The sequence below is a fragment of the Mytilus trossulus genome, chromosome 1 (assembly GCF_036588685.1).
Source record: "Mytilus trossulus isolate FHL-02 chromosome 1, PNRI_Mtr1.1.1.hap1, whole genome shotgun sequence".
Classification (NCBI taxonomy): Eukaryota; Metazoa; Mollusca; class Bivalvia; order Mytilida; family Mytilidae; genus Mytilus; species Mytilus trossulus.
In genome coordinates this window covers 46,705,161-46,849,339 of record NC_086373.1, presented here as the reverse complement: position 1 = coordinate 46,849,339, position 144,179 = coordinate 46,705,161, and the positions used below count along the sequence as shown (strand labels likewise).

The 144,179-nt window shown below is 32.5% G+C and overlaps 1 protein-coding gene across 1 annotated transcript; it reads left to right on the top strand.

The window, feature by feature from the left end:
- The first annotated feature begins 47,794 nt into the window (after nucleotides 1–47,794).
- LOC134725741 (leucine-rich repeat serine/threonine-protein kinase 2-like) lies at nucleotides 47,795–143,703 on the top strand. The gene is made up of 68 exons (XM_063589796.1): nucleotides 47,795–47,821; nucleotides 50,506–50,753; nucleotides 50,998–51,089; nucleotides 55,352–55,431; nucleotides 56,903–56,991; nucleotides 58,059–58,202; nucleotides 66,150–66,305; nucleotides 67,671–67,796; nucleotides 68,382–68,504; nucleotides 69,101–69,207; nucleotides 71,888–71,979; nucleotides 72,388–72,494; nucleotides 72,703–72,832; nucleotides 73,142–73,275; nucleotides 75,155–75,283; nucleotides 76,386–76,466; nucleotides 79,249–79,391; nucleotides 80,339–80,453; nucleotides 80,979–81,076; nucleotides 81,696–81,815; nucleotides 82,992–83,103; nucleotides 85,239–85,331; nucleotides 85,949–86,137; nucleotides 86,805–86,984; nucleotides 88,839–88,985; nucleotides 89,564–89,664; nucleotides 91,031–91,145; nucleotides 91,640–91,836; nucleotides 94,159–94,269; nucleotides 94,986–95,125; nucleotides 96,774–96,925; nucleotides 97,382–97,505; nucleotides 97,834–97,945; nucleotides 98,823–98,894; nucleotides 99,101–99,211; nucleotides 99,896–99,991; nucleotides 101,905–102,047; nucleotides 102,532–102,658; nucleotides 102,872–103,064; nucleotides 103,930–104,032; nucleotides 104,397–104,451; nucleotides 104,986–105,117; nucleotides 106,515–106,670; nucleotides 111,235–111,347; nucleotides 112,857–112,957; nucleotides 113,316–113,416; nucleotides 113,998–114,018; nucleotides 116,746–116,817; nucleotides 118,391–118,473; nucleotides 119,296–119,423; nucleotides 119,640–119,749; nucleotides 120,539–120,612; nucleotides 121,040–121,103; nucleotides 124,009–124,074; nucleotides 124,289–124,456; nucleotides 125,693–125,791; nucleotides 126,262–126,387; nucleotides 126,983–127,090; nucleotides 127,488–127,592; nucleotides 128,417–128,518; nucleotides 129,103–129,207; nucleotides 130,812–130,984; nucleotides 133,637–133,712; nucleotides 134,309–134,484; nucleotides 134,756–134,893; nucleotides 136,590–136,768; nucleotides 137,006–137,071; nucleotides 141,785–143,703. Exons 2-68 carry the CDS (start codon nucleotides 50,531–50,533, stop codon nucleotides 141,898–141,900), a joined length of 7,920 nt encoding a protein of 2,639 aa, XP_063445866.1. The 5' UTR covers nucleotides 47,795–47,821; nucleotides 50,506–50,530; the 3' UTR covers nucleotides 141,901–143,703.
- Nucleotides 143,704–144,179: the final 476 nt, after the last annotated feature.

The window sequence follows — 144,179 nt, the reverse complement described above, 5'->3', positions numbered from 1 at the left end:
TAATGGGCGTCTACATTGACATATTAAACGATACTTACATGTACTCGTATTCTATTGTAAATCAGGGGCGGATCCAGTCATTCTAAAAAAAGGGGGGTCCAACTATATTTTCATCCAAATGCATTGATGGTTCCAACCCCTGGGTCCGCCAATGCCAATGATGATGAAGTGTTGTATATATTAATAATTATTAAAATGGGCCTGTCATTTTTTCCTTCCACAATTGCATTTGCGGATCCAGAAATTGGCATAAGGAGACGCCAGAGACAGATTTAGGGGGGCAGGCCCCTTTTTGGCGAAAAATGTGGTTGCTTATATAGGGAATCACTGAAGCGTGATTAAAGCGGGCCCCTTCTCAGGCTGTCAGTGGGCCCCAACTTATGAAAATTTCTGGATCCGCCACTGGACGCCCACTGACATAAGAGGGGACATCGCTCCATTCCTGTTTCATCGATTCACTAATTACTTAACCATTTTTTCCTACAAAATGTGAGGCGGGGTTCCCTGCATAGAACCTTCCTTAATCTGCCTCTGAAATGAATAGTAAGGATACATATGGCATGTATATATATATGTGTCACTGGCATGATAGACAAATGTAAAATTATTCTGAATATTGGTAAGTAAAACAAAAACATCAGTTATTCGACTTTTACAGATCCACGTTGATGTAATTACGAATTCTTAATACAGAATTTTGTGTTGTTTGAAAGTCAGACGGTTCGCCAATATTTTTTCAATAATTCAAAACGAATTATATAAAACAAAATGAAAAAGTAATTATGGATACAAGCGACCGACAAAAAAGAGGTTGGATATGTAGCTAAGGCTTTAAAAATCTCATTGACTTGAAATAATTGGAACTAGAGGTTTTTCTTATCGATTTCTTTCATATACTTTATCCCATTGTTTTAGGGGACTCCTATTCCTATTCTTTTTTCATAATGTCTATTGTTAACCTTATTTGTAAAATATAGGTAATTAATGCATTTGTATTTAGATTTTGATGTTACTTATTTGTATTCTAAATTCTTCTGTCTATATTAAATGTTTTCCTAAAGCACAAGATGCGTAAATTATGAGGTGCATATTACCCAGCTTTACCAGATTGTTCATACTAGTATGACTTTTAAAAGTCCGGATTAAGTCAGTCCATGAATTTAACGTGCTCTTTTCGACTGCTAATTATTTACATATATTGCTTATCAAATCTCACCCGTTATTTAAAGAAGTTAATGATGATGAGAAATCTTTCATAACTGATAGTGTATTCCAAACTTTAATTGATGATGTACATGTACATTCAAGTCATTCAAAATATATACTAGTATGGGAGGGGGTGAACAGACGTCTCCTTTATTTTTCTTTCTATTGTTTGACAAACGTCCACTAGAAAGTCGGAAAGACTTTGTGATGATGTCACCATTGTTTTTTTATATGTATTTTGTTTGCTGTCTCATTAACATCATTCCAACAGGTACGAATATTCTCTAGGAACTCTTAAAAACTTTTTTATATTTTATTAAAAAAAATCTCTATATATAACAACGAGAAATAAAACGACAAATACAAATGACCTCGGGTATAAAAAGTCTATTAAACAGGCAAATATTACATCCATAACCAAACACCCAAGGCCAACACTCACACAATCATACCATATTACGCGTGAAATAAAAATGCTCAAGCAGTTATTGCATCCACCATCTATGGTATATAAATGCTAATACAGTACAAGAATATAATCTACATCCAGCACGCCATATCTCTGGTATTTAAAGACTCGTACACGTTCAGACTCTACTTTCACCACCATAACCGTATTATAAAAAGCCTTGTACAGTTCTAAAATCAACATCACCACCATACCGGTGCAATACAAAGACTAATACACATTGTTATTTTCTGTGCCGTTTTATTCTCTTGTAGAGAGTTGTCCCATTGACAATCATACCAAATCCTCGTTTTTATATCTCTAATTTACATCAACCACCATACCCGTAAAATAAAAAGGCAAATACAGATTTATAATGTATATTCTCACATATCCGTGGAGTCTAAAGCCTGATACATATCTATAATCTACATACACCTCCATACTCGTGGTATATAATGACTACTATCGGCCTATAATCTACATCCACCACCATACCCGTGGTATATAAAGACTAATACAAGTCTATAATCTACATCCATCACTATACTCGTGGTATATAATGACTAATACAAGTCTATAATCTACATCCACCACCATACCCGTGGTATATACTGACTACTATCGGCCTATAATCTACATCCATCACAATGACCGTGGTCTAATATAAAGACTAATTCACTAATAAAATCTACATCCATCACCATACATGTGGTATGAAAAGGCTAATGCACTACTTAAATCTATATCGATCACCATACACGTGGTATAAAAAGACTAATGCACTACTAAAATCTACATCCATCACCATACCCGTGGTATATAAAGACTAATACAAGTCTATAATCTACATCCACAACCATGCCCGTGGTATATAAAGACTAATACAAGTCTATAATCTACATCCATCACCATACCCGTGGTATATAAATAACCATAATCAACATCAATCACCATACCCGTGGTATATAAAGACTAATACAAGTCTATAATCTACATCCATCATCATACCCGTGTTATATAAAGACTAATACTGGTCTATTATCTACATCCACCACCATACCTGTGGAATATAAAGACAAGTATACGACTATAATATACATCCATCACCATACCCGTGGTAAATAAAGACTAATACTGGTCTATAATCTACATCCATCATCATACCCGCGGTATATAAAGACTAATACTGGTCTATTATCTACATCCACCACCATACCTGTGGAATATAAAGACTAGTATACGACTTTGATATACATCCATCACCATACCCGTGGTATATAAAGACTAATACAAGTCTATAATCTACATCCACCACCATACCCGTGGTAAATAAAGACTAATACAAGTCTATAATCTACATCCACAACCATGCCCGTGGTATATAAAGACTAATACCAGTCTATAATCTACATCCATCACCATACCCGTGGAATATAATGACTAATACAAGTCTATAATCTACATCCATCACCATACCCGTGGAATATAAAGACTAATACAAGTCTATAATGTACATCCATCACTATACCCGTGGTATATAATGACTAATACAAGTCTATAATCTACATCCACCACCATACCCGTGGTATATAATGACTAATACAGATCTTATATATACATCCATCACCATACCCGTGGTATATAAAGACTAATACAAGTCTATAATCTACATCCACCACCATACCCGTGGTATATACTGACTCATACAAGTCTATAATGTACATCCATCACTATACCCGTGGTATATAATTACTAATACAAGTCTATAATCTACATCCATCACCATACCCGTGGTATATACTGACTCATACAAGTCTATAATGTACATCCATCACTATACCCGTGGTATATAATTACTAATACAAGTCTATAATCTACATCCATCACCATACCCGTGGTATATAAAGACTAATACAATTCTATAATCTACATCCACCACCATACCCGTGGTTTATAAAGACTAATACAAGTCTATAATCTACATCCACCACCATACCCGTGGTATATAATGACTAATACAGATCTTATATATACATCCATCACCATACCCGTGGTATATAAAGACTAATACAAGTCTATAATCTACATCCACCACCATACCCGTGGTATATAAAGACTAATACAAGTCTATAATCTACATCCATCACCATACCCGTGGAATATAAAGACTAATACAAGTCTATAATCTACATCCATCACCATACCCGTGGTATATTAAGACTAATACTGGTCTATAATCTACATCCACCACCATACCCGTGGTATATACTGACTAATACAAGTCTATAATCTACATCCACCACCATACCCGTGGAATATAATGACTAATACAAGTCTATAATCTACATCCATCACCATACCCGTGGTATATAAAGACTAATACAAGTCTATAATCTACATCCATCACTATACCCGAGGTATATAATTACTAATACAAGTCTATAATCTACATCCACCACCATACCCGTGGAATATAAAGACTAAAACAAGTCTATAATCTACATCCATCACCATACCCGTGGTTTATAAAGACTAATATACGACTATAATCCACATCCACCACCATACCCGTGGTATATACTGACTAATACTGGTCTATAATCTACATCCACCACCATACCCGTGGTATATAAAGACTAATACAAGTCTATAATCTACATCCATCACCATACCCGTGGTAAATAAAGACTAATACAAGTCTATAATCTACATCCATCACCATACCCGTGGTATATAAAGACTAATACAAGTCTATAATCTACATCCACCACCATACCCGTAGTAAATAAAGACTAATACAAGTCTATAATCTACATCCATCACCATACCCGTGGTATATAAAGACTAATACAAGTCTATAATCTACATCCATCACCATACCCGTGGTATATAATGACTAATATACGACTATAATCCACATCCACCACCATACCCGTGGTATATACTGACTAATACTGGTCTATAATCTACATCCACCACCATACCCGTGGTAAATAAAGACTAATACAAGTCTATAATCTACATCCATCACCATACCCTTGGTATATACTGACTAATACAAGTCTATAATCTACATCCATCACCATACCCGTGGTATATACTGACTAATACAAGTCTATAATCTACATCCATCACCATACCCGTGGTATATAAAGACTAATACAAGTCTATAATCTACATCCATCACCATACCCGTGGTATATAAAGACTAATACAAGTCTATAATGTACATCCATCACCATACCCGTGGTATATAATTACTAATACAAGTCTATAATCTACATCCATCACCATACCCGTGGTATATTAAGACAAATACTGGTCTATAATCTACATCCACCACCATACCCGTGGTATATAAAGACTAATACTGGTCTATAATCTACATCCACCACCATACCCGTGGTATATAAAGACTAATACAAGTCTATAATCTACATCCATCACCATACCCGTGGTATATTAAGACTAATACTGGTCTATAATCTACATCCACCACCATACCCGTGGTATATAAAGACTAATACAAGTCTATAATCTACATCCATCACCATACCCGTGGTATATAATGACTAATACAAGTCTATAATCTACATCCATCACCATACCCGTAGTATATAAAGACTAATACAATTCTATAATCTACATCATCACCATACCCGTGGTTTATAAAGACTAATACAAGTCTATAATCTACATCCATCACTATACCCGTGGTATATAATGACTAATACAAGTCTATAATCTACATCCATCACCATACCCGTGGTATATAAAGACTAATACAATTCTATAATCTACATCCACCACCATACCCGTGGTATATAATGACTAATATAAGTCTATAATCTACATCCATCACTATACCCGTGGTATATAATGACTAATTGAAGTCTATAATCTACATCCATCACCATACCCGTGGTATATACTGACTAATACAAGTCTATAATCTACATCCATCACCATACCCGTGGTATATAAAGACTAATACAAGTCTATAATCTACATCCATCACCATACCCGTGGTATATAAAGACTAATACAAGTCTATAATGTACATCCATCACCATACCCGTGGTATATAATTACTAATACAAGTCTATAATCTACATCCATCACCATACCCGTGGTATATTAAGACAAATACTGGTCTATAATCTACATCCACCACCATACCCGTGGTATATAAAGACTAATACTGGTCTATAATCTACATCCACCACCATACCCGTGGTATATAAAGACTAATACAAGTCTATAATCTACATCCATCACCATACCCGTGGTATATTAAGACAAATACTGGTCTATAATCTACATCCACCACCATACCCGTGGTATATAAAGACTAATACAAGTCTATAATCTACATCCATCACCATACCCGTGGTATATAATGACTAATACAAGTCTATAATCTACATCCATCACCATACCCGTAGTATATAAAGACTAATACAATTCTATAATCTACATCATCACCATACCCGTGGTTTATAAAGACTAATACAAGTCTATAATCTACATCCATCACTATACCCGTGGTATATAATGACTAATACAAGTCTATAATCTACATCCATCACCATACCCGTGGTATATAAAGACTAATACAATTCTATAATCTACATCCACCACCATACCCGTGGTATATAATGACTAATACAAGTCTATAATCTACATCCATCACTATACCCGTGGTATATAATGACTAATTGAAGTCTATAATCTACATCCATCACCATACCCGTGGTATATTAAGACTAATACTGGTCTATAATCTACATCCACCACCATACCCGTGGTATATAAAGACTAATACAAGTCTATTATCTACATCCATCACCATACCCGTGGTATATAATGACTAATACAAGTCTATAATCTACATCCATCACCATACCCGTGGTATATACTGACTAATACAAGTCTATAATCTACATCCATCACCATACCCGTGGTATATAAAGACTAATACAAGTCTATAATCTACATCCATCACCATACCCGTGGTATATAAAGACTAATACAAGTCTATAATGTACATCCATCACCATACCCGTGGTATATAATTACTAATACAAGTCTATAATCTTCATCCATCACCATACCCGTGGTATATACTGACTCATACAAGTCTATAATGTACATCCATCACTATACCCGTGGTATATAATTACTAATACAAGTCTATAATCTACATCCATCACCATACCCGTGGTATATACTGACTCATACAAGTCTATAATGTACATCCATCACTATACCCGTGGTATATAATGACTAATACAAGTCTATAATCTACATCCATCACCATACCCGTGGTATATACTGACTAATACAAGTCTATAATCTCCATTCATTACCATACCCGTGGTATATAAAGGCTAATACAAGTCTATAATCTACATCCATCACCATACCCGTGGTTTATAAAGACTAATACAATTCTATAATCTACATCCATCACCATACCCGTGGTATATTAAGACTAATACAATTCTATAATCTACATCCATCAACATACCCGTGGTATATTAAGACTAATACTGGTCTATAATCTACATCCACCACCATACCCGTGGTAAATAAAGACTAATACAAGTCTATAATCTACATCCATCACCATACCCGTGGTATATACTGACTAATACAAGTCTATAATCTACATCCATCACCATACCCGTGGTTTATAAAGACTAATATACGACTATAATCCACATCCACCACCATACCCGTGGTATATACTGACTAATACTGGTCTATAATCTACATCCACCACCATACCCGTGGTAAATAAAGACTAATACAAGTCTATAATCTACATCCATCACCATACCCTTGGTATATACTGACTAATACAAGTCTATAATCTACATCCATCACCATACCCGTGGTATATACTGACTAATACAAGTCTATAATCTACATCCATCACCATACCCGTGGTATATAAAGACTAATACAAGTCTATAATCTACATCCATCACCATACCCGTGGTATATAAAGACTAATACAAGTCTATAATGTACATCCATCACCATACCCGTGGTATATAATTACTAATACAAGTCTATAATCTACATCCATCACCATACCCGTGGTATATTAAGACAAATACTGGTCTATAATCTACATCCACCACCATACCCGTGGTATATAAAGACTAATACAAGTCTATAATCTACATCCATCACCATACCCGTGGTATATTAAGACTAATACTGGTCTATAATCTACATCCACCACCATACCCGTGGTATATAAAGACTAATACAAGTCTATAATCTACATCCATCACCATACCCGTGGTATATACTGACTAATACAAGTCTATAATCTACATCCATCACCATACCCGTGGTATATAAAGACTAATACAAGTCTATAATCTACATCCATCACTATACCCGTGGTATATAAAGACTAATACAAGTCTATAATGTACATCCATCACCATACCCGTGGTATATACTGACTAATACAAGTCTATAATCTACATCCATCACCATACCCGTGGTATATACTGACTAATACAAGTCTATAATCTACATCCATCACCATACCCGTGGTATATAAAGACTAATACAAGTCTATAATCTACATCCATCACCATACCCGTGGTATATAAAGACTAATACAAGTCTATAATGTACATCCATCACCATACCCGTGGTATATAATTACTAATACAAGTCTATAATCTACATCCATCACCATACCCGTGGTATATTAAGACAAATACTGGTCTATAATCTACATCCACCACCATACCCGTGGTATATAAAGACTAATACTGGTCTATAATCTACATCCACCACCATACCCGTGGTATATAAAGACTAATACAAGTCTATAATCTACATCCATCACCATACCCGTGGTATATTAAGACAAATACTGGTCTATAATCTACATCCACCACCATACCCGTGGTATATAAAGACTAATACAAGTCTATTATCTACATCCATCACCATACCCGTGGTATATAATGACTAATACAAGTCTATAATCTACATCCATCACCATACCCGTAGTATATAAAGACTAATACAATTCTATAATCTACATCATCACCATACCCGTGGTTTATAAAGACTAATACAAGTCTATAATCTACATCCATCACTATACCCGTGGTATATAATGACTAATACAAGTCTATAATCTACATCCATCACCATACCCGTGGTATATAAAGACTAATACAATTCTATAATCTACATCCACCACCATACCCGTGGTATATAATGACTAATACAAGTCTATAATCTACATCCATCACTATACCCGTGGTATATAATGACTAATTGAAGTCTATAATCTACATCCATCACCATACCCGTGGTATATTAAGACTAATACTGGTCTATAATCTACATCCACCACCATACCCGTGGTATATAAAGACTAATACAAGTCTATAATCTACATCCATCACCATACCCGTGGTATATAATGACTAATACAAGTCTATAATCTACATCCATCACCATACCCGTGGTATATACTGACTAATACAAGTCTGTAATCTACATCCATCACCATACCCGTGGTATATAAAGACTAATACAAGTCTATAATCTACATCCATCACCATACCCGTGGTATATAAAGACTAATACAAGTCTATAATGTACATCCATCACCATACCCGTGGTATATAATTACTAATACAAGTCTATAATCTACATCCATCACCATACCCGTGGTATATACTGACTCATACAAGTCTATAATGTACATCCATCACTATACCCGTGGTATATAATTACTAATACAAGTCTATAATCTACATCCATCACCATACCCGTGGTATATACTGACTCATACAAGTCTATAATGTACATCCATCACTATACCCGTGGTATATAATGACTAATACAAGTCTATAATCTACATCCATCACCATACCCGTGGTATATACTGACTAATACAAGTCTATAATCTACATCCATCACCATACCCGTGGTATATAAAGGCTAATACAAGTCTATAATCTACATCCATCACCATACCCGTGGTATATAAAGACTAATACAATTCTATAATCTACATCCATCACCATACCCGTGGTATATTAAGACTAATACAATTCTATAATCTACATCCATCAACATACCCGTGGTATATTAAGACTAATACTGGTCTATAATCTACATCCACCACCATACCCGTGGTAAATAAAGACTAATACAAGTCTATAATCTACATCCATCACCATACCCGTGGTATATACTGACTAATACAAGTCTATAATCTACATCCATCACCATACCCGTGGTTTATAAAGACTAATATACGACTATAATCCACATCCACCACCATACCCGTGGTATATACTGACTAATACTGGTCTATAATCTACATCCACCACCATACCCGTGGTAAATAAAGACTAATACAAGTCTATAATCTACATCCATCACCATACCCTTGGTATATACTGACTAATACAAGTCTATAATCTACATCCATCACCATACCCGTGGTATATACTGACTAATACAAGTCTATAATCTACATCCATCACCATACCCGTGGTATATAAAGACTAATACAAGTCTATAATCTACATCCATCACCATACCCGTGGTATATAAAGACTAATACAAGTCTATAATGTACATCCATCACCATACCCGTGGTATATAATTACTAATACAAGTCTATAATCTACATCCATCACCATACCCGTGGTATATTAAGACAAATACTGGTCTATAATCTACATCCACCACCATACCCGTGGTATATAAAGACTAATACAAGTCTATAATCTACATCCATCACCATACCCGTGGTATATTAAGACTAATACTGGTCTATAATCTACATCCACCACCATACCCGTGGTATATAAAGACTAATACAAGTCTATAATCTACATCCATCACCATACCCGTGGTATATAAAGACTAATACAAGTCTATAATCTACATCCATCACCATACCCGTGGTATATAAAGACTAATACAAGTCTATAATGTACATCCATCACCATACCCGTGGTATATAATAACTAATACAAGTCTATAATCTACATCCATCACCATACCCGTGGTATATACTGACTCATACAAGTCTATAATGTACATCCATCACTATACCCGTGGTATATAATTACTAATACAAGTCTATAATCTACATCCATCACCATACCCGTGGTATATACTGACTCATACAAGTCTATAATGTACATCCATCACTATACCCGTGGTATATAATGACTAATACAAGTCTATAATCTACATCCATCACCATACCCGTGGTATATACTGACTAATACAAGTCTATAATCTACATCCATCACCATACCCGTGGTATATAAAGGCTAATACAAGTCTATAATCTACATCCATCACCATACCCGTGGTATATAAAGACTAATACAATTCTATAATCTACATCCATCACCATACCCGTGGTATATTAAGACTAATACAATTCTATAATCTACATCCATCAACATACCCGTGGTATATTAAGACTAATACTGGTCTATAATCTACATCCACCACCATACCCGTGGTAAATAAAGACTAATACAAGTCTATAATCTACATCCATCACCATACCCGTGGTATATAAAGACTAATACAAGTCTATAATCTACATCCACCACCATACCCGTGGTAAATAAAGACTAAGACAAGTCTATAATCTACATCCATCACCATACCCGTGGTATATAAAGACTAATACAAGTCTATAATCTACATCCACCACCATACCCGTGGAATATAAAGACTAATACAAGTCTATAATCTACATCCATCACCATGCCCGTGGTATATAATTACTAATACAGATCTAATATATACATCCATCACCATACCCGTGGTACATAATGACTAATACAAGTCTATAATCTACATCCATCACCATACCCGTGGAATATAAAGAGTAATACCAGTCTATAATCTACATCCATCACCATACCCGTGGTATATAAAGACTAATACAATTCTATAATCTACATCCACCACCATACCCGTGGTATATAAATAACCATAATCTACATCAATCACCATACCCGTGGTATATAAATAACTTTAATCTACATCAATCACAATACCCGTGGTATATAAATAACTATAATTTACATCACCACTATACCCGTGGTATAAAAAGACTAATACAAGTCTATAATCTACATCCACCACCATACCCGTGGTATATAATGACTAATACAAGTCTATAATCTACATCCATCACCATACCCGTGGTATAAAAAGACTAATACAAGTCTATAATCTACATCCATCACCATACCCGTGGAATATAAAGAGTAATACCAGTCTATAATCTACATCCACCACCATAAATAACTATAATCTACATCGCCACTATACCTGTGGTTTATAAAGACTAATACAAGTCTATAATCTACATCCATCACCATGCCCGTGGTATATAATTACTAATACAGATCTAATATATACATCCATCACCATACCCGTGGTACATAATGACTAATACAAGTCTATAATCTACATCCATCACCATACCCGTGGAATATAAAGAGTAATACCAGTCTATAATCTACATCCATCACCATACCCGTGGTATATAAAGACTAATACAAGTCTATAATCTACATCCATCACCATACCCGTGGTATATAAAGACTAATACAATTCTATAATCTACATCCATCACCATACCCGTGGTATATAAAGACTAATACAATTCTATAATCTACATCCACCACCATACCCGTGGTATATAAATAACCATAATCTACATCAATCACAATACCCGTGGTATATAAATAACTATAATTTACATCACCACTATACCCGTGGTATAAAAAGACTAATACAAGTCTATAATCTACATTCATCACCATACCCGTGGTATAAAAAGACTAATACAAGTCTATAATCTACATCCACCACCATACCCGTGGTATATAAAGATTAATACAGATCTATTATCTACATCCACCACCACATGACTATAATCTACATCCATCACCATACCCGTGGTATATAAATAACTATAATGTACACCAATCACTATACCCGTGGTATATAAAGACTAACACATGACTATAACCTACTTCCACCAAGGAGATCGAGGGAATGCTATCGCTTACGTCCTGCGTGTGTCCTGACACGATTTTCTTCTATGTTGACGTCCTTTATGCGTGCTGGTCTGAGATGTCTGTTGGTTTTTACAAGTCTCATCAACTGTTTCATCTTTCTATTCCATACAGGACCGTGATCGGAATAATCGGACAAACCATGTACAAATAAATAAGCATGAACAAATTCATGGAAAATTAATGCAAACAGTTCTTCCATATCACTTTCATTAATTGTTGCATTAGCATCACTCAGTATAATTGAATCTACATAAGAAATTGTAGTATCGCCTATTGTAGTGGCAACAACTGTTATTTCTTCATCTTCTTTGTGTAGTCTATTAGACCAGAATAGTCCTTCATTTGCTGGCTTTAATTTATTGTCCGTAATTATGTTGTTAAAATAGTTATAAATATCAGACGCTGTCTCATGTAGACGATGTAGTTGATGAGGATTAAGGCCTTCCCTGAATTGTTCTAAATTATTCCTTTTTTGTTGGTTTCTTTCTTTGATATATTTTATTTTGGCTCTTTCTTTATCCTCTCTTGATTTTGGTTTATACTCCTCGTCCTTGTCTTCTGGTGGATTATCTACTATATCAGGAAGTTCATCCGTGTCATCAAATGGCAAGTCTACAAAATAATCTATATGCTTATATACTTTACTTAGTCATTTTTAAGTTCTATTGGAAATCCAAACGGTATCTGAGAATCCATCATAGACAAACAGTATTGTATTGTTGTCAAGCTATCAGAAACGTGTGTAGCATTACAGAGACCAATGACCTAGCTATATTTATTAATTAAACAACACTTATTATTTTATAGGTGTGGTTTTCCTTAAAATTTTCCAGCGAAAAAAGTAGAACATGTAGCATTTATAGCTACTTCTATTTCAATAATTTTGGGTAACTATCTTTTTTTTAAGTGCTACGTTCTCGTACAAGGAATAATACTCTATATAGCCAATTTGAGATTGAAGAGATATCTAACCTTTTGTACTAGAAATATTAGTGGCACTTCTTGCAGAAGAATCATCACAAGTATCAGTATCGTCTTCGTCTGGTTCAATCTGAACATTTTTAGTAATATCGGGAACATGGACCCTACAAAAGGAAATAATAATAGTTCATATAAAAAAATGAGATTGTTACATCTTAATTATTCATAGCATGTATCGCAAACTGTGTGAGTGCAAACATTCCATCTCAAACAATCTGGATGAATAACACAAATTTCAAGATGTGTTATTCATAGAAGTGAAACCCATTTTTCTTTATAATTCTACTTCACTCAGTTGAAAATAAATGAGGTTATTTATGAAATATAAAGACTAGAAACTTAAAGTTAAGTTAATCAACAATAAAATATTGAGTAAGATAGGTGAACCATCAACACATCATGCGATTTTGTTCTTTCTACATAATTGTGGCAATACATGTTCTCTCCAGGAACAGTCCAAATGTAAGTCCAAGAACATGTGAATGGTTGAGTTGTACATACAGACATATTTAGACCGACCAGTCTTTAGGATATATGTTGGAAATCTGTATTTCATTTCATTCGTTGTCGTTGTTGTTGATGTGATGTTTGTTATACTTTATTTCGTTCATTATTTTATATTTAAAAAATCGAAATGTGCTTCTGATATATGTATACTTCATTGGATCTTATTGATTTTGTTTTGAACGATCCCGATGAAGTTAAATCGAGAAATTTTCTTTCATTTTCCAGCACGTGGGCGTACTGCAATGTATGAACTTTTAATAAATGAGTGTATTATCAGCTGACTTAAATTGTCAGTGCCTTGGTACTAACGTACCTTTTAAGAAAAATTCGGTAATAAATTAGCTTTTTTTAAATGTAATTTTAAACGTTAAGCCATTTGGTCTGAAGTTGATAGTATTCTCATTATAAATAATACCGTATCTCCTTGTTTTTAAAATGTTCTTCCCCAGTTTTGTGTTCGTTACTGACTTTTGACGGGAATTTTCAATTTTTTATTTCTATTTTCTTTACCACACCTATTTCATATTTCCACAAACCTTTTGTTTTTTTTCGGAATGTCATACACATGATTGCTTCTTCTTTTCTGAAAAAAATGTCATCCACATTTAAGAACATAAAAAGGGGACCAATATGTTAGGAGCTAGGCAATATAATAGGTAATACCCATTTAAGAAGATACGGTGATTTATCTTTTTTCATATCTATGCTAATAACAGAAGAAACCGATTTCATTGAGCCTCTAAAACCATACAAAGTCGGGAAATATTTTTGATATGGCGTCTAAATGTAGTGTTTTGTACTCCCATTTGTCTTTGACACCATCTTTTTCCACAGAAAACGCCATTCTTCTTTTAGAAAATATCAAAATTTGAAAACTGTTTTCGATGTGTGTCTTATACGCTTCCGATCATGTCAGTCGGCGTACTGCCAAAGCAAAGCAAACTTGACCTGAGTGTTCAATAACACAATATTTTCCAACTTTCTGACTTGCTCAGATTCATTTAAACATACGCCTTTTGCTTTGCAAATTAATGTTAATCCTTAGAACATTTAACATGTTCTTATATTTATTATGCTTAATGCTTTATTGAAATTTTAAAGTATGTATCGTTAATTTTTTCAACTAGTACATGTATACTGTAATGGATAAGTGCAGTGTTAGAATTTTAGTGAAAAAAAACATCGAATAATTTTATCTTTTAAACATTTACTCTGCAAGACAAAACAAAAGTCACAAAGCGCATTGCAGAAGAAATAAAAATATATATATTTAGACAAAAAGTCAGGACACTAATGATGTATCAATAGGTGCAAGAATTTGTGTTTCGTGATGTTGTAACGAAATGCAGTTTTAGTAAACAAAATATCTAGCAAATCATTTCTACCTGTGGTGGATTTTCTCTCAGATCGTACAGTTTCTTCTCATGTTGCATATTCACCTTCAAAATAAGATAATGATGTGAAAGAAATCTGATGTTTACAGTATATTAAAAATAAATTGCACCGCGAGGCGCATTTTGATAAGACTACATATATATAACGGAAGCAAATCTACAAATCTTTCATTGTTGGGTTGATGTTTAGATGAGTTATATAGATTCTTACATTGATACCAGTGGATTATCGGATTTATCCAATCGAGATAGTTAAATTATCAATTTTAAAGTTCGAGCCGGCGAGTACTTTAAAATTTATAATTTAACTATCGAGATTGGATAAATCCGATAATCCACGAGTAACTATGTAAGAATCTGTTTCTCTAATGATTAAAAAGACATTTTCTTTTTTTGTTTACCGAAAATCCCCTTCGAGTGCCTTTCACATTGCACGAAGTTGTCAATTTCATTAACACCTGTTATCATATTTTGGTTCATCCAGTCAGCCAAAAAGGTCATGACCCTTAAAATCATCCAATGATCTTCTGAGATCACCAGCAACCACACGTTGATTAATTTTTTTTATACAATGGGTTCGAAAAGGGATAAATTTCCATAGAATTAGAGAAATATAGATATACAATTGGCGATTGCCAATTAAAATTTATCACAATCTGTAACGAAATGGATCTTTACATTAATTTGATACTAAATAGAAAACAATAAACTTGCGGCCAAGATGTCATACCACAAACATGAGGTTTCAAATTGTTTTTTGAATAGACTTATTAAGAAGGGGTATAATTACGATACTGTTGTCAAGTCATTAAAGATTGCATATTTTAGCGTTAATATTGAGTCACTGATAAGGTCTTTGCGTCGGAACTACACACATTTATTCTAAAAACAGTTGTTGGCATGACACGGGTTATGTTCTTCTCATATATGTTATGATGGTTTGATACTAAACCCCTAACGGGAAGGATTGTGCCTGATGTTCATATGATGAAATCATAATCTTTCAGTCAGTTAAATTGAAGTCTGGAGCTGGCATGTCAGTTAACTGCTAGTAGTCTGTTGTTATTTATGTATTATTGTCATTTTGTTTATTTTCTTTGGTTACATCTTGACATCAGACTCGGACTTCTCTTAAACAGAATTTTAATGTGCGTATTGTTATGCGTTTACTTTTCTACATCGGTTAGAGGTATAGGGGGAGGGTTGAGATCTCACAAACATGTTTAACCCCGCCGCATTTTTGCGCCTGTCCCAAGTCAGGAGCCTCTGGCCTTTGTTAGTCTTGTATTATTTCTATTTTAGTTTCTTGTGTACAATTTGGAAATAAGTATGGCGTTCATTATCACTGAACTAGTATATATTTGTTTAGGGGCCAGCTGAAGGACGCCTCCGGGTGCGGGAATTTCTCGCTACATTGAAGACCTGTTGGTGACCTTCTGCTGTTGTTTTTTTATTTGGTCGGGTTGTTGTCTCTTTGACACATTCCCCATTTCCATTCTCAATTTTATTTGTACACCAGATCCGGATTTCGACAAAAAATGTCTCTTCAGTGTTTGGGATCGAAACGGTTTTTGGAAGGTCATATAATTTACCTCAATTTAGGACAGACTCTCGAAATTGAAGACTCTGAATAGGATGAACGGATCATATAAAGCCATTATCACTAATGCTACAGTCACACTAGACCACTATCACACCACGCTCATCGCAATTTAAAACTAATTCAGATCGTGGGGAGGTCGCGGTAGTACCTGCATATATATTTTTTTTTTCACGATAATACCACGTCCTCATTACGCTTCTACAACGATCCTGTTACGATTAAATATCGTTCTCACCATATTTTTTCTACGCTTCTCATGATATTACTGCGCTTATCACGTTCTCACTACGACATAACCACGAATTATCTGATTGAAACATGATCTTTATTTGGCACAACTTTTTGGAATTTTGGGTCCTCAATGCTCTTCAACTTTGTATTTGTTCGGCTTTTTAACTACTTTGATCTGAGCGTCACTGATGAGTCTTATGTAGACGAAACGCGCGTCTGGCGTATAAAATTATAATCCTGGTACTTTTGATAACTACTTACCAAGCGTAGACTGCGATCATAGCACGTTCTTACCACGATTATACAACGCACATACCGCAATCTTACTACGTTCTCAGCAATATCGACAACATCGTGTTTGATATCAATATTGTTCCATTCCTTCTATTACTAACTAATACGAAGACTTCTTGGAAACAATGTTCACAGAAATGCCACCAAAATCTTCTAGAACACGTGGCCGTGGTGGTAGGGGTAGATGTAGAGGCAAAGGGAGCTCTGAAAGTCTTTATCAAGCAAAGTGTCGAACAGACCAATCCAACCTGAGTCACAACCTTACGTTGATCCATCTAACTTAAAATAACAAAGTTTTAGCAAAGTCAGACTTTAGCTTGTAAAAATCAAATTTTTATGATTTTATGATTTACCAATCTAGGAAAGTATCAATCATCAATACAACATTGTCTTACTTTAATATTGATTAGTTTCTAATATCTTTTATACAACATACTTACATCCATCTCCGAGTTTGAAGTTTTATTAGGGATGTGTACATCTTGGGTCGACTCATGACTGGAGCTTAGAAAATAAACAGCACCAGGATCATCTGAATTCTGCAATACGTAATCTCCGAGTTCTTCGTAAGTGATTATTCTTGGAGCTTTTACCTTCGAATCTAAAAACATAACTGTATCATTCAAATATCTTATAGATATCCAGTGTTGTGATGTTCTTGGTCTGATAATGAGAACTGCCATTCTAAACTCGCTCATCAGATGACCTATAAGGTTATTTCCCGTCTCTGTTGTTGTTAAAGGTTTGATTGCGGCCGCATTTAGTTTATGCATTTCATATCCTTTTACTTTCAGTACCCAGTGTAAAACTTCGACTGAATAAAAACCTTCTTTGTCTCTCATAGGTTCTAATGCTACTGTTAGACCTTGTGCTGGGTTATTTACCATAGACATCCAAATCTGATCGGATATGGTGTCCATCTCTTCCACTGTTATAGCAGCACGAATATCTGCAATGCCCAACGCGTTATTAAGGCAACACAGTCCACAGTAATTAGAAAATCCTTGGCACTGAAACAAACCAAATTCTGTTGATATAAATTTAACTTGTTCTTGGCGTTTTCTTTCTGGATGTTTAAACAAGACTTCATTGATGTATCGCATGTTGTACTGGAAATTTGAGTGTTCTTCTTGCGACAAACTTTTAATTTGAAGGGTAACAGCTGTCGTAAAGTCTCTAAGAAGATCAACGTCACACATTGGTATATCTACGTTTGATAATTCTGTATTTTCAGGCATAACTAAATCTTCTTCTCTATGTATAACCGTATATGTGTCTCCCGTGTCATGTGTATTCAGCTCAGGTGACACAGCAACGGCCTCGTAGATAAATTCGTTAGATTCATTTGGAAGATACTCTTTGTAAATTTGCCCATAATGATTAAATTGTAGTGGGGTTCCTAATGCCTTTTTTTGCTTCAATAATATTTTTGAGTTAATTTTCTCATTTCTTAGGTGGTATATAAGTCTAAAAAAGAATAAATGATTTCTCGGTGTCATGTTGTTCAGGAAATAAATGTCCTTTTTGCTGCTACTAAAAAGTTGTTCAACAGTCTGCGTATCTACAAAACCAGAGATCTCTTTGACCAATGAGCTTTTTCTAAGCGTTTCTTCTTTTTTCCTGCAATTATCCTGATGGAACCAATCATATAAGGAGAAGTGATCACTTGTACCTGTTGAAGGATTGAAGTTGGTTTCTTCGATGTAGTCTCCCTCTACTGTGTCTTTTAGAAACGGCAAACTATATGTTACGGATCCTGATGCTACACCTTCTATTGTTTCATCGGAAACAATGTCCAATCTGCCTTCATTAGGATGGAAAAACTCAGGTACAGTCTTATTACCATGTGTTGCCATGAGATGTGCTATATCTGATATGGTCACAGTTGGTCTATGTTTGAGTGACCTCTCCATGTCTATGTAGTCACGTGGACTCTCTGAGCGTAGAAGATTTTTTATTGCATATACAACACCATGACGGCAACACCCAACAGCCCAACCTCCTAAAAAAGTAATAAAAAAAATTAAACTGTCAATTGTTCTTGAACAATTGAGAGGTCTTTCCTTTTATAACGTAAAATACATGTTTCAATAGACGTAAAATGCATTGAAAAGCTTTAAAACACACTGAAAATCCTTTAAATAAGGTCAAAAACACATAATTAGATATATGGGAATTGACCTTGACCTTTGACCTTTTGACCTTTGTCAAGGTCATTAGTCCCCAATGTCATTGCTGAAGACCCCATGGGTCTAGGACCTTTGGTTATGTAGTAAAAGCTGATTTTGTCTTTTCAGAAACCTAAAACAGGCTTTATGCCCCTTAAAAATATGTTAAATATCTTCGGTCAAAATGTAACAAAGTTGCGCCGTAATGACCTAAACATTTTCCACTATTTAAAACATCTGTAAGTATAATGGTTGCTGAGATTATCCCATAACAAGGTGTTAGGTCAAAGGTCAAGGTCAACATACAAATTTGACCTTGAGGTATTTTTCAAAGATACATGAATTGATGATGATTGGTGAAGATCCTAGGTGTCTACGACTTACGGTTTCTGAGTTTTGGTGTCCAACCGACACCGGTTAATTTTTATAGGGGCATAACCCTACCAATGAGTCGTTGAATCTTTTCGATCCAAATGTAACGAAGAACCGGGGTCTGGTCCTGAACAAATTTCACCCTTTATTTTTTTTCTACCTATTACGGTTACGGTGTTGGAACGATAACAAGGTTTTTGGGTTTCGGAGGGATTACTCCGAACCGACAAAATATTTCGACTCACAGGGTGAGTTCCGGATAGGTATTCATGACACCGATACAAAGTGTGAACATGAAAGCGACACGTCTTACGGTTACGGAGGGAAATTTTGTCAAAGTTTGGCGGAACAAGAAGAATAATAATAATAATCAGAAGAAATACAGTAAGGTCTTTCCCTTTAGTAAAAGGAAAGACCTTAATGATTAAATATTTAAGATTCTCTTTAAATAGTAGTTATATATAAAATGTTAAACATATATCTTATATTTCTTAAAGGCAAATATTTTAGTCGCTCGGTTATGACCGGAAAGTAAAACAGTATTGGCCTGTGTCGATGAATTAAGCAGCTTTTGTTTGTTATAAAAACTCCTATAAAATATCATTCTTATATATATATACTTAATACGATATAGATTATTCAAAATATTGTTCGCAAACAATACAAATACTACTTTCGTAAAACAACGAAGAGGCCAACAGGAGACGAACACAAAAGTAAACTAAAGACTCTCGAAGCAAAAAGTGTTCATGTGACATGATTCAGTTTGCTTATGGAAAATTTATATTAAAAAATGTCGCAGCCTTATATCGTAATGACGATTGTAGTATATCCATAATAATATCCGACATGTTCAACATAAACACGGTTAATCCTTGGTGCGATAGATTCTTGCATTCAGCAACTCTCCATCAAGAGAGATATGATAGGAAAAAAACAAAAGAAAACTATGTTATATCATATTAACTATGATTAGCATATACACACCATAAAATGGCGAGCAAATGATTGTATTCAGTACGTATAAACGGGATTCTCACTATTAGAAAGCTGAAATCGTCCACTTTGTTGTAACCTTTTGTTATTCATTTACACTCAATGACAATTCAAGATATGTGAAGGCTTTACGGTAACTGTGGTATTCTCAATTTTAAGTGCATTAGTTGATAAGTTCGAGATAGTAGATATGTAATACCTGAACATCCAAAAACTTTTTCATATGCCCTGTCAAAAGACGATTTAGTGATGGACTTTTCCCGCAAGCGAAGAATCATATCCATTGATGAACCATCCCCTTTAATCCCAACTTCTCTGCACACCCGTCGAATTGCAGTCACCTATAGATATAAGAATATTTTATTTTGCAAAAACTGAACTGCAAGAATAATTGGATAGCAGAAATAAATATTTTTTAAAAAGCCATCCCAAAAGACTGGCTTCAGATGTTAAATGTCAAAGTTCTATTAAAAGTATTGTAACCCCTGTCATACCAACAACTTGTTTTAGAATAAATGTGTTTAATTTCGATGTAAAGACCCTATAACTGAATTAATATTGAGTTAACTTTTGTAGACTTTTATAGACAGTCCCGTGTTTAGGTTTTTTACATAAGTTTGTAAACTGAAATGGTTTATCATGAAAATTGGACAGAAGGTTATCACCAGGACAAAGAAATAGCATCGAAAGAAATGTTTCATTATTTTTTTTAATTCTATACTTTAATGATATTAATGGGTTTACCAGCCATTTGCAACTTCAATTTTTTTTTAAAGAATTTATAAAAATCATCAAAGAGTTATAAACCCGGGACTATCTTCATAAGTAAACTGTTACACCCTTATTAGTCCCTCTATCAGAAAATGCTGAAAATAAGATTGTATCTGAAACGTGTGTTTTAGAAATTAAATCATAAATCTAAATCATAAAAAAGCTTCTACTTAAGATTCATAAAAAGTTAATTGAAAGTTAATCAATTTTAACTTGTCATTAAAAAATACGGAAAGTGAAAAAAAAAATATTTTCAAATTTTGCCGTGTATACTGTATAATGGTCATACGTAAGCATATGTCCTTTCATAAAATTCCATTAAGGTTCGACAAAGTAATTAATGTCTCTTAAAAAATTTCAACTAAAGCCTGACAGTAAATCGTTGGTCCCAACGAAGAAAATCTAGGATCGCTATGTCTCACTTCCGAGACAAATATGTCGAAGCTTCGAAAAAACAACAGAAAGATTAATGTTGAGTTTCCTTTTCAATAGCGTACTGTGTTTTTTTTACCATTTAACTTACTTTTTCATCAAGTAACAAATGCATCAATAGCTCTTCTGGTATCGGTTCGTTGATTTCGTCCGAGTTTCCGCTACTGCACTTTTTGTATTCGGTGTTATACACAAAATCACTATTCCTTGAATTTGGACCGATCCACGGACTCCAAAAGTTGAAGTCTGGGGCAAATGCAACGTTTGTGCAATTTTCTGAAATGAAGGATAAAGTTCAAATATAATTTTGTTCTAAATAAGATTCTCTTCAAAGTTTTTTTAGTGTTACTAAAGTTTGTACTTGATCTGTGTTTTGTGGTAGTAAGTAATTGTGAATGAGTTTCATAACATTTAATTTTAGTTAAATTCAGTTGAGGAAAACTTAAGTTAGAGAATGAACACGAAAAAGTCAGCAACTTTTCCATATGTTACGGGGCATAACTCTGCAACAGTATAAGTGAGGTCACCAACATTCAAACTTGATCTGTGTTTTTGTTAACACGCACCGTGTTTAAGTTTCATGACAGTTAGTTGGGGAAGTTATAGAACGGAAACTAATTTCGGGATGTATAGACATACGGACGTGCAGATGGACAAGACGGGGGCATACAAAATCAATTTATTTTGCACTAACGTAAATTGTGAAGGGAAGGGGTCCATAATTTAAATACATAGAATTTTTTGATAATTTGACAAAATGTAGTTTATATCATACTTTTATCAAAGATGTAATATAAAGTATGGGTCATCGTGCTCTTTATTCACGCCACAGTTGAGATTATGCATGAACAATCCAAATTTGAGTGATAAAAAGAAAACTACAGCATAGAATTTTAAGAAAAAAGTATGAGAATATAGCTCCAATAATATGCTTCCAGATAAGATAAAGAAATAATAATGGGGTAACGGGACTCTCGTTGACTAAATAAGTCAATGTTCGCGCATTGATTCTCGACATGTTCTAGTCTTGAAGTTTATGAAAATACAACGTTACGGATACAGAAAGCAAGTAACACATTGTACGCATACACAGATCATCAAAATACTTACCATTTGACAGACTTCGCAGAAGTATATCTTCCTCAATTTTCCCCCAAAATTCTTTCACATTAATTGTATCACTGATAACCTTTGAGGATTCCTTTAAATCTGAAACTGAAACAATTTTTGCATTATAAGGAGACGACCATTCTAAGAGGACAGATTATTCATTTTCTGCACTATTGAAGCAAGATTTTTCCATTAAAGCAAGGGACTTATTATACATTTTTACAACTATATTTATGATATTCGAAAACATACAATTTTTAAATGATTTGTTTATTATAAATAATACATATATAGTCAAGTTATTATGTACCATTTTCTCAGAATTAATCCTCCTCCTCTGCCAAAATGAATCTGCATACATACATAGTATTAAATTTTCGCTGTAACAAGCCTGTTTTAAAAGTATTGCCAAACATATTTTAGCCGAGCGGAACGAGGCAAATTTTTTTTGAAGGATTTTGGAGCCACTGAAGGCTCAAGAAGCTATAGAACAAAGGATGCAAAATCATGCTTTCTGGCTGTTCCGAAGACCCTTTCATAATCTGAAAATGCAAGTTTTTTGACAATAATTTGGTCTCAAAGCAAAATGTATAAATTCAGTGTAAGACTTAAGTTTCTAGGGACAACATCCAAAACCAATGTGCATGCTAAAGCAAAAATGGAATTCACATAGTTAAGTCTGTGGCTGCTGGTTTTTTTTAAACTCATGATCAAGTTCACAACAAAACTACTAGACTACAAAAGGGAATGCAACACTAACAGATCACAGAAGGGCAATCAATGAACAAAAGACAAATAAATTAGAAACATTGATCCCCCAAAAAACAGGGCTTCGTCTGAGGGAAAACAGAACTTGCTTCTTGCAAGCGGCACTCGCCGTGAACACAATTTGATATGGAGACCAGTGTTTTTGCCTCAATGTAGTTACGGCCCTGCTAAAATAAAAGTGAAGTAAGGTTTCCTGAGACAATATACCTCAAGTTAAATGAAACCAATTTTCAGACATTTCAAATATATTTAAATAATATTTATGGGAAGTGTTTCCCGATTTTTTTGGGGGAAAGAGATGAATTTATGAAGAATCTGGCGCCATCTCATACTTTCGATTAGACCTGCTGAGTTATTTATTTCAATACATTGCAAGTCAGGTAATTTATTTTCAAACTACCACAGAACAAACTATTTATTTTTGTGATTATCAAGGCTGAGTTATTTACTTTCAAAATCCTCCTGCCCCCCGCCAGAATATCTAATGATCGTCCCCTAACTAGGATTTTGTGAGTCTGTGCCCCTGTGTCTGCTGTCTTTTTTTTGTAATTTCGCTACTCTGTTTTCATGAATAGGTACAATGTATGTTGTATAAATTTTGATAAAGTTATTACATCAATTAATTCTCATACGTTTCAATTCTTCTAAATCAACTTGTGGATTTGTACCTGCAAATCTGAAGGCTGCTTTCCGAAATGTATCCCATATCATGATGGACGGATAAAAGCCACACATAACACAGTTGTAGTCGTAAATGTGGTCTGACAGTGCTTCAAAATGCAAATAAGCTTTTTCAATTTCCATAATGTTCAGTCTCTCTGTCAACATTTCTTCAAGTACTGCCAAACTTCTGCCAAGAGCTACGTGATTCTATAACAATAATGATCATGATGAAAAGAAGAAAACATGTAGCTAAAAATAAATTTAATCATTCTAGATCCAAGAAATTGTTTAATTTATAAAGGAACCTATTGGGAATTTTTCTTATTCATATCATTGTTATTGCAGGGAAAAAACATTAGACAACTACTAATTTTCTGTTCATATCTTAAAGTCACAGGCACTTGTCTCAGAATCGTTTCCCCTTTATACCTTAATGCTATATTAGGATATAAAGGAAAAAATTCTAAGACAAGTGCCTGTGCTTAAATTCATATGAAACGAGTGACTTGTGAAAACTAATATTTGTCCAATTCTTAAACCAATGCATTATATATTATAAACTTAGTCTTCTGTGCACGATTTTATTATTTCTTACGCAAACATATCGTATAATTGTCAATCTTTTGTTGTCGCTGTCATTTATGATGTGAAAATATGGCAGCTAATTACTTGACGTGTTTTTAAGCCGTAGTTTATCGATTGTCCCCATATCATTAACAATCAACAAAGAAGCATTGATATTGAGCACGTATTTAAAATTTACAATCATAAAATAGTTAATTTCAATGACATGTCATCAAGTATTGCGACCACCGGATTTTTACGAGAAGGATCACGCTAAGGTTACTTGCATCCGTCAATCATTTCGGCGAATTGCTTCCTGAAAGCAAATAATTAAAAATAAAATGCTCCGCAGGGCGCAGCTTGAAACGACCGCAGAGGTCGAACTCCGAACTGTTGGGGCAAGTATGGACACAACATTCAAGCTTGATACAGCTCTGAATTGGGATTGTGATTAAATATTTAACACAGCATAGGTTTCTGACACAGAATGAATGTGGTCTAAGAACTTAAAAAATTTAAGTTGGAAATTTACCTATTATGGTCCAATATCCAAAATCTAAATACATGGTTAGTTAGATTCAGCATATCAAAGAACCCCGGCCAAGAATTCAATTTTTGATGAAATCAAACAAAAATTTAATTTTGGACCTTTTGACCTCAATGTGGACCAATTTGATAACAGAGCCCAAAAATCAATAAAAAGTTGACACAACACAGGTTTCTGACACAAAATGAATGTGGTCTAAAAACTTAAACTTAAAAACTTTAAATTTTAAATTGGACATTACCTATATCCAAAATCTACATACATGGTTAGATCCAGCATATCAAAGAACCCCAAGATATCAAATTTTCTTCAGAAAAAGTATGAACAGAAGTTTTATAATGAAAACTATCCATTTAGTTATAAACAAAACATATGCATATTTTTTTTTCAATTTGCAGTTTTATATGACTTTAAGAGTATTTTTCAATAGCTGTCTTCTCATATTTAATTTCAAAATTTTATTATTTAATTAATATTATATCCACTTAGCGATGCTTTCTTTACAATCCATGCACTGTGTGTCCTTTTTCACAACTTTTCGTTTGAAAATTACTTGTCATTTTCACATCATAATAGCAATAAACAAGGAAAATAGAGAAATATTTATAATATTGTGTGTGTGAAAACGAATATTCAAACTCCAAGCTCATGAAGGCTATTTTTCGAATTCATGTGGTTCAATTTGAATTCGCAAATTGACATATCACTGTCTTCTTATCGTTATTAAAATAAATATAAATCTTCACTTACAATCAAACCGGCCCTCAAGAATCGACAGACATCTATTCCCAAAAACAATGTATTATTGTAGTTATGAATTCCTTCTATCCACTCTTGAAATCTGTACACAGTCCTGCATCTTGGACACACTTTAACATAGACTTCAACATCTGAAATATAAGATGCTGCTATAAATATATCGATTATAATGCGATATATCGAATGTTTCTTTCCTTAATGGTGCTGTTAAACGCTGAGTCTGTAAGTGATAGTCAAAGTATCGTTCTTTTTTAGTCAGACATAGATTCAGAGGACAAGTGATCAGTACTAAGTGACCGACAATTGAATACAGTAGAGATAATGTAAAGTTTTCATTAAAACACACACACATAAATACACTAGAGGCATAATAACGTGGAGTAAGCAACCATATGTCACTATATGGCCTTTAACAATGAATAATGAACAAACAAATGTGGTACAGAATGTTAAATAATTCATACAGATATAAAGTATCAACTTTTTTACAATTTTAGATAGGATTCACTGAAGGTTTTTTTTTAAATGTAAGCTTTATATATAGAGGTTTTAAAACCAAAAATAAAATGTTACGTTTCCATAGACTCGAGCTTAAGTTTTATCTACACAATTAATAGACAGTCGGAAAATATTAATTGTTAGCTTATTATCATTACCTTTGAATATTTTTCTCATGGTCACTATCTTAGATCTGCTAGATATTTTTTCTAATGCTAGGTCGCCATCACACTTGTGACAAGAAGTTTCTCTTGCTGTTATTTTATTTTCCTGTAGAAATGACGTCCTTTCGTACAAGGCATTTTCTACTTCTGGATTTGCTGGTATTTTCTTCATGCTAGCAATATAGTTTAACATAAGATCGAATTTTATTTTGTCTTTTTTCAGTACTCCTTGGCTTTCTGTGTCGTTTTCATAGTCAAAGCTTGTAACGTTGTTATCGTCTAAATTTACGCCTTCCTCATTTGTGAAAAAATTCGGGGTCTCCTGATATATGCAACATTTCGCAATGGCTTTGTGCATACAATATCTAGCGGCGTTTGAACATTTACACGTATACTTATTTAAGGTTGAATCATAAGACACTATGGTTCGATACGTTCTTGACCAGTATTTTGGTGATCCTGTACTGACGGAAAAATATCGATAACGCGACGAAGCGTTTTCCATAGGCGGTATCTCAACAGCTAAGGGGGATCCTGATTTTGTCAAAGTTTCTTTCAGTTGCAGAAGTTCCGCTGATCTCGCTTCAGTAATAAAACTTTGGGATTTCAGAGCCATTAATGTTGTGTCTTGCAAAATAATGTCTTTTCCTCTAACAGCGTATGGCACAGATCTAATATGTGCACACTCATATGCAATATTGCCACCTCTTTTTGCAGTGTCTTTGCTATCGATACACTGTTGGTTTTCACAAAAACTGTCCTGATTTGCTCCACTGGTCATCTTAATTGCGTGTACAGGATACAGAGGTCCGCTTAGATTGGTCGCTGAACAGTATATCCCAGAGTTGATGTCTACGAGAGCAGTGTAGTGATGGCGGTGCTGATTTATCTCATTTTGGCCATTGTTCTCTTTCTTGTGGATTTTCATGTGGCTTCTCATCCAACGCTTACTCACCAATTTTCCACAGATTTGACAAGCCTTTTTACTTTTGGACTTTTTAGGTGACATTGGTACCGATTTTGAAACGCGACTTTTGTAACTGTAGTCATGTTCATTAAATGACTTGTCTAAATGTGGTATGCTATTATCGGTAACTAAGTTTGTTGTTCCTTTCGGAGAATTATCCTCTGTGTGTTCCTTGTTGTTAATTTGGCATTTTCTCAGATGTGTAACCATGTTTTCTTTCTTCTTAATGATTTTTCCACAGCATGTACAGTGGAAATGTCTTGTAGATATATCCCCATGTTGAAGATGACATACAACAGAATAGGAATCTGCAAAAAACAATAAATCAATATAAATAATTTTTGAATTGTGTATTTCAAATGTAAAACCCTTCAATTATCTGCTTCTAATCAAGTGTATGGTGCCGGATGTATATCAAATTGGTGTATAAGCCTTTATATTTCATGGGTATGGTGGTGGATGTAGATTATAGACCAGTATTAGTCTTTATATACCACGGTTATGGTGCTGGATGTAAATAATAGACCAGTATTATTCTTTATATACTACGGGTATGGTGGTTAATGTAGATCATAGACCGGTATTAGTCTTTATAAACCATGGGTATAGTGGTGGATGTAGATTATAGACTTGTATTAGTCTTTATATACCACGGGTATGGTGATGGATGTAGATTATAGACCGGTATTAGTCTTTATATACCACATGTATGGTGATGGATTTAGATTATAGACTTGTATTAGTCATTATATACCACGGGTATGGTGATGGATGTAGATTATATACCGGTATTAGTCTTTATATACTACGGGTATGGTGATGGATGTAAATTATAGTCGTATATTAGTCTTTATAAACCACGGGTATGGTGATGGATGTAGATTATAGACCGTTATTAGTCTTTATATACCACGGGTATGTTGGTGGATGTAGATTATAGACCGGTATTAGTCTTTATTTACCACGGGTATGGTGGTGGATGTAGATAATAGACCGGTATAAGTCTTTATATATCAAGGGTATGGTGGTAGATATAGATTATAGACCGGTATTAGTCTTCACATACCACGGGTATGGTGGTGGATGTAGATTATAGACCAGTATTAGTCTTTATTTACCACGGGTATGGTGGACCTTTTTTGGTGGTGGATGTAGATAATAGACCGGTATAAGTCTTTATATATCAAGGATATGGTGGTAAATATAGATTATAGACCGGTATTAGTCTTTATATACCACGGGTATGGTGGTGGATGTAGATTATAGACCGGTATTAGTCTTTATTTCCCACGGGTATGGTGGTGGATGTAGATAATAGACCGGTATAAGTCTTTATATATCAAGGGTATGGTGGTAGACATAGATTATAGACCGGTATTCGTCTTTATATACCACGGGTATGGTGATGGATGTAGATTCAAGACAGGTATTAGTCTTTATATACAACGGGTATGGTGGTGGATGTAGATAATAGACCGGTATTAGTCTTTATAAACCACGGGTATGGTGGTGGATATGGATTATAGACCGGTATTAGTCTTTATATACCACGGGTATGGTGGTGGATGTAGATTTTAGACCGGTATTAGTCTTTATATACTACGGGTATGGTGATGGATGTAGATTATAGTCGTATATTAGTCTTTATAAACCACGGGTATGGTGGTGGATGTAGATTATAGACCGTTATTAGTCTTTATATACCACGGGTATGGTGGTGGATGTAGATTATAGACCGGTATCAGTCTTTATATACCACGGGTATGGTGGTGGATGTAGATTTTAGACCGGTATTAGTCTTTATATACTACGGGTATGGTGATGGATGTAGATAATAGTCTTATATTAGTCTTTACATACCATGGGTATGGTGGTGGATGTAGATAATAGACCATTATTAGTCTTTATATACCACGGGTATGGTGGTGGATGTAGATTATAGTCGTATATTAGTCTTTATAAACCACGGGTACGGTGGTGGATGTAGATAATAGACCGGTATTAGTCTTTATATAACACGAGTATGTGGGTGGGTGTAGATAATAGACCGGTATTAGTCTTTATAAACCACGGGTATGGTGGTGGATGTAGATTATAGACCAGTATTAGTCTTTATATACTACGGGTATGGTGATGGATGTAGATTATAGTCGTATATTAGTCTTTATAAATCACGGGTATGGTGGTGGATGTAGATTCAAGACCGGTATTAGTCTTTATTAACCACGGGTATGGTGATGGATGTATATTATAGTCGTATATTAGTCTTTATAAACCACGGGTACGGTGGTGGATGTAGATAATAGACCGGTATTAGTCTTTATATAACAGTGGTATGTGGGTGGGTGTAGATAATAGACCGGTATTAGTCTTTATAAACCACGGGTATGGTGGTGGATGTAGATTATAGACCAGTATTAGTCTTTATATACTACGGGTATGGTGGTGGATGTAGATTATAGTCGTATATTAGTCTTTATAAATCACGGGTATGGTGGTGGATGTAGATTCAAGACCGGTATTAGTCTTTATTAACCACGGGTATGGTGATGGATGTAGATTATAGACCGGTATTAGTCTTTATATTCCACGGGTATGGTGATGGATGTAGATTCAAGACCGGAATTAGTCTTTATTAACCACGGGTATGGTGATGGATGTAGATTATAGACCGGTATTAGTCTTTATATACCACGGGTATGGTGATGGATGTAGATTATAGACCCGTATTAGTCTTTATAAATCACGGGTATGGTGGTGGATGTAGATTCAAGACCGGTATTAGTCTTTATTAACCACGGGTATGGTGATGGATGTAGATTATAAACCCGTATTAGTCTTTATTAACCACGGGTATGGTGATGGATGTAGATTATAGACCAGTATTAGTCTTTATATACCAAGGTTATGGTGGTGGATGTAGATTATAGACCGGTATTAGTCTTTATATACCACGGGTATGGTGATGGATGTAGATTATAGACCGGTATTAGTCTTTATATACCACGGGTATAGTGATGGATGTAGATTATAGACCGGTATTAGTCTTTATTTACCACGGGTATGGTGATGGATGTATATTATAGTCGTATACTAGTCTTTATATTCCACAGGTATGGTGGTGGATGTAGATTATAGACCAGTATTAGTCTTTATATACCAAGGTTATGGTGGTGTATGTAGATTCAAGACCGGTATTAGTCTTTATTAACCACGGGTATGGTGATGGATGTAGATTATAGACCGGTATTAGTCTTTAAATACCACGGGTATGGTGGTGGATGTAGATTCAAGACCGGTATTAGTCTTTATTAACCACGGGTATGGTGATGGATGTAGATTATAGACCAGTATTAGTCTTTATATACAACGGGTATGGTGGTGGATGTAGATAATAGACCGGTATAAGTCTTTATAAACCACGGGTATGTTGGTGGATATGGATTATAGATCATTATTAGTTTTTATATACTACGGGTATGGTGGTGGATGTAGATTATAGTCGTATATTAGTCTTTATAAACCACGGGTATGGTGGTGGATGTAGATTTTAGACCGGTATTAGTCTTTATATACTACGGGTATGGTGGTGGATGTAGATTATAGTCGTATATTAGTCTTTATAAACCACGGGTATGGTGGTGGATGTAGATTATAGACCGTATTAGTCTTTATATACCACGGGTATGGTGGTGGATGTAGATTATAGACCAGTATTAGTCTTTATATACCACGGGTATGTTGGTGGATGTAGATTATAGACCGGTATTAGTCTTTATTTACCACGGGTATGGTGGTGGATGTAGATTATAGTCGTATATTAGTCTTTATAAACCACGGGTATGGTGGTGGATGTAGATTTTAGACCGGTATTAGTCTTTATATACTACGGGTATGGTGATGGATGTAGATTACAGACCGGTATTAGTCTTTATATACCACGGGTATGGTGGTGGATGTAGATTATAGACCGTATTAGTCTTTATATACCACGGGTATGGTGGTGGATGTAGATTATAGACCAGTATTAGTCTTTATATACCACGGGTATGTTGGTGGATGTAGATTATAGACCGGTATTAGTCTTTATTTACCACGGGTATGGTGGTGGATGTAGATAATAGACCGGTATAAGTCTTTATATATCAAGGGTATGGTGGTAGATATAGATTATAGACCGGTATTAGTCTTCACATACCACGGGTATGGTGGTGGATGTAGATTATAGACCAGTATTAGTCTTTATTTACCACGGGTATGGTGGACCTTTTTTGGTGGTGGATGTAGATAATAGACCGGTATAAGTCTTTATATATCAAGGATATGGTGGTAAATATAGATTATAGACCGGTATTAGTCTTTATATACCACGGGTATGGTGGTGGATGTAGATTATAGACCGGTATTAGTCTTTATTTCCCACGGGTATGGTGGTGGATGTAGATAATAGACCGGTATAAGTCTTTATATATATCAAGGGTATGGTGGTAGATATAGATTATAGACCGGTATTCGTCTTTATATACCACGGGTATGGTGATGGATGTAGATTCAAGACAGGTATTAGTCTTTATATACAACGGGTATGGTGGTGGATGTAGATAATAGACCGGTATTAGTCTTTATAAACCACGGGTATGGTGGTGGATATGGATTATAGACCGGTATTAGTCTTTATATACCACGGGTATGGTGGTGGATGTAGATTTTAGACCGGTATTAGTCTTTATATACTACGGGTATGGTGATGGATGTAGATTATAGTCGTATATTAGTCTTTATAAACCACGGGTATGGTGGTGGATGTAGATTATAGACCGTTATTAGTCTTTATATACCACGGGTATGGTGGTGGATGTAGATTATAGACCGGTATCAGTCTTTATATACCACGGGTATGGTGGTGGATGTAGATTTTAGACCGGTATTAGTCTTTATATACTACGGGTATGGTGATGGATGTAGATAATAGTCGTATATTAGTCTTTACATACCACGGGTATGGTGGTGGATGTAGATAATAGACCATTATTAGTCTTTATAAACCACGGGTACGGTGGTGGATGTAGATAATAGACCGGTATTAGTCTTTATATAACACGGGTATGTGGGTGGGTGTAGATAATAGACCGGTATTAGTCTTTATAAACCACGGGTATGGTGGTGGATGTAGATTATAGACCAGTATTAGTCTTTATATACTACGGGTATGGTGATGGATGTAGATTATAGTCGTATATTAGTCTTTATAAATCACGGGTATGGTGGTGGATGTAGATTCAAGACCGGTATTAGTCTTTATTAACCACGGGTATGGTGATGGATGTATATTATAGTCGTATATTAGTCTTTATAAACCACGGGTACGGTGGTGGATGTAGATAATAGACCGGTATTAGTCTTTATATAACAGTGGTATGTGGGTGGGTGTAGATAATAGACCGGTATTAGTCTTTATAAACCACGGGTATGGTGGTGGATGTAGATTATAGACCAGTATTAGTCTTTATATACTACGGGTATGGTGGTTGATGTAGATTATAGTCGTATATTAGTCTTTATAAATCACGGGTATGGTGGTGGATGTAGATTCAAGACCGGTATTAGTCTTTATTAACCACGGGTATGGTGATGGATGTAGATTATAGACCGGTATTAGTCTTTATATTCCACGGGTATGGTGATGGATGTAGATTCAAGACCGGAATTAGTCTTTATTAACCACGGGTATGGTGATGGATGTAGATTATAGACCGGTATTAGTCTTTATATACCACGGGTATGGTGATGGATGTAGATTATAGACCCGTATTAGTCTTTATAAATCACGGGTATGGTGGTGGATGTAGATTCAAGACCGGTATTAGTCTTTATTAACCACGGGTATGGTGATGGATGTAGATTATAAACCCGTATTAGTCTTTATTAACCACGGGTATGGTGATGGATGTAGATTATAGACCGGTATTAGTCTTTATATTCCACGGGTATGGTGATGGATGTAGATTCAAGACCGGAATTAGTCTTTATTAACCACGGGTATGGTGATGGATGTAGATTATAGACCGGTATTAGTCTTTATATACCACGGGTATGGTGATGGATGTAGATTATAGACCCGTATTAGTCTTTATAAATCACGGGTATGGTGGTGGATGTAGATTCAAGACCGGTATTAGTCTTTATTAACCACGGGTATGGTGATGGATGTAGATTATAAACCCGTATTAGTCTTTATTAACCACGGGTATGGTGATGGATGTAGATTATAGACCAGTATTAGTCTTTATATACCAAGGTTATGGTGGTGGATGTAGATTATAGACCGGTATTAGTCTTTATATACCACGGGTATGGTGATGGATGTAGATTATAGACCGGTATTAGTCTTTATATACCACGGGTATAGTGATGGATGTAGATTATAGACCGGTATTAGTCTTTATTTACCACGGGTATGGTGATGGATGTATATTATAGTCGTATACTAGTCTTTATATTCCACAGGTATGGTGGTGGATGTAGATTATAGACCAGTATTAGTCTTTATATACCAAGGTTATGGTGGTGTATGTAGATTCAAGACCGGTATTAGTCTTTATTAACCACGGGTATGGTGATGGATGTAGATTATAGACCGGTATTAGTCTTTATATACCACGGGTATGTTGGTGGATGTAGATTCAAGACCGGTATTAGTCTTTATTAACCACGGGTATGGTGATGGATGTAGATTATAGACCAGTATTAGTCTTTATATACAACGGGTATGGTGGTGGATGTAGATAATAGACCGGTATTAGTCTTTATAAACCACGGGTATGTTGGTGGATATGGATTATAGATCATTATTAGTTTTTATATACTACGGGTATGGTGGTGGATGTAGATTATAGTCGTATATTAGTCTTTATAAACCACGGGTATGGTGGTGGATGTAGATTTTAGACCGGTATTAGTCTTTATATACTACGGGTATGGTGGTGGATGTAGATTATAGTCGTATATTAGTCTTTATAAACCACGGGTATGGTGGTGGATGTAGATTATAGACCGGTATTAGTCTTTATATACCACGGGTATGGTGGTGGATGTAGATTATAGACTTGTATTAGTCTTTATATACCACGGGTATGATGATGGATGTAGATTATAGACCGGTATTAGTCTTTATATACCACGGGTATGGTGGTGGATGTAGATAATAGACCATTATTAGTCTTTATATACTACGGGTATGGTGGTGGATGTAGATTATAGTCGTATATTAGTCTTTATAAACCACGGATATGGTGGTGGATGTAGATTATAGACCTGTTTTAGTCTTTATATACCACGGGTATGGTGGTGGATGTAGATTATAGACCGGTTTTAGTCTTTATATACTACGGGTATGGTGGTTGATGTAGATTATAGACCGGTTTTATTCTGTATACTACGGGTATGGTGTATTATGTAGATTATAGTGGTATATTAGTCTTTATATACTACGGGTGTGGTGGTGGATGTAGATGATAGATCTGTTTTGTTCTTCATATATCAAGGGTATGGTATTCGGACTCGGATTTCTATTAAACTGAGTTTTAATGTGCGTATTGTTATGCGTTTATTTTTCTACATTGGCTAGAGGTATAGGGGAGGGTTGAGATCTCATAAACAGGTTAAACCTCGCCGCATTTTTGCTCCTGTCCCAAGTCAGGACCATCCGGTCTTTGGTAGTCTTGTATTATTTTTAATTTTAGTTTCTTGTGTTAAATTTGGAATTTAGTACGGTGTTCATTATCACTGAACTAGTTCATATAATTGTTTAGGGGCCAGTCTCAATTTTATAGTAGATTATAGTGGTGTATTAGTCTTAATATACCACGGGTATGGTGATGGATGTAGATTATAGTCTTGCATTATCTTTATATACCACGGCTATCGTGGTAGATATAGTTAATATTCGAGTAATAGTCTTTATGTACCACGCCGCGGATATGGTGATTGATGTAGTTTATAGTCAAGTATAGTCTTTTTATAACACGGGTATGGTGGTGTATGGAGGTTATATATTTGCAATCATTTCGGCAGATGAAATTATTGAACGTACAATTTTGAATAATCATCTTAAACTTTTAATCGATCATTGCTGTTTTTATAAATCATTGGCTTTCATTGAATCAAATATTCGGCTTTTGATCGTTCTTGATAAGGGTAAATCCAGAAATCCAGAATTGAGTTCGGCAGTTTTTAACGTGTTGGTTTGTTGTTTTTTTAGTTTTTTTTCTAGATTGCATGACGATCATTTATTGCGTTTTATCATTTATATTAGTTATAAGTATTAATTGGTACGGAATGAATACCGAATGCATGGTGTCGCATGAAAGTTTTGCGAGAATCGAAATAAGAATGTTTATGAAATATCAACCCTCCCCCTATACCTCTAGCCAGTGAAGGAAAGTAAATACGCTCAAGATGAACGCTACAACCCGAGGAAATTTTTATGCAGCATAAAAAACATACAACATACGCCAACATACGTTTCTTGAACGCTGGATAGTGCGCCCAATACACGCTTAACGCATATTGGCACATTAAATGATCTTTTAACACTCCGGAGCTATACGCTGGTGTGTGACGCCGGTATTAGTTGTATTTCCTCAATGCTTTTCAACTTTGTTTTTGGCCTTTTAAACATTTTTTTCGAGCGAGACTAATGACTTTTTCGTAGACGAAACGCGTGCCTGGCGTAAATATTAGGCGCACATATCAAATTTCAACCCTGGTATCTATGAGGAGTTTATTTCCGGTATGCATTTTCCTTTGTACAGAGTCATCATTCTCATTTTCTGCCGCCTAAGGAAATGTCTGTACCAAGTTCTAAATCGTGGTTCTAAACAAGAAATAGACATTAGTAAGTTTTTTTATATTAGTGTTGGGTGCTGATTTAATGTGCAACAACAAGACATTGGAGTTTATAGAACTTAATCTTTTTTTTTCATAGTATATTTTTTATTAATTTTTTTGAGTTTACATTTGAAGCATTTTGAAAATAGTCATACTTTTGATCTGAGCTAACTATTTGAAACATCATTCCAGTCAGCTAAGAGGTATTTTTGAAAAATTTATTCTGTTTTGTCTTTATGTTTGAGCATGTGTTGCTTTGTTTGAATGTAATATATTGTACCTTGTTTTGTGGAGAGGGCTTACATAGGCTATGCCTGTTGCCCAATCCAATTCAATTTATTTGAATAAAATATTGTTTAAACTAACAACAAGACAGTTTTATATTCCTGTAAATCACAATAAATGCATACTAGTATATTAATTTTATTTTTCGAGTAATGATGTATTCCTATGATATCGTAGGTCATATAGCCGACTCGCAGTCCACAAACGTGCTTGTTTTTCTATCGAGTGACCTTCAAGGTGGTGTAAGAAAGGTTGATGTTGAAGATTTGTCTATATTTGTTTGCATTATAAACATATTTCAGTTCATTTGATACGAAGTTTATCTCTGATTTATGTACTTGTTAACTATGTAAATGACAAATTGGTGCAATTCATATCAAGGAAACAGAATCCATATGATATATGCTACCATTCTTTGATGAAATTAATATTACTTTGATTTTACACTTTTTAAAATCATTTCTATCAATGTTCAGATTCCATGTTCATGTGTTGTTTCCTTTTACTAGCCACTAATATATGGCCTATCTCTTTATTCAGATAACACCCCATATAGCAATTACAGTATACTTGTAATGTCATTCATAACTCTTAACAGACCAATTAACAGACCGAGTTTTATACATCCGACCCATTAACAGACCATATTTTTTTTTAACAAAAATTGATTTATGTCATCAAAATACAGTTTTTCGTGTAGATTATTTCATATTGATGGTAATGTGGTAAACAAACATAATGCCAGTCTTTTTTCGATGTTCAAAAGATTGCATGCAAGTAAACTCAACCAAATTGTCATTTTTGTGTACATTTTGTTTGTGTAAAATGTGTATAAATTTACTGATGAGTAACTCGCCTTTTCATTTTTTAGATCGTTTATTGAAGCTAGAAAAAAAATAATACACCACTGGATTCAGTATTCCAAATCATTTTGTCAGACATGAATAGATTTAATGATATAAATGTAAAAAAAAAAGTTATACAATGAAACATGCTGACCTTGTACTGATTTTCACGATAACACCTGATTAACAGACTTTAGCCCACCAGATTAACAGACCCACCGCCGATATAGCCGCATACTCAATATAGATTAACCGACCTATCTCTCGGTTAGCCGAGTGTCGGCCGTGCACGGGTGCTAATCATACCTGCTCTTTGGTCGGGTTGTCTCTTTTGACATATTCCCCAATTCAATTCGCAATTATATATATAAATTAAAACTAAAATTTCTAACCTTCTCTTCATGGATGTAATTAATAAATTCACACAGTTTTTCAAAATATATATTTAATTTTATGAAGATAGTTGTTTAAACTCATAAATGGTAACATTTTTATGCTTCATTGTACAGGGAATAAATGTGCACATTTTAATCAACTTGACCTTACCAAATAACAATACGAATTCTAAAAATCCAGGCTTAAAATAAGGCGTATGTTCTCTAATTCAGGTACGGACCCGCGGTTATGGTCTAGTCTTGATAACAACCTACACAGCATATCAATATTTTTAGCTTAATTTTTTCCCAACTAATGCTCTTCCGACTTAGTATTCTAAATTGTAGATTTTTAAAAAAAAATCCCCCAGTACATCCTCGAATTGCTTTGAAAAGTTTTTTTTTCAATTGATGCAAAATCTTTTTAAAAAATCAGGATACTGTTATTTCATGTGCTGTCCAATTTGTTAAAAGCGCCTTTTTTAAATAATTTATTTTGTAGTTAAAAATGATTTGATACATTTTGTGCTTTTACATTTCTAAATAAGAATGGTCATAACTGGAGCTGTTTTTCTTGTTTTAAAATGAAGTATCAACTTTTGAGAAATATTCATTTTGTTATTGAATTTAACAGCTTACAACTATTTGCCTCTTGGTTTGTTTTATACATCATTGTTTAAGTAACAGTGACTTTTCACTTCAGTTCGTATTGTTTCGTTCGTTCGTTCCACTTTTTTTCAAATTTGCACTTTACAGGTACCTTTATTTTCAAGACTTTTAGTTTTTATCATCTGGTGAAATTTTAATTTTTTTTGAAAAAAATAAATTTTAAAATTTAGGAATTTGCTTTTTCAAAACTTCAAAAAACAAAATTTGAAAACTTAAAATTTTAAATTGATCAATGTTATACGGACCGAAATTGATTTACTATACATTGTATGTAAAAAGAAAAAAAAGGACAACTTCTTATTTGGACCGATTCGTGCGCACATTTTTAGAATGAAGCGCTTCAGCGCTCATACAAAATGTACTTCGGTCAAAGCTTTTACACCCCAATGAGGTAACAAAAAAGAAGCATTCAATTCTTAAATAAATATTGTGCATATCTAATATTTTTTTAATAGAGAAGATTAGTCCCTTAGAACTAATATATTCTATTACCCACGAAAAAATTAGATATCAGATGAAGTTAAAATTGCAAATGAACAGAAAAACAATATTTACTTTACGTTAACCTTAGTTTTTGATTGTATCGGATGGAATTGTATATATATGTTCTTATTTACTTAAATAGAAATAATTTTACGTATAAGTGATAAGTAAAACCAAATGAACCGTTTAGAATTAAATATACCGAATTCATTTTTTAAGCATGGCATACGTTTGATGCGGCGTTTTACGTTTCCGCAAATTGGCATTACTTTTCCGCGAAAAAAAGATGACGTTTCCGGAAAAAAAAGTTTACGTTTCCGCAAAAAAATATCTTTCTTTTCCGGAAAAAAAGTAACTATTCCGGAAAAAACAAATTATTACTTTTCCGCAAATAATTAAGGAATACCTATTGATCGAAAGCAAAGCTATAATAAAAAATAAATATGTATTAAGTTAAAGGTTATCATAACATATAAGTAAAATATATCATTAAAATGTATGAAAACGTATGTTCAAAAAGATCTTGATATGAGGTCATAAGTCAGTTCTGGCAGAATATTTGTAGCCAACACATCGTAAAAAGCACATTCACCGTTTACAAATTTTGTATTTTGTTCAGGAAGGAAGGCCAGCTTCACCTTTTCATATTTCCGAACGGGTGCTTTTACAGTTAGAGTTCTCATCTTTATGTAAGATGTTGTCTTCAGTTTCAATAACACATCGACAAAGACAAATTCGATTCCCGTTTGGGATGAAAATTTCAGGAACTCAATTTTCGGCTCTCCCTTGACACCATCTGCGAGTATGGTCTTGAGGAAACGATGATAGTCCGTCGGAAAGGGACGATAAATGGCTGACCCGTGTTAAGAGAGAGCCACATCTCTTGCACGTTAAAGACACCCTTGTAGATTTCGAAAAAGAGTAGGCTAATGCCGTTACAAGGCAGCACTCGCACCCGCAAAGTGGAAAGGGATTTATATAAGTTGCAAAACTTATTTCCCAATCCACTATAAATAAATATGTTTAAACTAAACTAAGACAAATATGGTAGGATGGCTAGCGTAAAAACTGCTCGTTCCGGTAGGCACGAAAAGACTCGACACCATTCGTTGTTCTCTTTTCCTCGGGGTCAGGGTGATGTCCAAATGGTTGGTGGAAATCTCAATTACCATTTATATAAAATTCCAATATATAATCGGCAGACCTCATGCATTTATCGTCAGATTGAGCATCGGCAATTAATTCAACAAAGCATTCTCCAATCATGTCAGTTGGCAAGTAAGCCACACCAAAGATTTCTCAATGAAGTTTAACTCATCCTTACCCGAGTCAGTAGTTATATCTAGTAAATTGTAGCTTTACCGAGATCAGAACATTTTCTTTATTTAGAAAGAAAAAATAAATAGTTTATCATACATGTACATTCAAATGTTTTTAGTTTAACAGGTAAATTTGCGGAAAAGTAGTAAATACAAATTGCTGAAACGTATATTTCAAATTTGCGGAAACGTAGTATTGGGACTTTGAAAAATTAGCGGAAAAGCAATACGCCCGTTTGATGATTACAAGATGCTTTTTTTTTGGTTATGCACAAGACAAATACAGGATAGCAAATGCCGTAAATGATAAAACAATAATGATAAATCGAACACAAATTGAATGAAATGTGAAAAAGTGCAAAAGGGGGATATAAGAACAACTATACCATCAATATTAAAATTATTATCTTTTAATTATTTTATCATAATAATTTCTTTAAAAGTTGCTATAAAAGAAATTTAGATTCTCTTTTAAGGAACTAGTTTTATAAGGCGATATAATTTTTATCTTTTTGTATATTTATTCAGAAAAAAATTTACCGTTGTTTCCTTGGATTCTTGTATTCCAGTGAACTGCAAGATGTTGCTGTAGCTTTGCCTTTTTCCTTGGTTTGTATTTCGACACCGGACACAGCGGACAATGGAATGACATATAGTCACCATTACAACAATCATCGCACTTTTCCAGCTTACTTTCCAAATGATCGAATGATGTAAAAGTGAATTCGTCCATTATTACAATAGGCCGATTACAATAAGACAGAGAGAAAAGAACCTCTTGCAATTAGTACTAATTACATGATTAACGTCTTCTTATTTCATTTTTAAAACTTGTACAACAGTGTGTCCTTCTTAAACTTGTCTATGCAGATTCAAAGGCGTTTGTAATAAGTATTTATTCTCTCAAGTTCTAACAAAAACATTTTTTGGTTAAGATATACAATAAAGTGGTCATAGCAGATAATTAGTTTTCAAGATTCTAGACGTGACTGAGAGTTTGAAGACATAAAATACAGTTATGTATTATATTTCTCTGATGCTATCTGGTATGTTTACATTATCTTCTGTAGCAAGTCGTAAAAAGGTCATAAACGTTTGGCACAATTAGACTTAATTAACGATGTTGTGATATAGCCGACAGCTTTATCTAATCATACATATCATAGCCCTATCTAAGATCTAAATTAAGAACATAATTTTCCCGTATCATTTATTTATAAAAGCCATTTCCGGGATAGTCATGTACTTCCGGTACAATTGTGTCTGCGGGTACCCTGGTGTATGTAAGCTGACTGATACTGGTGCTTTAACAAGTTAAATATCGCCAAAAGATATGTGTAAAAGTGGGTACGTATGTACAATGCTATAAATACATTTGGACTAATCGGATACCTATTTAAAATTTTATCTCACATGATCTTAAAATCAGGTGAATTTTATTTATAACACAGGAAATGGACAAATCAATTATGGTGTGTATATTCATATTTCAGGTAAATACAATATTTACGTTCAACGTTTTCCAATTCAGACCCAAAATAAACACTCAATTTGAAACACAATCTACACCGCCGCATTTATTTATTTGTGAACAGGAAAGAAAATACAAACACTATATACCATCTTTTACTCCTGCTATCAAACTCAAAGAATAACTTCTCTGTATTAATAAGATTCGATGAATTATGAATAAATAAATGTCAACATACTATATTATATACGTGGTAGGTCATCACAGAGACCTATAATAGATACTTAATGTTATTTCAACAAAATGTGTAAACTTATGTAATTATAACCAATTCGACGACCTCAAAGGTATACCATTGGCATGATCTGCAAGTACATGGGAACCGTATATCGAACTGTATGTTCCTGCAAGGACCTTGTACGGGGCGCCGAATGGGACTCTTGTGATTTTGTACTCAAAATTCAATTTTGTACGGACAAAAGTGACTTTTGTTCAACAAAAATGAGTTCAGTTTAACAAAATTTGTATCATACTACAAATTTGAAATTTTGTCATACAAAATTATCTATCAGCGGACAAAAGTCACTTTTGTCATGACAAAATTCATTTTTGTTACACAGACCAGGGGCGGATTTAGGCGGGGGCGTGGCGGGCGTACGCCCCCCCTTAAATTTTCAAAGTATGGGTTGACTTCAACATATTTAAGTATCAGAAGAGACCATTCGATCTTTTTTAACATTCAAAGTATATAAAACTTAAGTATCAGAAGAGACCATTCGATCTTTTTTAACATTTAAAGTATATAAAACTTAAGTATCAGAAGAGACCATTCGATCTTTTTTCACATTCAAAGTATATAAAACTTAAGTATCAGAAGAGACCATTCTATCTTTTTTAACATTCAAAGTATATAAAACAGTCAGTAGTTTGATGACAAATACAATAGGTTTTTGGCAGTTAAAGTAAAACAAATGTTTCATTGTATTTGCGGTTTTTATAATCAATTTGTTTGATAATCGAAGTTCAAAAACATCCCTTACTCACTTTCACAATTTCATCATGACACGGTCAAGAAAACAGTCGGCAGGTGAGATTCTTTTATAATATCCGTAATCAAAGATAGAAATACTGTTTCAAGCGAAAGGTTCGTTTATTATTATGTTACTCTGTGTCTATATTTATTTCTCACTTGCACCCTAAATATTTAGCCGAATTCTGTACCGTATTACTGTATGCTTGGGATCCCAAGAAATAAATATAACTGCGTAAATGCATCTCATTCTGATTTTAGTTGTCTGTGGCGAACACGACCTTCGAAAATCCAAAAAGTAAAAAACAGATAGTATGAAAGGACAATTAAAAATCGCTGGTAAAAGTAGAACTTTTCGTTTGTAAAATATATTGGTCAGGTGAGCAATTGTGATCTGTCTCGTCTCACTCCGCCCGTCTATCTGTAGATTGTTGTCAGGTGTGGATTAAGGCGGTTTCAGCTTGAAACTTAAATTCTTCGCTAATTGTAACACACAATAGTTGAGAAATCTACATTTCACCCCTTTAGAAGAATATTTTAATAGTTTTACCTAAAACAAACCTCCAAAAATTTTTCGCCTCGCTCCGCTCGGCGAAAACTAAAAATTTGCGCCCCCCCTAACTGGAATTCCTGGATCCGCCCCTGCAGACTTGACTTTTGTTACCTAATTTGAATATTGAGCGACAAAAGTCAATTTTGTATTTAAATTAGTTTAGTTCGGTTTCTGTGAACTAATTTGCATACAAAATCGACTTTTGTTACACAAAATTGACAAAATTGACTTTTGTCTCAACAAAATTGACAAAATTGAATTTTGTCTCAACAAAATTGACAAAATTGAATTTTGTCTCAACAAAATTAACAAAATTGAATTTTGTCTCAACAAAATTAACAAAAATGAATTTTGTCTCAACAAAATTGATTTTTGTCTCACGAAAGTCAATTTTGTCTCACGAAAGTCAATTTTGTCTCATAAAAGTCAATTTTGTTGTTACAAAATTGAATTTTGTCAACACAAAAATGAATTTTGTCGTCACAAAATTGACTTTTGTCGTCACAAAATTGACTTTTGTCTCAACAAAATTCAACAAAATTGACAAAATTGACTTTTGTCTCAACAAAATTGACAAAATTGACTTTTGTCTCAACAAAATTAACAAAATTGACTTTTGTCTCAACAAAATTGACAAAATTGACTTTTGTCTCAACAAAATTAACAAAATTGACTTTTGTCTCAACAAAAATGACAAAATTGAATTTTGTCTCAACAAAAATGACAAAATTGAATTTTGTCTCAACAAAAATAACAAAATTGAATTTTGTCTCACAAAAGTCAATTTTGTCTCACAAAAGTCAATTTTGTCTCACAAAAGTTAATTTTGTTTCACAAAAGTCAATTTTGTCTCACAAAATTGAATCTTACCGTACACAATTGACTTTTGTGATTTAATTTCCATATCAGGTAACAAAAGTCAATTTTGTATGCAAATATGTTTATATTTGCATACCTTTAAGACAAAATTGACTTTTGTCATGACAAATATGAATTTTGTCTACAAAAATGAATTTTGTCATGACAAAAATGAATTTTGTCATGACAAAAATGAATTTTGTCTACACAAATGAATTTTGTCATCACAAAATTGAAGTTCTTACAAAACAAGTCTGTAGCACATAGTTTTGTAAGACAAAAATGATTTTGTTATGACAGAATTGAATTTTGTACAAAACCACAAGAGTCCCATTCGGCGCCCCGTACCTTGCACATATAATTTACTATTCTCAGCGAGAACATGGATAGTCTATACTAACTATATTAGTATAGAATGTCCCTGGATAGTTATAAGAACTACCCGGTATCCTTACGTCTGGGAACAGATATATATATGTATTATATATCTCTGCTGCATGGGACCTAACCGAGGACTTTATATGGCCGTTATATCATTAGATGTATCAGTATGCCCAGTGAGGTTATGTCACGAGGTCATATAACCTCCTCGGTATGCCTGAGCTTGTTAATAAACTGTCCTAAATATGGAAAATCTCTAAATGGAATCCCCTAAATTATTTCCCAGCACAAACTCCTCAGCACCTTTCACGGTCCAAAAACCTGTCCAAAGCCTTTTAGTTTATTTTAATATATGTTTCGAGTTGATTGTGACGTCCATTTTACACTAGAACACATTTTTGTCTAGTGGACAGCCAAAGCAGCCGCGGGTATAAATCATTTTATTTTTTTCTAATATAGGATTTCGCTATATTTTTCTATGAATGACGGGAAAATACGAAAACCAGCAAGAAAACTTGAACAAGTGTTAGTTTTGAGATATCTTGAATTTAGAATAAATAGCAAAACGGATTGTCATAGTTAGTGGTCAGTCCACTCCTGTCACCTTTTAACTATTCTTTTATTTTATTTTGTTACATCTTCTGACATCGGACTCGGACTTCTCCTGAACTGAATTTTAATGTGCGTATTGTTATGCGTTTACTTTTCTACATTGGCTAGAGGTATAGGGGAGGATTGGAATCCGGGTCCATTCGCCCTGATTCGCGTTCGCCATACTACCTGTTCGCCCAGGGTCCATTCGCCCAGAATTTTATTTTTTTCTATTTGTTGTCTAGTCGCATAATTTTAAGTATTTGAACAAAAAATGTTGAAGTTTGTAAAAAAATGACAGAATATTTACATTACCGTAATAATTTTTTCATTTTCCCTTTGATTTACAGAGTAGAATACTAATAATATAACAAAATAATTGTAATTTCAGTCAATCATGAATGTATGCAGTATGAGACTAGTCTCCGAGTATAATAATAAATGAACTTGTAAATCAACGTATTTCAGTAAAATACTTATGATTTACAGTTCGTACATCGTTGTGTTTTAAGCTGAATATCTTTTGAAAACAAAACATTTGATTTTTATTAATAATCTATCAAAAGACAAGTATCACAATAATTAGTGATCTGAATTATTTTGTCATTGAACAATTAACGATCCTAAACAAGCCATAAACTTTTAAATATTTCCCTGTTTCCATAAATTTCAAGAATATATACTATAGAAATATCTGAATAAGTTTATTCAAGTTCAATTCCCTGAAAATAAATGAGGGGCCTGAGGGGTTATTTTCGTTCTTCGTGATCAGCGCATTTTCGCTATCGTGATCCGTTTTCTACAGATTTTTTATATTTTAAAATTTTCGTGATCCGTGATCATGGAAATTTATTTTCTGTGAATCGTGATTGACAAAAAAATCAACTCGTGAATCGTGATGAGAACCCCCCATCAGACCCCTCATAAATATTTTTTAGTAGGGCGAACGGACTCTCTGGGCGAACGAACTCAGGGCGAACGTACCCAGGGCGAACATGTTATTAGGGCGAACGTTCCCGATACCGGAGGATTGAGATCATCTCATAAATATGTTTAACCTCCGCCGCAATTCTGCGTCTGTCCCAGGTCAGGAACCCATGGCCTTTGTTAGTCTTGTATGATTTTTAATTTTAGTTTCTTGTGTTTAGTATGACGTCCATCATCACTGTACTAGTATACATATTTTTAAGGGGCCAGCTGAAGGACGCCTACGGGTGCGGAGTTTCTCGCTACATTGAAGACCCATTGGTGGCCTTCAGCTGTTGTCTGCTCTATGGTCGGGTTGTTGTCGCTTTGACATATTCCTCATTGATTTCCTTTCTCAATTATAGATAAATTATGTAATTGCAAGCACTATTTGGTAGTTTCTATCCCCGGCGCCTCGAGTTCCTATTTTGTCAAAAAGATTTTGATAGGGGTCTGGGAGATGCTGCTATTGCATGTTCCATAATTAGTTACAGCAGCGGCTATAAGTTACAAGTCCAAATTTGACATTCTTCTTCATCTTTCAGTAAGTGGCCACCGTCAACTGATTGACTATCATGCCACAAAATGACATTTTTGGAGTGCGCGCATGAAAATAATTTTAAATTTATATATCTTTATAGGTGACATGAGTAAAACTTTATTTTGATTCGGCAAATTGACAAACATATTACAAAATAAGCTCTATTGTATTTTTTTCTTTCTGATCTTAATTACAGGAACCAGATTGAGTAACATATATGCCTCTCCCTTTTTGGATGTAAATGGTCAGTCCCTAAGTTAAAAATATAACATGTCATTTATGATTTTTCTTTTATCATTTTATAATTACTACTCACTGGCACTGCCATGACTTTCAGTCAATTGAAGAACATCGCCTTCTGGCACTGTCATGACTTTCAGCCAGTAGAAAAACATCACCTTCTTCTTTGTCATTCAGTACGCCATCCTCATGCTGATGATAATGTGTCTGAAAACGATGATGTCACTATGTTGTGCATATGTGGCACCGTCTTAAAATTCTTGTTACAGGCAAATATACAGATACGCATTTAAAGATATGAGAAGATGTGTTATGAGTGCCAATGAGACAACTCTCATCCAAGTCTAAATTTGTAAAAGTAAACAATTATAGGTCAAAGTATGGTCTTCTGCACCAAATGCAACAGGTTTAAATGTTTTAATAGGCACCAATTAAAAAATTAGTAAATTTTCATCCCCGTTTGCCCCCTGAAATTGCCCCCCCCCCCTTTTATTTTTTAAAAATTAAAAATTTTGGTATTAATTGTTTCTGTTACTATTAATGATTGTGAACCATAAAAAAATTGTCTAAGGTAAAATATTGACATGGTTTTCAGAAAATATCTTCTTGTAATGTAAATGAAGTCTAACAAGATGAATCGTGTTTATGGAGGAATTGTGTGCAGGTTGACCTCCAACACAGAGACAAAAGGGGAAACTACTCCTACTCAAATTGTGTCAATCAAAAACTAATTACTGCTACTGAAATTTGGTTAAATACCACATTTATCATGTTATAATCTCTTTTAAGATGAATGGATCCAATATAACCTTGTCCTTCATGACCTATCTGTCATCAATATGACTTCCACTTTTAACAAAAATATTCTAATGAATGAATATTCCAAAAAAGTCTATTGAAAGACCAATTCCTGCCAAACTTAAATTCACCCAAAAATTATATTTAAAAAGCTGCTTCCAAATAATATTAAATAGTTAAATTATAGATTATTTTCAAAGGAAAAATGCACAAAATAGTGATACATGTAATATCAGATCATTACATGGCACTTTTCATATCGCATGTATTATCAGCCCTAGGTTCAATATCAGCCCAAGAGCAGCCTGGCATACATGCTATATGAAAAATGACATGTTATGATCTTTTTATCATATTCTTCAACAATGGAGAAAATAAACAGATTCATATATTGATCCTTTTACGTGGTTCCCAAATGGAAGTTCATAGAGTGAAAAGTTCACTAACGTCGGACCCAAAATTTAGTACATTTTATATGAAACATTTCTATCATATGCCTCAACAGAGAAGAAAAACATTTCAATATGGACGAATCAACAATAACACTGTTTGAATAAGTCATCTTTTTAAAATAACTTTCTTAATTATGTTTGAAACTTTTAAAAAAATGCATTTATTTAATAATTTTTTTTAATTTTTTTTTTTAAATTATTTTACACAATTTACTTTCCAGTATCCAAATAATTGTTTTGTACACCACTTTGTAATGTTTTTCACTGAAAACGTTGCATTGAGGTGCATTTTCCGGAATTTGCTGAGTATCACTGGAATGCCATGCGATAACGTTACGGAAAGGCATGAGATACATCTAAGCATGTGATAAACTTTTCATATCAACCTGCTAAGCACCAATTCGAAAAAAATATGGAATTTACATTTAATTAATGCTATTATCATACAGTAAAAACTATATGTTGTTTAATCTAAGTATATGATAAATAGAGAATAATACATGGTAAAATCCGTATCATATACTGTATCATCCCAAGATACCAATATCAGTCTGAGGGCCGATATTGGTCGAGGGTGATACAGCATGTGATACAGATTTTGCCATGTTTTATATGCTTTATCATATAATTCAACAGGAGAGTATATATGAACTGCTGTTTGATCCCTAGCACCTGGGTTTATACCTTCAGTTCTAATTTTGTCTTGTATGAAAAGCTTTAAAAGAACTGCTTAATTACTCATCCAAAGCACCTGGGTAACCTTACAATTTGTGTGCTGTTGTTTTAGAATATTTTGTGTGTTTTTTTTGTGTGTTTTGTATGGTATTTCATTGAGTTCTTTTTTATAGTAGCATTTCATGTGCCAGAAAAAAATGAAACTTGACGTCACATGCCAAACAATGACGTCATTCAATAAATTGTGTCAAGCCCAAATGACGGTTCATTTAGGCCCCATTTTGAGGAAAAATATTTCTTGAGAAGCTTGCATCAATTAAAACGGACTTTATATAAAAATTTAAAAATTGAGTAGGGGTGTGATAAAGGGTATGATAAAGGGTGGGCATTAAAGTTGCACAATATGGATTAAACAGCAGGCAATTTATCAAATAGTAAAAACTACTGTATTTACTACTAAATATATGATAAAAGTTCTTAAGAGTCCACAGTGTTTTATGTATTTCTACTTTCACTTTTCAGAATAATCAAAGAATATGAGGAAACCATGGAACACTTGTTTCCCAACCATTTTGCAAACCGTGAAATCATCACTAGTCCAGCATCACCTGACTTTTTAGATGACTTTGAAATTGTACCGATTAATTATGGAAAAAATGAAGAAAACCTGTTTAAACTTGGCCATTCTATTATCAATACATTACAGAGTTGGTCAGATCCTGGTTTGGTCATCTTGGCTTTTTCAAACATCAAGAAACACTTTCATCATGGTAAGATCAGAAAGATTTCGCAGAAAATGTTATGATTGAAATCTAAAGTTAGTTTATCTAAATTGTTAATGGTACACATTGAAGTGACTTTTATTTTAAATATTTTGTTGGGCCATTACCATCTGAAACCTAGCTGTCATTCCTTCATCATGTTCATTAATTTAGATTGACATGAGGATACACCATTAGTTTTGGACATGTATTTCAAAAATGTTAAATAAGAATTTTATTTTTAAAATTTAAGATGACTTCCAAGATTTTCTTGTTGCCAAGAAGATAGATAAAGTTATGATGAAAGCAATGGAAATTTTACCTGATGATATAGCTGTTCAAGTGGTGAGTTCATATATATACAAACTATTTGGAATATGTGTACATGCTTTTAAGGAATAAAACATTCTAAAAAGAACTGTCTTTTACAACTTGACATGTGATTGTAATTTCATATTATGATTTTTTTATTGATTGTTGATGTTTAAACACCACTTTTAAGTGTCACTTTTGGGCTATTTCCTGGCAGCAAGTTTTTATTGGTGGAGGAAGCCAGAATGCCCAGAGAAAACCACTGACCTTCGATATATAGGAAAACTGACAATCTTAGTCAATTTAGATTGGAGTCAATGCAGGGGTTTGAACTCACAACCTCAGTGTTGACTGGCTAGTGATTACAGTAGTAGAACCACTTAGACCACTTTGCCAGCGAGGCCCCCATTTCATATTAAGCTGTTCATTCATTAAAAGAGTAGATTTTGCATTAAACTTTTCTGAAAGGAGTAGTTTCTGATGCATGTTGGGTAGAAATTTGCTTTATTAGCTCACCTGGCTCTAAGGCTTTTACAAATTATCCTTTTTGTTTTCTCTCAACAAATATGTGGTTGTTGGAAGCTCTTTTTGCAAACAAGACTGAATTGGTGGAGCATAAAACTTTACTAATGAAACTGTATTGAAAATTGTATTGTCATCTTCTATTATAAAAACAGTGGGTCATTATACAGATATCTTTGGCAAACATGATGTTAACTAAAGAAGGACCTGTACAATCTATACTTACTTGATTCTGATCATGCGAAAAAAAACCAACATAGCCCCCAGATGCATTCATTGATTCCCATTGGAAAAATGTCAAGAGTTCTGTATTCTAATGTGATTACATCAGCATTTAACATCCCATTTACAATAAAAGACGAGGTATAATTCAGCCAATGAGACAAATTTCCACCAGATACCAATTGATGTAGATGATTAACAACTACAGGTCACCACTTGTTATTGTTGTTCTATGACTTTTTGTTGAGCCTTGGACTTTAGTTGAAAAAGCGAGACTAAGCGATCCTACATTCCGGCGTCGTCGGTGGCGGCGGCGTCCACAAATATTCACTCTGTGGTTGAAGTTTTTGAAATTTGAATAACTTATTCAAACGATCCTGGATTTCTACCAAACTTGGACAGAAGCTTGTTTATGATCAAAAGATAGTATCCAGAAGTAAATTTTGTAAAAATAAAATTCCATTTTTTCCGTATTTTACTTATAAATGGACTTAGTTTTTCTGCTGGGAAATACAACATTCACTCTGTGGTTTAAGTTTTTAAAATTTTAATAACTTTCTTAAACTATCCTGGGTTGGTACAAAACTTGGACACAAGATTGTTTATGATTATAAAAGAGGGACGGAAGATACCAAAGGGATAGTCAAACTCATAAATCTGAAACAAACTGAAAACGCCATGGCTAAAAATGAAAAAGACAAACAGAAAAACAATAGTACACATGACATAACATAGAAAACTAAAGAATAAACAACACGAACCCCTCCAAAAACTAGGGGTGATCTCAGGTGCTCCGGAAGGGTAAGCAGATCCTGCTCCACATGTAGCACCCGTCGTGTTGCTTATGTGATTACAAATCCGGTAAATAGTCTAATTCGGTAGGTCACATTCATGAAAGGGAAGGGGATTGTAGTTACGACGTAAGGAACATATCCGATATCATTTGTGAAATGGTTATTCCATAACGGTCAACCAACTCGTGATGGCGTCCGTAAAATTTACGAAGGGATGATTTCAACTTCACCATTTGGAACTCTTGGTTTAATAGCTTACTTGTAAGCAGCAACCCTCTATCAAGAAAATCATGATAGGAAATGCAAGCACGGGAATATCGTATCAATTGGGAGATATATACCCCGTATGCAGGTGCTGCTGGAATGTTGCTACTTAGAAATGGAAAGTTCACAATTGGAAAGCTGAAATCATCTCTTTTGTCGTTAAGTTTTGTTTTCAATCGACCCTCATTGTCAATTTCTAGATGTAAGTCAAGATATGAGGCCGACTTAACTGTATCTGTAGTATCCTTTATATCTAGTTCGATGGGATAGATGCGTTCAACATAGTCACCAAATTTTGAATTATTTAGTGATAGAACACCATCTATATAGCGGAAAGAAGAGTCAAAGGATATTGCTCACTTCTTATCTTTCTTCCTAAGAAGTTCCTGCATGAAGTCAGCCTCATAATAATAAAGAAACAAGTCGGCAAGTAGAGGGGCACAGTTTGTTCCCATTGGAATGCTGACAGTCTGTTGAAAAACACGTCCTCCGAACGTAACAAATATGTTGTCAATCAAGAAATCAAGCATCTTGATAATATCAGTTTCAGAGAATTTTTTGTTTGAATCAGAGTGATTCTTTACAAAGTAGGATTTATCCCTCCCTAAGACAAGATACTTATATCTACGTTGGCCATTCTTTTTTATGAAGCAAAGTAATACCAACTCTTTCAATTTGTCTTTTAGTTTGGAATGTGGAATACTTGTGTAAAGAGTGGAAAAGTCAAATGTTTGAATACTGTTACAAGATGAAAGAGAGTTAGATTGTATATACTCTAAAAGATCTTTGGAATTTTTAAGTATCCACATCTGATTCACGCCACCTCTAGAATAGGCAGTTTCACAATAACTTTGAAGCCCGTCTTTGATTGCTGATAAAATAGATGTTAATAATTTAGAAAAAGGTTTCGTGGAGCACTTGGAAGACCCAGCAATATACCGTTGTTTGTAAGGACACTTATGTAGTTTAGGTATCCAATACAGTGATGGAAGATCCAGTTCTTCATCTTTGGTTGAAATTCCAAAGGAACATAGAACAGACCTATGATTATCCAGGATTTCCTCTTTGGTAAGTGTTGTGAGGGTATATGTTGAGTTTCCAAGTGAATTGTCAATACCTAATTCGTTTATCAAGCAGTTGATGTAATGACTTTTACACACAAAAACGATGTTATTTGGGGATTTATCAGCGGGGACAACAACATATTTGTCATGGAGGTCAGATAGGTCTTTTGCAACATTTGGGTCTTTAAAGATTGACGTAGCATGGGCATTGATGGACCCATTCAGTTTCTTAATTCTGATTTGTATCAACGACCTCACTAGTATCCAGAAGTAAATTTTGTAAAAAAAAAATCCATTTTTCTGTATTTTACTTTTAAATGGACTTAGATTTTCTGCCAGGAAACAATACATTCACTCTGTGGTTAAACTTTTTTAAATTTGAATAACTTTCTTATACTATTTTGGATTTGTACCAAACTTGGACAGAAGCTTGTTTATGATCAAAAGCTAATATCTAGAAGGAAATTTTGAAAAAAATAAATCCATTTTTTTGTATTTTACTTTTAAAGTGACTTAGATTTGCTGCGAAAGAACACATTCACTCTGTGCCTGTTGTTTAACTTTTAAAAATTTGAATAACTTTCTTATACTATTTTGGATTTGTACCAAACTTGGACAGAAGCTTGTTTATGATCAAAAGCTAATATCTAGAAGGAAATTTTGAAAAAAATAAATCCATTTTTTTGTATTTTACTTTTAAAGTGACTTAGATTTGCTGCGAAACAACACATTCACTTTGTGCCTGTTGTTTAACTTTTAAAAATTTGAATAACTTTCTTATACTATTTTGGATTTGTACCAAACTTGGAAAGAAGCTTGTTTATGATCAAAAGCTAATATCTAGAAGGAAATTTTGTTTTCTGCTAGTTAACATTACATTCAGTGTGCAGTTAAATTTTTAAACATTTATTACATAAACTATCTTGGATTTTTACCAAACTTGGACAGAAGCTTCTTACAATCAAAAGATAGTATCAACAGGAATATTTTATTGATTTGTTTCCTCATTTTTGTTGAGCTTGCGATAAACAGAAAGAGTAGGCAAGACACTGGGTTCCGCGGAACCCTTACAAATTTTTAACTAAAGGAATCTAAGTGAGTGATTTTAGACTCCTTATAGCCTGAACCACCAATTTTAAATCATGTTTTGTGAGGTATTAAAAATGGTTTTCAATAAATGTGTTATTCATGAAGTTAGTTTGCCAAACAAAAAGAATTGATTTACAATGTAACAGTATAAAAGTATATTGTTTGAGCTGAATCACGGTGTAAGTTTTGTATTGTTGTTGCTATATAGTTATCCTCTAAAAACTTCTGTGTTTTTATTTTGTAAAAAAGGAAGCAAACGCCAAAGGAAATTTAGCTACTTATTTAATGTGAAATAATAATGTTATCAAATAAAAAAACATGATTTTTTTTATTATTTCAGCTTGGGTGTCAACTATTAGATTTATTTTTTGAGAAAAATGAAGATTTACAAATGAGTTTGATATCACTTGAAACTCACAGGTAAAACAAATTTTGCAGAATGACATATATTTACTCATCAGACTTTTATGCATATTTATATCTATTACTTACATGCAAATGACATGGGGGTTGGGGAAGGTGACCAGTGTTCACCCAACAGATTTCACATAGCATATCATTGTCAACAGTGATTTTTCGATACCGTTGCTTGGTCAGAGGACATAGTTATCTGACTAATTGTCTTATGAATTTCGTTGTCTAGTGAGGACAGTGTAAAAGTTGCAAATTGTTTTCATACACTTTCCAAATTTATTTCTTGTTATTTTTTGCATGAACTTTTAAATAAGGGGTTGAAATTACATGTTAAAAAAATTTGGGTGCTGAATCTTTATGTTAATTAGTGATTGGGTCCAGTTAAAAAAGGTTAAAAATTAGCATGTCTGAAGCTATAACTGAATTTTAGACCCCCTTAACATAGAATTGTCAATATTTTGAGTTAGAATAGGTAGACTTTTCTATAAATTTGATTTTATTTGTCCCCAAAATAGTATCTTTTTGAGATAGAGCATGTGCAATTTTGTTTAATTTGAATTGATTGCCTAAAAGAAATGTTCTGTCTTATCGGGCCACTTGATCACATCCATAGCAGAGGGTCTGGATGGGGTCCCTCATTTTTCTTTTCTTTATTTTTTTTACCATTTGTTCTTCACTTTTTGTCCATTATTTTCTATTCTGTAATCTCCATGCAAACCTCCATATTACAATCTATAAACAAATTATTTCAGATAACATTACATTCAAGCAATATAGCATCACATTACCATGATGCTTCAAGTTCTTAAAGAGAACACTCTAGTGACACATTATTTTTCTTTTGTAATTATATGAATAATTTGAAAGTTATGAACTATTTACGGTAGCATATATATAGAAAATGACAAAAAGATGTGGTATGATAGCCAATTTGACAACTTTCTACAAGAGACCAAATGACACAGAAATATATAGGTAACGGTACTGCCTTCAACAATGAGCAAAGCCCATACCGCATAGTCAGCTATAAAAGGCCCCAAAAATGACAATATAAAACAATTCAAACAAGAAAACTAACGGCCCGATTTATGTACAAAAAAATGGAAAAAACAAATATGTAACACATAAACAAACGACAAACACTGAATAACTGGCTCCTGACTTAGGACAAGCACATACATACTGAATGTATATTTTTTAACGAGATACCAAAGGAACATTCTAACACATAAGTAAAAAAAAATTACAACACCATGGCAAAAAAAGAAAAGGCCAAAGCACAAACAGTAGTACACGAAACACAAACTACAGTACATAAAAAAACAACATAGAAAATTTCAACCAAGCAACACCAACCCTTTATGTTGTATATATAATGCAAAAGAGTTGATTGCTATGCCAATTATAATGTATAAACAATTGGAAAAGCAATGTGTTGAAATATAACAGTTTATGTTTTTTTTGGGTAAAATTTCAGACATATTGTTAAAGTGCTACATGAAAATAAAACAGATCTGGTATTACAAGTATCTGCTCTTAATCTACTAGAAAAACTGATGGGAAAAGGTAAATAGTGTACAATTTACGACTTCAATAAAACTGATGGGAAAAGGTAAATAGTGTACAATTTACGACTTCAATAAAACTGATGGGAAAAGGTAAATAGTGTACAATTTACGACTTCAATGAAACTGATGGGAAAAGGTAAATAGTGTACAATTTACGACTTCAATAAAACTGATGGGAAAAGGTAAATAGTGTACAATTTAAGACTTCAATAAAACTGATGGGAAAAGGTAAATAGTGTACAATTTAAGACTTCAATAAAACTGATGGGAACAGGTAAATAGTGTACAATTTACGACTTCACATAAAACTGATGGGTAAAGGTAATTAGTATACAATTTACGACTTCACATAAAACTGATGGGAAAAGGTAACTAGTGTACAATTTACGACTTCAATAAAACTGATGGGAAAAGGTAAATAGTGTACAATTGACGACTTCACATAAAACTGCATCAATTAAACATTTGCACCATCACTAGATTTTCACATAGAATATGCAGTGATTAAGTTTGTGCTAACAGAGCAGCAACTGAACCAATACTTTTGTTGGTGTTAATTGCTCAGTCTTTAATTTTTTGCTCTCCTGGACCAAAGAAAAATTGTTGACCTTTAATGACCAGTTTTACCCATTTTTTTTCATTTTTGGCTAAAAACAACAAAAGATTAATAAAAACTGTAAACAAAAAAAAAGGATAATCAAGGAAACGATTTACAAACCACTCAGCTAAAATAGTAGGTGCAATTCTAAGGAAGTTAATACCTATGAATGACGATGTCTTACATAATGTACCTTGTTTGTAGCTTAGGCAGAGTCTTATATATATTTAGAGAAAAACTAAAACTAGAAAAGATAATCACAAGATCAACAAAAAGAGATCTTAGTTGTGAATTATATTTTAGTCAATTCAAAATCTATTCAATGATGGAAATGCACATAGATCTAAGTGAGTGACATAGGCTCTTTAGAGCCTCTTGTTTTTATAAGTTTTTTAGTCAATTATTTTACAAAAGGAAATGTGTGTGTGACTGAAATTTTTAGTATTGTACATTTGTTTGTATTGCAGAAGAAGTTCTAGACCAAGTGATGCTAGATGAATACAATGTAAATATTGCAAATGAAGTATTTACTAGCCTGCACACACACCATGACAACCATGAGATTAAAAGATCAGCCTATAGTATTTTAAAACTTTTGTTGGAGGAAGAAGGTATAAACTATTTTTGTTTGATATTTATAGATTATTTATTTTTTCTACACATTGATTCCAGCCTCAAATCACAACATGAACCCTTTTGTAGCAAGTGAGCGCAGCGAACAAATAAAATACTTCACATTGTGTTGAGTGGCTGATATTTTACGAGATAAATACGTAGAAAACCAGATATAATATGTTTAATGTTCTATCACTAAGCTTGATAAAGTCTACTAAGGCATTGTGACATAGCTGATAACTTCTCCCCAGATATTGTGAGGTAGCTGATAATGTTTGCTCACATCTTGAAGCCATTATAAGTGAATTATAGAGCGACTGATATAGGTGATTGGAAGGATGATAAGATTCATTATACTTTCAATGCAACTCTGGTCTCCTTGATTTCCATAGTCAGCAGTAGAGTTGGTTACAGTCTGCAGAAAGAGATTCTAAGCTAATCAAGCTTATTCTATTCATAAGTTGTACATACTTGACTTAAGAGAAGCAAATACCAATACTTACAGATGGGTGCTCTTCTAACCTGTACAGCAAGTTAACTTGATAACCAGTCATTTGGACTGGTCAAAGTTAACCTGTGACCGAATGTAGGACTGCTCTGACCAGTCCTAGGACCAAAAGCTAGTTAACTTGAAAAGCGGACTTGGTCCTAGGACTGATTTTATGTCTGCCAAAAAGTTAACTTGGAAACAGGTCCGCTATTGATATAAGTTAACTTCGAACCAGTCCTGTCATAAGTTAACATAAGTTAACTTCGGAACCGGTCCTGTCATAAAGTTAACATAAGTTAACTTGGAAACCGGTCCTGCCACAAAGTTAACTTCTGCTTGGACAAATCCGATCAAAACCAGACCTGTTCCCAAGTTAACTTTTGACTGGTCTGCTCAACACTAAGTTAACTTGTAACCAGGACCGCTCTTCGTTGATTTAAAAAAAAAATAATATCTTTGTTTCGTAGTATAAACATCGAAAATAAAGTAATTTGAAAATTAATACTTCCGTTTTATGAACAGGATTAAATACAAATATTTGAAAATAAGTACGCACAGAACGTAACACAAATTAATCTGTGATCTGACAATTTATCTAATATATAAACGATCTCGGTTACAATGATAACAGGCACTGAATATATATATATATATTCCGAGATCAAATTCAATCATATTATGTATATTTTTGAAAAGAAGTATATTTGATGTTAGGTGTATACGTCCTTGTTAGTTATACATCCTTGAACTATGCATCCACATTCAGCAATAGTTTAATTCATTTAAATAATGAATACAAATTTTTGTTCGTCTAAATTAAGGGTGCCAGCATGTCCTCTTTTTACTGAAAATACTGATACGTAACAAAATTTCAGTAGTTTTGATGCCTCCAGTTGACTTGTACACCAGAATTATTTGACCGTGTCCACCAAAACTGACCATATATGCACTTTAATTTGTAAATCTATATACCTGCATAGTAAATCAGCCATATTTTTTATGTCAGGATTCAATGTATAATACAATCATGACAATGGACAGCAATATTGCAATATAATAACAACAAATTTTTGTTCGCATAAATTTAGGATACCAGCATGTCCTCATTTTATTCAAAATATTGATACGTAACAAAATTTCAGTAGTTTTGATACCTCCAGCTGACCTGTACAACAAAATTGTTTGACCGCATCCACCAAAACTGACCATATGTGCACTTTAATTTGTAAATCTATATACCTGCATAGTAAATCAGCCATATTTTTTTATGTCAGGATTCAATGTATAAAACAATCATGACAATGGACAGCAATATGGCAATATAATAACAACAAATTTTTGTTCGCCTAAATTAAGGGTGCCAGCATGTCCTCTTTTTACTGAGAATACTGATACGTAACAAAATTTCAGTAGTTTTGATGCCTCCAGTTGACTTGTACAACAGAATTATTTGACTGTGTCCACCAAAACTGACCATATATGCACTTTAATTTGTAAATCTATATACCCGCATAGTAAATCAGCCATATTTTTTATGTCAGGATTCAATGTATAATACAATCATGACAATGGACAGCAATATTGCAATATAATAACAACAAATTTTTGTTCGCATAAATTTAGGATACCAGCATGTCCTCATTTTATTCAAAATGTTGATACGTAACAAAATTTCAGTAGTTTTGATACCTCCAGCTGACCTGTACAACAAAATTGTTTGACCGCATCCACCAAAACTGACCATATGTGCACTTTAATTTGTAAATCTATATGCATAGTAAATCAGCCATATTTTTTATGTCAGGATTCAATGTATAATACAATCATGACAATGGACAGCAAAATTGCAATACAATAACAAAAAATTTTTGTTCGCATAAATTTAGGATACCAGCATGTCCTCATTTTATTCAAAATATTGATACGTAACAAAATTTCAGTAGTTTTGATACCTCCAGCTGACTTGTACAACAAAATTATTTGACCACATTACAAAAACTGACCATATGTGAACTTTAAATTGTAAATCTATATACCAGCATAGTAAATCAGCCTTATTTTTAATGTCAGGATTCAATGTATAATACAATCATGACAATGGACAGCAATATTGCAATATAATAACAACAAATTTTTGTTCGCCTTAATTAAGGGTGCCAGCATGTCCTCTTTTTACTTAAAATACTGATACGTAACAAAATTTCAGTAGTTTTGATGCCTCCAGTTGACTTGTACAACAAAATTATTTGATCGCATCCACCAAAACTGACCATATATGCACTTTAATTTGTATATCTATATACCTGCATAGTAAATCAGCCATATTTTTAATGTCAGGATTCAATGTATAATACAATCATGACAATGGACAGCAATATTGCAATATAATAACAACAAATTTTTGTTCGCCTTAATTAAGGGTGCCAGCATGTCCTCTTTTTACTTAAAATACTGATACGTAACAAAATTTCAGTAGTTTTGATGCCTCCAGTTGACTTGTACAACAAAATTATTTGACCGCATCCACCAAAACTGACCATATATGCACTTTAATTTGTAAATCTATATACCTGCATAGTAAATCAGCCATGTTTTTTATGTCAGGATTCAATGTATAATACAATCATGACAATGGACAGCAATATTGCAATATTATAACAACGAATTTTTGTTCACATAAATTTAGGATACCAGCATGTCCTCATTTTATTCAAAATATTGATACGTAACAAAATTTCAGTAGTTTTGATACCTCCTGCTGACTTGTACAACAAAATTATTTGACTGCATCCACCAAAACTCAGACCATACGTGCACTTTAATTTGAAAATCTTTATACCCGGACAGTAAATCAGTCTTTTTTTTATGTCAGGATTTAATGTATAATACAATCATGACAATGGACAGCAATATTGCAATAGAATAACAACAAATGTTTGTTTGCATAAATTTAGGATACCAGCATGTCCTAATTTTATTCAAAATATTGATACGTAACAAAATTTCAGTAGTTTTGATACCTCCAGCTGACTTGTACAACAAAATTATTTGACCGCATTACCAAAACTAACCATATGTGCACTTTAATTTGTAAATCTATATACACCATGACATACCCGCATAGTATTAATCAGCCATATTTTTTATGTCAGGAATCAATGTATAATATAATCATGACAATGGACAGCAATATTGCAATTTAATAACAACAAATTTTTGTTCGCATAAATTTAGGATACCAGTGTGTCCTCCTTTTATTCAAAATATTGACACGTAACAAAATTTCAGTAGTTTTAATACCTCATGCTGACTTGGAAAACAAAACTATTTGACCAAAACTGATCATATGTGCACTTTTATTTGCAAATCTATATACCCGCATACCATTGTACCGAGCGCCTTAATGTCTTTTCCTGGCGCTCCTGTTCACATTTTAGTAATACCCTAAATGTACACGTAATCAATAATATTAGAAAACTATTAATGCAAAAAATATTCTGAATAAATTGAGAATGTCAGAATTTCATCTCTTTATTCATAATAACAGTCACATCATATATATAGGAGTTCATGACGGTGTACGTGTAAAACAAAACTATTATGCCACATCATTTCCCGTTGAGTAAAAGCCAGAATTGGTATCTTCAACGTATACATACAGATACAGATACAGATCATCAAAGTACCAACACTGACATGTCTGAATTCATTTGTACTATTTACAATGATTTAATAAAAAAAAATTATACTAGGTTCTCTTCTTGGAATCTATTATGTCGGTTGAATGATTTTGTTTATAGTTAAACGTCAAGTGGCAACTATTTCATTAAAGTGCGCATTGAGTATAATTTTAGGACGTCCCATATAATTATCGGCAATGACAAATCTCTCGATAAATCTGACGAATTTGACGAGATTGTTGATAGTTTTACCACACCGTATGCTTACGGACACTGTACAATTTCTGTTAGAATATTCTGCGGGAAATAGAATAGTAAATCCAATGCAAACAAGTTGAATATCAATGAAATATCCATGCAAGTATAAATTTATGCATAAAGTAAAATTTAGGAAGGGACAGGTAAACAACGGGGAACGAAGTAACGTAGACAATGTTGCCGATATCCCGTGATATAAGAATAGTGTTCCGATGCGTTGGATAACCTTTCTATCCGCCTTCTAATAAAATCGTATAGCCATTTTTATTTATATAAGAATACATGTATATCAAATAAAAGAGAGCATTTGTATAATATCTAGTAGAGTCTAGCGAGTAAATAATAAATGATATCTGTGGAAAAACAATGCGAATGTTGAATTGTTTACATATTTTATTGAAAGCTCAAGTCTGATATGAAAACTCTATAACAATAATCTGTCATAAGCAGACCTGTCCTCAGGTCTGGTCAATAGCAGACTTGTCCACAGGTCTGGTCAAAAGCAGACCTGTCCTCAGGTCTGGCCAGGAGCAGACCTGTCCACAGGTCTGGTCTGAGGCAGACCTGTCCTCAGGACTGGTCAAAAGCAGACTTGTCCACAGGTCTGGTCTAGGCAGACCTGTCCTCAGGACTGGTCAAAAGCAGACTTGTCCACAGGTCTGGTCTGGAGCAGACTTGTCGATAGGTCTGCAGTAGTCCTAAAAAAGCAGACCGTAGGTCTGGTCCACCAACGACGAAGTTAACTTGCTTGACTGCTTAAAAATTCTCAAGTTAACTTAGAAAGCAGTCAACAAGTTAACTCTAAGTTAACTTTTGTCAAGGTTAGGACCGCACCCATCTGTACATCTACAATTTGATTTGAACAACTGATAGATTTGATGACCTTACTGCAGATGACCATTAACACATTCAGAATTTGTTGTTTGCAAATTAGAATGCAGCTCTATATGTAGGTCTAGTACAAAATATGGTTAATATTCAAATCACAAAAACTATTCTCATCTTGAATAAGTCCTACAGCCTTTTAAGGATTTCAGCAGGCAGACCTTATAGAAATCATGGAAATGGCCATCTAGACATGGTACAGCAAGATTCTGTCTCCAAATGATCCATTTTCAAGTACATGAAGATACATCATTGTATTCCCTTTTTAGCTCACCTGGCCCAAAGGGCCAAGTGAGCTTTTCCCATCACTTTGCTTCCGGCGTCGTTGTTAACTTTTGCAAAAATCTTCTCCTCTGAAACTACTGGGCCAAATTGAACCAAACTTGGCCACAATCATTATTGGGGTATCTAGTTTAAAAAATGTGTGACATGACCCGGTCAACCAACCAAGATGGCCGCCACGGCTAAAAATAGAACATAGGGGTAAAATGCAGTTTTTGGCTTATAACTCAAAAACCAAAGCATTTAGAGGAAAATCTGACATGGGGTAAAAATGTTTATCAGGTCAAGATCTATCTGCCCTGAAATTTTCAGATGAATTGGTCAACCAGTTGTTGGGTTGCTGCCCCTGAATTGGTAATTTTGAGGAAATTTTGCTGTATTTGGTTATTATCTTGAATATTATTATAGATAGAGATAAACTGTAAACAGCAATAATGTTCAGCAAAGTTAGATTTACAAATAAGTCAACATGACCGAAATGGTCAGTTGACCCGTTAAGGAGTTATTGTCCTTTAAAGTCAATTTTTAACCATTTTTCTTAAATTAAAGTAATCTTTTACAAAAATCTTCTCCTCTGAAACTACTAGGCCAAATTAATCCAAACTTGGCCACAATCATCTTTGGGGTATCTTGTTTAAAAAATGTGTGGCGTGACCCGGTCAACCAACCAAGATGGCCGCCACTGCTAAAAATAGAACATGGGGGTAAAATGCAGTTTTTGGCTTATAACTCAAAAACCAAAGCAATTAGAGCAAATCTGACAAGGGGTTTATTAATTTTTAGGTCAAGATCTGTCTGCCCTGCAATTTTAAGACGAATCAGACAACCCGTTGTTGGGTTGCTGCCCCTGAATTTGTAATTTTGAGGAAATTTTGCTGTTTTTGGTTATTATCTTGAATATTATTATAGTTAGAGATAAACTGTAAACAGCAATTATGTTCAGCAAAGTAAGATTTACAAATAAGTCAACATGACTGAAATGGTCAGTTGACCCCTTTAGGAGTTATTGCCCTTTATAGTCAATTTTTAACCATTTTTCGTAAATCTTAGTTATCTTTTACAAAAATCTTCTCCTCTGAAACTACTAGGCCAAATTCAATCAAACTTGGCCACAATTATTATTGGGGTATCTAGTTTAAAAAATGTGTCCAGTGACCTGGTCCACCAACCAAGATGGCTGCCACAGCCAAAAATAGAACATAGGGGTAAAATACAGTTTTTGGCTTATAACTCAAAAACCAAAGCATTTAGAGCTTATTTGACAGGAGTATAATTGTTTATCAGATCAAGATCTATCTGCCCTGAAATTTTCATACGAATTAGACAACCCTTTGTTGGGTTGCTGCCCCTGAATTGGTAATTTTAAGGAAATTTTGCTGTTTTTGGTTATTATCTTGAATATTATTATAGATAGAGATAAACTGTAAACAGCAATAATGTTCAGCAAAGTAGGATTTACAAATAAGTCAACATGACCGAAATGGTCAGTTGACCCCTTTAGGAGTTATTGCCCTTTATAGTCAATTTTTAACAATTTTTCGTAAATCTTAGTTATCTTTTACAAAAATCTTCTCCTCTGAAACTACTGGGCCAAATTAATCCAAACTTGGCAACAATCATCTTTGGGGTATCTAGTTTGAAAAAAGTGTCCGGAGACCCCGCCATCAAATCAAGATGGCTGCCACAGCTAAAAATAGAACAATGGGGTAAAATGCAGTTTTTGGCTTATAATTCAAAAACCAAAACATTTAGAGCAAATCTGACTTTGGATAAAATTATCTTGAATATTATTATAGATAGAGATAAACTGTAAACAGCAATTATGTTCAGCAAAGTAAGATTTACAAATAAGTCAACATGACCAAAATGGTCAAATTGACCCCCTAAGGAGTTATTGTCCTTTATAGTCAATTTTTAACAACTTTCATAAAATTTGAATTTTTATAAACATTTTCCACTGAAACTACTGGTCCAAGTTCATTATAGATAGAGATAAATGTAAGCAGCAAGACTGTTTAGTAAAGTAAGATTTACAAACACATCACCATCAACAAAATAAAATTTTGTCATGAATCCATCTGCTTCCTTTGTTTAATATTCACATACACCAAGGTGAGCGACACAGGCTCTTTAGAGTTTCTAGTTTTATTTCTTCAAGAATATGTAACTTTTATTCAAGTAATAACCCACGGTAGCACAAATAAAAACATAGTTCCCTTGAAACCCTCTATATTTTGCTTTATTCCTTAACTTTGAACAAGTATTGGTGTGACTGTTTAAATATTTTAATACTATTTGTTGTCAACATTTAAATGCCAAATAACTTGTGAATTTGATTTCATTTCTAGATGATGATGTCAAAGAAATTTGTATAAAAAAAGAAAACTTGCAGACTATGTTGGACAATTTTTCTGCATCACAAGAGAACTGTTCAGATATATTGCTGAAAATTTTACAGATATTTGCATGCTTAACCTTGAAGGGAAGAAATGAGGACAATGAACGTAACTATACTTAATATACCTTACATATATTACAAACAATCCTATTGGGTAACACCTTATCAACTGACATGAAATAATTCAGTTAATTTTCACTTAATTGCAAGGGAAGACATATAACCCTAAAAATTTACACCAGCATTAGCCCTATTATTCACCGGCAAATAACCTTATGAGTGTCTTGGTTTTCACTCCAGTTATCTCCCATAAAAATGACGTCACAAAAGTAAAGGCTTTGGACTAGCTAGGTTTTAGACATGATTAGAGTGCCAGCAGCCGATGATACCTCTTACAAACGGTCCTTTTCAGGGCCATCAATATTTTACAAAAAGATTCTTTCTTTGTTGTACATTCGTGAAATTCTAGAACACAAATGTATTTCAAACGTGATCTTCATGTTTGTTGTGTAAATAATATAGTAGGTGTTCAAAAGGCCCTTCCACTGTTAAAGTTCGGTATAATAAGACAATTGTGGCTCCTTAGAATCGATGAATATTCGAATATGTCAACCCTTAAAAGTTGTTTCACTTCCGACTGCGCCCTCATTGAAATGACCTTCTCGTGTTGACAATTTTGGATATTCACCTTTTCAATGGGCCATAATTGTATATTAAAAGCTAAGCATAGGAACCAGCATTTGGGGTAATTCTATCAGATGGAATAATTATTCATCCATTATTTGTATGGATGTAGGGAATGGTATGTTTTCCTGTCTGTGCCTTTGTTGATTCATCTTTTTGATTGCCTGTTAATCTTTCTGTTAGTCTTACTTTTAGTCTGTTCAGTGGTCCATCCTATATCAGTTTTCAGTTTTGGTTTAAATGTAGTTTACCATGAAGCGTTGGTAACATCAACTTGAAACTTAGTACAGACATGTTCCTTTGGGTGTGGACGTTCATGCAGTTGTATTTTGAAGGATTTTTTATTTTAAGTAATACCTACCTGTATGATTTTTTGGGGACAGAATCTGTCAACAGAATTGGCTTCCATGTTTCACTTTTCAATGCTGACTTTCCTTTCTTTTTAATAGCTGAATATAATGAGGACATGCGTAATCCATCACCAGTTAAGGGTGAAATTAAATGGTAGTGTAGATAAAATTAAAATGACAATAATACATGATGTGTCTGAGCTTAGTTTGACTGCCATTAGCAAAACATTATAATGATTATTTCAATATTCCACTTTTATAAATATTGGAAACTAAATTGTTTAATTTGTTTTGTCTAATTCATACTTAAAGCACCTTATAGCTTCAGTGCCTGAGAATTAGTAATATATTTTATGAGGCTTATAAATAGGACGTTCCATTTAAGATATCAAGGAACTAATAACTAATATACTTATCACGTATTTACTATTTCATAGGGAACTTCAGACAATGTTTGGTAGATAATGATATACATTATTTGATAATGAGACAACTTCAGCAGAGTAATGATGAAGAGGTTGTAGAAGAATGTTTGAAATATCTTGTCCAACTTACTAAAGAAGGTAAGAGAATAACTTTTCTCTTTTTGTGAGTTTTGTCTCACCTTAAAAGTCAAAAAGCAAGAATAATATATACTGTTTTGGGAGCGTTAACAATTTATTAAAGTTCATGCTTAAGTCATTTTCATGAGAACTACTTATGATAAGTCAATGATAAATTTGGTATGCAGACATATCAGCATTAGCATATTTTTTTTTACAGAAATTATTGTCCCTAACTTCTAGTCATGGTTCATCGACTTTTCTCATGGCAATCATACCACATCCTCAAAAGACCAAACAAATTGATGCTAAACATGCATCTGTATTTCTTTTAAACAAGTCCTTCTCTCTTTTGTATATTGATGTATCTGTGATTAAATTCAAGTTTTTTTTTAATCTTTTTATTAAATTCTAGGTATTCAGGCCCGTAGCCAGGAATTTCCAAAGGGGGGGGTTCGTTGGACTCACAAACTCAACTTTAACAGTCACAATTCGAACAGAACATTGACTTTAACAGTGCTTATTTGTTTTCAAGGGGGGGTTTGTCCGAACCTCCGAACCCCCCTGGCTACGGGTATGGTATTTGTATTAATAACATTATTTTAGATGCAGAGAAGAAATTTTTGTTTGAGTCTGGATATCTAAAGAACAACTTGATACAAACAATGGGAAAGTGGTCAGATAATGCAGGTTTACAGATTGCAGGATTAAAGCTGTTTATACTTTCAGGTATCTTTACTGTTCCTTTTATATTGCTTAAAGGTTGTTAGATTTTCTTCCATTCATTGAGATTTTGCTGATTTTAGAATATAGGATATGACACAATCATTGAGGTTGAAAAAGTTAGTTTTTTGGAGGATCTACAAAAGAAGTTAAAAGATAGGAAAAAATAAATATCTTAACAGTGAATGATAAATAAAAAAAATCTTTTGAATTGAAATGTCTATTTTTGTTTTGTATGTTTCAATAATATAAAGTTAACCAGTTTTTACATTTATTATTGCTGTTTTTTAGAACTCATTGTTGAACTATGCACACATAATAACAAATTAAAATTGTTCATCATTTCACATATTTCTATAAATGAGCTCCTTGGATACTTTCCACCTCCATGGAAATCCTTTTGGGATACACATAATGCAATTTAATAAAAGAGGCAGTAGTAGCTTATCAATGTTAAAATCTGATAAATTCATTTAAAAGATTGAAATTAAGGTAGAAAAACAAAAATACAGGATTACACACAATCAGTTAGCATACAGATGACTTCTTACTGCAATTGTTTTGAAACTACATGACTTATGTTATTTTTGATTTTTCATTAGCTCCAGATAAAATGTCAGGGTTTTTAAGTATTGATGAGTTTGTAACAAGATGGTGCAAGACTGTTTATGAAGCAATGTCAAGACATTTAGAAGACCCGTCTGTACAGGTGATAATGTTGACCAATTAAAACTTGAAATTTAAAAATTAGATTTAATATCACAAGAGTGTGAATGTGTCATTATTTACATAACAATTACTGAATAAAGACATTTTTACATTGATATGAAGCTCTTGGATAATCTAGAGACAGTTAAGGAGACTCAAGGGTACACAAATTTCAGCAAAAATTTAAACATTTTTTTTCATTACATATTTTATTTATTAATTTTTTGTTGTTGTTATCATAAGGTACAAAAATCCGTGACCTATTTTTTTATTATTTTTTTATACGACCGCAAAATTTGAAAAAAATTTCGTCGTATATTGCTATCAGGTTGGCGTTGTCAGCGTCGTCGTTGTCGTTGTCGTCGTCGTCGTCCGAATACTTTTAGTTTTCGCACAATAACTTTAGTAAAAGTGAATAGAAATCTATGAAACTTTAACACAAGGTTTATGACCACAAAAGGAAGGTTGGTATTGATTTGGGGAGTTTTGGTCCCAACATTTTAGGAATTAGAGCCAAAAAGGGCCCAAATAAGCATTTTCTTGGTTTTCTCACTATAACTTTAGTTTAAGTTTATAGAAATCTATGAAATTTTGACACAAGGTTTATGACCACAAAAGAAAGATTGGGATTGATTTTGGGAGTTTTGGTTTCAACAGTTTAGGAATTAGGGGCCAAAAAAGGGCCCAAATAAGCATTATTCTTGGTTTTTGCACAATTACTTTAGTTTAAGTATACAGAAATCAATGAAATTTTGACACAATGTTTATGACCACAAAAAGAAGGTTGGAATTGATTTTGGGAGTTTAGGTCCCAACAGTTTGGGGATTAGGGGCCAAAAAGGGACCCAAATAAGCATTTTTCTTGGTTTTCGCACCATAACTTTAGTATAAGTAAATAGAAATCTATGAAATTTAAACACAAGGTTTATGACCATAAAAGAAAGGTTGGTATTGATTTTGGGAGTTTTGGTCCCGACAGTTTAGGAATAAGGGGCCCAAAGGGTCCAAAATTAAACTTTGTTTGATTTCATCAAAATTGAATAATTGGGGTTCTTTGATATGCCGAATCTAACTGTGTATGTAGATTCTTAACTTTTGGTCCCGTTTTCTAATTGGTCTACATTAAGGTCCAAAGGGTCCAAAATTAAACTTAGTTTGATTTTGACAAAAAATGAATCGGTTGGGTTCTTTGATATGCTGAATCTAAAAATGTACTTAGATTCTTGATTATTGGCTCAGTTTTCAAGTTGGTCCAAATCGGGGTCCAAAATTAAACTTTGTTTGATTTCATCAAAAATTGAATAAATGGGGTTCTTTGATATGCCAAATCTAACTGTGTATGTAGATTCTTCATTTTTGGTCCTGTTTTCAAATTGGTCTACATTAAAGTCCAAAGGGTCCAAAATTAAACTTAGTTTGATTTTAACAAAAATTGAAATCTTGGGGTTCTTTGATATGCTGAATCCAAACATGTACTTAGATTTTTGATTATGGGCCCAGTTTTCAAGTTGGTCCAAATCAGGATCCAAAATTATTATATTAAGTAGTGTACAATAGCAAGTCTTTTCAATTGCACAGTATTGCGCAATGGCAAGAAATATCTAATTGCACAATATTTGAAATAGCAAATTTTTTTTTAATTAGAGTTATCTTTCTTTGTCCAGAATAGTAAGCAAGAAATATCTAATTGCACAATATTGTGCAATAGCAAGAATTTTTTTTGATTGGAGTTATCTTTCTTTGTCCAGAATCAACTTAAATCTTTGTTATATACAATGTATATTCACTTTTTACTACCACCTGATAAATTAAAATAATCTCTACCATTCAGTGATAACAAGCAGTTTTTTTTACATCTTAATATTTTATGATGTATTTAAATGAGTAGTTATTGTTGCAAACTCCATTAGAAATTTTAATTGAGATTAGTTTTGGAATAAGGGAAAGGGGGATATGATTAAAAAAATTGGGTTCAATTTTTCTCATTTGAAATTTCATAAATAAAAAGAAAATTTCTTCAAACATTTTTTTGAGAGGATTAATATTCAACAGCATAGTGAATTGCTCCAAGAGAAAACACAAATTTTAAGTTCATTAGAACACATTCATTCTGTGTCAGAAACCTATGCTGTGTTAACTATTTAATCACAATCCAAATTTAGAGCTGAATCCAGCTTGAATGTTGTGTCCATACTTGCCCCAACCGTTCAGGGTTCAACCTCTGCGATCGTATAAAGCTACGCCCTGCGGAGCATCTGGTTTTCAAATAAGCTGTATTCAAACTAAATTATTGTAAAATTCAAGCGATTTCTGTAATATGGTTCTTTTTTTATTCAATATTACCCCTATTTCTCCTATTAGTTCAACAGGAAAAAGGGACCTGTACAAAAAAGTATGCTTCTTTTGAAGGCAGATTGTGACCTTAAATGAACAGTGACCCCATGTTTTTATTTTATTTTTTTATTAAGTATATGATAAAGTTCATTTATAGAAAAATATAGCAAAACCAATATAAAAAAAAAAATTATACCCGCAAGCCCCCTTAAGGCACATGACTGAAGAGGGAAGGGATACTATGTAAGTTCTTTGACTAACTCTGTTCATTATAAGTTTTATGACGTAAGGAAAGAGAATGAAAGAATGTAATGTGGAATGATTTTAAAGATTTAATTATATTCCAGGCTTATGGTTGTCGGGCTGTAGCTACTATGATAGAAAATAGACATGATAGTGTTATTTGGATTGGTGAAAACTCTCAGGAAAAAATATCACAGTAAGCTTTTATCATTTTCATGTCACATGTATTTTAGTATGTGATATTACAACCAATTCATGCCCCAGTTCATTGCATTTGCATTAGAAAAAATGTATATTCAGCCAGAGTATGATTAATTTGCATGCAAAGTTTATGTTGTGAGGCTTGCTTATTCATTGCAATCTAAATTTATATATAGATTATATAATTTTCTAATTGGATTTGAAAGGTTGATGTATTTACTGCTAAGGAACTTATGAGTAATAGCAAAGACTCTAGAGTCAACATTATGTGAATGAAAAGATTTACATGAAAAATGAGCCAACATCCGCTGTAAAGACCCTGAATAACATAGAAAATACCATTTTTAATCTTGTATGTGGTAATTTAGGATTTAAACATATAAATGAATTTGAAAATTTTCAGAGAACCAATCCATACCATGTGTATGGGAGCACTACTGATGCATAGGAAAGATCCAAAAGTTTTTGTAGCAGCATGTAATACCATCTACTGGTTAGCAGCAGATAATGGTCAGTCAAGTTTATCATAGTATAATGGAATATTCAAATGTGCGTTATTGAATGATTATTGAAGATTTTGTATATTTGATTGTTTGGAAAGATGTTTCAGACATTGAAATTACTTAAAATGTAGCCATACATACCAATGTGAAATGATGTTAACTAAAATAATACTTTGTTGTTTATATACAGTGAACAAAACTTTGTTATATTTCAGAGAGACTATGCAGTAATTTGATGGACAAGAATGTTCACACAGTTGTAATGGATGGGTTGAAGCTTCATATTAATTATCCCAAAGCCGTAGAAGCTGGACTGAAGGCTTTGAGGGGGCTTTGTATATTTAAGTAAGATCACGTGATATGAATATTGATAGTAACTATGTACATTAAAGGTGTTTTATTCTACTATAATGTTCTAAAAACATTTCAAAAGCTAAAAATTACCGAAGTTTAGAACTGTTTCCACTTATTGAATCTTTCAACAGTAGAATATTTTGAACCCTTTGTAAGAAGATTAAAAAAAATCATCAACCTTTATTTAGGACATTTTTCAGTGGATTGGTGAACTATCTAGAGATCAACATATTTAAATTGAAGTCTGACTTGCAGATTTTGTTGCACACATTTTAAACTTGTATCTAATTTTCTCTGCAGTGACAGGAACAAAAGAAGGCTGGTGACAGATGAAAGAATTTTTAACATGATCAGCAAAATATTAGACAAATTTCCACAACAACTGAGTATTCAGCTTGAAGCTACAAGTACATTAGCATGTATTGCTGATATAGGTACTTCCATTTTTATATGTTACTTTTTTTCAATTATAAAAATATCTTTAATTAAAAAGACTTTGAAAAGATAGACATCAAACACAATTTTCTACAAATATGATTTCTGGTATAGTATTTTTTTTTTTTTAGAAATATTTAATTTTTGTCAATACATATGACAAGTAAAGATTATAACATAGTATTTTTCATTAACATCCCTAGGTAATGATATCAGGCAAAAGAATGAGTCAAGGGATGATTTTGACCGTGGGCTGATATGAGGTCTGATATGAAAAATGACATGTTATGTTCTTTTTATTATAAACTTAAACAGAAGACATACAGACAAAAACTGTTTTTTGTCGAGCCTACAACTTTTTTTGCAGAAAGCTTGACATAGGGATAGTGATATGGCAGCGGCGGCGTTAGCTAACTTCTTAAAAGGTTGATATTTTAAAAGGTGAAAGACCTGGATGCTTCATACTTTGTATATAGATGCTTCATGTTACAAAGTTTCCATCAGTCACATGTCCAATGTCCTTGACCTCATTTTAGTGGTTCAGTGACCGCTTAAAAAATAGGTTTAGAATTTTTTGTAATGTTGAATTCTCTTTTATTATAAGTAATAGGATAACTATATTTGGTATGTGCTTACCTTGCAAGGTCCTCATGCCCATCAGACAGTTTTCACTTTAACTCGACCTCATTTCATGGATCAGTGGTGGTCAAGTCCATATCTCAGATACTATAAGCAAAAAGCTAGTATATTTGGTGTATGGAAGGACTGTAAGGTGTACATGCCCAGGGGTCATCTGACCTTGACCTCATGTTCATGGTTCACTGGTTCTAGTTAAGTTTTTGTGTGTTGGTCTGTTTTTCTCATACTTTATGCAATAGGTCTACTATATTTGTTGTATGGAATGATTGTAAGGTGTACATGTCTGGTGGGCAGATGTCATCTGACCTTGACCTCATTTTCATGGTTCAGTAGTCAAAGTTAAGTTTTGGTCTTTTTATCTAATATTATATGCCAAAGGTCAACTATATTTGTTGTATGGAAATATATTATGATCAATATGTCAGTCCAGCAGGTTTTTTTTTACCATGACCTCAATTTCACGGTTCATTGCACAGTGTTAAGTTTTTTTTTGTGTTTTGGTCTATTTTTCTTAAACTAGAAGTAATAGGTCAACTATATTTGTTGTATGGAAGCATTGTTAGCTTTACATGTCTGCCTGGCATGGTTCATCTGACCTTGACCTCATTTTCATGGTTCATTTGTCTTTGTTTAGCTATCTTGGTTAATGTTAAGTTTATGTGATAGTTGTAATAAAGCTTTATACTTAGGACAATCAGCATAATATTAATGATTAGTAAAGAAGGCCAGACATTTCAGTGTGTGCACTCTTGTTAAACTTTGTTTTGCATTTTTTAATAATATATTTTGCTGATTTATAATAAAAAAAAATTATCCAACTTTGTTAAGTTTTACCAAAAAAACGTACCATTGAGTATATTTTAGGAATTTGCAGAGTTACGTTGAAATGTGAAGCGATAAGGGTACAGCAAAGCATGCAATAATAATATGAAACAGAAGCAGTTGATATAAACTGGAAGCAGTTGATAACAAAGGTCATATCACATGGCTCTGGCAATTTTTCAAATTGAATGAATACATATATGAACAAATAACTTTTATCATGGGGTACAATTATGCCATTATTTTCTTTAAGTATATGATCTTAGTATCAAATATTTTTAATACTAATATTTTTAAAAGACTTATTTATGCTAAAATTACTATTTTGTTTAAGGAACAATTGTTATACTTTTTAATATACATAAACCCTTGTAACAAAAACATAGTTTTTGGAATAGTTTACTATGTTTGTTACAGATTCTGTGAGATACCAGTGTTTCCTAGAAGACATTCATATAAAAGTTATTCAGTCTTTAGAAAGATTTGTAGATAATGAAACAATACAAGAGGTTGGAATTGAATGTTTGAGTGTCCTTTGTGCTGCAGGTATGTATTGTATGTAAGCACCTCTAATAGGAATAATCTAATCATTCCTTGATTCTATGGTAAAAAAATAATATTCTGATTAGTGATAGTGTGACATTTATGTGATTATACATGAATTACCTCCCTTGCTTGCTGGACAAACATTTGAAACATATCCCACAATAAGTTAAGGTAGGAGTTTCAGAATACACTTTTCAATTTTTCATGACAGTTTTGCCATAATAACTTTTGTTAGTGATTTCGTTATACATACTATGGATTCACTTATTTTCAGTGAACTCAATTTTCTTTCTTCTGGGAAAATTATCCTTTCCCAGTGAACAAGATTTTATCACTGGTTCCTATCAAAGAATCTATCTTGTTGTTAACATTAAATATTTGTTTTTTATGTAGCAGTTTAATTTTATGGTGTTCCCTTACTTATGCAATCTGCTAAAATTGATATTCCAAGAATAGTTTTTTTAACAAAAAAATTATTAAGAAAATATTCAAAATAAATATGATTGCCAATGAGACAAATGTTGGCCAGTGACCAATAGACGTAATTTAGCAAAAGAGAGGCAATGCAAAAGATACAAAAGGGACATTCAAACTCATAAATCGTTTAAAAAACCCTGACGGTGCAATGGCTAATAGAGAAAAAGACAAACTGACAAAAAATAGTACACAAAACACAATATAGAGAAATAAGGACTATTTCTAGCAAATGCTACCAAAATCTGGGGGTGATCTCAGGTGCTCCAGGAGGGTATGAAAACCCTGCCCTACATGTGGCACCAGTCATGTTGCTCATGTTAGTACAAACATGGTAATAGGTCACAACTACACATGCAGAACTATAATCTTCCCATGAAAGATGTGAAAGCAGTTAAAATATCATGAACCAAGGTATTACAAACTAAAATGGATATTCTGAGTAGCTGTGCAGCTGAGGTAGTTAATCGATGCATATAATTATGGATTATTTGAACTTCAAGTACAATATTGTAGTGTTTAGAAACACTCAGAATTTTTTGAAAAATCTTTTTTTTTTTTAAACTCTCAGTATTTTTACGAAAGTTTACAAATTTACTGAAAACAAAGTTTTTTTGTGTTTTATTAGAAAATGCTGCAGAGATGTTAAACATGACAGGAGCTACACAACATGTTATTACAGTATTGAAGAAATACCTTGATATGGTTTGTAAGTAAATTAGATGACATATTAGTCAAAAGGTAATAATTTTGTCTTTTTGTAGTCTTAAACTTTTCATTTTAAAAATATTATGGGATATTTAGGATAATTAAGCGCAGATTTTGAAAATGCTTGTGACTTGCATATTCACACCCCCTCTTTGAAAAAAGTAGGGGATACTGTTTTACCTGTGTCTGTCCATCCATCATGTCTTCCACCCTTCATTCCGTCTGTCCATCCGCCCCATGAATAATTTTCAACACTTCTTTCTCAGGAACTACATTTCAAGGATTTCTGAAATTTTATTTCAGGATTTTTATAAGTCAGCTTTACCCTGTGATGTGTTTTCAACAACTTCCTGTTTACCAAACACTTTCATCATTTAACACATGAGGTCCAAGTTGAAAAGTTTAGTCACAAAATTTTCTCAGTAACTACATTACAAGGATCACTGAAAATAGTAGGGGCATTAAGGCCTAGTTTTGGCCCAAGAAAATAAAATGTTGGATAACTTTTTCAAATTTGCACATGATGTTTAGAAATGCATAGGGTCAAGAAATATGGATGAAAAGCGTTAAGATTTTGATGTGATGACGTCACAATTAGGTCATGATATGTACTGTTTTCACAAAAACAATGAAGAATTCTGAATTTATGCAGTTTTCTAATCTTTATTTCTGTTGTGGAAACATCGTACACAGCCAAGAAACAACAAAATAATTTAACAGAAGCTTAATTATAACTATTGACAAAATTTCACCAAATATAAAGTTGTTTCTTGGGTGCAAACATACTTTTTATGCCCCACCTACGATAGTAGAGGGGCATTATGTTTTCTGGTCTGTGCGTCCATTCGTCCCTCTGTCTGTCCATCGTTTGTCTGTCTGTCCCGCTTCAGGTTAAAGTTTTTGGTCAAGGTAGTTTTTGATTTAGCTGAAGTCCAATTAACTTGAAACTTAGTACACATGTTCCTTTTGATATGATCTTTCTAATTTTAAAGCCAAATTAGACTTTTGACCCCAGTTTCACGGTCCACTGAACATAGAAAATGAAAGTGTTAGTTTCAGGTTGAAGTTTTTGGTCAAGGTAGTTTTTGATGATGTTGAAGTCCAATCAACTTGAAACTTAGGCCAGGATTTTTTAATTTGTTGGTTTAAGGATCTGCCGACCCGATTTTGCCGATTCCTAGAATAAAAATAAAATTGACTTTTCATGCTTTTTTATACCCGCCGACCCAAACAAATACATTATCCCTGAAAAATAATTAAATTCTTCTTTTTTTATGAAATGAAATGCATGAATCACTAACAAAATATTGATAACACTCTCTGTTGTGAAAAAATAAAAATTCCAGTTTACGTTTCTAAAAATAGACAAATCAATATTAACTGACCTTGAAACGTCGTTTACGCAAATAATTTTGCGAAACGTAATCTGTGTTTAAAACCCATTACACAATAAGTTCGTTTTCCTTATTTGTCATCATTCTGTAAGATGCATAATCTCATAGAAATAGACTTGTCCAAATGTGGACAGGTGGAAAGCACATTGGAAGTAAAAGTTCTGAATATCAACAAGTCATTTAGAATTTTCTTGTTTCATGGATAATAAAAAAAAGATATCGTCCATTTGGATTAAAAACGGGAATGCATGACACTAGATTAACCCGATATTCTCGTTTTTTCCGTGGACGAGTCTATTACGTTTTTGACACGTGTGATGAAACTTATTTTCGTACGACGTTTATTACATTTTTTTCTTTATCAGTTTTCGTTATTGAATTTTTCTGGAATTGATTAAGAGCTACACGAATTTGTTTTTCTTGTTCATGGGGAAAATCTGTAAACCAACAAATTAAAAAAACGTGGCCTTAATACACATGTTCCCTATGGTATGATCTTTCTAATTTTAATGCCACATTAGACTTTTTACCCAATTTCAAGGTCCATTGAACATGGAAAATTATAGTGCGAGTGGGGCATCTGTGTACTTTGGACAATCTAAAATATACTTTAAAATTTGATGAAAAATTATGGAAAATCACGAAATATTACAAATTAAAAGTTAAGTCATGATTTGCTGCCATGGTAACTTGTTCAATGTTTAAGATTGTTTTGTTTTTCTGAATACCTTGTACCTTAGATACTGTACAGTATTTTAAAAATATGTATTATAATTTTTAATTTGCAGTAATTTTTGGGCCAAATAAGGACCTTATTGCCACTACTCCTTTGGTTTCAGGGTTTATATAAGTCATCTTTATTTTGTGATGCATATCAAGATTCATCACTCATTAACTTCCTGTTAACCGTCAAAAATTTGGGCGAGCATCATTAGTGAGCAGTAGCAGCAGCTTGCTGTTTCACTAAAGTGTTCATACTGAATCGTATTTCTTTAAATTTTTAACACGTATCAATATAAATGTAGTTGCATATGGTGAACCAACAACTAGAGTGGTGATTGTTTAGTAGGGTTAAAAATCTATAGGTATTCACTGTTTAAAAAAGGCAGAAATAATTGATATGAAGGACAACACCACTACTTAGTTACTGCTTAGTACTTGTTTTTAAGTTTACATGTTTTGCCATCGCAATAATAAATGCATGAAATAATTTCTGAATTTACAGTACTTTATATATAAATTTACTGATTCTCCTAGGGTATGGCATTTAGGAGTAAGAATAAAGACTAGCAAGCAAGATACATATTTCAGTCGTATGCATATGTTGTTATTATACATGTAAATGATATGTATAAAAGTTTCTTTATGCAACAACTATATTTTTTGTAGATTTACAGAAGAAAGGATTAATACTGATACAGCTGCTAGCTGACAAGAAGATGTGTAGAGACAGAGAGATATGTTCTGGTCTAGCTGATACTTTATACAAATCTTTAGTTACACATTCAGATAATAATGGTGTTTTGAAAGAGGTATTTCCATTTCTAACTCCTATAAATGATATATTATGGTATATTTTTGTCCATCGGGGAATGTACCTTAGCTCATGCACCATGGACTCTATAGATATGACTGCATTCAAATATGTAGTTTATATCTAAAAGTATAAATGAATTCCAGATGGCACATATTTAGATTCAATTTGTAAATCAAGAAAATTTCCTAATATACAGTATTTCAAACTTATATTGAAGTTTTCCTGATTATAGCATGAACTTTGATTAGTCTTACAATGTTTTACAAAGGAGTAGGTCTGGTTATGGCCGATTTTGGCCTCATATTTCAGGTTCATCTAAAGAAAAATTTTGGACACTTTTTAAACACTTAAGTGTCTATTTCAATTGATTCAATTCGTATATGTGAAAGATTTTGACTGATTTAGTCATTATAAACGCTCTGATTGAACCTTAAATATGAAAAATCTACCAAATATGCCAAAAAACGTCACTTTTCAGATGGTTTTTGTCAAAAATGAAAGTGGCAGCATCCCTGTTCATCCTCAACCTTTATATATGTTATGTATTATCATCAAATACAACTTATATTTCAATATCATGAATGAAAACGAATGTGGCCACTTTCATATTAGGCAGAAACCGTCTAAAATTTAGCTAAAATGCTTAAATTGTGAAGATTTCAGTAATTTAGCATGACTTTATTATGCTAATACCCGATATTTTTGTATTGTATAGTCACAAACAGCCCATATTTATGAAGCTGAAGCATTCTACTTTCCAATAAATCGCCAGAAGATTACTTTTCACAATTTTGTAAAACTGCTATATTTTTTGCCCAAAAGGGGTCTTACAGAACCTACTTCTTTGACAGAGATGGTAACTAATAAAAATTTGAAAAAAACATATGATGTCTGGTAGATATGCATTTCTATATTTGATATCATATTACAATTACATTGCAGGCTTGTGTAGCTCTACAAATTCTAGCTGAAACAGGAAAAGAAATAAGTGACTGTTTGGTAGAGAAAGGTTGTCATCAGATATTGTTTAATTTACTGGAATCAGATGAAGATGCAGGTTAGTGCATTAAGTTTGTTGTTCACAATGAATGAATTTTTGAGGACAAAAACCCAGGAAAATTGTCAGTAGGCTTATGCTGATCATGTATGAATATATATCAAGATAAGGAGATGTTTATACTCGCTTGGTAACAAGCAAACTCTCTACCAGAGGCTGAATGACCATATGTAAGTCACCTTACAGCCTTTAACAATGAGCAAAACCATACTATATTATCCAGCTATAAAAGAACCTGACATGAAAATGTGAAACAAAAAAATGAAACAGTCAGATTTATGACAAAAAATAAATTGAAAGCAAATATGGCAGCCAGTAATGAACAACACCAACAGGGTCTCCTGACTTGGGACAGGCATTTAAAGGATGTGGCATGATTAAATTGGTTGTGAGTGATCAACCACTTCAAGCTTTCAAGCATCAACAGTTAAAGATGCAGCATTTCCATACCAATTTGTGAAATGTTTTGTTACAGGAAGATTCTTTGATACCTGATAATTGATTAAAAAAATATTTCTTTTTCAGAGATAAAGGATTTGATCTGTGAATGTTTATATGTGATGGGACTGACACCAGATTTAAAATCCAAGATGTTGTGCAGTTGCACTAAAGGAGTATTGGTGGTAAGTTTTAAGAGCCACTCACTCCCCCCAGACTAAATTATCATTGTATATTTTGTTGTTTTTGTTTATATGTTGGATTATTGTCTGACCTTTGGCACTGCAACTCTTCATAATATAGACTTGAGTTTTTCACTGCATCTGCACTATCAAATATTATTGTTGCCAATTTTTGTCTCTCCTGTGACAAAAGACATGAAGGTGATGCCAGAGTCAACAATTGGTTTTAATTTATTTTTCAAACATCAGTGTTTTTTTATATTAGATATCTAAGTTCAAATTTAGATTGGTTCTGATAATATTTGGTAGGTTTGGTCCTACCCCTGTAACTTTATATGATATGCTTATTTATGTAAATGTTAAAAAATTGTACAAAATTATTAAATAACCTCATTTGACTCAAATGAGTATCATTAAAAGTTTTCCTCAAGATTTTTTCCATGAAAACTACATGTTTGTACTGTAGTTGATGTGGAACAGCAACAAATTGGTCTTGTTTATTTTTTAGAGATATTGTTGGATTGTAATATATGAGGGAAGTGGTGTAATTAATCTGAATGTAAGATGAGCTAATATGATAAAACTTGTAAGTAAAATAAAGGGTACTACTTTTATTTTGTAGGGAGCTGAATGTTTGTTGGAATTAGGAGCAGATGTTAATTACACTGATGGAGAGACTACACCACTTTGTCATGCTGTGATAAATCAGGATGAAGATCTTGTCAGGCTCTTTCTTAAACATGTAAGTTTTAGATATCAAGTTCTGCAATTTCAATCCCAAATTTTACCTCATACACAAACAGGCACTACTTTTTATGCCCCACCTACTATAGTAGAGGGGCATTATGTTTTCTGGTCTGTTGCTCCGTTCGTTCCTTTGTCGGTCCATCTGTGCATTCGTTCAGGTTAAAGTTTTTGGTCAAGGTAGTTTTTGATGAAGCTGAAGTCCAATCAACTTGAAACTTTGTACAATTGTTGCTTATGATATGATCTTTCTAATTTTAAAGCCAAATTAGACTTTTGACCCCAATTTAACGGTCCACTAAACATAGAAAATGAAAGTGGGAGTTTCAGGTTAAAGTTTTTGGTCAAGGTAGTTTTTGATGAAATTGAAGTCCAATCAACTTAAAACTTAGTACATATGTTCCCTATAGTATTATATTTTCTAATTTTAATGCCAAATTAGATTATTACCCAATTTCACGGTCCATGAAACATGGGAAAGGAAAGTGTGAGTGGGGCATCTGTGTACTTTGAACACATTCTTGTTTAAATCTCCTCCTCAGAAACCAAAAGGCTAGTTTGGACCAAAATTGACCACAATCATCATTGGAATATCTAATTAAAAATTGTGTACTGCATGTCAATCAACATGACTAAAAATAGAACAGAGTGGTAAAATTCCAGTTTTGTCTTATTATCTTGAAAACCCATATGATGAGAGAAAATTTGATGGCGTAGAATTATTCAGAATGTCATATTTAGCTTTTCTCTGTCTATATCCAAACTGTCAGACAACTTCTATAGGAGTTATTTCACTTAAATGACAAATATTACCATATTTTTGCTAGCTTGGCCTAGTTGATCTTAAATAAAAACTTAAGAAAAGAACAAGCAAGGACAATATCAAACATATAAAACTCAGGGGGCTTTACAGTATTTGCTGATTTCATGATGTCCTTTGCATGATCAAATGATTATTACACTTTATCCATATCTATTTGTGTTACTCACCTTTTTGTTATTCATGTACATTGACATTTCTTTTGAGTCTCTAGATTTTATTATTTGCTACATTCAGAATCAGATACATTTGTACCTGAACCAACATGAGTTATATTTATTTTGTTACTAAAAAAATGAATTGGTTATAATAATATAATGCTTTATGCTTTATGCATTTATATATTTAATATAGGACATCAGCAATCTTCACAAGCCACTGAAGCTGAGTTTAGAGGTTGGACAAGACACTATTGTTTCAAATGTTATAACAGGTCATATATTGGGGTGTATAGGTGACAGGTCAGGTAAATAGGATACTGGATATTTGGAAAAGTTGTAAAATTAAGGCAGCAGTAGTTTCCTCTTGTTTCAATCTAGTAAGTTGATAAAGGCTAGACAAATCAAAGTAACAATAAAGGCGAAAATCTCATGAACACTAGAAGGAAGAGACTCTGGACGTTGACAGGGTAAGTGTCTCCTGCTGAAGAAAGTCAGGACGTTGACAGGGTAAGTGTCTCCTGCTATGCATGCAACATCCACCAAGCGTATCAACACAGAAATTTAAATCCCTTTCTGATATGATGTGACATGCACTTTCCTACTGATTTTACAGTTTATTTTAGAGTGCTGTTGCATCGTATTTTGATAAACAGCAAAGTTTTAAGGATAACAGATGCTTAAAAATGTAGTGAGGTAACTTAAACCTACTGAGAATTTTAAATTCATGGGCAATAATAATTTGAACAAGAATTCTTAGGTATTCATCATGCATACAAATGACAGACATTATAAAGAGTTCTTTTAAAATGTGATAAAGTGAAAGCTGTTAAATAAATCATGTTTCCAAATTTAATAAGTCGGGTTTGTTTGAAGGAGTTACAATGGTGCAATGATGTGTTCCAACAAAAAAATCCGTGTTTAGAATCACCTAGTGTCACCTGAGACCACCCCCAGTTTTTGGTTGAGATTGTGTTGTTCAGTCTTTAGTTTTTTTATGTTGTGTTTTTAGCTCACCTGACCTGAAAGGTCAAGTGAGCTTTTCTCATCACTTGGCGTCCGTCATCCTGCGTCCGTCGTCCGTAAACTTTTACAAAAATCTTCTCCTCTGAAACTGCTGGGCCAAATTTAACCAAACTTGGCCACAATCATCCTTGGGGTATCTAGTTTTAAAAATGTGTCCGGTGACCTGGCCATCCAACCAAGATGGCCGCCATGGCTAAAAATAGAACACAGGGGTAAAATGTATATTTTGGCTTATATCTTTGAAACCAAAACATTTAGAGCAAATCTGACAGGGGTAAAATTGTTGATCAGTTCAAGATCTATCTGCCCTGAAATTTTCAGACGAATGGGACAACTTGTTGTTGGGTTGCTGCCCCTGAATTGGTTATTTTAAGGAAATTTTGCATTTTTTGGCTATTATCTTGAATACTATTATAGATAGAGATAAACTGTAAACAGCAATAATGTTCAGCAAAGTAAGACCTACAAATAAGTCAACATGACCAAAATTGTCAGTCATTCCCTTAAGGAGTTATTGCCCTTTATAATCAATTTTTAACAACTTTTGTTATTTTTTGTAACTTGTACAAAAATCTTCTTCTCTGAAACTACATGGCCAAATTTAACCAAACTTGGCCACAATTATCATTGTGGTATACAGTTTAAAAAATGTGTCCAATGACCCTGCCTACCAAACAAAATGGCCGACATGGCTAAAATTAGAACATAGCGGTAAAATGCAGTTTTTGAATTATATCTTTGAAACTAAGACATTTACGGCAAATCTTTCAAGATTCAAATGTCCATCAGAATAAGATCTTTCCCCTCACAAATTTTCAGATGAATCTGACACTTGTTGTTGGGTTGCTGCCCTAAAATTGTTAATTTTAAGGAAATTTTGCAGTTTTTGGTTATTATCTTGAATACTATTATAGATAGAGATAAACTGTAAACAGCAATACTGTTCAGCAAAGTAAGATCTACAAATAAGTCAACATGATCAAAATTGTTAGAGGACCCCTTTAGGAGTTATTGCCCTTTATAGTCAATATTGAACAACTTTTCGTCATTTTTGTAACTTGTACAAAAATCTTCTTTTCTGAAACTATGGGCCAAATTTAAACAAACTTGGCCACAATCATTACTAGGGTATCTATTTAAAAAAAAGTGTATAATGATGTCACCTACCAACCAAGATGACCGACATCAGTAAATACAGTAACAGGTGAGCGACACAGGCTGTTGAGAGCCTCTAGTTTTGTGTGTGCTGTTTGTCTTTTTATTTTTTAGCCATGGTGTTGTCAGTTTTATTGGTGTTTGAGTGTCATTTTGTGACCTAAAAATAAAAATTATGCTGCTGAAATGTTGATCAACAGTTAATTTCAAATATTCTATTCTTTTACAGTCATGAAATAAATTATAACTATTTATCTTGTAGGGAAGCAGGCATTGTGGAACAATCTAGGATTAGAAACATTAAAGGCAGATTGGTTGACTGTTGCTTTTGCCAAATTGATAAGAAATGATTCAGGTAAATCGAAATGAAAATATGAGCTTCCTGTTCTTAGAATTTTCGCTGTATTAATATTTTATATTGATTCAATTCACAAAAAAATAGATTGTGAAAATAAGAAATGGGTTTCATGAAATACAAAAAAAAATCTGACCAAAGTATGCCACTGCACCTACGTGCTAGCAGGTAGCAACAACTTTACTATAAATTGTTATAAAAATGTTTGAAATACCTTCAGAAATTTTTTACAGCACCTTTAGAAAATTTTAAGAATTCTTATAATTTTACATTACGGGAATATGCATTTAAAATTCTTATGCTTAATGTTATTAAGTCAACAGGAATAATTTTTAAAACCTTGTAGTCAGTTGGTTCCTTAGTGCTATTGTCTTTATCAACTTATCTATTTAATTTGATCAGTCTTTTCATGAAAAAAAAATCATTTGAGGTTTGTATTTTTAGTATTCTATAAGAAATCACTGTCTGAACTCATTGATCATGATGCAATAAGTAGATAAAAATAATGTGATCAATTAATAGACTTGAAAAGATTCAACTAAAAGCAACCACTGATTACTAGAACACCTTAATTTATTATTACAATAAACAAACAAAAACTAACATTTGCATTCTAGATTTGAGCAAGCACTTGGCCTACAGAATAAAAAATAGTCATGACAGAAAAAATCATAGACTTCTAGCATATACTAAGAGTGATTCTGACATGATGAAAACATTTGGAAGGCATAAGTTCTTTAGATACAAGATAAAATCAGATTCTGCAGTTATTTTAAAGGAAAATGAATCTGAAAGTCCAGATCAAGGTATGTAATCTAGATAATAATTTGTTCATCCTAAAAAATATTTTCACTTGCTTTTTTATGTTATTTGAGAAAAGTTGACATTAAGATTGTTTTGAATGCTTGAAATGCAATCTTAATATATACTGTCTAAAAGATTTATTTACTAATTCAAAAATTCTTTAAAGGTAATGAGACCATAAAAGTTAATAAGACAGCAATTCAGCAATAAGATGAAACATAATATGGGTAGAAATCTGTTCTGTCAGAATGACTGATACATATATAGAAGAAGGAAGATTTGGTATGAGGTGGGTCTCATTTTGGTCTATGCATGGCGCCGAAATGGGGGAGTTTTTTTAAGCAACACACATGAAAGTAAAATAATCAAGCGTAAAAACAGGAAACACAGTCCGACAGGACACAGGAAATTACATGCACTGTTATGGCAACTAGAAGCGAGATACAGGATTCTCACTAAACATAAGCAATATCCCGGTTTCAGACCCCCAGAATGAGACCGCCTATGAGTGTTAATGAGACAGTTTTCCATCCAAGTCACAATGTGTAAAATGTAAACCATTATATGTCAATTAAAGCCTTCAACATGGAACTTGGCTCACACATAATAGCAAGCTATAAAGGGCCACTCATGTCTAATGTGATGTATTTTTTTTCTTCTCTTCTTTAGTAATAGTAAAGACGGAGCCAATTATAATGAAGATAGCTAGATCAAATTCTGATAGTATGCTGAAGTTGAAGGGAAAACAGCTACCTGCATTTAATCAATTGTCACCCATAATGAGCCCCAGAACCAGCAGAGAGTGGTTGGATCGTAATCTAACAGAAGATTTTGAAAATCCTAGTGAAGGTAAACTTATACATGACAATGATTATTCTTTAAATCAAATTTGGGATATTGACATATTGGGGTTGCAGGTTTTATGATCAAATGCACCATTTTGTGAAACTTTCCCTATCCTTGGACATTTTTGAATTACAACACCTTGATTCCTAGCTTACTTGTTTTGCTTGCAAACCGAAAAAAAGGCATGCATGTTCATGATTAAACGGCACTCACCAGTTGCAACTTACCTGAATAAATAACAAAGTGAAAGGTATCATTTGGGCTTAAAATCAAATATGTTTAAAAATATGCAAAATCTTGATGATTTGACATGTTCATGCTAAAAAATAATAAAGAGCACACCATTAACAACAGTAAGTGTTTATCTATTCAAAGGCAACATAAATATTTTAGCAACTTTTGTTCTCTAGGTAAAAATAGCCAAAATGTTTTTTACAATTCCCTAATTTTTCTTAAAAATATAATAGATCTTGTTTATCATGTCAATTTAGGGAAGCCACAAAAAAATTTGTCATGAAGGTTTATTTTCACATCTATAGAAAGCCTTTCTTATGATGTTGAAATATATGATTAGTAATAACATAAAGTAATGTTTTTGTTGTTGTTGTGAATTAACAGGGCCAAATATTTAATGCTGTTTATTATAGTAAGGCAGTTAGGATTTTTGTGTTATTATTATTTCCCTTCTTTAAAACTATAAATTTCATATTTCTTAATTTGATGATTTAGATGAAGCTTATTCGGTATATATTTGTTAAATTTTGCTATTTGAAATCATTGGTTAAAGATATTTATTCATATTGTAAAGTTGAATATTAGCATAGCTGCAAAATCTTTGGTTACCTTTTGTGAGAAACTTATATATTTTATAGAACTCGTTGAAGATTCTTACTTTGAATGCTCTGAGTACTGACATTCAGTCCACCCAAGGAAAGCCAAGCTTTCCAACCGTTCTTTAGGTTAGTGCATTTGCTACATGCCTCCTTAGTACGGGTAGTTTTAAGTCATTGAATGCTCCATTTCTACTTACTTTTGGCATATCATGATAAAAGTTGTATTTGGTTGATTAAATTATATATTGTTTTCAGTTTTTGGTTTTCATTAACTTAGATATATTATAGCACATCAAATTTGGCATCTGTCGTTCCGTATGCATCAGTTTACAAAGTAGAATTAGCTGTGGTCCGATTCCCCGAATCTCCAGCAGAATTGTTCCTACTAGAGTGGGGTGCTCATTTTCGCCGGGGACACAATTTTGCCGTTTTAGGATTTTGAGGTGTAAAAACTTCAAAGGATGGTTGAAATGGAAGAAATGTACCGGTAAATTATATTTTTATAACAAATATGATATTTTTTTAAACTGAAACAAAATTGCGTCCTACCGAAAATGACCGAAAAACGGACAACAATTTTCGGACAATTTCCTGAATAAAAAATATGATTTCAAAGAAGTATTTCTAAGTAAATATTTGACTGAATGCCCTAACTTTGAATTCTTTACACATTTGAAAAATCTGCTAATCATCTATAATGCAATTGATTTGATAAAAATTGTTAAAAGCTGCGGTTATTTGGTTTCAAAAAGATGTGTAAAAACGGCGAATATGTGTCCCCCATTGACAAAACATCAGGAAATTTCAAGCACCCTTTAATCTAACTTTTCAGATGATTTTTTTCAAACAAACACGTTTTTAAGCTTAAGAATATTTTGCATTTGAAGTTATCTTCCTGTAGAAATATCAGTATACTTCAAAAACATTTAGACCTGACCATAAACTGTAGAAAACATGGAAAGATGTGGCAAAATGGGCATCCCACTCTACAATAGTATTGTAACACTTTCATTGTTTTTATCAGTTGTATTTCCTGTCTTTGAATCCTCTGAACAAGAAGCAGATGAATGGAAATGTACAACTCTAACAGGAGCCAATGTTCCATACAACCCAGCGGACCCTAGACATAAAGGATCAACAGAAAAGCTATATTTTCCAGAGAAAATTTCTGGTAAGTAGAAATAATGCCTTTCTAAAACATAAAGGATACAGAGTAAATATTCAAGAGAAAACAGACATAATATTCAATTATTTATCTAACTTAACTACATAGAGCAAATATGATGATAATATACTTTATTGTACACCCTATTTCTAAAGGGGCAATATACAGTGATGGGGGGGGGGGGGGGGGGGGGGGGGGGTTCTCCATCTTCTTTCAGCTTTTGTATCTGCAACTTCTTCTGCTGAACTCTGTGAAAAAAATATGTGAAACATTTAGTACATATCGGGATAACTAACTCCTCCTACACCCCTTATAACTATTTTAATCATAAATTTCCTTTGTGCACCTCTATTTTGTCGTTAATCAGAATAATATTTCAGGATTCCTTTAACAAATCATATGAGCAATACAGTTCACATTTATGTCCCACTCTCCTCCTAAAAGCCTAGGTGCACCTCCTATTTTGTTCTCGGTCTCAATTAGTTTAGGGGTTTAACTTTCCCTTGACTAGTGGCTGGGTATCACTTCACAATAATGAATTATCTCCCATTAATTTCTTATTAATTACTATATGTTGCTTGTAGTACCATGGTCTAGAAAATCCAGAAGTCCTTCACCAAGAACTGGTATGAGTAGGAACAATTCCTATGAACAGCTTGATCTCATTGGAGTAGATTCTAAACTGGTAAGAACTAGAAATATGAAAAACTTATATTATAGGGTTATTGCATGAATATTGAGGAATATTATCTCGAGTAGAAATTTATATTGCATGAGCTTGCGAGGGCAATACATGTTCTACGAGGGACAATATTCCCCAATATGCATGCAACAACTACATTTTGTCGTTGATGACGTCATGAATTTTAAAAATTTACTGCACAAGTGCAATATTGGAATTTATTGCACACTAATTTTTGGTTACTTTGTGTGGGAAATATTATATTGCTATACAATAAAACAATTTATTCTTAAGTGTAGATTCTAAACTGGTAAGAACTAGAAATTATAACAATATATTGAAGGCCGTACGGTGACCTATAATTGTTAATGTTTGTGTCATATTGGTCTTTTGTGGATAGTTGTCTCATTGGCAATCATACCACATCTTCTTTTTTATATTAATACAAATTATCTCTCTCTGTCAAAATCTTTAAGTTTTAGTAAACAGTCATCAAACACAATTGAGGCAGTTTTTCTACATATGATGTGCTTACATGATTTTAATACTTTCAAATGAATAAATTCACTATGTTATTTCCTTAAAGATTTAAATGTGCTTTAAATTTAGATCTGGCTCGCCTGATATTTTTCCATGATAAAGTCAGTATCAAAAACTAAAAGTCCTTTATTCTATATGTACATGACAAATCAATGTAAGTTGGTATGTGGATCTGTTACAATATCTGTCAGATATATATCAGGTTTAAGCTTTTGGATAAGGTCTTTATCACAGATATTATACAGGTCAACATTGTAATGTTATTGAATTCATGATAATAGGAACATGATGGATTTATAATAATTGATAGTGTTGTGTCTTGACCTTACTTTTAAATCATGCATCAGGTGAGACTATTTGTGTCAGCAGAGGTTTTATGTAGTATGAATAAAAAGATTTGATTAAACATGAATGAGGGAACAACCCTGCATCATAATAAAATCCAGAAAGTCAAGATTTTGGATTGTTTTGAAGAAAAAAAATTTCCTGTGATATTTTTCTATCATAAAACCAGGTTTCATCGGATTAAGACAAATAATCTGATAATTGGCATTTCATTGTGCAACTATTTTATTTTTTTAAATCAAAACCATTTTAGGTAGATGTTTATGTACATATTAATCATTTAAAATGTTTTGGGGAAGCCTGTTGATTCAGGCTGTTTTTTTATCTGTAGAATTACTGAGTGCTCTGATTATTTTAACACATCTAGCATTACTCTTGAAAAAATTAAATCAAATAGACCACTTGTAAGAAAATTGGTTAATCTATTTTTTTGATATCATTGATTGAGGACAATTATTTAGTTAAATTTTATTTTACTATTCAGCCTTACCAACCTTTAGTCAGAAATGAAAATGACTTGAATGACAACAGTCTTGTAAGAAGAATCAATGAATGCCTTGACGGTAGCCGAAACTCAAGCATTGACTCTCTGTTCTCAGGTAAATATTGTGAACTGTAAGGAAAAAGCAGGGAGAAGAACAAAACAAAGTGCTGTAAGAGAGGAAAGAATAATTTTAATTCTAAAGAGCAATTAAAGCACAGTTTTTGAAAGTTTCAAGGCTTGATTACTAAAATAAAAGATGTTTTTGAACAGAAGATACTAAGAATTTAAGTTTATGTATTTACAAAGAATTAAAATTCTATCCCATGTAAAAACAATGATATTCATCAATGATCAAAATAAATAATCAGTCAGAACTGTTAAAGAATCTGAGGCAGTCACATTTCAAATGAAACTTGCATCTGGCATATTAAATTATAAGCCTGGTACCTTTGATTACTAATTGCAACAATTTCAATATTCATACGATGGGTGTTAAATAATGCAAAATAATGGACCCCTTGCTCAGCTTTATTTTCTTTGCTGCTTTTGCATTATTTATTTACCAATCCATGAAAATATAAATTTATTAATTTACTTACTATTTTGCAGATAATGAATCAAGAAGATCAAGTGTAGTACTAAATAATAACATTGAAGTTGTTTTACTGGATGTTTCTAGTAATAAAATCAGTGATATACAGAATCTATCAGACTGTGACAGAGAATTCTGGGCCAAATTTACATGTCTGCAGAAGATAAGCATGAGTTATAACAAACTACAAACACTACCAGAGGAGTTATTTAAGGTTTGGAACTTAGGCCACACCAATTTGATTCCTTGTTCGACGGACCCGCCCGCACCTATTTTTATCAAAACAGAATTTTTTTATTTTTATTATATTCCCGCTTCCCGCATCCGGAAATGAAATCATGTCCATTTCCCGCACCGTTTTTTTGTAAATATTATAGAAAGATCGCAACATTTGTTTATAAAATCACAGTCTAGCCTTTATATAACGATTGTAAACCTATCATTACCCCCACAACACTGTAAATATCTGCGAGAATATTCGTTTCAGCATGAAACCAATTTATTTCACCTGGAGTGCTCCGATATAAATATATAACCGGAAATACCAGTACAGAACAAAACGTTAGTTTCTTTCCCCCTAACTTGTATTCCCTATAAAAAATGTTCGTTGTTAAAATTAAGTACAAAGAACTTCTGAAGGATTTGCCTTCAACTGCAATTAATATGAGGAAGGCGCTACCTTAAATGCCAGCTTTATAATGTCCTAGATATTGATTGGTTGTATGGTGACGATCATACCCGCTGCAGGTTTGTGCACCTGTCCAGGTTTATTCAAGGACCTGTCGTTCAGTTGTTATCGTTTGTTGATGTGGTTCATTGGTATTTTACCGTTTGGAAATATAAATGAGATCGTTGGATTGTGTACAAAACTAAGTTGTGGTCCCTTAAGGTTGCTGATTGGTCGGGATAAAAGCTCTGTGTAAAAGGCCGTACTTTGACATATATGTTTGTTATTATCAGGTTGGGAACAACCTTCCCTCAGACAAGGGGCCTTGAAGGGGTCATTTTACCATGTTTACTGAAGTAGAAAAGAAAATAGAAATACTAAGGATTTGTATAGTGCTACTATACAAATCCTTTGACAACTTAGAATGTTTTACTCAAAAAGAGGAGAAATACATTATATTTTAAACAACTTTTCTAAAAGAGGGATGGGTCCACATATTTTGAATAATATTAAACTGTTAAAGTAAATGTGTTAACATGGTTAAAGTCCAGGAATATTACAAAATTCTTGGGCACGTTTTGACCATTTAATACCAAATATTATAGTTCTTTGGGGAAATATTAGCCCTTTTGTACTTAAAGTGTTTTTACAAAAAAAATATATTATACAATGTAACTTATATAATGACCCCTCATAAAAGGGATATTCATAACATTAAGGGGTTGTTCTGAACCTGATTATGACTTGGATGAAGAATTGTCTCATTGTCAGTCACACATACATAGACCAGATTTAATTATTCAAATTATTTCTTGTTGAACAGCATGAACAGGGGAAAAATATTTCATAAATTAAAGAAATGTCAAGGTACAAGTGATAAATCAAGTTTTAATATAGTCAAAACCTACTATTTTATGTTTACAAAAAAAAATTATAATCGCTCGCCTCTACTTTTTAAGCTTCGCCTCAAAATTTTGCAAATTAAATATTTTTTTATTAAAATTTTCAAATCGCTCGCTCGCCCCAATTTTTGAAGTCCAAAAATCCGTAGAACAAGAAATTAAATTGGTGTGGCCTTATAACTTAATAAAAAATCATTAAATTTCATTTGGGAGTTTATATAAGTAAATTAATTATCAAAAGAATTTTGTGCAATATGAATATACAATATTAATTTTTATAATCAAATTTTACATGGTTGATGAGATAACTATATAAAAATAAGACCTGGTATGATTGCCAATGAAACAACTTATAATCCACCAAAGTTCAAATGATTAAGATATGAATTAATCACTGAATTGCAGGCTCCTAACTCACCATGTTTCAAGGAATGAGTTATCACAGGTAGGTTTATGATTGGTAACTATTACTTTTTTCCTGCATTAGTTTTTTTTATATAAAACATTTAAATGTCTCAACACCTGTATGGAAATTGAAAGTTGGTGTTGACATTCACAACTATTTGCGCATGTACAAGTTTATTGTTCTTATTAGAATATTAAGTTGTTTTATGAACAGGAAAAAATCGATGCAAAAATTATTTGGGAGCAAGAATTTCAAATGTTGAGAAATGTACATTGAATATTGATAAAGCAAAACAATGATTTTCGTTACCATGTAAGGTCAAAATCGATCGTGCCCGCATGGTTAGTACCTATATACGGTGTACTGATGAAACAATCAAGATTACATAATTTGTTCACCTTTACATTAAGTCTTTCTTAGAACTTATGAATGACAGCAAGAGTATTAAAATGCAACTGATACATCACTTAAGCTCATTTGATTATATTATTGCCAAGGAATTGCGATATGTTTACATGGCCTTCTTATTTATAGAAGTAACAGTAACTTTATTTTTTATAGAACTTGCCAACCTTGAAACAGTTTGAAGCAAAGTCCAACAAAATCACAAAAATACCCATGTCTTTGTTGGAAAGTAACTCACTCAAGCATTTAGATCTTTCTGACAATAAGGTATGTAGTCATTGATAACCCAGTACTCAAATGTATGTCTTGTTTTGTATAGGATACAAATAGATGTTCCTTGTATTACTAATGTTCTACATTTTTTGTTTTAAATACTCAAGATTTTTCAATTTTTGAAACCCTCCAGCTTTGAAAAGTATGTAAAAACATCTAAACTTTTTGAGTGGATAAATATTGTAGCTTGCATACAGAAGGAAATTTTGTTTTTTTCATAAATGTTTAAAGCCTTAACCAGATAGGAAACCTTGCTTTAGCCAACAAAGGTACATGTTGTTATGTTGAAGGAGCTACAAATCACAGAGCCTTAAATTACTAAATTATTGCAAAAAGCAATACTACTCTGTGTCTGATCTTAATTTGTTTTAACCACTTAATCAAGCATTGTATAAATTTACCTACCAACATGACACATACAATGTTATGAGTATGAAGCAAATTGAAATATCTTAAATTGTCATAGTGTTATCTAAAGATTAAATCACTTTAGAAATAAAAACATTTTGGGATCTCTTAAAGGTAATAGTGTTATATATTATAGTTTAAGACATATACATATAACTTAACACATTTTTTTTTTATAGTTAATAAGCTAAAGCATATGGATAATGTTATTTCAAAAATGCATTCTAGTCTCATACATTTATTACATTCACAGAGACAACTACAAGTCAAATACTTTCTTAAAGAATTGGTTTTTAATTTAGATTAATGAAATTGGAAATGGTGATGAAATGTGGAGAAATGAAAATCTGAAATTCTTAGATTTGTCAAGTAACATCATTACAAAAATACCAACTTTGTTTTGTCAGCGTGTGCCAGCTTTAACACATTTCTTTTTGAACTGGTAACATTTAATTTATGTCATTTTTTTTGTGTATTTTGCTGTTAGACATTTTGCAACTTCTTTGCATTATTCATGGAGTACCTATAGTTATAAATATTAACAGTAGGTTGAAGTATCAGTTTTCCATAACATTTTAATGAAGTACATAAGAAGATGTGGTATGAGTGCCAAAGAGTCAACTCTCCATCCAATTCACAATTTGCAAAAGTAAACCCTTATAGGTCAGAATATGGCTTTCAACACAAAGCCTTTGCTCACACCAAACAGCAAGCTATATAGGGCCCCGAAAAATGACGAGAGTTAAACCATCAAGCATGTATGCAGGAAAACCAACGAAATAATCTGACTTAGGACAGGTGAAAAAAATGCAGCAGGTTTAATGCTTGAGTGCAGACATGCCAAAGATGATAATTTTGAACTACTGGAATTATACTGCGCCACAGGGTGTACTTGGATACTTCAGGGTGTTTAAATATCCATATCTACGGATATGAATGTAGATAACGAATTTATCCCCGGTCTTAGTCTAAATCTGGCGATTTTTAGAGAAATTCAACCACAAAGTTTAACGTGAAAGTAACATTTTTTGCATTTTTTATGCCCCACCTCACCTACAATAGTAGAGGGGCATTATATTTTCTGGTCTGTATGTCTGTTCGTCTGTTCATCCATTAGTCTGTTCGTCCATTCGTCTTTTTGTCCCACTTCAGGTTAAAGTTTTTGGTCAAGGTAGTTTTTGATGAAGTTGAAGTCCGATCAACTTGAATCTTAGTACACATGTGTACTATGATATGATCTTTCTAATTTTTAATGCCAAATTAGAGTTTTGACCCCAATTTCACAGTCCACTGAACATAGAAAATAATAGTGCAAGTTTCAGGTTAAAGTTTTTGGTCAAGGTAGTTTTTGATGAAGTTGAAGTCCAATTAACTTGAAACTTAGTACACATGTGCCCTATGATATTGTCTTTCTAATTTTAATGCCAAATTAGAGTTTTTACCCAAATTTCACAGTCCACTGAACATAGAAAATGATAGTGCGAGTGGGGCATCCATGTACTTGGGGCACATTCTTGTTTGAATATCTTTTATTGAAATTTAGGATTTTGACATAAGGGGGTGTAGGGTACTACCTTTTGTAGGACCCTAAAGGTTGACAAATATAAGACGTTTTTAATCTAAAAACAGAGAAAGTGAAATTGGTCGAATTTGGCGCTCAAAGTTGTGAGAGTTACATCATAGACGGTGTGAAGTCAATGGGGGTCATTTACATAGCTAGGTCAGTAGTCCCATTCATTGACAATGTGGCAGAATAGTGATGCATTAAATATAATGAGTGCAAATAATCGACATAATAGAAGAAAATCGTTAGCGTATAAAGTATCTAAGTATACAGACATCATGGATAGTCTACAGAATTTGATATTTCATAAGGAACAACTATGGAACTAAGGAAAAAGCATGTGAATTTTCCTGATGTAATGGGTAGCAACATCCGTGTTAATGCATTAGCAACACTCAGGGGCTAGTTTTGTAACAACATGCTTTAACCAATCAAAATCCTAGGAATATACTTAGCCGGGAATAAGGTTTTTAAATGAGCAGAATTCTGGGAAAGTTAATATTATAATTGATTATTTATATTTTAGTAATGAGATTCATGAATTGCCAAAGGAACCATTAGAGTTGCCTGGTCTTAAAGTTCTAGAGTTGTCTTGTAACTATATAAAATCTGTACCAGAGGAGTTCTTACATGGTAGTAGTAAACTAGAAATCTTAGATCTAGAAAACAATGAAATAGGTATATGTATGCTTAAAATAAGATCATTACTAAAATTTACTTCATACAAAACATGAGAAAAACTGTGTGAGATACACTTTTCATCTTTTTTTAAAGCTCAAAATTACAAATAAATTTTAGATTTACAGGCAATGAAAATTTCCTGATTTTTTTTTTTTTATTATTGTGGTGGATTGAAATGTTAGTTTTGATTAGGATACATTAGAATTGTAAAACGGTGAAATGTTCAATCTACAGGAATGTTAGTGCTGACAATAAATATGTTTAAAGGTATAATTTAAGCTCTAGAACGGTATAATATTAAATCTTTTCTTAGATCAATTTAGTTTTACAGTTGAAAACATCTACTGTAACAGTGAAATCTTGTTTGATATCAGTAATATTTGAATACAATACAGTTATGTACAACTATTATTATCTCTTTATTTAACTATTAAAACTGTTTTAATTTTTCAGAATCTCTACCTAAACAAGGCATTACATCAATGTTACCAAAGTTAATAAGATTGAAATTAAAGAAAAACAAATTGACAGAAAAGGAACCACTCTACATTCCAAAGTTTATTTTGGATTTACAAAAGTAAGGACTTAAAAAATATATTTAAAATCATTTTTTTTATCTTAAAAAAAAAATACAAAGAATATTGTACATAAATGGGAATGTTATTCAGAAGCATTTTTTAAAGACATAAATATTTACCAAAAAAAATACTTGATTGCAAAGTTTATCCCATCCCATAAATCAAAGTTCCCAAAGATGTGTAATGTTTGTGCTTTTTCTTCAAGCTGACAGAGATAAATCTGAACTTTTATGTATATTATGCTTTAGCATGAAACTTTATTAGGGAAAAAGGTTTTAATTGATATTTTATTTTCTACCACAGTTTTTACTTAAACCTTATTTTCAGTTTAAGGAAGCTTGATCTGAGTGATAATAACATTGTCAGTTTTCCTTCCCCGTCTCAATGGAGATCTCAGTTCATTCAAGAAATAAAACTGTCAAGGAACAAAATTACAAAGGTATGTCTATATCAAATAGAATATTGAAATACTTCATATGTGCTGTTAATAATATTAAAAGACATACTTTGAAAGATAAAAATTTAACAACCTCTGGATTTTTTTTATCAAAGTCTGTAAACATTTATTAAAAGATCTATTTAATAGAAATGTAGATGTGCCTTCAGCACATACAGAGGCTGTCTGGATTCCTTTAAAGTAATTATCTCAAATAGGAAACTCCCTGAATACATTCTATGGAGGCATTACCTATTTTCTAATTTTTAAAATGCATCGAAATTGGAACCTACATTCATGAAAAAGTTTGATATTTTTATGAAGTCCAAACAACTTAAAACTTATAACACATGTTCCTTATGATATGATTTTTCTAATTTATTAATGCCAAATAAGAGTTTTCACACCAATTTCATGGTCCACTGAACTTAAAAAATGATAGTGCAAGTGGGGCATCTTTGTACTATGAACACATTCTTATTTTTAGATTAAGATATATATTTGTGTTCTTCAATGCAACTAACAAAGATTTATGTTTAAAAAAGTGCTATGGTGATTACAATGAGATGTGATCTTTAACTCAGTTTTGAAGGTCTCCTTTAGAATCTAGATTAAAACCAACAGTAAACACAATGTAGCTGTAGGTTTTTAAGTAAGTTTAGGGAATTTTGTAACACCAACTGATGCATAGTTTCTTTTCTTTACCTTTAAAATACCCTTTTGTGATAGATTCAGGTACATGGAACTTTTTTTGAATAAAATAATAATATTGATAAAAATTTGTATCCTTTATTTAGACTGCATATGTGATTCACAATAAGATATTCAATGTACTAACAGATAGAACTAAATGATTTTTTTTCTTCTCAATTTCTAACAGTTAAATTTAGAAGGAGGGAAGTCGTGGACTAAGTTGGAAACTCTCGCCGTTGATGGTAATAATCTCAGTGAGGTAAGAAGTCAAAACAATGTATTTATTTCTTTTACAAATAATTTTCAAAAGAATATTTCTTTCCCTTTTCATGTGCTGAAACAATAGTAACAGAAGGTCATTTAAAAGGTCAGGTGAAAATGTTGTAAAGGATGAAGTTAGAGCTTATGTTCTTTCAACTGCTATTTAGGTGAACTAAAGATAAGCATATATTTTATGTGTTTCAGTTACCAAAGGAAATAGGACAGTTGTCCTCACTTACCTCCCTTGACATAAGCTTCAACAAATCATTGAAGACATTACCTGATGAAATGGGACGATGTTCAAGGATGTGGGAAGTAAGCATAGTGTTTATTTGACATGACATAAAAGTTCACCTTATGGCCTTCAACAATGAGCAAAGTCCATATGGCATAGTAAGCTTTAAAAGGCACCCTGATATATGATCCAAAGTTAAAAAGGCTCCTGAATCAGGACAGAACATTTGGATTGTGGTGGGGTTAAACATGCCAATATTGAAAGCTAGGGTATATAATGATGGTCTGTTTGTTTGAATTACCCAATACCACCATAACTACTTGACAATGAATTTACATGACATTTTCATATATTTTTTAGTCCCTGATTGCATTGTTTATCTTCTATTTTATCATTTGATGAGATTATTTCCTGAGTTTCTTATATCAAACTTTATAATAGACCTTGTAATACAATTTTTGTATAAAGTTTGATGTTAGATAACAAATCCACCCTTTAAAAGATATAACATGGAAACATCAGAGATTCCTCTGGTCATTTATTCATTTGTTGGATTGTAAATACATGTATATGTTTTAACTGTGTTTGCAGTTAGTTTTACTGAATTCCCAGGTTAATATTGGAGTTCTGCCAATGAGACAGCAATCTAACTACTAAGAAAAATGTATTACATCAAGGGATTTATTGTCAATAGTAACAATCATAACCAATAAATAGACTATGCAATTCAAAGATAATATATTAAATTATATTTCACATTTCAGTTCAGATATAGAGGAGTAGAATTACAGTTAGACAGATCTTTAGTTAATGGGAGAGTAAAAGACCTAATATCATTTCTACATAACAAACTTAAAAAGGTTAGTTTATGTGATATACAGATGGTAGCATAAGATTGTAGCAGTTTTTTTTCCATAAACTTCCAAATCGTTTATGTGCTAATCTTCACGGGGGGGGGGGGGGGGGGGGGGGGGGGGGGGGGGGGGGGGGGGTCTCTTCCTATATAAAGGTTTATACATATGTGCCGCTGGAATGGGTCCCTTTTTTGATCCGTCAAATATATCAATGGGGTGTAATTTTACCAAGGAAATATATCAATAGGTAGTAATTGACCGATTGTGATACTATTTGAGATGATAAATATATGAATGGGTTATGATTTCGCTGTGAAATATATGTATAGGTAGGGATTTCACAATTATTCAATATATGAATGGGGGGGTTTTTTAAAATCCCAGCTGCACACCTGTACCCAAAATCCCATGTTGAGACCCCCCCGTGCTAATCTTACATAGGAAATCACCTCTGAAAATATGCAAAGTATTTTTAAATGCTTTGTTATGTTGCCTTCTGTTTGCACTAAATTTACTAATTAATTTGATTTGAAAAGCTGCCAAGTTAGCACTAATAAATTAAATTTGTTAATGAAGAAACAATTAGAATTAGAGTTAAAATACGGTAGTCAACTGAAAAAAAAGTGGTTATTTGAACCCATGAAATTAAATAATATTTTCTATTCTAATATGACGTTCTTCTTTAGCTTTAAGTACAAAGCCATGTTCTAATTCGAATAGAACATGGGCTGCACGTGATTGATGTCACAATTGAAATTGCAACGTCAGATGAATTTTGAACAACGACAGAGATCAAAATGGACATTTTTTATGGTATTGCTTGCTAGGAAATTAAATAAAAACATTCTAAAAGAAAGTTTAAATGTTTTTGTTCTTGTTTTTGTTGATAAACTGTTGATTGTTCATCAAACAAAATGGTGACATTTCGAGCGTGCACTACAGGTCCGCTTCCAAGTACAAAAGTTCAAAATATTCCTATTAGAATTGAAATAAACTTTTGTGAAGGCGTTATATTTGTAAACATTTAATACCTCGCTATCGCTCGGTATTAAGATATTAACAATTCTAACATGACGTCCTTCAAACGCTTTAAGTACACACCCGTGGTAAAATATGAATATATTTCATGGGCTGTTCCCATTGTACCCCCACGTCATATGTTTTTTAATGAATGAGCGACTCTACGTCATAGAACAATGACGTCAGAATATAAGCAATTTACGGGAAAATACACGCTTGTGAAACGGAAAATCACAACAAGGAAACGTTAATAAATGAGTTATATTAGCCGTTTTTGTATATATATGAGACATAAGTACAATAATAATTAGATTCATCTAAAATTATCCAAATATGTTATTATAAATAGTTTAAGCATCATCATTTATTCAGTTTGCTCCGTTATTTTACGTCAATTTAATAGTGCGTTTATATATTGGAACGGCAAATAATGCCATCACATAGAGCGCTTCGATCCAAAATAATTGCCGTATTTGTCCTATTAGAATCGAAATAATTCATGGGGGCTTGAATATATCTAGATTTTACCACGGGTTGTCCCTTTATGCCGATATTTTACCCCTCGCTATCGCTCAGGGTAAAATATTTGTCATAAAGGGCCAACCCGTGGTAAAATCACGGTATATTCAAGCCCCCATGAATTATTTCTTAAATATAATGCCTACCCATGTTAAAATGAGCATAGAGCATGGCATGAAAGAATTATTTCTTAATCAATAAAAGAGAGACGAAAGATACCAGAGGGATAGTTAAACTCATAGACTGAAAATAAACTGACAATGCAAGGGCTAAGACAAACAGACAAATAATAGTACAGAAGACACAACATAGAAAACATAAGACTAAGCAACACGAACCCCACCATAAATGTTCCAGCCATTTACCTTTTTTTTTTCTAGGCTGCAGCATACTTCAGAATGAAGGTAATGGTAGTTGGTTATGGAGCTAGAGGTAAATCAACACTACTCCGTGCACTGATGAAAATCCCTAAACCAGCAGCTAACAACACACCAACAGTGGGAATTATTGTTAAAGACTGGGCGTAAGATTGTTTAATAATCAGCTATCAAGGCAAATGGTATTGATGGTAAACCAATTCTGCAATCATTAGAACTGAAATAATGATTGAGCATTCCATATCTGAAAATGACCATGTATCAGTAGCTAATACATGATGCTGTTAGAACTTTTTGGAGAGATTTGGTATCAGTGTGATTATATCATTGAAGTACACTAATTGTTCCTTTGAACTTTGACATTTAGATGATTGAAATATTTTGTAACACAGACATTTTTTGTTTGTATTTTGAGTTATCCTTATACTTTTTGATTAGAAAATGGATGGCATAGATGAATTTTTAATAGACAAATTTCCATTCCTATTTTATAAATTAACTACCTCGGATGACCTGGGATCATTTACTGTTACAACATAAAGTGCTAATGAACATTGTGATGTAAATACATTATTTTTTATGTCAATTTTTTCAGAGAAAAGAGTATGTACATACATAACCTTATTGTAGATTTGAAAGATACAGAAAAGATATAGGAAAAAAAGTTTTATATACCTTGAGTACATGGGACTTTGCTGGACAAGAGGAGTTCTATAGTACACATCAGTGTTACCTGTCAAATAAAGCTTTGTATCTGGTAAGACTGAATATCTTAAACTATTTAAACTATTCATAGATTCTTCATTTTTATATCTTGAAAGAAATATACTTGAAGATAATTTTAGTTGATCGTCATAAAAACATGTTGTAATTTGTAAAATTGATTCTAATATTATTCAATATCTAATTTTCAATCAACTTTAGGCTAAAAAGTTTGCATATTGAGAGCTTATTATTTATCTGAAAAAAGGTTGTCCTAAGAATCAACAAAGGTTTAGAAGAAGTAGAATTGTTAAAGCCATGGTTATCAAACATCTATGCCAGAGCTCCAGGATGTCCTGTGATTGTTGTTGGTACCCATTATGATAAAGTTCATAGGTCACAGAGGGAAAATGTTGTTAAGCAGTTCATTGACCGACTGAATGATCTGAAAACAAAACCAGGTAATACATCTTAACCACTGCTTTAGTATTGACATCACATAATTGTTTTTATCTGCACATATGGCCGATGATTTCAACTATTGTTTTTATGCCACTCACCACAAGTTGTCTCTTTCCAATCTTTTGATTTTAAGGTACTTCCAGAAACATGTTGTGTACTTTGAAATCATATTGTACAATTTTTGTCGAAACTACAACATAAATATTGCAAAATCTAGACCAGGCAATCTTCGATGTCTGCATCCTCATCCCCTCTGCAAAGGCAGCGTCAACATTGAGGATCAGCCATCGCTTAAATTTTTTTAAGACATTGAAAACATTGTCAAACCTTACAGAAGCTCATTTATGTCAAAAATAGTGTAGGCAGATCAAAATTTTGATTTTTTTTCTCCCTTTTTTCCCCCCATATTTTTTTTGATAATATAAGTAAACGTTTATTATTTTTTTTACAATTAACTGTCAGATTAAGTCTGATGATAAACTTTTTCTGTCATCAGTAACTTTGTAAAATCTTCACTGAATTAAAAAATTTGACCTTATCATTTTTCTTATAAATGAACTCACTTTTTAAGTCACATTACACTTTTTTATACTGACAACAAGATTAGCAGGCAATACACATGGTTCCATGGAACCTCTTACAAATTTTTAATAAAAGTGGGTCCAAATTGAGGCTTTGTATTGCCTTTTGCTTTTACTGTCAATTTAAACTGATTAAATAGTTAAATTTCATATGAAACAATTTTAAAAGGATAATGATGTCAATAAATAATTAAGTTAAAGTTTGAAAGGAAAGCAAAACTTTACAAACAATCTGTTAAAGTCTTTATCAGCACATATACTTTTCTAAATTTGAATTATTTAGGGTTTCCTGATATACAGGAATTTTGTCCAGTGGATTGTAGCTTGGAAAAAGATAATGTGGATCTTGAAAAACTGAGGGAGAAAATCAAAGATGTCATTGATAAGTAAGTGAAATATCTAATTGTTGGTACACAATATATTATTTATCAAATTTAACCTGTTCAGCCATGGAAGTGTTTGAAATAGAAATCAGTTCATTCATATTTCTTTATTTCTTCAAAGGACAAGATACTATAAGGGACCATATTAATCCTAAATAATCCTGGAAATTTTCATTGAATTAGATCCATCTCAAAATCTTGTATCATAAGATATTTCTCCTATCTGGACAGGATAATTTTAGAAATTTAAAATGCTTGGCAAACACTTTATTTTGTTGTTCTGAGATCAATTTTACAGTTAACAGAAAGTAGACTGTGATGAAATAACAAACTTAAATTGACTTATTTTGTTTATGTGTATTTATAGTTACAAGGTGAAGGGTCAGCCAGTAATGGGACAGATGGTTCCAGCGAGTTATGTGGTATGTTTTTTTATCATTCCTTGTATATTTTATTTAATGATTTTAATATATCAACAATAGTAGGCAATAGGTCAAAAACTTAAGAAAATAGAGAGAAATTAATTAGAAAAATGATAAGCAATGAAAGGTCAACAAAGAGACTTTTTTGTTTTGAATTCTTTTCTAGTCTACACTGTTCGAATTTCTTTGATTGTTGCACATAGATCTAGGTAAGCGAATCAGGCTTAAAAGATCCTTTAATTAGTTTTTTTCAGTGATTTACAAGGAACACTACCTTTTAATAACATACAAGACGAACATGGTTTATGATAATATAAAAAAATGATATATTTGACTATGAATGTCGAATATCTATATTGCAGTCATCTGTTACTTATTTGCCATTTAACAATATTATAGGTCTCCTTCAATGATATAAATTGCATTTTGTTTTGTAGTCCAGCATCCTTCCATATAGATTAAGTTTAAATGTGGTTTTGCTGTGTAGTTACCATTGAAGTAGCTGGTAGTATGATTATGAGAAATTTATTTCAGAAACTTTCCGACAAGCTTGCAGAAGAGGCCAGAATACTGTTGAAAAAATCTTATCCAATTATATCACATAACCAATTACTAAAGATTGTAAAACAATCATCTATAGACTTAGATGAAGAAGAACTCATACAGGTATTCTATGATTTAGATGAAATGTGACAGAATTGTATAAACTAAAAGAAAAGAATTATTGTGAAGTAGTTATAGAAATAGAATACAAAGATAAAGAATTTAATGTTACAACCATCAGGTTTTTAAAAGTAAAACTATTGAAACAGGAAACGCACAAACTAATAAAAGAAAAAAAGATCGAAAACAATTTCTCAGTACCTTATAGGTCCATATCAAGGCATATAATGACCCAAAAGAATAAAATGAGAAAAAGCATTATCACTGAATGAGGACAGAAGGACCATTAGAAAGCAAAAATTATATTCGTTGCTGTCTGTATTATCTTTTGGACAGAGGATATAACAATGAACTAAATCATTTCATACCATATTTGTTTATTTTTATATGGTTGATTGTTGGTGTTTTAATGCCACTTTTAAGCGCCACTTTTGGGCTATTTTATGGCTGCTAGTTTTTATTGATTGAGGGAGCCAAGGAAAACTGGCAATTCTAGTCAATTAAGATTGGAGCTTAGTGCACCTACACAAGTGAGATTAAAACTCACAACCTCAGTGTTGACTGGCTAGTGATTACAGTAGTAGAACTACTAAGACCACTTGGCCACTGAGAACCCTAATTAGCTCACCTGGCCCAAAAATACAAAAATCTACTCCTCTAAAACTACTACAACAAATTTAACCAAACTTGTCCACAATCATCATAAGGGTATCCAGTTTAAAAATTGTGTCCGATGACCCCACCTTCAAATCAAGATTGCTGACATTGCTAAAAATAGTACAATGGGTAAAATACTGCTTTTGGCTTGTATCGCTGAAACCAAAGCATTTAGAACAAATTTGTCAGAATAAAATTGTTTATTAGGTCAAGATCGGAAATTTTCAGACCATTCAGGCAGCCTGTTTTTTGGTTGCTGCCCTTGAATTGTTAATTTTAGGAAAATTTTGCAGCTTTTGGTTATTATCTTGAATATTATTATAGATAGAGATAAACTGTAAACAGCAATAATTTACAGAAAAGTAAGATCTAAAAAGAAGTCAGGATGACCAAAAAGGTCAATTGACCTCTTATATGCCCTTTATATTCAATTTTTAACAATTTTAAACAATTTTGTAAATTTTTACAAAATATTTTCCATTGTAACTACTGGGCCAAGTTCATTACAGAGATAATTGTAAGCATCAAGAATGTTCAGTAAAGTAAGATCACCAGAACACAATATTGTCATGAAGCCATCTTGTTAAATATACAACAAGGTGAGCAACACAGGCTCTTTAGAGCCTCTAGTTTTTATTTGATACACTTATTATAATTTCTACTAAATAAAATACTTTCAATTCGTAAAACTATTTTAGGATTAAAGATGTGCTTTACTATTGTTATATTTTTGTATAAATTAGGCCATAAGGTTCCTGCATGAGTTTGGAATTCTGTTGCATTATGAAGATGCCTCACTACAGTTGAAGGACCTACACTTTATAGACCCAGGTTGGTTGTGTAGAATGATGGCACAAGTTATTACAGTCAGACAGATAAATCCATTCATAAAAAATGGGGTAAGTCAGTAAAGTTCTTTTTTTTTTTTAGATCTGACATATGTTACCGATTTTTTAATTTATTTCATTTTATTTTAGATAAAATCGTATTACCTAAATACAACAGATTTTATATAGTCTTTCTTCATAGATATTACGGAACACATAGTAAAAGATATGTTTGATTGATTGTTTCCATAGAATGAGGCCACAGACATAGATTTGATTTTTCTATATAAAATCCTAAATTTCTTATGCAGCAAAAATACTGCAATCTGATTGGTTGACTACCCCGGTGTAAATAACACCCCACCCTTGTTCACCCGGGGATAAATAAAATTTTGCCAAAATTTTTAGAAAATGAAATTTTGCCAAAAAAATAAAAAATAAAATTTTGCAAAAATAAAGGAAAAAATAAAATTTAGAAAAAAAATATAATGAGAACCCCATAGAAAAAGATGACAAAATTCCAGTGGAATTCCACTGGAAAGCCACTGGCAAAATCAGTGGATTAACCACTGGATTCCAGTGGAATTCCAGTGGAATCCAGCGGTAAAAAATGTCTGGCATTCCACTGATCTACTGGAATTCCACTGATTTACCAGTGGTAACTCCAGTGGAATGCAACAAGTTCCAGTGGAATTCCAGTGGTATTTTCTCTGGCATTCCACTGATCTACTGGAATCTTCACTGGTAAATCAGTGGAATTTCAGTAGATTCCACTGGAATTATCACTGGTAAATCCACAAACTGATTAACTAATATAAAAATTATGTGTGATATATAAACTTCTCTTCCTTTCTGTAATTCAAAACTTGCTGTCTCTGTACTTCCAACTATAATTGCTGAATAAAGGTATTAAAATGGAGTCTGCATAAAATCTGTTTCATATCATTGCTGGCAGCTCATATTTAATCCCCTAAAAGTACAAAAATATCCACAAAGAATCAATTGTTCAAGAGGTATAATGATTGTATGAAGCAATACATTCAAAAGAAACAGCATTATGCATCTTAAATTGCATTGGAAGTTTAAGTTAAACTCAAATTTAGTACCCCCCCCTTTTAACCCTTGAAGATAAAACTGGCGACTTAAATTATTATTAACGTTTCACCAAGTTAATTTACGATGAATATTATTCACACAATTTAATTTCTACATATCAGATTATCATATATGCCCATGTACCATTTACATGTCAGATTACGATATGTCGATCTGTTATGAATGTGACAACAATATATCAATTTATCATTCTTCATTTATTTATTGTCTGCCTAAACTTTCTGATGTTTTGCTCAGATTAAAATCCTAAATGTTTTATATTGCCTCAACAAATTGTATTTCATAATCATTATATGTTAAATCAAATACTTATCTGAAAACATCTGCGTTTGGATTCTCCATTTTTGTTATCCAGCGTAATCATATGACGTCATATTTGCAAGTGCGTTTAAGTCAAGGTGTCAATCTCGTCCCATATCATATCGGCCCGAAGTTGATTCGTCCCTGTAATGGTATTTCAGTGAACTTCTCAAAACCGGTCGACCGTTGGACTACGGAAACAGCCGATTTGCGGGGTTTGCCGGTTTGTAGAAATTTAAAATCACAAGAGTTACTTCCCCTTAATATGGGTGTTTGAGAATGTTTTGAAAATGTATTTCACTTTCATTAAAATATACGTTTTCCTTTTTAAATTTTAGTTTTGTATATAATATCTATCTTAAAATACAGCTACAACTTCTATTTCATCTTATTTTATTTTTTTATTTTGCAGGAATAAAAAAATAAAAACACCATACATTTATGATATTTCACGAATAATTAGATAAAATGTTCTACTGAATGGTCGATACGGTTCCTATAGTCCAGTCAATCTAGCATAAATTTGACCCTAACCTGAAAGTAATTGCAACAGAAGATTTTTAAGTTTTAATCTTTAGCAGTATACCCCAAATATACACAGAAAAAAGTCCCATAAAATCTAACTTGAGGAAAACTAAAAAAATCACCATTTAAAATTCCTATGGAGATTTGCATTGAAAAGGGAAATAACTCTTGCAAAAAAGGCAGAAATATCAATAAAAATTGATACAAAATTATAACTTTACCGCTTCTATTCATCAGAATGTATTGATTCTTGATTTTTTAGCGGTCTTTAGAGTATAACAAACAACTCTAAAGGTGTTTTCATATATTTTATCAAGCTATAATCTAGATTTCGTAATTTATTAGTTGACCATTTATTGAATTTTCCAACATGTCAAGGTAAAGAATCTCAAATTTGATAAAAATAATTAAGCATGTATTCTTCTTTTTGTGTTTTAAAGTTTCTTAAGATAAGCAAGTTGCTGAAAAAATATAATATACAGATATAAACAATACCAAATTTTCACAATATTTTTTCAAAATGGTTACAAAGCTTCAAATTTGCAATTTCTTTAATGAAAAATGTATGAAAAAAAAATAAACTACCCATAACACTTCGGTTTTGTACATTTCATGAGCAGAAGATTAATATAATTTAGTCAAAAACAAACTTATAACCCCATCAAAATATCATGCTATACATAAATTTCAAGAAAAACTACCAAAAACTGACCAAAAAAGGCTATTTTTTGCAAGAGTTATCTCCCCTCCCAATGTTAATTTCCATAGGAAATTTAAAATGCTGATTTTGAGTTTTCCTCAGGTTAGATTTTATGGGACTTTTTTCTGTGTATATAAAGGGCATAATACTATAGATTAGAACTAAAAACAAATCTGTTGCAATTAGTTTGAGGTAAAATCTTAGTTTGACTGGACTACTATGATACTCATTTATACTGTGCTAAAAAAAAAAAAAAAAAAAATACTGTGCTGTAAGTTATAAATGTTACACCTTGTCATAACGCACAAAAAAGGAGAGTTATGAAACGAAATTGACAGGTGAACAGATATTACAGCCACGACTATTAGGTGACCTGATTGAATTTTATTGACCCAACAATTTGTAGGTTACAGTTATACAAATGAAACAGTAATTTTAAATCATTTCAGATGACAAGGCCCATTTTTCGAGAATGAGTTATAATGATATAATTATTTAAATACAACAATACCGGCTGGTATCCGATTTCAAGGAATAACCATTTACAGGTTACCAGGTGTGCGGCTCCAGGCTCCAGGGAGCCTCTGGTTTTAGGCCTTATATATATTGTTTGTTCAATTATTACACGTTAATTTTGTATTTTTTTATTTTGTAATTAGAAATGTACATGTCATTTGGGATCTATGCATTGTATCAGTATTTATGTTTATAATTCAAATAGATTTACTTAAATTATATAAATTTAAAAAGGGCATGTTGTTTGTTATATATTATATTGTTTGTTCAATTATAACTTAATTATATGTACATTTAAAATAAGATATTGTTTTTTCCTTTTGATAGTCCAGTGGTATTCCACTGATTTTTTTTCCCACTGGTATTCCACTGATTTTTTTTTTCCACTGGTATAATTTATTCAAAATTCCAGTGGAATGCATCTTTCCACTGGAATTTCAATGGTAACTCCACTGGAATAAGTCATTCCAGTGTTGTCCAGTGGTATATCACTGGATTCCAATGGTATACCACTGGTTTCCACTGGAATACCAGTGATATTTTCTATGGGGAAGTACATGCTTAAAAATTATATTTTTATTTTTTTTTTTTTTTTTTTTTGTAAACTCAAAACACACAAAAAATTTCTGACTCTTGACAAAAATAAATTAAAAAAGTATTTGATAATGTGCAGCAACATGGACATTGAAAAAATATTAAGCTGGAAATTTTTCATTACCATTTTTACAATTTTACATCCTGGTTTTAAAATGAGTAAAGGAACTGTTCATAAGAAATACATTCGTAATCTTGGTGTAATCAGGGGTGTACAGAATTTTACACCGTTGTTGAAAATTCATACACCCATTCGACTGCTACTCAGGGTGTATGAATTTTCAACAACGGTGTAAAATTCTGTACACCCCTGATTACACCAAGATAACGAATAATATTCCCTTCCTGATTCCCTGTTGACTTTGTGTAACATTAGTGTGCAGTATTCCATTGTGTCGAACACATTGAAATGTAGCTCAAGAATGATGTTGTTATCAGAAATTACATGCCCACTCTGCACTTACAGAATAGGGGCTATATTGCAATCTACATAAGCTTGTACTTCTGACAAAAATATTTTCCTTAGGTACTACTGAAAGGAATATTTAGTCAGCAGCTTGACAGGGATGAAATGTAAATTTTCTATGCTGTTCAAATCTGTCATTCCTTCTAATTGCTTTGAATTTTTAATTATGCTGAATTAAATCAAATATGTTTTGTCACAATTTTCTCAAGATACATTGAACTACAATTGGGTATGATGAGCATGCAACTTTTTGCATGTTATTTTCATTTAAAAATTTTGCCCTTCAAGGAAAAAGTTATTTCATATTATTTTGTGAATATTATTCCTCATATACTCCTGTAAGCTTCTGCAATGTAATATTATAATCCTGATGATTCCTTAATTTGACAGCAATAACACTCTCTATGGTATTTCTTCAGATATTGAGAAAAACAGATACAAAGATATTGTTTACTGGAAAAAAAGTAGACAAAGATCAGCCATTTATATATCCACCTGAATTGATTCCACAGTACCTGAAGTTACTAGAAAAGTATGTATATTATTATTGGATGTTATTCAAATTGCTTTTCATTGATGTACACTCTGAATCATCTGTTTTTTTATTATGCCCCATTTATGGGCATAATGTTTTCCGATATGTGTGTCTGTTTGTCTGTCTGTCCAGCTTCAGGTTAAAGTTTTTGGTCATGGTAGTTTTTTATGAAGTTCAATCAACTTGAGACTAAGTACACATGTTCGTTATGATAGGATCTTTCTAATTTTAAAGCCAAATTAGAGATTTTACCCCATTTTCACAGTCGACTGAACATAGAAAATAATTATGCGGATGGGGCACCCGTGTACTTAGGACACATTCTTGTATTCAATATGTTTTTTGTTTATCAACTGTCATGATAAAGTTACAGTTTTACTGTTTTCATGTATGAGATAAAATTAAGTAGATGTTGTATGATTACCTATAAAAACAACTATCCACCAAAATGAAGTGGATGTTAGCAATTATTTAAGAAATAATTCATGGGGGCTAATGATTTTATCAGGGGTCACGGGTTGGCCCTTTATGACAAATATTTTACCCTGAGCAATAGCAAGGGGTAAAATTTCGGCGTAAAGGGACAACCTGTGGTAAAATCAAGATATATTCAAGCCCCCATGAATTATTTCGATACTAATAGGACAAATACGGCAATTGTTTGGAATAGTAGCACTCTAGGTGAAGACATTATTTGCCGTCCCCATAAATAAACTCACTGTTAAATTGACGTAAAAGAACAGAGCAACCTGAATAAGTGACATGCTTAAACTATTTAGAATAACAAATTTAGATAGGTTTAGATGAATCTAAATTATAATTGTACTTTTATGTCTTATATTTATACAAAAAATGGCTTATATAACTCATTTTAGCATCGTTTGTTTACGTTTCCTTGTTGTGATGATTTTCGGTTTCACAAGCAAGTATTTTCCCGTAAAATGATTATATTCTGATGTCATCCTTCTATGAAGCCAGGTAGCTCATTCATAAAAAGGCATATGATGTGGGAGTATGATCGGAACAGCCCAAACTATATGTATATATATATTACCATGGGTGTGTACTCAAAGTGTTTGAAGGATGTCATTTAATTTAGAATGACAGTTATACAGCCTTCAACAATGAGAAAAAACAATGCTGTATTGTTGGCTGAAAAGGGCTTGCTATGAAATAAAACAATTCAATTGAGAAAAATAATGGCCTAATTTTAAACAAAATTATTTACGAAAAAAAAAATTGACAGACATGAATCAAAACTATATCCAGAAAAAAATGACTAGCAAAACAAGATTTTGTCCCACATTGTTTTCATTCAACACAAACATTCATTGTATTGAATCTATTTCATACAAAAAAGAGAGATTAGAATTACAGCCTCCTGTTAAATTATTAAATCAAATCTGTAGATGCTAGCTCTACATACAAACTTTTCTTTTCCATTTTCAAAGATAAACTCCATATCTGAAGCTACCTTTTTCCACTGCCCTCTTTTGTATTTTTTAGATTTGAGATAGCACTGCCCCACTCTGACACAGAGCTAATGATTCCATGCTATTTACCTGACAAGAAACCAGTTCTCCATCTACCAGCACTACAGAAACATGGTAATGTAACATCGTAATATCAATGTAGATTGTAAACAAGAAAGACTTGAAAATGTTATACTTGTTTGTAATCATAAAACAATGGCAAAACTTATAGCCAATTTCGCAATTCACCAGATGGTGTTATTTAAGTATAGAATTTCCTTCACCTGAAAAAAAATATACTTAGTTGAAATGAAAGATAATGCTAAATTTAAGAGGTTGTTCTGAAAAATTAGTTCACACCTTTATAGGTTAGTAAAATATTTGATCATATTTCTCAATAAAGCAAAAAAGTCAGTGTTAGATTATATTTCCATTTTTTCAGTCAACAATTAACAGCTTATAAGAATATATAAATAAATTTTCTACTTGACAGAAAAGATATGCAGGTATTACATTATGCCATATGTACAACTAGGACTTTGGCCAAGACTTATTACAAGGCTGATAACATTCTCAACCAGCTTTTTGACAAAGGTAATTCGATTTGTAATGTTGATATGGTGTCATATAAACTTGCATTTGTTATAGCACACAAACCACCCTAAAGTAGGTAGATATTAGATAAGTTTGGAGTTTTTAAAGTTGATAGATGTGAAAACTTTACTCTGAAATGTATTTCTCCTTTATCTTTTTGCATGAATTTTGTTGGTTAGTGAAAAGTATTTACCTCAGCTAGAATTTCTTGCTTGTTTCATGCAATTACTGTGAAGAAAACATGATATTTTGCTTACTGTGATTGTTTATTTCATGACTTCCATCACTCTCAACTGATTTTGAAGAGTTGACATTTCTAACTTCTAGTCTTAATAAACCATTTTAAATGAGAAAAAAACAAATAGAGTGAGTTCAGTAGTAATGATAAATCAATATATATTTCTGTCCATATGAAAGAAAATCATAAACTACTTTTTCCATACAAATTTTTTTTTTTTTTTATTTCATTGATATCCACATAGTTTCAGAGATGTCAATTTATCATTTTATTTCCATAAACCTGAAGAAAGAACCATCCTTTGCACTAGCATAAAATATAATAAGTATCTGTAAATTTTTAGTTATCAAGGTCTAAGATGAAGGTCAGTTATCTGATATGTATAGTATGCACTAGTATAAAATGCATGGTTGAAGATACACATAGATGTTTTACCATAGAGATTTATATAAATGTATTCTGGATTTATATTTGTTTAACTTTATAGAATCAAATTCATAACAGTGTGGCTGTGGCGATTGATTGACACATTAAATTCATCTATTGACTGGGACAGATTAGGTGAACGTTTGTCTTCAACAACAACTGCCCACGACGTACTTACGATAGACATTTAAACTGTGGGGGTCACCAAAGGTTCTCCACGCCTAAATAAAATAATCCGAACAACTAATCAGAAACAACCTTTACGTTTTGATTTATAATATTGAAAACTTAAAAAAATCTTTACTTGTGTTTTTGTTATGTTTTGATAATTAATTTTTATGTAAAAGTGATCATTTAAATCCCCCTGAAAGGCCTCTGATAGACTGAGTGAGCACAAAATCATCGCCAATGACAAACATGTTATAGGTAAATTTTTCAGTTCAATTAATAACAAACGTTTAACCGTCGACCACACTGATATGAATTTGATTCTACATACCATTGTCTTGCTTTACTCTTGCATTATATTTTGATTTCATTTTCCTTTAAAATATGCATGAGATTTTATGCTTAATTGATGAAGATTGCTTTTAAAATTAACAATTATTAACATTTGTCTTGTTTGTCATACTTTATGTACCAAAGAGGGCAAATTATGTTTGTAGTTTTTAAGTGAGATTGAAATGAGAATGACCATGATAGTACAAGCACATGATTAATGTCTTTACAAAGAAAATTATTATAGATCTGATCATTGCATTGAGTATTAAAGACAAACTTTCTTATTTAAGTGTGTTAGACTTCCCTCCAATTTTAGATATTTGAACATATAACTTTTTAGTTACAAGTTTGAGATGTAGTTATAGAATCCTTTTCTTTTGTGAACTTTTTTTTATGATACATAGGCTATTTAGACTTTCATGTTTTTCTTGGTGATCGTCAAATAACTTTATTTTTTCATTGTGTTTCATTCTTTCACATTTCTAAATCAAAGAACAAACATGAAATCTTATTTATTGAATTCAACCTATATTGCTAAAAGACCTGGCAGTAAATCTTAATTTTAAACAGCTTTTAACAAATAACTAATTTGCATATAGTTTCTACAAAACTTAATCATAACAAAAGGTCTTAAGGTGTAACACCACCATTGATTTTTCCCTTTGTTAAATTTGCACTTTTCAAAAAATTGTGCAGAATTTATCTTTGTTTCAAATAAAGAAATGCTTGGCATGAGTAAAGTTTTATCCTGTTCAGTTCTATAGAAAAAATTTCACATAACATTTCATTGCATATAAGAAAATGACCATCATTTGTAAGGTCAAAATTATTCTTCATATGGGACAGAAAAATCTATTTTCACGTATTTGTCACATATTATTTTTGATCATCTTTTATATGATTTGCTGCATGAAAGATCTTAATGTTTATTTGTAATTGTTTTTGAAAAATGACTTTTAGAAGAAAAAAAATCAAAGTTCATTTCTTAATTTTGTAAACTTTCAGAAAAAAAACTCTAATGAAAATGCAAAAAGATACTTCTTTTTGTGTATCATTATATGTTTCTTCTAACTTCCTATTTAAATTTCTTCTTAAAAATTAGTAAATGATTTAGATTTTGAATAAAGAAATTAGGTCATTTTTGTGGTTAGATTTTGGCCTATACTAGTTTTTTTTAGAGAGACTGTCTGTGTTCTTTCTCTCCCACAAAGGACTACAGAAGTAAAATCTTTGGATATTGTTTTTGTAGGTTCTAATATTGATTTTTGTTTTAAAAAAGTAAAATATAACAAAATATATATTGCTTTAAATCTACAGTTATGAAAAGTCATAATTACACATGTATATCTTGTTGTTACTGTTTATGGTACTAATATTTTTCCATTGCACAAAGTCATGGGGTTTCAAGACTGGTGATAATGCATACTGTGGATACGTTATTATTTGTTGGATACCAATTTCATGGGTTTCATGGGTACAGATTAACTAAATTATATTTTTTCTATAGTCTTTGTATACAGATATTGGCTAAACTACCACATAAAATATTCACCAAAACCGAAGTTTTCTTCAATCCATGAAAATTGATACCCAAGAAAATAAATGACACATCATTCTTTCTTTGAACTCTTAAGTATTTAGATTATTTTTATTTTCTATATTTTGTACCAGTTTCGTGTGAATGTTCACAACTGTAAAATATTGTAAATTGTAAAGTTATAAAGAAGGTCTTGAGTGTACTTATTTGAATTGTTTTACATTTTTCATGTAAGGGGCCTTTTATATCTGACCATGCAGTAGGAATTTTTATTCATATTATACCATCTTTTTCATCTGAACAGTTTTATGGGAGTTAATGGACTTTGACTTTTATTTGGTGGAGTATTGTGACAATAACAATTTGTGAAAGGAACTCCTTTGAGACTATTTGACCGGAAGTTCTTATACTAAGTAGTATAGTTAGATTTTTTTCTTAATACTTTTTAAGCCTTTGATAAATCATGTTTTGTAAGTTGAAAATATATTGGTGTGACCCTTCATGAATTGAAAAGTAAAAATTCTAAGTAATAGTAATTTTAGTGTCTGTAAGTTGAATAGAGATATTTGAAGGACTAATGAAAACTTGAACATAAACTTACTGTTCATTTTATATATCATATTTCAGCTGCTTTTGGAAGTTGATAAACAACCTGCCATTAATTATTGGAAGAAAGGAGTATGTAGTATCTGGTCAGAAGTAAGTATTTTAAATAGTTATGTACACAGTTTAACTAGAACTGATTTAATTAGCATTAACATGGTTTGATATATTGTTTGTAATCGAGGGCTTTCAAAAAAGATATAGCACACCAGAGGTACCTATAAAATTCATCAAACATGCACATTTATTAAAATTTGGAAAACTTGCAAATAATCTTGAATAAGTCTTATTTCTGTTTCTACTGTATTATAATTTCAGATTATATAGGGACAAATATGAATTAGATTTTGGCACCTATTTTCCATTACAAAGAGATTTTCCATTACAAAGAGGTTAAGGTGGTATGGGAGTCTAAAATAAAAATGATAGAATTTGTTCATACTTTGTCAAAATGTAGTATCTATTGATACATGTTCAAAAATATTATAAAAATGATAGGTCACCGCACATTTTCTCAAGCTACAGGTTGTGACAAAATGACAAATTTTGTATGGATTATACAGTAAAAAACAACATTTTGGGAATAGAACCTAAACAAAATGATAGAATTTTAAAATAAATTAGGAAAAGATTGCTTTCAGACAGTGCTTTGAGATTATCAAAAGAAAAGATAGGGTCACCGCACGTTTTTTCCGGCTAAAAGACAAAATAGGAAAATTTCATGTAGAGTCCTTCAGAAAATGCACTGTTTTAGAGTTACCTCCCCTTAAATTGCCAATTTGAAAATATTCAAAAAAACAACCAAAAATAATCTATACTTGTAAAAATATTAATATTTATAAGTTATATTCTTATAAATTGGTTTCTTTGAAATGAAAATTCACATTAAAAATCTGCATTCCTGCATCAAATTTTGCTAACTTGATAGAAAATTTGGATCTTAGATTCTCTGTTTTTTACAATCCAAGATGGTGAAAGACACCCATACCACCTTAAATATGGTGCTCAGTATTGAACTGTTTTACAAATTTGCATTTAGATAAAGGTAAAATACACTTCAGGTTATGAAAAAAGTGTTCCAAAATTGACCATTTTGTACAATTATAGATTCTTAATGAATGGCTATTATTATTTTTGATTTTATTGAACCATAAAACTAATTTTTGACTCTTCACATTGAATAATCCGCGAAGCGGATTATGTAAAATGTGAAGAGTCAAAAATTAGTTTTATGGTTCAATAAAATCAAAATAAATCATTGCCATTCATTATAAATAAATTTCTATCAAAAATAAGGCTCAAATAACTTTTTATATTATTTATATTAACAATAACAAGCGTACACACATGTTGGCGTATGAATACTCAACGTCAGAGTGGGCGTGTCACCATCAAAATTGACAACATTGAAAATAAAACTAATAATTTTAACCAATCAGAAGACGGTAAAAACACCAAATTTATTTATATTAGAATGAGGTTAAATTTTGTTCTAATGCAGACTTCCTTTCAGAAAGGAGAGTTTGAATAATTCTATTCCGAGGCAGTGCAGTATAAAAAATAGGTCAGAATTGCTGTCCATCAAGATGGGGATATTAAGTTGAATTCTATGATAGTGATGTATGTTGATATATTGCATTAAAACAAATATTATTATTTTATGTTTTAGAATGCCTTCTACTTGGTAGAATTCCATAGTAATGAAAAAGAAGAAATCCATGTGACAGTTCCCAATACATCTAATGGAGCAGGGTAACTAGATTTAGATATATTTCTAAAAACCTGATAGAAAAGTCCTCAATTGCACAAGTCTAGTAAAACACAGTAAATAAACATAGACTTTTGCAATTTTTCAATTTACATATTGTTCAGACACTTCAATTTTTCTCAAACATACTGTACAAAGGTTATCCAAAAACATTTAAGGAATAATTGTAATATTTTTTCTGTCTATGAAGAAATAATATAAAAAATGTGGTGCACACCAAATTACGCTGGTTATTTAAAGTGTGCACCACATTTTTTATGTTATTTGAAACAGGCAGCAAAAATATTACAGTAATTACTTATAATTTAATTCTTAATTCCAATTTAAACCATAGTAAATGATGAAAAACGTTAATGACGTCACAGTCACATGACAGAATTATGTCTATGTGCTGATAAACAAAACAACTTCAGCCAATCAGAAGACGCATTACATCCAAAATTAGATTCTTGTTGTCTGGAAGATTTATTTTTTTTGATTGACATTATTTCCAAATACATTTTACCATCTTTTTCTCTTCCAAACATTTTATGACAGACAGTAAAAAAAAATAATTCTGATTTTGATCAAGCTTGTAAAATTATGTACTTATGAAACCAATAACAAGTGGATTTTTCATGTAGAAATATAAAAGGAAAGTAAGAAGTCAGTCTTAAAAATGAAGGTTTTTACTGCAATTCTTACATACTTAGAAATTAACATTATCATACAGTTTTGGTTACCTTTAAGCATATTTTCCTATTTAAATTTCTTATCTTATACCATCAAAACTCTAAGCAAATTTAAATTTTCATTTTATCTGATAGGTTACTTGGACTGTTGGTTGACCATTTAGATGCTTTGATAGAAGAATGGTACCCTGGACTGACCACTGTGGACCCTTACCTTGGGAGAGAATTACTAGAGAAACTGGTACCATGTGTTGATTGTACAGGTATATACTGTAAACTGAATAGTTACAAGAATACTTTGCATCTGTGCATCTGTCAGTCTGGTCTCTTTATAAATCAGATTTTTGGGATACGATTGCTTTCAAGCAATCTGTAGACTTATACCATTGACTCATTATGACAACAGAAGCACCTATTTACGGTTTGTTATATGATAACAATTATATTAATGATTAAGAAATCATATTTTATACTTAAAGGACAAAATCTGAAGCTGTTTAGATTAGATGATCTGCTTCACAAAACAGAGAATGAAGGAACATCAGTGTATTGTGATGTACATGATGGTATGGTCAAGATAGCAGCATTGGTAAGTTATTGTAATTGATTCTCTAAAGAACTTTCTTGAGTTAACTCCACAGAGAACAATATATAAATAACACATAGCTGAGAGGGTGATAGAGCAGATTGGTACCCCGAGAAAACATTGTCAACCGCGGCGAAGCCAAGGTTGACAATGCCTTTTCAAGGGGTTCAAATCTGCTCTATCACCCTCAGCTATGTGTTATTTAATTTATTATACTGAATGTCCTATCATTATTGGCTTTGCAGATTAATTTTATTTTAAAGGTATTTTCTATGACGTCACGTTCATAACAACGTTACGGGTATTCGGAAAAAACAACTTCATTGTTCTTTGAATAATCGATTTCTGATTGGTCTAGACGAGAGGGTAACATTAAAAAAAATTGTCACCCGCTCAGCCATGTGATAGAGTAAATTGACACCCTCGTCTCAGCCAATCAAAATATGGCATTTTAACGTGAAGTATAATAATATCTATTGTAATTTTACAATAAGACAGATGCATTTCAAAAATTTAAATGGCCAGGCAAAGAGGAGCTAGTTCTTGGGAAAGATTTAACTTCTCTTGCAAAAACTGAAAATTAACAAGTTTTTGCCAGAATTGATTTAATTTGACCGCAAAATAAAAGTGACTAGATATTTATAATAACCTTTTGTCAGACAATTAAATTCTGGAATATTTTCTTGAATTTGGGGCCATTGTTTCAAAACTTCAGTATGAAGAGGAAGATGGTATTTTGTGCATACTTTTAAGTAGTCCTAATCCAGTACAGTGAAAATGTTATTTTTTCAGGCACCAGAACTTGTTCTCATGGATCTGAATCCTGACCTTATTATGGACAATTCACAATTTGATTTTGTAGAATGGTAATATTTATGTAAACCTATCAGTGATAGTTATGGATTATCTTATTTGGTATACACACAAAGTTAAAGTAAAATAAACTGTTTATTGCTATACCAGATTAAACCAGTCCTTGTATGTATTGTCTCTCCATGAAGCAATTACTTTTTAGGAGCAGCTTTAATGGTTACAATTGGGTCAGATAAAACATATGTCCATAAAGGAAGACATATCTCCCTGCAGAATGGTACCTTGTGAGCTGGCACATTTGAAATTAACACAATCAACACAATAAAAAAAAACTATGAAAATTATATATAAAATCTTTACAGGTTTCATGAACATTTTGTAAATTAAGTATTTCCGAATTTTGTGAATAGCTTAAAAATGTTTACAAGGGTGGAGGAATTATTATTTTGCACAGAAGCCAATACACAACTTTTTTTTCAGTGAAGAAAAAAAGCTTGGAGATGGAGGTTATGGTGCTGTATATAGAGCTACTTACAAATCTCAGGTGGGTGATGTCACATATGTAGTCTTAAATATTGGGTATCTTTTTACATCCATTAATGAAAAATACATTAAGACACACATAGGAATACAAAAAAAATAAAAAAAATAGTTACATTAAGATGAGGGGTGGCAGGACCTTTTTTGTTTGTTTGAAATAATCATCTTAAAAGTGAGACTAAAGAGTGATTGAAATTTCAAGTCAAAGAATTACTTAGAAATGCTTCTTTGAAATCGTGTTTTTCATTTAGAAATCAGCCGAAAATTGTTGTGTTTATTCCCCATAGAAAAAGATGACAAAATTCCAGTGGAATTCCACTGGAAAGCCACTGGCAAAATCAGTGGATTAACCACTGGATTCCAGTGGAATTCCAGTGGAATCCAGCGGTAAAAAATGTCTGGCATTCCACTGATCTACTGGAATTCCACTGATTTACCAGTGGTAACTCCAGTGGAATGCAACAAGTTCCAGTGGAATTCCAGTGGTATTTTCTCTGGCATTCCACTGATCTACTGGAATCTTCACTGGTAAATCAGTGGAATTTCAGTAGATTCCACTGGAATTATCACTGGTAAATCCACAAACTGATTAACTAATATAAAAATTATGTGTGATATATAAACTTCTCTTCCTTTCTGTAATTCAAAACTTGCTGTCTCTGTACTTCCAACTATAATTGCTGAATAAAGGTATTAAAATGGAGTCTGCATAAAATCTGTTTCATATCATTGCTGGCAGCTCATATTTAATCCCCTAAAAGTACAAAAATATCCACAAAGAATCAATTGTTCAAGAGGTAATGATTGTATGAGGCAATACATTCAATAGAAACAGCATTATGCATCTTAAATTGCATTGGAAGTTTAAGTTAAACTCAAATTTAGTACCCCCCCCTTTTAACCCTTGAAGATAAAACTGGCGACTTAAATTATTATTAACGTTTCACCAAGTTAATTTACGATGAATATTATTCACACAATTTAATTTCTACATATCAGATTATCATATATACCCATGTACCATTTACATGTCAGATTACGATATGTCTGTTATGAATGTGACAACAATATATCAATTTATCATTCTTCATTAATTTATTGTCTGCCTAAACTTTCTGATGTTTTGCTCAGATTAAAATCCTAAATGTTTTATATTGCCTCAACAAATTGTATTTCATAATCATTATATGTTAAATCAAATACTTATCTGAAAACATCTGCGTTTGGATTCTCCATTTTTGTTATCCAGCGTAATCATATGACGTCATATTTGCAAGTGCGTTTAAGTCAAGGTGTCAATCTCGTCCCATATAATATCGGCCCGAAGTTGATTCGTCCCTGTAATGGTATTTCAGTGAACTTCTCAAAACCGGTCGACCGTTGGACTACGGAAACAGCCGATTTGCGGGGTTTGCCGGTTTGTAGAAATTTAAAATCACAAGAGTTACTTCCCCTTAATATGGGTGTTTGAGAATGTTTTGAAAATGTATTTCACTTTCATTAAAATATACGTTTTCCTTTTTAAATTTTAGTTTTGTATATAATATCTATCTTAAAATACAGCTACAACTTCTATTTCATCTTATTTTATTTTTTTTATTTTGCAGGAATAAAAAAATAAAAACACCATACATTTATGATATTTCATGAATAATTAGATAAAATGTTCTACTCTAAAGGGTCGAAACGGTACCTATGAAACTCATTTATAGGTGTGCTGTAAGTTATAAATGTTACACCTTGTCATAACGCAATGAAAAAGGAGAGTTATCAATCGAAATTGACAGGTGAACAGATATTACAGCCTCGGAATATTAGGTGACCTGATTGAATTTTATTGATGAACAATTTGTAGGTTACAGTTATACAAATGAAACAGTAATTTTAAATCATTTCAGATGACAAGGCCCATTTTTCAAGAATGAGTTATAATGATATAATTATTTAAATACAACAATACCGGCTGGTATCCGATTTCAAGGAATAACCATTTACAGGTTACCAGGTGTGCGGCTCCAGGCTCCATGAAGCCTCTGGTTTTAGGCCTTATATATATTGTTTGTTCAATTATTACACGTTAATTTTGTATTTTTTTATTTTGTAATTAGAAATGTACATATGTCATTTGGGATCTATGCATTGTATCAGTATTTATGTTTATAATTCATATAGATTTACTTAAATTATATAAATTTAAAAAGGGCATGTTGTTTGTTATATATTATATTGTTTGTTCAATTATAACTTAATTATATGTACATTTAAAATAAGATATTTTTTTTCCTTTTGATAGTCCGGTGGTATTCCACTGATTTTTTTTTCCACTGGTAATATTTATTCAAAATTCCAGTGGAATGCATCTTTTCACTGGAATTTCAATGGTAACTCCACTGGAATACCACTGGAATAAGACATTCCAGTGTTGTCCAGTGGTATACCACTGGATTCCAATGGTATACCACTGGTTTCCACTGGAATACCAGTGATATTTTCTATGGGGTTGGTCCTGTGTTGTAATTGCTGAAATTTTTTCTCAGTTTAAGAAATAATCATGTTTGTTATAAAAATATAATTCACTGGCATATTTCTTCATTTCACCCATCCTTTGAAGTTTTTACACCCCAAAATGGTATAAAATGAAATTGTGTCCCAGGTGAATATGGGTGCCCCCACTCTACATGTTTAAAGAGAGATAAAAGACACCAATAAGGGATGTTCAACCTCATAAATCAAAAACAAACCGACAACCCCAAACAATTGTTACCCAATACCAATATGATTTTAATCCTGCTCATAGACAGTGATTCTATATAAAACATGTTTATTGGTAAGCATTTTAATTTGGACAAAGTCTTCTTGTTGGTTATAGAAATCCTTCAAATGCTGTACTATAAACATTTATATTTTAGCCTGTTGCAGTGAAAGTATTTGCAGCCATTGGCGATGTCCATCCCTTAAAGATGTTACGACAAGAGGTAAAACAAAAGATCAGTCTTTTAATTTTGAAGCTTACATTCAGGTTAGGCCACAAATGATATGAAAAAAATCTTCATTTAACTTGTGCAAATTTGGGTTCTTATTCTTCCATTCAAACGAATTAAAATGTAACTAGTTTTTTGGACAGAAGTAATTTTATTATCATTCCTGATTTTAAAACTTCATTATGTGAGCCTCTGATTCTATTTGTAGGCAACAGTTCTAAGATGTTTAAAACATCCAAGTGTAGTTTCACTATTAGCTGTAGGCATAAGTCCACATGTGGTTGTCTTAGAGCTGGCTCAACACTTATCTTTAGGGACAGTTCTGAAACAGGAGGGCAAATTGCAACAAATAATGCAACATAAAATTGCATTGCAAGTAAGTCAGTTGTAATAATTATACTATTCCTATTTTCTTTCTTTCTTTGGTATTGAATATCAGATATCATGGCGGGCATTTATTATTGTGATGTTTGAAGAATGAATAAAAATGTGAGATTAATTATTTCAATTTTGAGGAGAGCTACATACAAATATATGTACCAGATATCAGTATGTGAGCTCTTGTTATTGCCATACTCTCACAATCTCATCATTATACCCTCGCTTTTAAACCCGCTTTAAAAAAGGGGGGGTATACTGTTTTACCTCTGTCTGTCTATCCGTCCATCAGTCCGTCCATCAGTCCGTCAGTCAGTCCGTCCCATGAAACTTTCGTCACATTTTTCTCAGGAACTTCAATACAAGGATTTCTGAAATTTGGTTTCAGGGTTTATCTAAGTCAGCTTTACCGTGTGATGCGTTTTCAGATTGATCAGTTGACAACTTCCTGTTTACGTAACACTTGAATGATTTTACACATGATAGCCAAGTTGAAAATTTTCGTCACATTTTTCTCAGTAACTACAATACAAGGATTTCTGAAATTTGGTTTCAAGGTTTATCTAATTCAGCTATACCGTGTGATGCGTTTTCAGATTGATCACTTGACAACTTCCTGTTTACCGAACACTTGTACGATTTTACACATGATAGCCAAGTTGAAAATTTTCGTCACATTTTTCTCAGGAACTATAATACAAGGATTTCTGAAATTTGGTTTCAGGGTTTATCTAAGTCAGCTATACCGTGTGATGCGTTTTCAGATTGATCACTTGACAACTTCCTGTTTACCGAACACTTGTATGATTTTACACATGATAGCCAAGTTGAAAATTTTCGTCACATTTTTCTCAGGAACTACAATACAAGGATTTCTGAAATTTGGTTTCAGGGTTTATCTAAGTCAGCTATACCGCGTGATGCGTTTTCAGATTGATGACTTGACAACTTCATGTTTACCGAACACTTGTATGATTTTACACATGATAGCCAAGTTGAAAATTTTCGTCACATTTTTCTCAGGAACTACAATACAAGGATTTCTGAAATTTGGTTTCAGAGTTTATCTAAGTCAGCTAGACACTTGCATATTTTTACATTATTAATATTATCCACTTGCGGCGGGGGTATCATCAGTGAGCAGTAGCTCGCAGTTTACTTGTTCCCATTAAAAATAATTTCTGAGCATGAGATTCCTATATAAGCTTCATCCCATTTTGGACATTTTTTACAGGTTGCAGAAGGTTTGTCTTACCTCCATCAGATGATGATAGTGTACAGAGATATGAAGCCAGATAATGTTCTGATCTTCAGTAAAGACCCTAAATCTTTAGTGAGTATAATGTTTGTTTTATAGTTACCTGAAAAGTGCAATAGTAAATTATTAATCCCCCTGATTTCTCAATGAATTGTGCTTTATCTGATTGTGGAAGGTTATGGGTTCAAATCCCTAACAAGTATTGATACTTTTAAAATGACATGTCTGTGTTCCTCTCGCTTGGATTTGCACTATAAGTTTCTGACCCAGGATGTCAATACAAAGCAAGTTTATATATTACACATTAACATGGTGCATTCATTTTCATGAATATGTATGCTAATGTTTCCTCACCCACCTGACCTGGAAGTGAAAGTATTGCTATTTGTATTTTACTATAAAAATTATACACAGGCGAGACATATCTCTGTATCAACAATTTGTTATTTCCTATTGTTCTTAAAATTGTTTTTTTTCTTACAAATATTTAAAATTTGTTTGATACATTACTTTTGAGTTCACTTATGTAGTATATTTAATTGTAGATCAATGCTAAGATATCTGACTATGGAATATCTAGATTTTCTATGTTAGATGGACTGATGTTACAAGAGGGTACACTGGCCTACAGAGCTCCTGAAGTGATCAGAGGGGAAACTTACTCATTTAAGGTAAAGACAACATTATACTTATCAATGTCTTTTGGTAAACAGATGTCTTTGACAACACAAATGTTTCAAGATTTACTGTCTTTACATAGGAAAATAAAAGTGAAAAATGTGAATATTGAGAGCATAAAAGCAAAACTCTCTAAACTGAATAATAAGATCAACTTTGCCAGTTGTGCAATGACTGTTGTAGAATTTCATGATTTAGGAACTGGAAATTTAAAAACAAAATGTATAAATAAAAGCACACAATAATTGACTGTTTAGTACTGGCTACTTGATGGGTGTTACTCACAAAACCTAGTGAGTGATTATCTGACCTTGACCTCATTTTCATGGATCTTTGAATGTGTTGTTAAGTATAAGTGATATTTGAAGAAGACATAAACTTTCAAAATGAAAATCAAATTAAAATTGACAAAGCAGATACAATATTTTATTATGGGCACTTGTCGATAAAATTTCTTTGTAGCCTTTTGGAATTTGTTTTTAAATTTGCTATGAATAAAAATGAAAAAGTAAATTTGCTATGAATAAAAATGAAAAAGTAAAATTTGAAATGTCAGAATGTGGTAATTTTGATATTGTTTTTTGACAGGCTGATGTTTTCTCATATGGTATTACACTTTATTCTTTATTGACCAATGGTAAACATCCATTCAGTGAATTTGAATGTAAAGGTGAAATGGACAAAGCCATAGCTGAGGTAATCTATTTCTTCATGGAAAATTTATAACCTACATTTAAAGTCAAACTGTATTTGCTCAAAATATTCTGTGGATTCAATATACCTCATGGAATAACTATTTTGTGCATTTCATGTTTATAGAGGAACTACATAATCAAAGGTTCAACAAAATACAAATTTTCTGTAAGCTTGGCAAAACCATGAAATCAAATAGCCTCGAAATTATGTTTTCTCATTCCACAAAGTTTGGTTCGCGCGAAAATACTGGTAAATAAATTCACAGTAATTGAAAAATTTTGACAGGTAAAAGCTCAGTTTTGTGATCACTTTCATAAAGAATTCAGCATCACTTTGAAGCACTACAGTGACAAATATGCATTACTGTAAATCATAACTATGATGTTAATTATTTCAGGGTCAGTCAATTCATCCAATTACAGAGAAGGAAGTTCCTCCATGGCCAGGTATGCAGGCATTGTTGTTGGATTGTCTTCATCCAGGACCAGACCAAAGACCAGAAGTAAGAATTTACATTTTCAGATGTTTGTTTTTACCTTTAGGATTTTCAACATGTCATTTATGTTCAATATGTCAAAGTTTTTTTATACACCTGCTTTAAAAAAAGGAGGGGGTATACTGTTTTGCCTGTCTATCCATCTGTAAGTCCACATGTCCCATGAATAGTTTGTCACATTTTTCTCAAGAAACTACAATACAAGGATTTCTGAAATTTGGTTTCAGGCTTTATACAAGTCAGCTTTACTGAGTTTTCAGATTCATCCCTCAACAACTTCCTGTTTACTGAACACTTGCATATTTTTACACTTTTGTAATTATCCACTAAATTGCGGCAGTGGTATCATCAGTGATCAGTAGCTCACAGTTTCACTTGTTAGACATTGATAACTCTGTCAAACCTTCATTGAATTTTACTAATAGTTGAACTGAAGCTACTTCATGACAAAATGATGATAATTATCCAAAGCAAAACTTTTTGAATGCTGTTTCCCAGTACTGTACTGATTGAAGGAATTCAATTGGTTTTTTGGCAGTAAAACCTTACAAACAGGCAGGAGTTTCTAACAACAGAAATAGCATCTAAAAACAAATGAACACAATTAAAATCAACATTTGACTGATTAATGGACTTGAGTTTCTAGCCCTCACCATTACACTTTTTCAGCAGTCCCATTTGACTACAGTGTTTTGCAGAACCATGCTCAAATTTATTATTTTAAACATTTAATATCATTCAAACTAGTTTTCTGCTCATTTATGAGAGCAAGCAGCTGTACAAAATTAAAGAATATAACACATTTAGTTATAAGAATTTTTTTTTTTCAGTCTTCAGCAATCTGTGAAAGACTTAGAGATCCAGAAGTTTTAAATCTAAAACAGAGAGTTCCAGTAACTAAAGGACTTAGTGTAGAGTGTCTTACTGTCCAGGTTAGTAGACTTAGTGTAGAGTGTCTTACTGTACAGGTTAGTAGACTTAGTGTAGAGTGTCTTACTGTCCAGGTTAGTAGACTTAGTGTAGAGTGTCTTACTGTCCAGGTTAGTAGACTTAGTGTAGAGTGTCTTACTGTCCAGGTTAGTAGACTTAGTGTAGAGTGTCTTACTGTCCAGGTTAGTAGACTTAGTGTTGAATATCTTATAGTGCAGGTACATAACACAAAATCCAGGATTTTGATAGGTTGAATTCAGAGTCTTGAGTATGATAATTGAACTCCAAATGTTTATGACTCAAGAGTACAAAATTTGTGCTCAAAACACCAAATCCAGTATTTTGATTGGTTGATTCCTGGGTCTGATCACAAAAATCATGCTCAAAAGTTTATGACCTACATTAAACCTTTCTCCAAAACATATCCCCCAAAGAAAGTCTCCTACAAAAAAGTTTCATAATTTGATATCCCCATGATAAAGAAAATCTGTTTCATTTTTGAGAAGTCCCTTTGTTAATCTATAGGACCTCAGTGTTTATTGATTCACATGAAATTATAAAACTTCAAGTTATTATTATATTGTAGAAATTAGATGAAGGCAAAGTATGTCTATGGGCTGCAAGTGGCAATAGTGAATGTGTTCAGCTATCTCGTCTTGATCTGCAGCTACAAACATTAATGGAAACAAAGGCTAGTACAAAATATATTCATTCCTAGTAAAAAAAAAGAATATGAAGGGGAAACAAAACTATTGTTAAGAAAAGGAGATGTAAAGATGTACAACAGTCCAGAAACCCCCATTAAAAAAACACCACTAAATACCAGGTGATTAACTGAGGTGCTGCATGGGTAGTAGTTCTTGTTTCACTAGGGACACCTGTTGCATTCATGACAGTTTTTGTCGAGCCTGCAACTATAGTTGCAGCAAGCGCGACATAGGGATAGTGATCCGACGGCGGTGTTAGCAAACTTCTTAAAAGCTTTATATTTTAGAAGGTGGAAGACCTGGATGCTTCATACTTTGTATATTAGATGTCTCATGTTACAAACTTTCCGTCAGTCATATGTCAAATGTCCTTGACCTCATTTTCATGGTTCAGTGACTACTTGAAAAAAAAGTTAAGATTTTTTGTAATGTTAAACTCTCTCTTATTATAAGTAATAACATAACTATATTTGGTATGTGCATACCTTGCAAGGTCTTCATGCCTGTCAGACAGTTTTTCGCGTGACCTCAACCTCATTTCATGGATCAGTGATCAAGGTTAAGTTTTGGTGGTCAGATACTATAAGCAATGGGTCTAGTATATTCAGTGTATTGGCAGGACTGTAAGATGTACATGTCCAACTGGCAGGTGTTATCTGACCTTGACCTCATTTTCATGGTTCAGTGGTTATAGTTAAGTTTTTGTGTTTTGGTCTGTTTTTCTTATACTTTATGAAATAGGTCAACTATATTTGGTGTATGGAATGATTGTAAGCTGTACATGTCAAAGCTGACAGGTGTCATCTGACCTGTACCTCATTTTCATAGTTCAGTTGTCAAAATTAAGTTTTTGAGTTTTGGTCTATTTTTTTAATACTATATGCAATAGGTCAACTATATTTAGTGTATAGAAATATTTTATGATCTAAAAGTCAGTCGTGCAGGTTTTATTTTACCGTGACCTTCATTTTTACGGTTCATTACTAAGTGTTAAGTATGTATGTTTTGGTCTGTTTATTTATAAGCAATAGGTCAACTGTATTTGTTGTATGAAAGAATTGTTAGCTGTACATGTCTGCCTGGCATGGTTCCTCTGACTTTGACCTCATTTTCATGGTTCATTGATCAATGTTTAGTTTTCTTGGTTAATGTTGAGTTTATGTGACAGTTGTAATAAAGTTTTAAATTTAGGACTATCAACATTATATCAATGATTATAAAAGAAGGCGAGACATTTCAGCGTGTGCACTATTGTTCTTGTTTATGGTATTCCAATTTTGCATATTGTCAGTATGCCAGTAGGGGGGGGGGGTTAAACTCTTGCTGCAAAATCTGCACATGGGAATTGTTTCACATTTTCCACATTTCCACATGGTCTATTTAGAGGCGCTTTTTGATTGGATGCAGCCAGTCAGGATTGCAATCATGAAAATCATTACCTTGTAGATCTCAAATTTTCTCTTTATTCGCCAAGGGTGGAGATAACTTAATTTAAACTAATATTTAGCCAAATAAGGAGCATATTGTTCCTACTTTGAATTTTATCTTGATCTCAATTTATTATTGTGTTTTGGTTTATATGAATTAGGGAGCAATATTTACCCATGGCAGGATTCTGTGTTTATTGGCATTGAAAGAGAACTGCTTACTCATCGGCACAGAAGAGTGTAGAATATGGATATACAATACACTAACACTGGAATGTACACGTAGTACTACACTGTTAACTGATGCTGTTCTGTGTATGAGACACATACCAGGGTAAGATATATTTATACACTTACATTGGAATGTAAACATAGTACTATACTGTTAACTAATCCTGTTTATGTATGAGACATATACAAGTGTGTGATACCTCTCTACAATGAAGTTGAATAATAACATGGATGTACATGTTTTACCCGAACCATTGGTAGCATACTGGCCTTGAATGCAGGAGGTTGTGGGTTCAAAATCTAATTTGGTCAAACCAAAGACTTTAAAATAAGTATTTGCTGCTTTTCAACAAAGGACGCAATATTTAGGAGTATGAGCAAAGATTGGAAAGCTAGGAATCACAGAATGATATGTCTGAGTAAGTTGAAAAGTCTTCTTGTGGATTGCTACTTAGTAAAATAACACTTTAGATATCTTACAGTTGAATTCATATTCCAGGGCTTGTGTTTCCTATCATTAGTTCCTTGATTAAGGGTTGCTTCTGACAAGAAATCCATTTAACCAAGGCTTTAAAATGTCAACCCTTTAAAATGGTACGGAAACTATTATGATTTGTCTGACTAATGGAATATATATGTCACTTATATACCATATGACTTATGGTATGTTCCAATGGTCATATCCCCAAACATATCCTCTTTTTCTTGGTGGTAATATCATAGAACTTTTACTTGCCATAAGCAACACAACAGATACCACTTGTTGAGCAGGAACTGATTGTCATAATAAAGACAATAACAATCAAAACCAAGGAGTAAACAAAGACTCACAAAACCAAAGGACATTTACATCAACAGTTATAAATAATAATTAAGAAACAACACAAACTCCACTAGAAACCGAGAGTGAAATCAGGCGCTCCGGAAGGGTAAGCATTTCCTGCACCGTATACGGCACCCGTCATGTTATTTCTTTGTTCAGTTTGATAATGATGGAAGGTAATTATGACTGAGGAAGAATATCAGATATGATTTCTGACACACTTTTGTCATAATGGCCAATCAGCTCATGATGGCAACCCTCTAAAGAGTTATTTGTGATTTTTCATGTAGCTAGGACTATAGAATTCTGGGAACTTTTTGTTTTACTTTTGTTTGAGTTTTTGCTGTTTTCTATATGGCCATAGGATTTTCCTTAACCCCTTGGTACCAAGCTCCCTGTTTTTTTTAAATTATTCATAGTAAATTTTTCAATATATTTTAAAAAGATTAACAACTATGCGGAAAGTGTATTAACTAGGCATTGATTTATTTTTAAATATTGGAAATCATATTACTGTTGTAATATGTATAACATGTAACCATGGCAACATTTGCAGAAAAAAACTGTGAGTATACCCATCCCTGTTGAACATGATAGTAGCCTTTAATACATTTTATAGGCATACATAGGATACTACCTGCCAGCACTTAGGCCTGCAAACAAAAAATTAAGTCCAAAACCAGCCTTTAGTCAGGTGGGCAGTTGTGTACCAATTATTTCTGAATTGAATTGTTTGAGGAATTTTTACATTTCATATTTCAAATATTTAAATTTTATTATTGAGTATTCTCCATAGTTTAAGAAATTATCTGTGCAACCCAGCCATTGAGTCTTTGATCTAATTTTAAGTTATATTGTGGACGTCATGTCAATATTAAGTAGTTTTAACTTCAAATGAATTTCAGATTGCTTCAAATTGCCTCTTCTTCCATATACTGCACTTAATAATGTCTAAGGAAATCTTTGGCAAACTTTAGATGTTGGCAGGTTAAATAGAATAAACTTCCTAATTTGTACATGTGAACTGTAAAAGCTTAGTAATCATCAGTTAGTACTAAATAATTATAAAGTATTTAGTCAGTAACACAGTTTTGAAAATAGGTGCTTTAATTTATTAAAAATTGAGATCCCTTTCATCGTTAGTTGTCACACATTTTTGAAATTAATACTTTGAAAAATTCATCCATATTTTTCTAAAAAATGAAGAAATTCTTATTCTATTTTATATAGTTCTTTGTTTCTATATAAGCTAATAAGGAGGAGTTGTGGTATGATTGCCAATGAATCCACCAAGGACTAAAGGACAAGGATGTATATAACTCTTGGTCGCAGTATGTCTTTCAACAATGAGAAAAATCAGCACCATATATTAAGCTATAAAGAGCACCAGCATGACAAATTGTGAAACATTTTTTAAAAGTTACCAAAAGCTGATGTATGCTAATAGCAATAAAGGAGAGAGAAAAAAAGAAATAAATTTGACAGCCAACAAAGACAACCACTGAATTACAGTCTCCGGACTTTGAACAGGCACATAAAGAATATGGCAGGATTAACAAGTTTGTCAGTATTCAACCTGCAACCAAACCTTGAAAAGTGGTATTACAAAACCTGATAAGAACAAACTAAAAAAAAATCAGTTGGATAGGTCTTGACTGATAAAATTGACCTGAAACACAAAAGAAAACAAGAAAAATGGCAAGAAAAACCACAAAAGTATTTATCTGTGTGTTCCTGTACTCACAGTTGCTGAAACCTAGATTAAAGCCTATGTCAACTAATAAATACACCATGATTTCCTAAAATAAATGGTCTTTTGATATTTTTTTCTAAAGATTGATTTCTATTTTTAAATGTATTTCCTACCCATAATTTAATTATCTTCTGTTGTTATGGTTCATATTTTTGGCATGTTATATTTTTCTTTTTCAGTTCTAAGGATGATTTGGTATTTGTTGGTTTAGCAAATGGAACTATTGCTGTATTTCTAGTTTCTGATCTGATTCATGTGAGTTATTAATAAGTTATAATATCGCTTTCTTCATAAATTTGGGTTCCAGAACATTTATTTCTAGCATTCTTTTTGAAAAGTGATTCAAAGACATGTATCTTTCAACAACTTCTTGGTGTTTGTCCCTATCACTTGAATTGGTACTAAAATGTATCTAGGTAAAATATTTTATCATGTTGATGGATGCTCAATGACAAGTTTTTCATACATACTAGTATTTACAATTAGCACAAATTAACTGTAAATCTAATAGGGTAAAAAAGAAATGGTTATTTAACTGGGATGATAAGCTAAGAATCAAATATGTATTTTACCATAATTGAAAGCTGTACAATGACATCTTTTGATCATCAGTGAATTATTGTCTCATTGACATTTATACCACAACACCTTTTTTTTTTTAAAGCTACCTATTAAGATGTTTGAAAACTTGAGAAAAATCTGTTGTAATAGCTTTTAATTTCTCACCTCCTTTACTTGAATTACAAAAATGTAATAGCTTTCAATGTCTTTCCTCCTTTAACAAATTGAATTACAAATAGAGTATATGGTAGACCAGTAAAAATAAATCTAACTGATATTATCTATTTCAGGAAGATAAAGCCATACCAATGTGTTTGACCCCTGGTAATGCTAAGGAAGTTGTTAGGTGTATGGAGGTATCACAGAGAGATAAGCGTTTGTATGTCAGTTGTGGGTCTCGTGTGTTGATACTCAGGACCAGATCAAGTATAGGTGTGGAAAAAAAGATAGATACTGCAGATCCAAAGTAAGACAAAGATTTTTCATTGCATGAAATCTTGATCTTATGCTCCTCTACCTTTTCCTACTAAGTAGCATTAATTAACATCCTACAAAATCTTGCTAAATCCTTGTGACATCTATAAAGAATTTTGCTATATGAAAAACTAAAGGAACTCCTATGAATCTCTGAATTTTATTAATTTTATGTCACATATATATTGTTGTATTATGTTATCAACCTTCAATTTAATCAAATTAAACATACATTGTATGTATTTTATTATTTTTATTTTCAGAAGACCATCACAGATAAATAATATGGTTTTAGGACATAAGAAACTGTTTTTATCCCATGCAAAATCTTGTATTGTACACATCTACATTGCAGCAGACCTGAAACCAAGGTCATCACTGGATATCTCACAGATCTTTCAGTAAGTTCATGCTAAATTCAGTTTAAAACTAGATGTGTCAAAGTGACACAAATGGCACCGTCTCATAAAGTTGAAAAATCTGCAATTTCAATAACACATGTGGACACAAACATGATGGGTAGTCTCACATATCAAAATCGCCGCTATATAGCCTATTTGTGCTAATGTGGTGTAAGGCAACTAACAATCAATCAATCAATCACGTATCAAAAATCAGCTAAAAATCTGGAGGCATATAGAAATATGTCTATATAACTGATTTTCAACTATTTTCAAAGTTGTAAACCCTTAATTTTGGCAAAAAATTAGCAGAGCGGAATAAAACATAAACTTGATCTGTAACTCATCATGAGTAACTCACATACCAAAAAATCAGCCCAATATCTGAAAGCATTTAGAAATAAAGTCATATAACTGTGATTTTCAAAAATTTATCAATGTCCAAAGCCTGAAATTACAACAAAAATTTGCAAAGCAGAACAAAACTTAAACTTGATCTGTAACTCATCATGATTAACTTAGATGCCAAAAATCATCCCAATATCTGACAGTGTTTTGAAAAAAAGTATTTTTAACATCTGATTTTCAACAATTTATCAAAGTAAAAAAGCCCGTAATTTTGGCAAAAATGAGTAAAACGGAAAGAAACTTAATCTTGATATGTAACTCATCATGGTTAACTCATATACCAAAAATCTGCCAAATATCTAATGTGTTTAGAAAAAAAACTCTGTATAATGGTTTGTTGCGAAATAATGGAATTACAGACAAGGGTAAAACTATATGGCACTGACAACTTCCTTGAGGGGCCATAAAAATAATTAATGAAAAAGGACAGTATAACAGACCAAATCAAACACTAATATCCTACCCATGAAAATAATATTGTACAAGCAAAATCACACAACATGCAATAAACAACACTTGGTCTACAATAGCCTGATATGGCACAGACAGATGTAAAAAGGTGGTGCATTGTATATGTGAAAATTTATAAGTTGTATTTTGTATATGAATTTGTAGCTTTCTTGATTTAATGTGGTGTTATGATAGGTGAAATTTTCTAAATTTATCTGCCTGTCTCAGTATCTACCAAAATTCCAAACATTGTATACATCATGAAGAGGAAGATTGAATTTGGAAGACTTGCAGTGCAAACTTATATGTTGTCCTTGTAAATGTAAAGTTATGTTGAAAGACATCGCACACATGATACATATTATCTATAAAATTTGTATATTCATTAAGCCTCGGTCACACCTTACTAGAAAGCACGAACGGACGCCTAACGAATGAAAATAAAAATTGTCCGTTGGCAAAATTGTTATCGGTTGGGAGTCTGTTGATGCAAAATGGACGCATAACAAATGCATAACGGATGCCTTCCGATGTTCAATGGACATTTCATCTGTTGGATGTACGTTCAAGTTTTGAACATGCTCAAAATTTTCCTCCAGACAGAATGGACATTGACAGAATAAAACAAAGGCTCAACGGACATGCAACGGATATGGAAGGACGTCTAAGGGATAAGAACAGACGTTATAAGGACATGAACGGATTGAAAAAAGTTATCCCTTAGGCGTCTGTTCGAGCTATCTGTGTGACCGAGGCTTAAGCAATAGTTTATTACCTTCATAATGGAGAGTTGCATCAGAGTTATAAAGTTGCCAATATGTATTTATTATTTATGTAGACTGAGGAAAGATTTATCAAGAGTAACATCATTAGCTCTGCAAGGCAACATAGGTGTACTCTGGATTGGGACTGGTAGTGGCCATATTGGATTGGTTGATGTAAAGACACAAAATCTTATTGTATTAACACACAGATACACAAACCCTGTAAGAAGTTTGTTGACTGTTCACCATAAAGGTAAGTATTTTGTTTTGTAAAAAAGTCAGGGATTTTTTTAAGACCTGTTTTTGTACAAAAATTTGACTTCTAAAGTTTTTACAATTGAAAAATTGAATTCATAAAACATAATTTTATTGAACCACATAAGGAGCGAAAAAAAAATGTTGCATATCATTTAGTTTACTAACTAAAAAGGGGCCTGAATGGTTGAAAGGTCTGAGTACAAATGCTTTACATCCATATTTTATTTTTCAGAATACCCATTAATCGTTAGTGGAGCCTTAGGATTCCATGACAGAGCAGACTCCTACAAGTGTCACGGTATGTAACTTAAAACAATTATTAAAATATGTCAAATTCAGCCTATATTTATTGATATTGTATTTATAATGTGCTAAAAAAAGGCAATAGAATCCTTTAAAACAAATTATCTTTGATGTTTTACTATTATTTGGTGTAGTAAATGCTTATAAATCTCTTTTCCTGAGACCAAAATTAGACCTGGCTAATTGATATGTTGTTTGTAAAGAGCGAAGATATTTGGTTATATATAATCACAGTGTAGATACTATTCTGTACGCTATCCGGAAGTCGCGATTTTCGAAGCGAGGATTTCAAACTGGCTAACAGAAAGGTTTTGTTTTCGTGCTTTTTCTCATCATTTACTTACTTCTATATCTATAAAGTGCTTTGCACAACATAAATGTATGTATAGCATCATAAATATGAGTAACTGTAACAAAAACATGCAGTAGAATATAAAATATACGTGTGCATCACACCAACTTCATAGAAAAAAGTGAAATCGATTGACAATTTTGCTCTCGTAGTACAAAGCAAATAATCTTGTATTGCTAATATTTGCGTCAGTTTACAGTTAAATATATACTGTTTCAATATTCTTACCGTATTTGAGTAGAATGGTCGTATTTCAAATAAAATATATGCTTTCCTTGAGGATCCCAAAATAAATTACTGTACGATCAGTCTAAAACTGACTGTATTCTAGTAGCGATTTCAGTTTTTTTGTCTGTATGACCAGTCGTGATTTTGAAGAAAAAAACAACGGCAATTTGAAGGTATATACGTGTCTATGTGATATTATGAATGTTTCCATGGAACTATAACGTGTAATTTCTTTCATCAGACAATACAAATATATTTCTGATGATTTTTGTAGACTTTGTATTAGTGTGTCGTTGCAGTTATCTGTTTTACTTTTACATTTTTAAAGACTATTTAGTGACAATACACCGTCTGCCGTTGACCAATTGGTGATAAGATACATCAAGCTTGTCTCTTTTAAAATGACAAAAAATAGATAGAAAAAGCTTTGTTTAAAAACTTTAGGTATTTAGGAAAGAATTAACGAAAATTATACCCGCCACTTCTATAGTTCATGTTTTTGAAAAAAAATAAACCAACAAAAAAACCAAATTATAGGTGCACAGGGGCATCATATAATAACGAATATGAGGAAGTTTTATTAATATATGGTAAGTTTTTTAAAGTTGTGTATACTAGTAGTAAACGGGTACCACCCAATAAGGTAGTGGAAAAGTCCTTATCATGGAAATAGAAAACTGATGAATTTTCGAAAAATCAAAATTAGAGGTGCATAAGTGAATTAAATGATAAGGAATCTGAAAAAAAAATCACTAAGTTATGACAAGTGTCTGAAGGAAGTTGTAGATATAAAATAGGTACGCCCAATATAAGGTTATAACAAAGTCCGTATTTAAGATATAGAAACATCAAAAAAAATTTACCAAAAATTCGAAATTGAAGGTCCATAATACATTAATTGTTTAAAAATGGAGCAATTGAAGAAAATTTTAACAATTGGTTTTGGAGGTCATAGTTGGAAATACCTGATGGGTGCCCCGATATAATGCAATGTTCAAGTCCGTATCTTATATAAAGAAACCCCGTAAAAGATTTTTAATAAAATTCGAAATACAATCCTTTTTTTATATATAAATAAGGCCGTTAATTTTCTCGTTTGAATTGTTTTACTTTGTCCTTTCGGGGAATTTTATAGCTTACTTTGTGGTATTGGCTTTGCTCATTGTTGATGGCCGTACAGTGACCTATATTTGTTAATGTCTGTCATTTTGGTCTCTAGTGGACGGTTGTCTCATTGGCAATCATACCACATCTTCTTTTTTATATTGTCATTTATGATACGGAATCCGAGAAAAAAATAATTAATAGTCAGTGATATTGTTTGCCTTAAATTAATGGAGAATAAAGGCTTTTCCCCCTGGAGGAGAATCCAAATTTGAAAACAATGGCTTAAAATTATTCCCAAAAAGACAACTTTTTTCCCAATCATTGCAGTTTCAGTAGTGATTGTGCATAGATTCGAACTAAAAAGCACTAATTTATACTTTTTTTCAGGCCTAAAATTACTACACGTGCAGATCATTGAGGGTCTATTTATGTATCATCACTGACAAAAAGGGGTCTTATTTCAAAGCAGGGTGTGACTCTTGAAATGGGATCTGTAAATTGAAGTTTCATTCAAATTCATGGTTTATTCTAAAATTTCCAATTTGATGAAAATTACGCATATTTTCCCCAAAAAAAAGAGTATAGGTAGTTTTGAAAAAAGCCAACAATATCACTGATAGTTATACCAGTGACGGATTCAAAAAATTGGGATCCGGCGGTTTGAAACTCTTTTTTTAACTTTCAATGCATTTGTATTGGAACATATATTTGGAATCCACTTTTCTCCTGGATTGGATCCCAATGTATATTAAGTGGTTTATGAGGAGATGCGCTTACGAAACCGGCGAAACATGTTGTACCGGTCCAACGGACGAACGGAAAGACGGACTTCAATATCACTATAATCCACCGCTTTACAAAGTGGTGTACAATTGAGTGTGAAAGAGAAAGATCTACATCCAAAACAAAGTGAAGAAACCGTGATCAATTATAGGCTACAGTACGGCCACGAATGTTTGTAAATACATGCATTTTTATATAACAATTAAATCTGTGTTTGTACAATTTTAAGTATAACGGAGGACATTTCCGAAACTTATATAAACAAATAAAACTTCCTCTTATTTCAGCAACATTCAAACATCCTTATACTTAATGTAGTGAGTCGAGTACACCCTATCAAGCTAAAACATGTTTGATAAGTTTTCAGGATGTGAATTTATTAAAATATATTAGTGTTATTTAGAAAAATGCCATCTTCTAATATATCGTAAATAACTTTGAAATCACCACTAGAATACAGTGAAATCAAGACTGATCATACAGTTTCAAAATATACAAGCGAGACTGATCGTACAGTGAGAAATTCAAACAAGTGTAATTTTCTTATTTCTGGCTTCAAAGATCTGGCTGAAACTTTTACCACCACTTAAAATATACTTTATTTAGTTAATTAAGTCTGGTTTTTAAGTTAGTTTGTACAGAAAGGGTGCAAAAAGATTGTGTTTAGGTTCACCGACTGATTTTCCTTAGTGATGCACTTGAAAATCTCTTGATTAAGATAAAGATATGAATAATGAATGTGCTAAATTTAATTATAAACCATTTGTGAATATCGATGTCAGCTGAATTAATCATTCAGTAATGTACAGATGAACATCTTACCGTTTAATATAGTATATCCAACAAATTTTAAATGTGATCCAAAAAAAGTTCTCGCTTCGAAAATCGCGACTTCCGGATAGCGTACAGAATAGTATCTACACTGTGATAATGGCTTCAAAAAGAAATAACCTGACTAGATCTACTTTTTAGCTCACCTGGCCTGAAGGGCCAAGTGAGCTTTTCTTAATACTTGGCATCTGGCATCCGTGGTCATCGTTAAAACTATTACATTTTGAACTTCTTCTAGACAACCACTGAATGAAATGAAACATAACATATCTTGAATGTTTCTTTCCTAATGAGGTGCTGGCCAAGTGCTGCTTATTTTGTAGCCAAATTTTTTTTTTTTTTTTATATGATTTCAAAAACCCAAGTAGAGTCAGGTGAGCGATACAGGCTCTTGAGAGCCTTTAGTTTTTGGAAAGAACTGATATATCTATCCAGTAAACTTCTCTCATTGAAAATAACATATTCATTGGTAGCTTCCTTTCATTGAATCAGATGGTTTCGTTGAAAGTGTGTTTGATACTGTACCTATTTGAGACCAAATTAATGAAAGGAGTAGGTCCAGTAAGAGCCCTTTTTGGCCCCAAAATATAGCAGTTTTACAAAATTGTTAAAATGTAAACTTTTAGTTTTTTATTGGATAGTAGATTGGTTCTGCTACATAAATATTGGCTGTTTTTGACAATACAATGCACATATATTGAGTACTAGCACCATTAAGTCATGCTAAATTACTGAAATCTTCACAATTCCAACATTTTAGTTAAATTTTAGACGGTTTCCGTGTAAAACGAAAGTGGCCGCATTTGTGTTCATCCAAAATATTGAAATGGAAGTTGTATTTGATGATAATACATAACATATATAAAGATTTAGGATGAGCACGGATGCGGCCACTTTCATTTTTGACAAAAACTATCTGAAAAGTGACATTTTTTCGCATATTTGGTAGATTTTTCTTATTTTAGCTTAAATCGGATCGTTTTTAATGACTAAAAGAGTTAAAATCTTTCTGAAACAATAATTGAATCAAATGAAATTGACACTTAAGTGTTTAAAAAGTGGTCAAAATCTTTCGTCAGATGAAACTAAAATTTGAGGCCAAAATCGGTCCTTACCGGACCTACTCCTTTGTTATAGCTAACATTTACAAAAGACAAGTAGTGTGACATTCTTCCTGTGGAGTGTCAAACTGTGAACAAGAGCATTAATATAGTGTCATTCTATAGCTAGTTCAGTTAAGGGTTTATAAACATGTTCTAGTCCTGAATATACATGTCATATATGCCTTTGGAAGACTGATGTAAATCAGACATCAATTAATCAATTTATTAAAGAAACAGCTTCAATAGAAAACATGTGTTAGTATTTGGAACTCATAATTTCTATACACTTACTTTTATTTTACAGATGAAGATTATGGTAGCATAATTGTATGGGATGGAAATTTCTCTAGAAACGTAAAACAGCAGATGCTTGAAATTAAACAAAGACAACAGTTGGTAGAAAACTATTTAACATTGTAATGTTAAGAAAAAGACAACTTCATCACGACTACAGTTATAACTGAAATTGAGATAAAAAATGCACTGTGTAACACTTAAATGAAAAGACATGAATTTAGAAACTTATCACGAAATTGTAATAACTTGGATAACATTACATTTCAATTATGAAATAACATAGACATGACCTCTTGAAAAAGATATATTGCTAATCAGATTTGGTATTTATTGAAATGTGGGCCTTCAAATGAGTTCCTCTAACTTTTATAAATTTATAAATAATAATTGTATGGACAATTGTCTCACTGAGATATGAGGGAGGGTAGGAGGGGTCCTGATCCCAAAATCCTGGGCTTAAAACACCAAATCCTGAAATCCTGGGCTTAAAAGACAAAATCCCGAAATCCCGGGCTTAAAAACATGAAATCCCTGGTCCTGAAATTCGACAAAAATGATTCCCAGATCCTGAAATCTGGCTCTTAAAAACACCCGATAAAGGTCCTATCCCCCCTCAGATATAATATGGTATGGGGAGGATTTTGTATGAAAGCTAGACATGGTGTCAATTTTTATGTGATGCCATTGTCCTTATTTTCTTAACGTGTTACATCAGTCATGCCAAAAAATATTGATGTTATATATTTCTTGTAGATGAAATCTAGATGTTCACAATTATATTTATGATGACTTTGTTCTACCTAGCTGCCATGAATTCGTAATTTAAATCTTATGCTGATTTAAACCTTTGTTTTCTGATTTCATGTGGTAAACAAAATAATGACATTCCTTTGATATATGACAATTTGACAATTTGTAAGGTATATACTATTGTATTCATATTTATAGTTTAAAAGCTAAGTTTTCAGCATGATTATTGTGTTATTTGTTTGATGAATTCTAATGATATGTGTACAATGTATAAACTAATAAGAATGCAGCAATGCAATTGATGTTTGCTTTCCCAATAACTGGGATATGCAGTTGTATTTCTTGTTTCACTGCATTACAAGTTCAGGGTTAAATATGTAATGTTGTCCTTCAATATTTTGGTTCTAACAAAAAAAACATTGAAGAAGGTGCTTGTTGAATTATTTATTAGTGCATTATTGTTAATTGCTGTGATGCATTTAATTATTTAAGACCATGAGACATATGCAATATTTTATTTTCGTGAAATAATAATTTTGTCATAGTAATTTATATAGTATGTTTTATATAAAGTATTTATACAATTTGATCTGTACATTGAATGATAAATAACTGGTTGTATCAAAGATATTTAATTTATATGAAGTTGTGAAAATGCATTTTGAATTTTTCTTTGAACTGATGACAATTCATGAAGTTTCATTTATGTTGATATATATCGGACTAAAATTGTATATTCTGTGATAACATTCCATATAGCTATGATGGTTATAACTGTTTTTGTTAGTAATCTAAATGTTTTGTTTGTAATATTGGAAGAATGACTAAATCTGCTGTCTTCTTTCATTCTTTTTAACATTTTGCAATAGGCTGAATAGCATGTGTCTTTCAGATTAATTTTGATGTAACTCTTCTGATTACACACTTGTTTTACCAAGTTTTAATATGCTTAATATACATTTACATCATTTAAGACATATTCTTGTGACAGGAGCTATTGAAGTATTCTAAGTTTTGGTATGTGTACTTCTCCAATGAAACAGTTAAACAAAAAACTTTTTTTTATAGCAACATTCTAAATTTATCAGTACAAGGAATGTATAAATGGTTGTGTTGTCTATTATTTCTCCAAAGAGTGTTTGGGAAAAGGCTAAAAATTTAATTAGTGTTTGCATTTATTTCAGAACAGCAACTCAAAATCACAAAAAAACATTTAGAGGTTGACATAATCTGCAGGAATCATAGTTGTAAACATTTCAAACCTCTTGTAGGCCTCCCTCCCAAGAAATTCTTTAAGTGGAAGATTTTCTAGCAGAGGGATATTAATATTTCTATTTTGGAATATCCAATGTATCCTTTTAAGGATGTTTGGTCCTCTTGTTTGAAAATTTTGCCAGTATTCAAAATCCTCTAGCTTTATCCATATTTTGCCTTTTTACCCTTACTTAACTTTTCATAATTTTATTATTTTTATCTTAAAAATTCCTTGTTACTTATGAATGGTTTTGAAAGGATAGAGGTGCCAATGCTAATGTCAAACACTTTTAAAAACATTTAGTCATGTTTTAGTGTGGGCGATCTGTATATGTGTTGATTTTGAAATGACGAGCATTACGTTTGCTTGAATTTACACATGAGTTTTTACCTGTGAT

Bases quoted from the DNA above. Each gene is read 5' to 3' on its own strand.
- LOC134725741 (XM_063589796.1), top strand. From the start codon at position 50,531: ATGGAACACTTGTTTCCCAACCATTTTGCAAACCGTGAAATCATCACT. The intron at 97,946-98,822 runs GTATGTCTATAT...AATTTCTAACAG, and splicing joins CAAGGAACAAAATTACAAAG to TTAAATTTAGAAGGAGGGAA. The intron at 133,713-134,308 runs GTGAGTTATTAA...TATCTATTTCAG, and splicing joins TAGTTTCTGATCTGATTCAT to GAAGATAAAGCCATACCAAT.